The following is a 110,000-nucleotide window of genomic DNA, read 5'->3' on the forward strand; positions in this document are numbered from 1 at the left end:
TGTTATATGGATAGCCATTTGCTATTAAAAATGAATAATTGTTCATTTGTACACAATTAAAGGAATATTCCGTGTTCAAGACAAGATAAGCTGAATCAGCATCACAGTGCTGATTACCACAACAACTAATTTCGACATGTACCTCATTTTCCTTTAAAAAGCAAAAAATGTGGTTTACTGTGAGGCACTACAGCACAATGAAAGTTCATGGGGAAAAATCATAAACGTTAGAAATACACACTATTTCAAAGGTATGGCCACAAGACGTAAGCAATATGATTTTAGTGTGATGAACACCATTTCTGTGTAAAGTCATATCCAATTCTACAACTTAGTTGCCATGGCGACGTAATGGTAAACCCTGATGATTATTTGGGGCTTTTATAGTCTTAGTTTGGGGTTTTTAACTCTCCAAAAATGGCCCTATTCACTTCCCATTCCAAGTGCCTTACTTTAACCTCGATTCTTGCTTCTTCTTCTTCTTCTTTTTTTCTTTTTTTTTTTTTATAAATGGAAGGACATGCCAAAATGTTTTTGTTGTTGTTTTGTAATAAAATAAAATGGCTAAAAAAAATAAATAAATAAATAAAAAAAAATATGTGTATGACTTGTTTGATCTTTTTTTGTGTTCAGCAGAAGAAGAAAGTCATACACATCTGGGACGGCATGAGGGTGAGTAAATGATGAGAGGATTTTCATTTTTGGGTGAACTATCCATTTAAAGAAATGCAAGACTTTCTAATCCATCACATGGCAGCATTTAATAATTAATGGATATCCATGTTAATAATAGCAACTCATTTAAAAGTGCAGCCTGAAATCATAGAAAACAAACTAATAGGGCTACTAAACTTATAATAATGCAAAGTTGTAATTGGGAAATTGAGAAAAAGAATGGGCATGAACCTTTTTTCAAAATCAACAGTTTGGGTTCAACTGATCTTGGCCATGCAGTAACTGGTTAACGTTTGAAGGCTGCACACATCCATGTATTCTCTAGGAAAATGAATTTGATGATAATAATAATAATAATAATAATAATAATAATAATAATAATAATAATAATAATACAAGTATATATATATATATATATATATATATATATATATATATATATATATATATATATATATATTTTTTTATTATATATTTTCTTCCCACCCCCTCCCCAATTCCATCAATAGTCCACACTCCAGCACAGTAGGTGGCGGGAATGCACCTATTATTGAATCGGTCTTCACGTGATTCAAATTGAGCTAGACATCCATATTTAATTCACTGTAAACATGTACGTTTCTCCATGCATTTTAAGGGGCTTAGACCTGCTTCATTGCATGGATCTGGCTTAAATAATGTATGTTTGGCTACATCGTTGCAAAGTATTGGGATTGAAAGAGATCTGATGCAACGTAATCGAGAAGTTGTCTTAAAGGAATATTCCAATCACATGTAAACATGCGGAGACGACCACAGTCTGAAGCTTTAACTGCGTCATATCTCAGGTCTGAACATTTTCATTACTTTGCAAGAGTAGTTGCGTATTAATCAACAATGTTAAAGCGTCCAAATGCATAGCTAAAACTACTTTACTTTGTTGCATATATGCACATATGTGGGCAACAAATGGTAACATCTAATATGCTGTACTCTGTTCAAAAGGAGGACTGGAAGCGAGAAAACCGTTTCTGCAGCAGCACAGTCACAATTTCACACAGATCTCTGGCTCTGTTTCACTGTGCAGAACTGGATACTGGACTTTGGGAGGCCAATTGCTATGGTACACTTTAAAGATGTGCTTTATGCATTAAATTGAACAGAAACTGGAGGTTGTTTTTTATTTGATTTATAATACCAAATAACAATTGTATGTTCTTCATTTAGATCGTCCTGCCTCTGGAATGGTTTCCTCTGAATAAGCCCAGTGCTGGAGACTATTTTCACATGGCGTATAATGTCATTACGCCATTCTTATTACTGAAGGTACAAACTAGTAATGAACTAATAATACTACGATAAAAAAAGAAAGATAGAATGAATACTTATAAACCTATATATATATATATATATATATATATATATATATACACACACACACACACATACATACATACAGTGGATATAAAAAGTCTACACCCCCCTGTTAAAATGTCAGGTTCTTGTGATGTAAAAGAAGGAGACAAAGATGGAAGCTATTTTAAGGTTTTTCATTTTCATTTTTCCCCCTCAAAGATTTCAGTTTGTTTTTCAATTGAATTGTTCACATTATAGGTCATATTAAAAGTGGAAAAATTCTGACATGATTTATCTTTATCTCATTGTTTTACATCACAAAAACCTGACATTTTAACTGGTGTGTAGACATTTTTATATCCACTGTATACACTAACGGTGGTGTGTATATATATATATATATATATATATATATATATATATATATATATATACCACAGTTAGTTCCGGTCCTCGAATCTGATTAGACGAGAGACATACCATGAGCACTGATGGAGTGTCAGCATCAGCACTCAGAGGCTTTACTGTGTGTATCATCCCGCGTTCATGCTGTTCTAAACTAAAGTGTATCTGTAAGGAGTTACTGGCTTTTTATTTTTTAATTACATATGTTAGCCAGCAGGTGGTGGCAAAATATAATTTTTGTGTGTAATATGAGCTAGTTTGTGTTGTAAAGTGAATCTGTTAGTCATTGTTTACATGGAACTGCACTCCGTGATCGCTCGTATTACTAATATATTACCAAAGCTAGGAAATAGCTTTAAACGGCTTTAAACGGACAACTTCAGGATTAAGGCTCATGCTGAGAGACACAACAGACTGATTTATTACAGAACTTAAGTGCTTACCTTTTATCAGAGTTTCCACATTGGATACATACTGTTTAAAATGGCGGAGGACATCGCTGTTTCTATAGTGAATGATTCTTGTGCACTGGCTACCGCGAAATAGAGAGGAATACCCCCGTTTGGACGTATATTTTCCACTAAAAAAGCTGACTGCATCTCTGAGTGGCAACAGGTGATTGCACACGCTCCATCTCTCTCTCACACACACACATCCAACGACTTGTTAGAAACAGCACAAGCCGTGATACTATTTCAGAAGAACTTTTTGAATTATTAACAGAGGCTTGGAAGCATCATTTGTTTTGAACCAGCAATGGCAGATTCTGATTCGTTGCGTAAGAAAGTACTTCCATGCACAAATGCGTTTTTATGGCCATACTTGGTTTTTCCAAAAAAAATTTAATGTACTTGTTCATTGAACTGTTGTATATAAGCAATATCACACTCGCAATCATGCGATATGGCCCTACATCAGCACTGCTGTGATTACCTATGGCACTCGGCCTGCATCCAAATCAAAACAGTGCTGATGTAGGGCCATATAGCACTCTTGCTCGTGTGATATTGCTTAAATATATATATATATATATATATATACTTTAATTTGAGATAAAACATGACAAATATACTGTTGTTCATCTAAACATGACTGATGTTTGTAACCTGATTTAGCTGATCGAGAGGAGTCCCACAGCCCTGCCTCGCTCAGCTGTTTACCTCAGCATCATCACTTTTGTCATGGGAGCCAGCATACACCTGGTGGGAGACTCAATTAATCATCGTCTCATCCTCAGTGGATACCAGCTTCACCTTTCTGTCAGAGAGAATCCCATTATCAAGGATCTAAAGCCTACCTCACTGGTAGTTTAATCTACACATCAACCAGATTATGTTATCTGAAGAAACTAAATCCTAGCTATTTCTGAATATGTAGTGGTTTCAGTCATAAAGGCAACTAATCATGTATATTTTTCAGATTGATTCCTTTGAGCTTCTGTATTACTATGATGAGCACTTAGGGCATTGCATGTGGTAAGTATCTGTATCTCCATCCAGATGTTTCTCCTATCACCCCCATTTCTATCGTGCTTTAAGGATTTACAATATTCTCCCTCCTTATAGGTATGTCCCATTCTTCCTCATCCTCTTCCTGTATTTCACTGGCTGCTTTACACAAGGTAAAGATGAGAAGATGCCTCTCTCAGGTTGGCTGCTTCTTGGTCCCAGCACAGTCTATTATTGGTAATTAAACATCTGATTCCTTATATTTTCGTGGTATTCTTTATCCACTGTCAACAGAATTAACATTGTCATTGTCAGTTGTATGCATTGGGTTTAAAGTCAATATGAAGCAACATTCACAGCCCATTTTCTGCAGTATTGTGATGAATATCCAACAAGAAATACAGAGTATTTAAACAAAATATTTTTTTTTATTGTAGGACTTAATTTTATGTACTAGGAATTGATTGTATTGTAAAAAGAGGGTCTTACATACCAGAATGTGTTGGGGAAGTGTTGAAATTAAGGGGGATTGGTAACATCACCCAAAAGGAACATTGTTTTATAGGCGAAACATTTTGATGACATTTTCTTTTTATATTAACTTTGATTCATATAGCATATGCTTTTATCTAAAGTGACTTGCAAATGAGGAATACAGCAAAAGCAATTCATTCAAATGAGGCAATAATAAGAGAAGTGTTGCAATAAAAAAAGTTTCAAATTGCTCAGTACAATTGCAGAAGTACAAGTAAAGAGGAAGGCAAGAGACCGGTGAAAGTAGATTTTTTATTTTTTTTTTAAGAATAATGTGCCCTCATGAATTATGTACAAAAAAACAAACAATGCATATTAAAGTTTCAATTTCAATGTCATGTTGACAGTTGTATTATTGATTTGTTGCAATTGTTTCTGTCACTGATATATGGTCTCTTTTGATTTCAAAACTGAATCCTAAGATTCTTCAATACATCAACACAAGCGCAGAAATTAAATGCATGTAAGTACAAACATTTTAATGGTGAATGGTCTGATATGTTTCAGGTATCTGATTACTGAGGGGCAGATCTTCGTCCTGTATATCTTCACCTTTTTTGCCATGGTTGCCACTGTGATGCGTCAGAGGCGGATGGGGTTCACGTTAGACAGCAATGGACGTTTCCTCTTCTATAACTTCGTCATTACTCTCGGATTAGTGCTGATTTGGGTCGCATATCTGTGGAATGACAAAGTTTTGCGCAAAAAGTATCCCGGGATCATCTATGTTCCTGAGCCTTGGTCCTTTTACACCTTACATATCAAAGGCAGTTAAAATACAGCAATTACTTAGATTTCATATTTAAACTAATTTTTATCAATATTTAATTGATAATGGTAACTTCACCTAAAAGTTATTGTTTTTCTTTGACCAAGTTTATTGCTGATACATTTACTGAAACTGAAATTACTGTACTTGAATTGAAAGAGACTCATTTAACAAACTTAAAGGGATAGTTCACCCACAAATTTAAGTTCTCTCATCATTTACTCACCCTCATGCCATAGATGTGTTTGACTTTATTTCTTCTGCTGAACACAAACAAAGATTTTTAGAAGAATATTTCAATATTTCACTTGCATTGTATAGACCTACAGAGCTGAAGCTCCAAAAGCACATAAAGAAGCTCCAAAAGCACATAAAGGCAGCATACAAGTAATACATAAGACTCCAGTGGATAAATCCATGTCTTCAGAAGTGATATGATAGATGTAGTTGAGAAACAGATCAATATTTAAGTCCTTTTTTTTTAACTAAATATCCACATTGACATTCTTCTTTTGTTATTGGTGAGTTGCATTCTTCTGCAACTACTGGGCAGGGAGGAGAATTTATCGTAAAAAGGGTTTTAATATTGATCTATTTCTCATTTCACACCTATCAAAAGGCTTCTGAAGACATGGATTTAACCACTGGAGTCTTATGGATTACTTTTATGCTGCCTTTAAATGCCTTTTTAGAGCTTCACTTGGGAGGACCTGCAGAACTGAAATATTCTTCTAAAAATCTTTATTTGTATTAGATGGCAAGAGGGTGAGCAAATAATGAGAGAATGTTTATTTTTGGGTGAACTAATCCTTTAAAGTTTCAGTGTTAATATGGAGTTGAATGGAGACAAACTAGCTACTGCACAATACCATGTTTGTAATTTGTAATAAAAAATGTTTGCATTGAATTACAAAAATGTGTGTCTGTATTGAAATATTGTTACTTTTATGTACTTCCTACATCCAAATAAAGTTGACACTTGTTTTTACTCACTGAAAAGGCCTTTATTTGAGACCTCCAGTGTGACAGTCATGAGCTGCACCTACTGTGGCAGACAGGATAATATGAGAGGTGGAATCCTATATCAATGTTCCTATGACAACAAGGATATCAATTACGTCAGCACTGCAATGGACTTTAGATCCTACAGGTAATCCAGAGGGAGTGACACTTTCCTTGAACAGCTTAAACGGGTGTACAGCCATGGTAAGTTTGATGCTACTTTTCTGAAAAAAAGTTTAAATCACATTATTTATTTTTCAACTAACCTACTTTTTAATCTTGCTTTACAGGCAAAATTCTTATCACAAACTCAGATTGATGGTGAGCTGTTATTCTGCTATATTGCGCCATTAACACGTGTGCTATAAGCTTTGTAGTTCATGAACATAGGAAAGTAATGCAAAAAAACATTTTAAACTTTGAAATCTATTTTGAAACAGTACATGTACAGTACATGTGATTTATGTTATCGGCAATAATAAAAAAAATTACAATTGTACATTTTAGAGTTTAGGAAGTTTACTGTTTTTGAATTTATTACTCAATTTTTCAATTATAGTCTTTGAAACAGTTACTTGTGTGAGTGCATGTAATATATGGATGCAAATTTACTGAATTATTTTCTTGTCCCCATGCAGAGTTCAAAGAATGTTTCTCCCTTTATGATAAGAAGCGAAAGGGAAAGATTGATGCCAAAGACCTTATCACGGTCATGCGCTGCCTGGGTACAAGTCCCACTTACAGTGAAGTGGACAGACATCTGCAAGTCCACAAAATAGGTAACATTTTGATAGAAATCAAAATAAACATTACATACAGTTTTGAATATGAATTATCTACTACTGTTGATCTGCATCAAACCTTTCCATATCATTTCTTGCTGTGTGTGCTCTTCCATACTTTGTCATGTGTCACCTGTGGCTAATTTGGACTAGTGCTGTTTAAAAAACTAAAAATTCTCAACATTCAGATCACTAGACAGGCCATATATGATTGTAGGGACAGTGTAAGGGCCCTTTGAGATACTGGAATCAAACATAACACAATCTGGGGGGTTTGAATACTCTTATTTATTTTGTGGTCTGAATGTATTCTTTGCCTTGTTTAATTTGACATCTTATATGCTGTATCCTCAACACAGAAAAGACAGGGGCGCTGGACTTTTCCATGTTTCTAACCATGATGCACAGACAGATACAGCAGGAGGATCCTAAGACTGAAATTCTGGAGGCTATGCGTATGACGGACAAACACAAGAAGGGCTACATTCTGGATTCTGAGCTGCGGGCCAAACTCACTGGCCTGGGAGAAAAGCTCACTGATAAAGAGGGTATTAAGATTTAGCTTCTGGATTTATGTTTATATATTCTAAGATTCGCTATTGTGACATGAAATTGGGCAACTGTGTTTAAAATTGAAAACCCTATAAGACAGAATGAAATGTGTTGTTCTTTATGTTTGTTTGTTTTTTCAGTGGATGAGCTTTTTAAGGAGGCTAATGTAGGACCTGATGGACGTATTCACTATGAGGAGTTCACCAGAATGGTCACAATTCCTGCAGTGGACTACTAATACATGAGTATCTGTTGAAGAGTGGGATGGAAACTTATCCTGGGTAATGCAACTATTTACTGACAAGAATGGGATTTTTTTTTGTTTTGTTCTTTGTATACGCTGTATGTAAAAAAAAATCTCAATTGATTAAATTATAAAACCTAATTTCAGTGTATTTTGAAATATATTTGGTATTCACCACTAGATGGCAATCATGAATCTTATCTGAAGAAATGTGGCAGAGCTAATAGAACCAAATTCATCCAGTTCAACCGTAGATCAACAACTCAGTGAGCACTTAACACTTCGTCTGTACAAAGTTTTGTACTTTTAAAGTTTTGTACAAGCTGTACAATCTAAAAAACTATGAGACACGGTTATTCCCCCAATCCAAAGATTACATGAACTCCTCTTTGATAAAGGACAACGTTTTGGCAGCTTCGAAATGCATCTGTTAAAATAACAGTACAAACATTAAACGCTTTAAAGAAAGTGCCATTGCTTAGGTATGATATTATTGTAATTGAGAATGATATTTTAGAGTTATTGTTAAAAGACTGATTTTTTTCTTGCCTTCTGTCTTTTTAAAAATCTATTAGCTTCAGTTACTTAAAACCTGTGATGAGCTCAGCCTTTTGTCTTTCCAGTTTTCTGTTCTCAGCTTGTAAGTGTTCAGTTCTTTGCTGCTCCTTTGCTGAATCCTTACGGTGAAAAAGAAATGAAGTCAGACAAAAATGCATTATCAATATGAAATACTTAAGACCTTAATATGATTAAATAAATTTTGACCTAGTTCACCTGCTAAGATAGACCCTTACTTTATTTTAGTCTGTAGTAAAAAAATTTTTTCATAAGCAACATTTCTTATTTACAGTAAATCTGAAATATTACAAACCAGTACAATAATAGGCTAAGCAATGAGCAGCAGATAAAACATCTGACCATAAATAGATTTAGTCTTAATTCAAAGTACAGTAAAGAGAATTGTACCAATTATGCAACTATTACATCCCGATCACATTATGGGTTGCTAATTACATCAAGAAGAGTTGCAGTACAACAAAGATTGCTAAAGATTTTGTTACAGATCAAAACGCTCCATTATACACGGGTGGTTGGATCACTCACTGAATGAAGCAAAGGTTTATTCAAGCTCACATTACCTTATTTCTTTGAGTTTAAGTTGAGCTTTGGTCTTCTCAACCTCCTCAAGAGCTCTATTCAACCGCACCTCTGTAGCACTGTGGGTGCTGGCTGCCTGCTTATGGGCCCTCTTCATGCCTTCCAACTCCTAGGATTTACAAAGACGGACAATTACGTCCTCAGGAAATTGGGCTTTATCAGAAGTTTACTTAAAATAAAAACACTGTACAAAATGTGCTTACACATTGCAGATGTCCAAATGAAGAATGAATGGGGTATTTGTTTAAAAAGTTGGATTGTGGACAGGGGTAGACTTTTTTAAAGTCACTCCACCCCAAACATCACTTTGAAGTAAGATGACGTGATATGGCCCATTCTGATATGACATTTTATTTGACTATACTATTCTCTATACTTATTCAGTTTCCATGTCCCTGTCATAAGGGGAAGATCTTTGCGTTCCAAAGATATCTGTCCCAGAAGGCTAAGTGCAGTGTGCTCTGCTCTCTGAGCAGCTGTGGCATAGTCTCACTTTACACACAGAGGGCAAATCAGGTTAAAGGGCTCATGCCAGAGATGCCAAAGCTCTGGATCTGGGCACAGCTCTAATTAACAGGAATTGTGGAATAGAAAATGGGTTCAGATGCACAAAATTTTGAATAAACCTTATGCAGTGCTGCCACACAACACCCTCACACTTTCTACTGGATTCTTCAGCAAAAGCCCTTTGCTTCTCAGTCAGCATCTGCTGGCCATTTGTGGCCATTTGTAGTCTTGTCCATTGCTCCTCCATGTCCTTTACTTTGCTGTTTAAATTACTGTTTTCATTATCCTTTAAGACAAATTAAAAAGGGTTATAACAAGTGTAACATGACCTGTCAACCTTTAACACATCTCAAACTGCTAACATTCAAATTTTGTCTTCAAAAGCCTGATTTGAGCCTCTGGAAACATGAAATGATTATGTTTATGAGTGATGCTTTAAAGGAATAATTCACCAAGAATGTAAATTCTCATGCCATCCTAGATGTGTATGACTTTCTTCTGCAGAACACAAATGAACATTTTTAGAAGAATATTTTAGCTCTGCAGGTCCTTTCAATGCAAGTGAATGGTGAACAATTAAAGCTAGCAGGTACAACTCCATTTGCTAGAGAACTATAAATAATGGCTGTTATAGCCGGGCTCAAGGTTACAAACACTTCCTTGAAAAGACGAGTTGAGATGACATCTGACTCACAGCTGGAAGCCTTGGAAACAATATCTGCTAGCTGAGCAGAGGTAACTGGATGAAAAAAAGTTAGTGAATCTGTTGGTGAACAAATCAAAGGGGGAACATATGATGATTGCTTAATGGAAGCCTTGATCTCCAAGACTTTATTATCAAAAAAATTTAAAAAGTTCTCAGGTTTCCCATGATGGAACAAGAGAAGAAGCTGCCAAGGGATTTAGTTAATTGACTTAAACAGCAGAGAGAAATTTAGACTTGGCCTCTTTTACTGACTTTTGGTAACACTTTAAGCATGCAGTTAAACATTCATATGAGACTTGGAGTTTGGAGTCTCTTTTACACTTTTGCTCAGCCTTACAACACTCTTGTCTAAGAGAGCGGGTGTTACAATTTAACCAAGGCTGGGCGGTGCCCTTTTCCTTGGCTTAAGGGGAGCAACAAAGTCTATAGAAAGGAGCAGGATTTAGTATAAACCTCCACCATCTCTTCAGTGTTTAATTTGTCAAAGAAGACAGCATCCGCAAAGTTATCTTGATAGTACTCTAAGATTACAATAGTGACATGTTAAATTAATGTATAATCCACAATGCAAATATCATGATACAGTAGCATTGAAGTTGGCCTCTTTAACCTACCTGCACCCATCTCATCCCCAGCAACTGGCATGATGTCATCCTGCAAGTGTTCCTCCATAACATCATCACTAACTCTGTCCTCAATTAGGCTAATTGTCTTAGCTAGTGAGAAATCCCCAAAGTCCTCAGGAATGGCAACATCCTCAACCACAGTCTGCGATGCTTTTCTACAAAAAGAAAAAAAAACTGTTGACACTACGCAAACATTTAAAAGACAAACTCAAAGCCAACTCATTACGTGCCTTACATAAAGCTTTTAATTAAATAAAAAAAATAATAGATTTACTGGAAAATCGTTTTGCTTACAGAGCCTGGCTTGTTTGCAGACTTCTTATTTCTCGTTGCCTACATATCAAAACAGAAATGGGTTTCTGTAACTAATGGGGTGCACTTTGCACTGATTGATTTTTGATTGGTATGTTGTTTACCTTTGTGGTGGGCTGCTTTGAAATGGGTTCTTGTTTTAGATCTACGTTCCTAATAAGACAGACATAAAGTTATGCTGGCAGACAGCAAATTATGTTGATTATGCTGATGTTTTAAATATTCTAGTCAATAAAAAAGGCAGTCATTGAACTTATTAGAGCCCCTTACCCAGAAACAAATTCAGAGTCAACATCAATTGAGAGGCAGGAAGAGATTGGCTTTGAGAGCACCTCATTTTGATCCCTCTGAAAACCATTGTCAAAAACATATACAGTCAGTACATGGGTTTGATGCAACATCAAAAATATGCCGTAAACTTTGCATACACATAAAAGAAACCGTACATGTTTCTCTCTTTCAGATATTTATTTTTTAATTTAATTCATTAATTGTTTTTCCCCCACATTCCATTGTCTTACTATTACTTTTTCTGCTTGCCAAACAAGTTCTGCTGTTTTTGCTTCTAGCTCTGCATTGAGATGTTTAAAAAATAGCAGAGCTGCAATCAGTTATGTATTACATACTTAGTTAGAAATAATTTTATATATTTTGCCATGTGTGCATACTGTATTTGTAATAAACCCATACATACTTGTATTTGTCTTCTTTGGCTAAAAGGTCCACTTGAGGTGGTTTCTTTGAAGGGACAGGAGAAGGCCTGTTCTGAGATCTGGGTCTGGAAGGCCTTTCTGAGCCAGCAGTGTGAGGCTTTTTCAACGGCTTTTTTCGAGTTAAAGAGAAAAAAGTATTAGTATTCTTGTAATAATTCATAGCAATATATCTTAGCCTATTACAATGTGTTAGTAATATATTACTACTGTAGCCTATATAGCAAAATAGTTACATTATTTGAATAATGAATCTGTCATTGTCATCAGAATTCAAACTTCTAATTACTTTTGCTCATTTAAAACACTCATTTAATCTATTGCTCTGCCAGGTCACAGCTATTCATTTTCAGCCTTTTTTGGACTCTGAAATTGATGTCTGATTACGATCGAGACGTAAAAGAACTGTCTATATTGAGATTAGACATCGCGTTGATTTAACATCAGATGTGTATTTATGTGGATATTTAATCAGAAACCGATTAAATCGATAACCTGTATATGTAAAAAGTTTTTTATTTATTTATTTATTTAGAGACAGTCCAGGGGATATAAATAGAGCAACGAACCAATGAATCTGATATAGCCTAACATAACATAAACAAGTGAATAATCGAATAACAAATAAAGCATGTGACTAAATGTATATGTAAATGTGTGTGTGTGTATATATATATATATATATATATATATATATATATATATATATATATATATATATATATATATGTATATATTAGACAAAACACATCATTTTCAGTTTTGTAGCTTATCTATCTATCTATCTATCTATCTATCTATCTATCTATCTATCTATCTATCTATCTATCTCTCTCTCTATATATATATTAGACAAAATACTTATCATTTACAATTTTGTAGCTTGTAAAATATATTCTTTTTTATTTATTTTTTTATTTTACAAAAAAACTTTTTTTTGCTCAGGGTTATCAAATGTTTTTTAATAACCGCTCAATTCGTGAAAGGGGCTAAAGGCCCCTATAAAAAACTTGTTTTTCTTAAGTGGGACGAATAGATTTGACATGAACAATGTTAAAAGTGTGCTCAAGTGGACTGAACAATCACAATGGAGATTCATTTGTTTATAGACTACTTGTGATGTTATATGCAAAATGTAATTAACAGAAATTGTGCATACTTTTCTGAAGCAGTTATTTTGAAATGGTTTGCAGCAGTTTTAACACATGCATTACATCCAATCCAGTCTCCCAATTTAAAAACAATATACTCTATTAGTTAGAACCTCAACAAACCTCGTTTGCTATCATTTCAAAAACAAAAACAAAACAAACAGTGATACTTTTTTTTAATGAGGTGCGGAATGATGATTGCAAACTAGCTGAAGACGTATAAATACAGCACTTGCAGCTCTCGTGTGGTTTCCGCTGATTGCGCAGTGCGCATGCGCATACCTAGAAGCTTCACCAGTGGTCGCCAGTGAGATAGTAGGTAGTGTGTCTGAACCTGCAGCAACTCGAAGTGTTCCCCAGCGCCCGTTTGTGCTTGCTTCTTCTTATGCACATGCAGGGACCTGAACCGCAACAACAAACCATGAATTGCAACCGTTATCTATTAGAGCCGAGTCCGATTTGTCCGTGAAGTCAACAGGCGATAACCGTGATGTACTTTTTTCGTGAGAAAGCTGCATTTTCGAGGTTCAGGTTAAGGCCTACTTGTTAGATCCCCATCCCCGTCCCTCCTGAAGCGCATCGTGATGGCTGAAGATCAGCAGCAGCCTGGCCCTGGAGTAGCAGCACTGCCTTCCGTGGTTCCAGGATTGCAGGGGACTGAAGCGAATGCACTGCAGCTCAAAATAAAGAACTCAATCTGGTAAGCGCTGTCGGCAATATTGGCCAGTACTGTAAATGAGTTGTGCGGGATAGAATGGGGGTTAATGGGATCGAAGACGCCATCCTCCTAATTAGCGCGTTCGTTTCTATTTAGCTGGATTAACTCTGCTTTTTATTGTATTTCACAACTCAACATAAAGTTGATTTTTGTATGCTACAAATTAGCTGTATTCTACTGGACAGATTATACATTTTAATCAATAATAATAATAATATCTGATAGCTAGGTTACTCGGGATGTGTAATGTACCGACTGACGTGAATTGTCTAGTCCTTATACATCTCCAAAGAACTGCTATTTTTTACTTCTTATGAAAATGTATATTCAGTACGTTTGTGTCATTGAATGATTGAATCAGCGAGAGATTGCTTGCTACCACGCTATCTAAACAGATTTAGTAGAGTGAGCGCTAACCGGTTCCGTACTACGGAATCCGTAGCGCGAGGGATGGTAAACAACACAACCACGCGCATTTAAACGGCCAGTTTTGTGCATAGAAACGCTCTCATTGTGGCCACTGCTTCTAACAAATCTATGCTACTCCATCCTCTCCTTTTTTGCACAAAGTGTTGGAATGATCCAACTGTTATTGTTGGATGACAGTGGGACTGTTATTGAGGATGAAGAAGACATCGTGAAACATACAGCTATGGCTCATGATGTTTATAGCAGCGCGTGCATCGCACATGCATTTGAATGACAAAAGTATCCTAGAGACAAAATAGAACGTCCGCACATAGTCACTCTCAGTCTTGTTTTACATCAGTAGTTTGGTCTAGAATTGATGATCATTGTTGGTGCACGTTACTCTCAATTCAAGTAGCAGCGCAAAAAAAAACCGCTGACACGGTTATTCTGCAGCCTCCACCCCTCTCACCACCACCCTTGTGTTTGCATGTTGAGACATGCTCTCAACGACATGCATCTGCAGCAGCGACTATACTGAATGTCCATTCTGGATCGTAGATTCGTTTTGGCTCACTTACGTTTGGATTTGCATGGTCAGAAAGTGGATCAGTTTTGTGCTTTAAGGGCAGACAATCATCCCAAGAATTATGCATGATGGGATGAGCAAAGTGTGATGCTAAACATAGACTTCTAGAACATCTTCAAAATTGTCCATATATTGATCCCATATTCATATATTCATTCAATATTGCATCCCATTATGCAATATTTCCATAAAACATGAATTACTTTTGTGTTATGTAGCACATCCATGGTTGCTCTGTCTGAGTGCATTTATTGTTCCTCCTAAAAATCATTTGAGTGTTGAAACCATGTTGACATTTTGACCACAGACATCTTTTCCTGTGAATCTTAAAGTAGACTGGTAATGCTGAAAGGCACAAGCAGACAAGCGAAAATAGAGTGGTGGCGTAGTGGGCTAAAGCACATAACTGTTAATAAGAAGGTCACTGGTTCGATCCCCACAGCCACCACCATTGTGTCCTTGAGCAAGGCACTTAACTCCAGGTTGCTCCGGGGGGGATTGTCCCTGTAATAAGTGCACTGTAAGTTGCTTTGAATAGAAGTGTCAGCCAAATGCATAAATAATAAATGTAGAAAATCAGAGAAACCACTTCTGGGGTAAATTCACACTAAATTAACAACATATCTAAAGGTGATATTTCTTATGAGTTTGTGGGTAATTGTTGTTGTAAATAAATTATAAAAAAATAAAAAATAAGTAACCATGGTTTTACTACAGTAATATCATAGTAGTAACCATGGTTAATTGTGTGGTAACTATGGTTTAACTATATAACATGGTTAAACTATAGTTACTGTAGTGAACCCATGGTTAATTTTTGTAAGGTTAAACAAAATAGAAGTCTAATAATTTTCTGTTTAGACTCACAAATGTGAAGAAAAAAAAGACATTTAAATTACCCATTAAATCCCAAGAGTTTTTTTTTTTTTATTGTTATCGACGATATTGGACTTGAAATTATTGGTATCAGATCGAAAAGAAAATAAGTGGCATCACGTATACCTATGGTTTGGAAGGACAGATAACAATTAATCCAATCTAACAGTATTTTGTTTTCTTTTTGAATGCAGATTTGGATATAATTAGGCTCAGTGGACTCCGTTATTGCAATAGAAAATTCCAAATATTTTGCACAAAATCAACAGATTTTATTTGCTCAAAAGTAATTAACAAGCGTTAATGTTTATTTGTGTCATTGTTTCTGCGGAATGGGAAAAACATGAGTACTAAGTAGGGCAAATGTGCAGTTTAGCACCGTGTTTACCCTTTTTTCTCTTTAGGTTGATAGCTGAACATGGTTTTATTTAATGTGCGCTATTCATAGTCCATTAACTACTCATTTTGTACTGAATGTGGTTTGTCTAATAACAGGTGGATCACCATTTTTCCATTTTTAACCAAAACATTGAAGGACCACATTTTTTACTCCTTGCCATACATGAATGTTATTGGACTTCACTCTGAGATTAAATGGACTCAAGACTAGAATTTTAACCTGTGTGAGTCAAAGTTGTGCATCATTTGCATCCAGAATGTGCTGTAAGTGAAGTGCTTTTCCACAGCTATTATTGCATATTATTATGGGACCCTATGGATCTACCAATTACCATTGGAGTGAGATGGACTTCACTCTGAGCAGAGCACTAAAGATTAGCACTGTCGATGTGATATCTGATACCCTGATCTGCATTTGGCATGCTGGTTGGCACACATGTTGCAGGCTCTGTGGAAGAGTACAGGGTATTTGGCACTATTTCTGGCGAACCTTGTGGAAAAGAAATAGCGATCTGCCAATAGGAACTTTAGCTACAATAAACTTTGTCACTAATGTAGGTCTGAACAATTAATCAATAAAAATAAAAATCACAAAATGATGTAGTGCGATTATCAAACCATAAGGGCTGTGATCTAATGAAATAAATAGTCTGCAGCATGCACTGCTTTCTGTGCTTACTGTATGTGCGCAGGACCGTTCTCTTCAGTGTATTACACATACTCAAAGCACGCATGAGGCTTATGAGTTTAGCGTGTAATATTTACAGCACTGTAGATTCACTAATTGCAAATTTTCTTAGATCAAATATGCTTGACCGCAAAACGTTCTATCCAAATCTAAATTAACCCCATAACACAAGGTTTTTGTGGACAGAAGTGTCAATGAGAGCATTTCTCTGCAGTAAAAGGCCATTGTCAACCCAATTACAAAAAGCATATTCCTTCAGTGTTATAAATAAAAAGCTTCCTCCAAAATAAAGGCTGAAGGGTTTAATCGGAAACGCATGGCTATGGCGCATGCAAGTGTAAATTAGTACATGACTTTAGTACTGTACATAAATATGCTGTAATAATAATATAAATAATTTATTACCATAATAAATTCGCAATTATGCCGCCTTATTGGGTTCCAAAATATAATGGTGAAAAGTGGACTGAGATCCTATCACAAAGTGGGTAAAAACAGGTACACATTGAACAGATACAATGTGAAGGTGATGTGAATCTGTTTTTTCACTCTCTGTGTTTCACTATTTTTTATTTATTTAGTCTGGTTCTTTTTAAGAGGACTCAAGAGTGAACATCCTTTCTTGAACAGTATTTCTATTTGCAATACAGCATGCTTGCCCTTGACTTAATTTTAGATAAGAGGAAACACATACTAGTATTTGTTTATATTAATAATCACACCGAGGTTCAAATCGCATTTGCAATATTTTTTTTAATTATTCAATTAGGTTTTTTTGTTCAAATCTTTCAGCCTACACTACTGGGAATGACTTGTGATGGTGTAGAATATTAATAATATAAAAGTACTGCTGCTTATTATGAAATTGATGTAGGCAAATATCCGACACTAAAGCAGTGATATTTCCTTGGTAAATGACTACTAGAATCTCACCTGGTGAGGGGAAATAATTCACTTTCCCAACAGAACAGCAGAGGGTGTTGTTTTAGAGTGATCTGCACTTTCTGTGCAATATTGTGATTTAGCTCTGTAGCATTTTGGGTTAATTTGGGTTAATGTTTTGTCACTTGGTTAACACAAAATTTGTGCAATAATTTTAGATTAACGGCAGGCTTTTGACTACATAGACCACGAAGAGGTCAGTGTAAGGGGGTTTAATTTAGTCCCTCTTTTTTACATGGCTGTTTGTGTACAGAACATGGATGTCAATGTGTGTAAATCTTTATCTACATATGAAGGGGAATGGGATGGAATTGGGAGGAGGGGAAGAGACAATGGTGATAATCACCTTCAAAGAGAATTGAAAATGAGCCATAGCACTGCTGGCAAAGAGCCACGCTGTTTTTTCACCAAGCTGCAGTCTCTGAGAACTGCTGCCTTGGCACTGTTAGACAACTCTGTTTTGGTTTAGCCTACAGTTAGTCCAATGCTTGAACAAGAGAAAGATCTGTGTCAGTGGTTTTGCTATATAAACATTGCATTAGGCCTGCAAATAGAGTCCCAATGTCTTTTAATATTCCAAATTCAAAATATTACATATTCAAAATATATATATATATATATATATATATATATATATATATATATATATATATATATATATATATATATATATATTTGTTTTTAAATATTTGCTGAAAATATTCAGCAAATGAGTTATGTGTCTGTGGCATTTCCTCTGTGTTTCTGTGATTTACTAAGAGGGTCGTTTTTGCTTTGCATGTCATTTTACACTTGTACACAGATGAAAAACCAGAATAGTTGCAAGAGAAATATAAACTTTGATAATTTTTCTTGTCCCTATAAACATACACACACACACACACACACACACACACACACACACACACACACACACACACACACACACACACACACACACACACACACACACACACACACACACACACACACACACCATTACAGAGTATCTGCAAAAAGCACAGTAGAATATAACTCATTGGGAAATCTGTTATCAGCTCCAACAAACTTTTGAACAATTGATGTGTAATTTATATCCATCCATCCATCCATCGTCAACCGCTTATCCTGTGTACAGGGTCGCGGGGGGCTGGAGCCTATCCCAGCTAACATTGGGCGAAAGGCGGGGGACACCCTGGACAGGTCGCCAGTCCATCGCAGGGCCACACACACACACACACACACACACACACACACACACACACACACACACACACACACACACACACACACCATTACAGAGTATCTGCAAAAAGCACAGTAGAATATAACTCATTGGGAAATCTGTTATCAGCTCCAACAAACTTTTGAACAATTGATGTGTAATTTATATATTTTTTTAAAATGCAAAAACCTTTTTTGAAGAAACAGGCATGTGAATGTAATCCATCAAGGTGCTTTTTTTATCCCTTTTGCCCAGTGACCAATAGCTTTGTCTAGAATAGATTCACTCTATAACAAAATGGTTCAAATTGGAGAAATGCGTGAAACCTGGCAAAATATGTTTAAATCATTATTATTAAATTAAATGACCATTGTCACTGTGATGCTTCAGAGTGGACCTGATGCTTCCATTTAAAGTATTATAAAAGTGTCAACTGTTCCCTTAAATTTTATTTTCAGATAAGGTGAAGAATAAAGTTTGGTAAATGTGTGAATTACATTATGACACTGAGAGAGACTACGTTCAAGTCACGTTGTAAAATGTTTATGGGCCCTTTGCCTTATGGTGCGTTCACATACAATGTGAAGCGAGCGTTTCGCGCATCGCGATTACATTCAAATTCAATGCTAAGAAGCGAATAGACACGAATTCGCGGCAGGCGGCGCGAATGAAGCGAATGGGGTGACTCGAACACGCAAAATCGCTTTATTCACTTATTTGCTTGAGTTCAAATTTTTTAAATCAAGCAAAAATCCGCATGACGCGTTGTCGCAAAAGCCTGTCAGCATTAATATTGTCCAGATGTCACTGACGTAGTAGCAGAAAAAATCAGGAAAAATGGATGAAAAATATTTTGTAGCGGTGTGTGGGCACCCCGGAATTGTATGACTCAATGTCATTCATGTACAGAGACCGGACGAAAAAAGACATCGCTTGGATGAAAGTGAGGAAAGTTAAAATTGACTAAAAATGCGGTAGAACACGTTCATCTCGAAGACGAGTTCGTTCAGAATCAGCTACATTACATATAGCAGGTCGGCTGACTCGATTTACTTCTCATACATTCCCGTAGCGTCAGTGCATTTCCCTGTTGAAGCCGAGCGTCCATTGACTTCAATGGGGCTGCTATGAACAGTTTTTTTCAGTGCTCCGAAAATAGACGGTCATTGGATAAATGCTGCGATTATGTCCCGCCCACGGACGCTCAGCGTCTCTGGGGGTGAATGAGGAGTGGACCGGCCCGGACTCCGGGCTTCCGCGTGATGATTGGAGGATCTGTCGAAAGACTGCATCTCCTTTTGATTGACAGCGAATCTGCACTATAAGAAGTCACTGAAGCTATTTCGCGCTCAGTCCCATCGTGGATTTCTCAAGTGTAGTCGAAAGACAAACTGCTGCAACCTATTTCTTTATATTTGTTTGGCGAAATTGCTAGTCAATTTGCATAATACATTTCACACAATTATACACCACATTCCTTGTTTCAGTTTTACCAAGTTTAATATATTTTGTTTTAGAGCGTTCGTTCGTTCGTTCGTTCGTTCGTTCGTTCATTCATTCATACGGTAGGCTAGGCTAGCGTCGTACGGGTGAAACTGCGCACGATGGCAGACGGTGCTAATATTGTCGACCTGATTTTGGCGAAGCCATTTGAAAGTCTTCCTTACGAGGAAAAAATTAGAATTAAACAGCAGGGCAGATCAACACCTAAGATTGATTTAGTGCAAAAAATAGGGTAAATAAGTTTATAATGTAGGTCGAAAATGAGCTTCCCCTCTTTGAAAGACCAGCAGCCGCCACTGGTCTGGGTCCATAAAATCCCCGCGATCTCAGATACACCTTTCCACGCAGTATTTTTCTTAAAAATGTCCTTGTACGTGGGAAGAGACATATATATCATAGAGCACTGGAAAATTTCTAACAAGAAGAATTAGCCTTTCATCCATCTTTCCGTTATTGCTCAAGGATCATATAGTGACAAACATCTTCCTTGAGACTTGAGGTTCCATCATGAAAAAGATTTTATTTAGTGAAGAAACCCAATTTAAAAACATAATTCTATGACCTAACCTTTTATTAAATAATATGAAATTGCTTGACTCTATATTGTTTTACAATTATTTTTTTTTTTTATATATATATTTGAATTTATACATTTCCTGAAAAACTTTTGTCCCATTCATCTGGCACAAATTTTATATATTCCCCCACTCCCCTAATGTAGCCTATGACAAATTTAATAGAGCTTAAGTAGTGATAAAGTATGATAATACAGGTGAAACTCGAAAAATTAGAATATCGTGCAAAAGTTCATTAATTTCAGTAATTCAACTTAAAAGGTGAAACTGATATATTATATAGACTCATTACAAACAAAGTAAGATGTTTCAAGCCTTTATTTGATATAATTTTTATGATTATGGCTTACAGCTTATGAAAACCCCAAATTCAGAATCTCAGAAAATTTGAATATTACATGAACTCAATAAAAAAAAAGGATTTTAAATACAGAAATGTCGGCCCTCTGAAAAGTATAATCATCCAAATGTACTCAGTACTTGGTTTGGGCCCATTTTGCATTAATTACTGCCTCAATGCGGCGTGGCATGGATGCTATCAGCCTGTGGCACTGCTGAGGTGTTATGGAAGACCAAGATGCTTCAATAGCGGCCTTCAGCTCTTCTGCATTGTTTGGTCTCATGTCTCTCATCTTTCTCTTGGCAATGCCCCATAGATTCTCTATGGGGTTCAGGTCAGGCGAGTTTGCTGGCCAATCAAGCACAGTAATACCGTGGTCATTGAACCAGGTTTTGGTACTTTTGGCAGTGTGGGCAGGTGCCAACTCCTGCTGGAAAATGAAGTCAGCATCTCCATAAAGCTTGTCTGCTGAAGGAAGCATGAAGTGCTCTAAAATGTCCCGGTAGATGGCTGCGTTGACTCTGGACTTAATAAAGCACAGTGGACCAACACCAGCCGATGACATGGCTCCCCAAACCAACACAGACTGTGGAAACTTCACACTGGACTTCAAACATCTTGGATTGTGTGCCTCTCCATTCTTCCTCCAGACTCTGGGACCTTGGTTTCCAAATGAGATGCAAAATTTGCTCTCATCAGAAAAGAGAACTTTGGACCACTGAGCAACAGACCAGTTCTTTTTTTCTTTAGCCCAGGTAAGACGCTTCTGACGTTGTTTGTTGTTCAGGAGCGGCTTGACAAGAGGAATACTGACATTTGAAGCCTCAGTCCACTCCTTGTGAAGCTCCCCCACACATTTGAATGGCCTTTTCCTGACAATCCTCTCCAGGCTACGGTCATCCCTGCTGCTTGTGCACCTTTTTCTTCCACACTTTTCCCTTCCACTTAACTTTCTATTAATGTGCTTTGATACAGCACTTTGAGAACATCCAACTTCTTTTGCTATTACCTTTTGAGGCTTTCCCTCCTTGTGGAGGGTGTCAATGATGGTTTTCTGCACAACTGTCAGGTCAGCAGTCTTCCCCATGATTGTGAATTCAACTGAACCAGACTGAGAGACCATTTAAAGGCTCAGGAACCCTTTGCAGGTGTTTTGGATTAATTAGCTGATTAGAATGTGACACTTTGAGCCTACAATACTGAACCTTTTCACAATATTCTAATTTTCTGAGATTCTGAATTTGGGGTTTTCATAAGCTGTAAGCCATAATCATCAAAATTATATCAAATAAAGGCTTGAAATATCTTACTTTGCTTGTAATGAGTCTATATAATATATTAGTTTCACCTTTTAAGTTGAATTACTGAAATTAATGAACTTTTGCACGATATTCTAATTTTTCGAGTTTCACCTGTATGTATTATGAATCTATTTCTGCCTAAAGTACAGTTGGTGTTACTATAGTCAATTGTGATGTTGAATTCTGTGCTGAATTCAAATGGTTCTGTGTCTCATGGCGTGCTTCTCACCGCCACTGTTCTTGCAGTGCTGTAATGATCAGAGGTGCACTTTTAAGAGCTCAAGACTGGTCTTTGAGTAAAAACGTAGTGGGTGTTCCTTGTCGATTTGTGGGGATGCAGACAGACACACTCACAACCACAGTTGTCAGTTTGTTGAATCAATACGGTATTTTGCTATGGTTGCATTTGACAACTATCGTAATGCCTGTACAAGGTCAATAACTGTACGTGTTTCCTGACATCAAATTGCATATTTACTTATGTTTTCAGGAACTGAGAGAGAGAGAGAGAGAGACGGATCACGTGAGCTATCCCGTCTTCTCTCCTATTGGCTGTCGCTTCCATTAGTCGCTCTTCATTTGAATAAAGTTGAACTTGTCTCAACTTTGTCGCGTCGCTGGACACGCCCACATCTAGTCGCCAACGGTCGCTGGAAGTCGCTGTGCTCTCATTGAAAATGAATGGGATGGAGTCGCTGTCGCGCGCGATGTCGCTGGCAGTGTGTACGCACCTGAATACTCGAGGGTTCGTGTTACTTGTGCGAACATGAGTTTAAACACAAATTTATAATCCAGCAGTTAAACTCGCGCGGGCAATGCGAGGCGAAAATTTTCTTTGCGTTGTATGTGAAAGCAGCATTTTAGTTGTGCATCAACATTTATTTCAGAAATGGGATATATATGCACATGTATGTACACATTGTCTTTCTTTTTTTTTCTCTGTAAGGGATCCTTTAATCAGAAGCCTTGTGTATGGGACCTTAGATCGCACCTCTTCTCACAGCAGTCTGGGAAGCCTGACAGTTCCTTTTAGAAGGGCAGTTGGAAGGAAGCCTGGCTGGCATACTCAATTTTCTGCTAATAGTTTTAGCATGCTGCCTATGATACTCATTTGTACTTCAAGTATCTATATATGTTTAGAACATTTTACATCTGATATGTGTAATTTTTTCGATGTATATTTCTTTCTCGTATCCTATCTTAATACTTAATTATATGTAAGATCAATCACAAAACGGAATAAGGATACCCAATCAGAGTTACAGTTTTACTGCAGAGGCCAATGCTATTATTCTAGCGCTGGATCAAATTAAGACCTCACGACAGAGAAATTTCTTAATAATAACAGATTCAAAATCATGCCTTTAAGCTCTTGCATCACTCAAAAATATCCATCCTACCCTTGTAAAGATTTTAACCAAATTGTCAGCTCTGGAGACACAGAATTGTAATATTTACTTTTGCTGGGTATCTGGCCATTGCAGAATCAGAGGAAATGAACAAGCAGACACGGCTGCTAAAGATCTTAAAAAATGCTCCATACCACCCTCAGATCTGAAACCTACTATAATCTCTTACAACATTAACTGAATTGAACCAATGCATTAAAAACAAATAGCATGAAATCAACCCTGTTGTGGGCAAAAATGCTTCTCTAATTTCAGTAATCGCTGGGATCAGATCATTTACACCCGTTGCCGAATAGGACATTCCAGACTCACACATATGTTCTTAATATCCGACGAAGATCCACCATTATGTAAAACAAGTATTTTTTTACTTGTTTTGTCATGAAAATAGCCTTGGATGCTGGCATGGCATAAAATCACTAACTACCTAACTATATGTAAGACATCTTGATTTCACCTAAAAGTATCAAATCATTCCTCTGTCTGTTTGAGCGGCCCAACTAGCCTGACACAGCAACATTTGCTGGGTTTCCATCCAACAATTAATTTGTATGCTAATTTTACGTTGCGCTTAAGAAAAGCTGAATAAAAACTCTTGATATGCTTATAAACTTTCAAAATTCGCCAAGAGGTTTCTGAAGGAAATTAATTAGAGGAAATGCATATAAAAATGTGAAACATTTGGATGGGAACCCAGCTATTGACTCCGCTAATTGTGTGAGTTTGGGGCAGGATTATCTGTTTATACAACCTATTGTAGATGAGGGGAAATTTCTGTAATCTGTTTGAAAACACTGATTATTTTTCAATTACATTTGCACAGAAATTATACACTTAAGCCTTAAAAGCCATCACTAGCTTTGCATGGACTGAAACAGACAGACATAAGGTTACCTTGACCTGTTGTAGATTTCCCTTTTTTTTGTACCAATTGTGTACATTCAAAGTAATTGCAATGTTTGTGCATTAAAGGCTTAAATTATTCCTATATTAAATGTAATAACCAGCTTAAAGTTTGCCAGCGTGCACAGAGCAGCTTGATAGAGTATGTGTCAGTGCACACAGGAGGTTTAAGAGGTTCAGCACGGTAGTTGCAGAGTTCAGCAGGTTCAGTGGAGTTATCTGTCTGACTAGGAGTATGAGAGAGAGAGCTAGTGTGTTCATGCTGAGTGACAGATAGAGCGACCTTAGCATTCTCGTCCCCAATCTCACACTCTCGCACACACTCTGACACACAAATTTCTTACATGTAGGTCATGCTGACTAGCAGTAGTGTTAGTCTCTGTTGTGGTGTCTGGCTGTTCTCAGTCAGCATTTTGCTAATGTGGATTTAGACATGGATCACACATGCTTCAGTCCACTCCCCACGACAACCTAATCGAAGAGCAAATGATAGAGACAGTCACAGCTATCCCATCTTAACAGTGACATAGTGACCCCTCACCTTTCCCCCTACCCCACTCTTTCTGTCTCTCTAACTCTCTCACTCACTCACTGAGGCGGTTGTTTACGTTCCTGTTGTGATCCGGGCCCATTCGGCCAGCTCGAGGAGGGGTTTTTAGGGGGAGGGGCAGTGACCAACAGACAGGATAAAAGTCTGTAGCTTAAATCAGGCCACAGTTTACAGGAAAACAAACACTAACTCTTCATTAATGATATCAAATTCTCAAACCTTTGCTATATAACGTTCCATTCAGATCACATCACATCCAGGATTGTCACACTACAGTGTTCGACCCATTCAGCATGATTGGCGCTTGTGCCACCTTGTTTATGTCCAAAGGGAACAGTCAGTTGCCAACCAACTCCTTTGGATCAGTTCAAAATTAGAGCTCATTGGAGGTAATTTGTATTTTGGCAAGAAGCTTAGTTTGACCCTATAATACTTGACTACAAGGATTGTCTGTAATGTTTGTTTGGACATTAGGTGGTTGGATGAGATCCAGCTGTAAGCTAATTGGCTCCACTTTTGTTCTTTCCTTAATAGTGACTGTATCTGTGTATCAGGTGAAGACTATGCTAATAGTGTTTATAGTTTTAATAGTGCTTTGGTTTTGGTGATTACATGTTTAATTGATTAAGTAAGTCCCAATCAGGTGTCTGCTTGAAACAACCCAATAAAGACATTGTTGCCACAGGAAGTGACATTAACAGGAAATCCTATTTCTACTGCCTGCCTTCCTCTTGACAACAGGGGTACAATCCTTTTCCAGCCTCCAGACTACCTACGTAGAGACAGCTTAATGAGAGCTACCTGGCCTGAAGCCACATGGGAGCAAACTGCACCTCGCCTAGTAACAGTTCATTACTTCACTCACCAATCACTCTCTCATAGGGATGGATGGTCTTATAAAACTTACTATTTGGCTTTGGTCTGTGGAATAAGCCTAAAAGGTTTATTTTTATTTTTGTTTTTTATCAGTCTTGGAATAAACACTGTGTAATTGGATATCCTATACAAAAGCCAGTGTATGTGGTGTAACATTGGGGAATGGCAAATTGAAGATCAGGGATTGGCTGAAAGGATGGCCAAGGGCCAGTGCAAAATAATTCGGGCTAGTGCTGCATTGTCATTACAACCATTGGTCATCCTACATATGCTTTTAGGTAGGACTGCAACGACTGATCGAAAAAATAGATAATTATCAATAATGAAAATCATCGACAACAAATCGAGAAAGGGAGTGCAATCATTTTGATTACACGCAACATCATACCGTGATTTCAGTTTCAATGTAATCAATTATGCAGATTTCATGTATGTCACAATGCCTCAGAGGACCAAGTGTGCTGGCTTTGGGTTCTCAAAGTGTAGAGCACACCCTCCCTATGGGTTTTTGGAAGGTATTATAAGGGGGGCATGGAAGACTGACCCATCCTCCAATCTTTTTCATGTTAATGCAGCTCTCGCCAGCCCAAAGCGTTCATGATGTCAGGTGCGTGTATGTAAACAAGCCGTTCTCACTTGTGCGCCAGTTTCAAATGGGTGAAGAGGTGAATAAACACTTAGTTTTCGGTCTGTTCCTCTCACAACACTGTCATATGGATTCAGAAGTATTGAAATCTAAGGCACAAGTGTTATGGATGACTTTACAGTGCTTTTATGAGTGATTTTGGAGCTTGGACAGCCACAAACACAGTCCTCACATCCCTCAATCTTGTGTTTCACGGATAGGGTTGGGAACCGAGAATTGGCTCTTGTTCAGAACCGGTTCCAAAAATACTGGAATCGTATGATCTTCATGACTTTCGGTTCCGTTAACGGTTCTCCAGCGTGCACTTTTCTGCTGATGTGGCTGGAACACGGTCATTAAATACTCTTGACAGGATTTCCAGCAGCGCATCTCTGCAGCAGCGCTGCCCTCTACTGACTCTACAGTGTAAAAACACAGTTCTACAAGTGTATTTAATTCCCTATTGAACGAGTCTCCAGCCAGCTCTTTTTACAGCGCAAAACATATGGTGCTTCCAGTACAGTTCGATTCCTGAAAGAACCATTCTAATGAGCTGGTGCTTTTGAATCTACACCACCTAACATACAGCACTTCCAGTATGCAAGTAATCTTATACTGATGTGCAAGCTATGAATGTCCAACTCGAAATTAAATAAGAACTGTTGAAGTCTCACAAGCCTGAAGTACAACATTAGGCTACAAAACACAGTCTAAACGGTCTCTGGAACTGTTACTGTTTTGTGGCAGGGCGGAGGGCGGGGCCGGGTCGTGATCCTACACACCCGGTCCCGTATTAGGCCAATTAAGCCTCCGAGGGATAAAGATCGACTGCAGAGGATCGTGCGGGAGAGAGAGATCGTTTACGGACATATCCGTCGTGTGTGTTTATGTTGTCTTTTAAGTTTATCATTAAACCATTATTTATATCGTCAAGCCGGTTCTCGCCTCCTCCTTTCCATTGATCCCGTTACATGTTTATTTAATGATAACGTGTGTCTCTATTAAATCAGGCAGTGCAGTTACTGACTGGTTGTTCATATGACAATGTATAATTAAAGATAAACAAGTTCCCTATCGAGAGGTCTCTCCTATTGCGTAAGTAGCTTACGCTATGGGAAAACTCCGTTTCTCGAGAAATATTGAAGTCTTTATGTAAAACGCATTGCAGCTGCATAGCAGACAGCTCGGTCATTGGCTGTGCCGCGGCAACTGCTCGAACCAATGACGGGGCGACTCTAAACGCGCGCCTCGCGTTCGCGCGCTCAGAGCCTGCCGAATTTAGCATAGGCAGGCTATATAATGGGCACCCCGTCATGCGAGTTCCTTTAGATTTAATCTCCTTCAGAGAAGACCTTCTCTTCGCTGGATCCTCTGGATTGTTGGAGTCTTTCGCCGCCGTTGACAAGCTTACAGCGGGACTGCTAAGAGGACGCCGGCGCCTTCAGCCGCCTTCGAAGCCTTCTGCTACGCCATCCGGCGCGCATCGCATATCCTTTACTGCAAGCGCTCGCCCCCGCGACGCTTTTAAAAGTAAGAGAGTAATTTTCCAAGGCGTTGTTTCAAATGCCTTCAGCCTGCGCCTCGTGCAGAGGCCCTCTTCACGACGGAGATCGGCACATCATCTGCACTCGCTGCCTGGGTCTGGACCACGCAGAAGCTGCACTCATTCAGGGCGGATGCCCCGAATGCGACTCCTTGGGCCTCGCCGAGCTGTGCGCTCACTTTGCCGTTTTCACCGCAAACGAGCCGGCTTCCACCGTGCTGCCACCTCCATTCGAGCCGCGCAAGAAAACAGAGGCTGCCAGAGCACGGCGACTTCGGTGACGTCATGCCGGCCCAGTCCCCGCATGCATCACCGCTACCAGCAATCTCCCCGCCACCAGTCCATTTCACGAGAGCGGACCTGCACCCCTCCAACAAAGCGGTGGGTCTCGTCTCGTTCGGCACATCAGGGGACGACGATGGAAAGGATGACAGCCTCTCTCTTGACACTGCATCCGACGACTGGCCGGGCTCGTTCGACCCCACGCCACCGACATCAGCGGACACGAGCGCGGGCACCAGCATGGACTCGGAAATCGTCCGTATCCTGTCAAAAGCCGTGGAAGACGTCGGGCTCGACTGGTCTTCCCCGGAAGAACCCGCCCGCAGCCGGCTGGACGAGTGGTTCCTGCAGGGGCGCTGGCAGGCCCCCCGACAGAGACCCTCTCCTTTCTTCCCTGAGGTCCACGATGAGCTCACAAAGTCGTGGAAAGCCCCGCACTCTGCTCGCCTAAAGCCTTCTTTTTCTTCCTCGCTCTCCTCAGTGGACGGCGCGAGAGAAAGAGGCTACGAGGCAACTCCGCCCCTCGAGGAGACCGTGGCCAACCATCTATGCCCACCCTCCACCGCTGGATGGAAGGCCAGAGCTTCTCACCCCTCGAAGCCCTGCAGAACCACCTCAGCTCTCGCCGATCGCGCATACGCTGCCGCCGGCCAAGCTGCGTCAGCGCTGCATTCGATGGCGGTCCTACAAGTTTTTCAGGCCAAACTCCTCCGCACCATGGACGAGTCTGGACCTGAACCCGAGGTTTTCAAGGACCTGCGCAGCGCTGCGGACGTAGCCCTGCGAGCCACAAAGGCCACCGCCCAATCCATCGGCCGGGCCATGGCTAATTTGACCGTCCTTGAGCGCCATCTGTGGCTAACGCTAACGGAAGTGGTGCCGGATAAGGCACCATTTCTTGACGCGCCTGTCACTCCAAGCGGCCTGTTCGGACCGGCGGTGAGAGAATTCACTGAGCACTTCACTGAGGCTCGGAAGGATTCGCAAGCAATGCATCACTTCCTGCCCAAGCGCTCCAGCTCGTTTCAGAAACCGCCCCAGCAGCAGCAGCGAGCCAGGGCAGAGCCGCCCGTCTCCCAGCCGAAGAGCAGACCTGAAAAGGACGCTCGACACCGCTCGCGTTCCGCTGACCGAAGAAAGCCGCACGAGCAACGAGGTCCTCGGCCCAGAATCACTCTGAACACGGAGCCTCGTAAGTCTTCCTAGCAACAGGAAGATAAAGAGAGAGTACGTGTCTCGCAAAAGCCGGACCGCTCTCTCTCAAACATCTAAAACATTACCCAGTCCCCTTACAGGCGGCTGGAAATGTCTATACAGCAGTCAATGGGCCAGTCATAAAACTTGCTCACCTGCAATCAAACGCCGTTTTTACGGCGACACACAGAAATCACGAAAAGAGTCATTTTCTGCCTGTGTCACTAAGGGTTCACATGTCCACACTAAAGTGCGCATTCCCACATATCAATACTGTCCAAACAGTGCCAAATACCTCCCCAGTTCAGGCTGGATGTCCCAAAATTGTAGATCGTGTGCCTATTGTCATGTATGCACCACTACACACAAGCACTGTTCCCACAGTTATAAACACTTCCCCAGTAAAAACGGGAAATACTATAAGTGTAGCGCACATGCCTGCTGTACTGCACGCACCCCTACACACAGCTACCCATACAGTTTCAAACAGCTCTCTATTTCATGCCGCAAGCATCACAGATGCAATGCGCGAGCAAAGAAACTCCCCGCTAAATGCGGAAAGCTTTATGAATGTGGCGCGCGTGCCTATTATGATGTATGCACCCCCACCCCAAAACACTGTTCATACAGTTTCAAGCATCTCTCCGACTCATGCTGTGAGCATCTCGGAGATAGCGCACGTGCCTGTACTCTCACACGCACCCCTGCACTCGGCACTCAATACAGCTGCTCAGCGCGCACCTGCGCCTCTGAGAGCCGTAGACTCTGTGTTAGCACAAAGTGATTTGCCGGTGGGGCCCATACGTCACTGCGACGCCCCCAGCCAGCATTCAGCCCATATCTGTGCGAGCAGAAGCCTGGGAAAAAATCCCCGACATGCCGAAATGGGTTTTGAACATAATAAAACACGGATACTCACTTCAGTTCACTCGCAGACCACCCCACTTTTCAGCGGTGGTCGAGACGAAAGTGAGAAAAGATGTGTCACATGTTCTACGCACCGAGGTGCTCAAACTGATAGAGAAGGGCGCTATAGAAACTGTTCCTCCCTCTTTGAGCGAGGCGGGTTTTTACAGCCGCTATTTTCTCGTCCCGAAAAAGGACGGTGGCCTTCGCCCCATCCTGGATCTCAGACATCTGAACAAAGCTTTAATGATTCGCTCATTCAGAATGTTAACAACCAAACATATCCTCGCGCAAGTTCGCCTCTGGGATTGGTTTCTATCAGTGGATTTGAAAGACGCTTACTTTCACATTCCGATAGCGCCTCATCACAGGCCCTTTCTGAGATTCGCTTTCGAGGGTCAGTCATACCAGTACACAGTACTACCATTCGGCCTATCATTGGCCCCCCGTACATTCACGAAATGTATGGACGCGGCACTTTCCTCCCTGAGACAGAGGGGAGTGCGAATACTGAATTACCTCGACGATTGGCTAATCATAGCACAATCAGAGGACCAGTTAATGACGCACAGATCTTGGATTATCAGCCATCTAGAATGCCTGGGTCTGAGAATCAATTTTGCAAACAGCGTGCTATCCCCCAGCCAGAATATCTCTTTTCTGGGAATAGTGCTAGACTCAGTGCAGATGACAGCGCGCCTCTCATCAGAGCGCGCTCTCTATTCGACGCCTTGCAACATCGTTCAGAACGGCGCGCACGCCCCGTCAAACGATTTCAAAGAATGCTCGGTCTCATGGCCTCGCATCAGCTGTACTCCAGCTAGGATTGTTGCACATGCGTCCTCTCCAGCGCTGGCTCAAGAGCCGTGTCCCCACTCACGCGTGGCGCTCGGGCCACTTTTTGATCAGAGCGAATCACGGCTGTATAAAAGCCCTGACGCCCTGGAAAGCCATCAACTGGTATCAAACCGGCATGAGTCTGGGCGTGAGTACGCGGAGAAAAATGATCATGACAGATGCCTCCAAAATAGGATGGGGGGCCCTTTACGAGGGCAGGCCTGTCTCCGGGTTTTGGTCAAACCCGGAAAAGCGCCTACACATAAACTGTCTGGAAATGAAAGCGGTCGCCTTGGCTCTCATAGCCCTGCTTCTGTACCTAAAAAACGAACACGTCCTGGTCCGAACGGACAACATGACAGTAGTTTTGTATATAAATCGCCAAGGTGGACTCAGGTCGAGCTCCCTGCACTCTATGACCAGGGAGCTCATCCTATGGTCACAACACCACCTTCGCTCGCTAAGGGCAGCGCACGTGCCAGGTGTCCTGAACCAAGGAGCGGACATGCTATCCAGAGACAAGGTTCTCCCAGGAGAATGGTCCTCCACCCTCTGATGGTTCAGTGGTTATGGCAAACCTTTGGCGAGGCAGAGGTCGACCTCTTCGCCTCCAAGGAAAACGCGCACTGCCCTCTCTTCTTCTCAAAAGCACGGACGCTTCGCCCAAGTTTGGCCGAGCCGCCCCTTGTATGCTTTTCCCCCGATCGCGATGCTGCCTCAGGTCATCAGTCGGATCAGGGAGGTGAAATGTGCAGTGCTCCTGGTAGCCCCACTCTGGAAAAACCAGACGTGGTTTCCAGAACTGATACAGATGATGCAATCTGCCCCATGGCCGATTCCGCTGAGGCAAGACCTCCTCGGACAGGCCAGCGGGATGATTCTTCATCCCCGCCCCGATCTGTGGGCCCTCCATGCATGGCCCCTCAACGGGTTCCCGAGAGGAGGGAACGAGTATTGCGTAAGCTGCCGTGCTTGTGCTTGGTCAGTTCGCTTCAGTCGATTGAACCTAAAGGAACTCGCACGACGGGGTGCCCATTATATAGCCTGCCTATGCTAATTTCGGCAGGCTCTGAGCGCGCGAACGCGAGGCGCGCGCCCATTGGTCGCGCGTTCAGAGTCTCCCCGTCATTGGTTCGAGCAGTTGCCGCGGCACAGCCAATGACCGAGCTGCCTCGCTCATCGCTGTCTGCTGTGCAGCTGCAATGCGTTTTACATAAAGACTTCAATATTTCTCGAGAAACTGAGTTTTCCCATAGCGTAAGCTACATACGCAATACTCGTTCCCTCCTCTCAGGGAACCGAGGTTACGCTAGTAACCGAGTCGTTTTGTTGTAATAAGTGGAATTTTATAAAATAATGAAATATGCCATCATGTTTCGTTTCATGTGCCATCTGCAGCTGAAAGCTATTCACAGGGTTTTTCCTGCCTAGAGTATTACCTAGTACACAGAGCCGCTTCAACCAGTCGCAGAAGAGACCCAATCTGAGCAGGAGTCGATACCGGGAGAGATTTAAAGTTCCTCTGGCTGATGAAACACTGAGACACTCGTCTCTCAGCTCCGCTGTCTGCAGCTCGCAACGTCATTGTGGCAGGGCGGAGGGCGGGGCCGGGTCGTGATCCTACACACCCGGTCCCGTATTAGGCTAATTGTGCCTCCGTGAGGTTTAAAGGCTGACTGCCGAGAACCGGCTTGACGATATAAATCATAGTTTAATGGAAAACTTAAAAGACAACACAAACACACATGACGGACATGTCCGCTAACGATCTCTCTCTCCCGCACGGCCCTCTGCAGTCAGCCTTTAAACCTCACGCAGGCATAATTAGCCTAATACGGGACCGGGTGTGTAGGATCACGACCCGGCCCCGCCCTCCGCCCTGCCACAGTCATCATGATAAGATCAATCTTATGTGAAAAATAACACTAAAATGACAACAACAATAAAATGTGTGTGTGTGTGTGTGTGTGTGTGTGTGATATATATATATATATATATATATATATATATATATATATATATTGACAAATGCTTATCAATAATACTATGAATACCATGTATTCATACTCTACCATGTATTCATATTCTACCCAAAGTGAGATATGCCTCTTATCATCGTTCTTTTGACTGTGTTCTGGCCATTAACTCTTGTTATACTCTAATTTTTGCAGTATTATCAGTGTCATCGTGAATTACAATAATAGAGTGTAACCGGTGCATATCATGGCTGTGTGCAGAATGTAAACATGACAAATTACACTTTATTTATATTACTTCAAATCATCATCGAGTGGTTAAAACTGCTGCTTTTTCTGATCTTATGTGAATTCTACTCATAGAATGAGGCATTAAGTCATTGCTAACACATTTCTATTGTCAAATTAGTTAAGGTATGACATGTAGTCTTGTGCGTTCTCACATTTAAATGCACCTCTTAGCACCTCCCCCAGCCACGTGGCTGGTGTCTGAATGTTCTTGAACAGTGTACCGTTTTTTGGCTCCAAGCAAAGAATGAAGAAGTACTTCACTTCACACAAACAAATCAATAAAAATATTGATATTTATTCATATTGCCACAGCCCTAACTTTGACTCACCCTCATTTTGTTCCAAACTCGATTGACTTTCTGTCTTTTGTGGAACACAAAAGAAGACTAAAAAAGTCCCCTTTTTTCCATGTAATCAAAGTTATGGATGACTGGATCTATCGATGTCCAAAAATGGCACACATAAAAAAGAAAAGTTTTGGGTGGACTGAGTTTAAAGCGCCTTCTTCAGTTGACACATTGCTGGGAAGCGTTTTATTATTAAAAATCTATAATTACTGATCATTGAGATTCCCTTCAGTCCATTTTTTTATTTGTAAATGCAAGAGCCTTTAATGCATATGCAAGCTAAAATAAACAATACATTAACATTTACAATTAAAATGAATTCAAATAAAATTGTACTACTTTTAAGGCAGCACACCAGCAATTGTTCCCCCTCATACTAAATACAAAATAAATACAGTACATATATACTAAATGAAATACTAATCAAAACAGAACCATTTAAAAAATATTTTTGTATTATTAAAGTACCATTTATTACAACAAAACTATGTGTCAAATTGAACTAAATGTTGTCATAGGAACAGCCAGTTAGTAATTACATTAAAGTATTTGAATTAGATTTAGAACAGGTTTTCGATTCCCAACTTGTATGTTTACCTACTAATTTATCGTAGTAGACAGCACGTTTGTCAAAAAATTGTGAAGTGTACACATACACGTCCTGTCCCTGTTGTCTTAGCTACAATTAACCTTTTGGTTTGGATCACTGTCTTGTTGTACTGTGTGGCCTGATGTGACATTTCTTATGGTGTTGAAGGAAATGGAAGAGAACAGGGTTGGAATTATGTAGTGTGTAGGGGGCCTGGGTAGCTCACTGAATAAAGATGCTGACTACCACCCCTGGAGTTCACGAGTGACTCCAGTCAGGTCTCCTAAGCAGCCAAATTGGCCAGTTGCTAGGTAGGGTAGAGTGACATGGGGTAACCTCCTCATGGTCACTATAATGTGGTTCTCACTCTCGCTGGGTGCGTGGATGCCTCCACACATGCTATGTCTCTGCAGTAATGCGCCCAAGTCATGTGATAAGATGTTCGGGTCTAATCAGTGCAACAATGGTTCTATAGCAAGTGATTATAACATTCCAGATAAAGAATACCACTGCCTAACACCCCTCTGAACCTTAAAAGGAGTGCATAAGCCACTATTTAGCTTAATCACACAATGTCAACATAAATAACGTCTAGGTTACGGATGTAATTGCCATTCCCTGATGGAGGGAACGAGACGGTGTGTCGAAGAAGCGACACTACAGATTCGTCCTCCACCACCTGGATTGACACTACACTACCATGAGGACTTAGAGCGCATTGGGAATTGGGCATTCCAAACTGGGGGAGAAAATTAACTAAAACAAAGGAGTGTACATATGCATAAGCATGTATTCACGTGCTTTGTGTGCAGGGGTCATTTGTTAAACCGCATCCTTATCACAGATTGACCTATGACTTTCAAAGAATGTACCCAGTGTCTTTTAAAGGTCCAAATTATTCTACAGGCATCACAAGGAAACCATCCATACATTGCCTTGAGTTCAAATTAGACCACTAATGTTCCATACCTGTATATAGATTCCATACTGGATCATACAGTCCCTTAATCATCCCAATGGTTAATGCATTCTGATTGGTGGAAATATTTATAGACCTTAAGTGTGATGGAACATTAATGCAAGAAACTTTTTTTCATGCATGACCACATGCGTTCTTGGAGATATATTGGTCTAAGCCGGACAGAGCCAGTGGGGTAGAGGATGGAAAGATGTTTCGAATGCCACTGATTTATTAATAAAGCCAGCTTTATGAATGTTTCTCAAGTTACCCTTGTCTTGTGTCATACTGATATACCTTTTCTTTCTACTCTCCTTTTTTTGCAGCAAAACTGTACAATCAAAGGTGGATTGCATTTTGGTGAGTATTGGATCATGGAAAATTAATATGTTGTTTTCCTAGAAATATGTAATTTTATAAAACAAAATTGTATTTAACAGATATTAGAATTCTGTACTCTAATTTAATTTGACTCTGAAAATTTAAACAGAGTTTTATCATCAAATTATATGGTTAATAATTTATACAACATTATTGTAGGCTTGTATAATGCACAACAACACATTGTATTATTCGGTACAAGAAATCTGATTTGAGACTTGCAGAATCAAATAATATAGTACTTTTAAATAGTATGCAATAGCTTTTTATGGTTTAAATGAAGTAGGCTATGGATTACATTGCATGTAGTGTGTTCTTAATAACAAGTAATCCCAAAGTGGTGGCAGACTCTCCCTCCTCTGAAAAAAGCCTCTACACTCTGGTACTTGGGTGAGCCTCTGCTTTCCTGTAAATTAAAACTGGGTTGGCCATCAAGTGATGGACCAGGTTTAAGTGTTTGTGAAATCTGACAAATGAGTGTATCATACACTGTCCCTACTATCACAAAAATGTGTGCAGACATCTGCATAGACCTGGGGTAGGGCTGGGCCATAAAACTATAAAGATATTTATCGAAAAATAAATATCGTGTTTTTCCGATAAATAAAAGTGTTTCTTCTTCTTATGTTTATTGGCAGTTGGTAATCCAGTTTATGTTTCATAACCGCCACATTCTGAGCTGTAGTGCGGAGTGTCACAAAGTCAATGGAGTCAAACATCAGCTGAAGATGATGACATTTTCTAAATTTAATCAAAAGAAGTAATACACCTTGTGTAGGATTAAATCCTAAACTGAGTGTACTTTAAAGGTAGCTTACCCTCTGGAGTTTACATGTAAACAAACAAGTTATGTTTAACTTATTCTTGAGATCAAACAAACATGTGGAATGCAGTTCTGCCACCATTAAATCGGACCTATTATACAAAAATCACTTATACATGGTGTTTGAACATCAATGTGTGTTGGCAGTGTGTGTACACAACCACCCTATAATGATAAAAATCCACCCAGTCCTTTTTTTTTATCCCTATTAATCATAAGAACTGTAGCCGTTTTCAGATTCTGTCTCTTTTTTCAGGCCCTGTCCACGACTGTTGACTGACACTGCCGACGGACATGTTTGTTTTTGTGTGTTTTCGTTATAGCGCATAGCGAACGTTGTAACAGTATGTGTGTGTGTGTGTGTGTGTGTGTGTGTGTGTGTGTGTGTGTGTGTGTGTGTGTGTGTGCTGCTCATCCATCGTTGCAAAACTGCTGAAAAAACTACATTTAGCAAATAACCATTTGGAAACTTCCTGGTTCATAGTTGTTACTTCTGACGGAGTCTCTCCCTCATCAGTGTCTGACTCCGGTTCAAACATATAGGGATGAACACCACTATTTTCGCTGTCAGTCATATTGCTTATGATGTGTAGTTATCAGAAGCAGAGATGTCAAAACTCCGCACTATTCTGGATACCTGGCGTGGAGCAACAGCTCATTTGCATTTAAAGACACACACACACACACACAAAAACAGCTAGTTTTTATTCCCACCCAAAACTTTTCATTTAAATTTTCAACATGGTATAATAAATTATCTATAGATTATATTGAGCTGAAACTTCACAGACACATTCTGGGGACACCAAATATTTAAATTAAATCTTGTGAAAAGGGGCATAATAGGTGCCTTTTAATGGTTCTGCATATTGTTATAAATATCAAAGTCGAACGATTTGAAAAAAAATCAACTCAACTCAAATATGCATCTATATTTACATAGCACAAGGCTCAAATTTCAAAATAAGATTTCTATTTTCACAGTAATTTTATTATCCCAATAAATTAGGGCTGTCGAAATGTACACGTTAACTCATGCAATTAATTTAAAACATTTAAGGAGTTAATCTTTAACGATCAATTTATTTACCGAATAGGGCAGAACATTGCGATCTCTCCTGGCTGTGGGTGTTGCGCTTCCATCTCACCAGACAATTTAAATAAATTTACCCATAGCAGTAGCTTTAAGTTTTTGATTCTTGTGGAAAAGGCTTATGGCAGACTTCAAAGATTTCCACGGATGAGTGTCACTCAAAAATAATGATGCATTTGTTGTAGGACTGGTATCAGGTTAGATACTTTGCCCATGTACTAAAATTAGGGATGGGCTTTTTCAAGTACTTTTGTAGTCGAGTACTCTTACCCACACAAAAAAAAACAATTAATTGATTACTTTAAGAATGTAGATGTAAGTTAAAAATAACAAGTATGACATGCACATGAAATGTATATGTTTTTTTATTCACACACGTTACTTTGCTTCTTTTGGGTGATTTTTTTTTTAAAATTAACAATATACAAATTAATTAATACAAATATATGAAAAAAAAAGATTTAAAAACATTTGTACTCACCTTGAGCTTAGAATCATAGAAACCAATTCTGACTGCATTAGGTTACTGCACATATATAAACTCTGAGTCTACATAAAGGCTCATTTGTACAATTTCATATGTTTTTATTCATAAAAACAACTGGTGAAAACTAGCTTTTTTATGAAATGATCTCCGCCCCTTTAAGAGATTTAATTGTAGCATTTTGCAGTTTAATAAAACCAAATGACCATATTGCCATTTTTAATGTTATTTTGATTAATTTTGATGCCATGGAAGATGGTGAAATTAGTCTTATGATACTCTTTTTATAAAATGTAATGGCTAAATAAAAGGCACATTAAAATCATTGCAATATATTCTCGAGCAGGGACTAAAAGCTAAATGTTTTCCATTTCGGTTCGTTCCGCTGACTCCTTTACAGTTGGTAACTGGTTAGAACGGAAAAAAAAAACTGGTTAATAACGTTAATAAAAAATTATAGGAATGAAATTAACCGGTCATAAACTGGTTAGCAACATTTAAAATAATACAGATTTCACTCTGGAACAATTGAAAAGGACTTTTTTCCCCATACATTTTCTTTCCTTGTAACGTTTGCAGTCCCTTTTGTACGATATTGTTTATTTTTATATAATCTGTGTTACAAGGACGGAGGTCACAGGAGCAGGATCTAAATGCAGCTAAAAAATGTTTAATAAAATAAACAAAGCACAGATTAACGGGGTTAACACAGGAACAAAAGAAACATCCACGATGGGAAAAACACAGGAACAGAGAAAACATGAACAATGGGAATGGGTCAAAAACAGGAGGTCAAAACACATATAACAACTGCAAACAATAGGGCTTCAAATACATCAAGACTAATGAGGTGAATGAGACACAGGTGAGAAACTATCAAGGACAGCTGGCAGTGATGAGGGCATGGAATTATGGGAATTGTAGTCTGGGGGGGGGGCAGATGACAGAGGCAAAATGCAACATAACGCCCCTTAACGGACACCTCATGACAAGCTGGTGGTCAAAAGACTCAGATCAGATCAGGCGGTTGACCATGTGGCCAAGGAAACCAGGGCAGATCATGCAGACGACCAGGGAACCAAGGTAACCAGAGCAGATCGTAATTGATTGTAATTCACACCTGAGGAGACAAAGACCCCTCACCTGGGCCCATCACTGAGGAATGTGACCGAGAGAGAATTAATGTTAGGAGGTAATCTGACTATACATTTTCTTTACATAAAGACTTAACTTAATTTTAGACCTACACTACCATTTAAAAGAAGTCTCTTCTGCTCACCAAGACTGGATTTATTTGATCAAAAATACAGAAACAACATTGATATTCTGAACTCTTTTTACAATTTAAAAGAACAGTTTTCTATTTGAATATATTGTAAAATGCAATTTGTGATCAAAGCTGAATTTTCAGCATCATTACTGCAGTCTTCTGTGTCACATGATCCTTCAGAAATCATTAAAATATGCTGATTTTCTAATATGGGCATATTTAAAGTGCATTTTACTCATTTACACCTGAACACATATTTGCAAGCACAAGCATTGATGATAATGAGGGAGCATAAACACTAGATAAAATATATTCTAAACATTCATATAATTTTATATCATATTACATATCATATTTATATCATAGAGCATACAATTTAAATATCTGCTTTAACCGAAACAGCATTTAAATGTAACTAAAACTTGCTTATTAGGATACATTTCAAATTTCAATACTCTGAATCCTGGCTGGCAAGTCTGGAAACAGTCCCACTTGTAAAATATGTACATGTTTATATAAAATAGCATGTCAACTAAGAAAAACTAAATGATTTACTCGTCCGAAATTGTATCCTCGGCTGGATCAAGTCCCTCTTCAAAATACAAACGTTCATCGGAGTCCACTCTTCTTCTGAGGAAAATGTTAACTCTTTGTCACTATCCTGGAGCTTCCTCACCTGTGTATCTTGCGATTTTTCAAACACCCAGAAAAGGGAATGAACTAAATGCTTTTTAAGGCACAGTCGGGGGCTTTCACCATTTGCATTGATCGTCTCAGCACATTAGCGTATGAATAGCGTGCTCTGCCCGTTGGTGTGATCACATTAGGGATAATTAGCTGAGCCAGGAGAAATTGTACATCGCTTTGTTTCATAAAGATTACATTGCCGGAGAATATTTGTTTTAAATTTGAATTGTTTTATTTAAAAGTAGACATTTTAAGCTTTCTTTAGAAATATGTTTCATGTTTGTGTGATAAGTATTTGCAGAGTTTATTTTATTTTTGTGGCGTGTTTCTGAAATATGCTCGTGGAGACAGAGACTGCTGAAAGCTCACCCTTTTTATTTTCTTTATTTTACAAAAGTACAAGGTTTTGTTGTTATTTTGAGGGTACACAAATAAAAGTAGACCCTTTATAGTCTCTAATGATGTCTTACACTTATCTGTATGCCCCAAAATGACGGAGTATTTTATGTTGTTTCTGCTGTAATGACGGAAAAATCCAGCAGGATGCGCCGGAGCGTCCATTGACCCCAGAGGGTTAAAATAGTTTTTTGTTTTAAATATAATTGTATTAATATTATACTTTTTAATTAATTTAATGAATTTAATGAATCTAAATTGAAAAACTACAAACCAATAAAATTATCACACTTTTATTCAAAGTAACGCAGCAAAATTGGACAGAAAATATATTATAACAATATTAAATAAATTATTCTTTATTCAGTTCTTTAACAATCAAAATTAACAGATTAAAAAGCCTGGCCGGGCCTCTTTTCTCTCTATGTTTCTCGCATAGAGCAACTAAGGCCGGGGCCCTTACACGCATTGAGGGAAGGGGGTCTTAGCCCTTATTCAGGGCGGAGAAGACCCTGCGGAGGCCACGCCTACCCGAGAGGGGAGGCAAGTTTAAGTGGCAAAACCATCAGAGGCCTGCTTAGGGCCTATGTGGAAAAGTCGGTGCGGTGGTGGATCCAGCCTCATAGAGGGGGGAACATACAGCACGGCAGCCGAGGCAGTCATGACTGCCTAAGGGAAACACGGGAGACAGCTCGCCAGAGGGGACAGAACCGTGGTGTTACACACAGGGGGAGTCCGAAGGAGGCCTTACCTGTGGAGCACCTATACCAGTACAGGGTAGCTTGCGGTACCCGCAGTGGTTTGGGTCAGCGAGTTCCTCCGCTGAACTGCGACCCACGAGGGCTAGGGAGGAATCTAACCTGAGATCTCCTGGGAATTAAGGCGCACTGTTTCCCCTGGTTAGGGGGAAGGGCGCTAGGTGCAAGCGATTCACCCGGTCAGATCGTGGGCGTGCCACCGAGTTCTACGGGCTCGTTACCTGAGAAAACACGGGACGATACTGACTCAACTCAGAGATTGTAGAATCTCGCAAAATTGTTAGGTGTTGCCCAGCCCGCTGCTCTACAAATGTCTGCTAGGGCAGTGCCCCTAGCCAGTGCCCATGAGGACGCAACACTGCTGGTGGAGTGAGCTCGGACCCGCAAGGGGGGGGCACGGCCTCGGTGTGATAAGCCAGGGAAATGGCGTCGACAACCCAGTGGGCGAGTCTCTGCTTGGAGACAGCGTTCCCTTTCTGCTGTCCCCCAAAGCAGACGAAGAGCTGCTCAGAGCGTCTGGTGCTCTGTGTGCGGTCCAGATAAATACGTAAAGCACGTACTGGACACAGCAGTGAAAGGGCTGGGTCTGCCTCCTCCCGGGGTTACTTGCAGGTTCACCACCTGATCCCTGAAGGAGGTGGTAGGAACCTTGGGCACATAGCCCGGTCGCGGTCTTAGGATCACGAGAGTATCTGCCGGACCGAACTCCAGGCAAGCGTCGCTAACAGAGAACGCATGCAGGTCCCCGACCCTCTTGATGGAAGCGAGCGCGATCAGCAGGGCAGTCTTGAGAGAGAGGGCCCGGAGTCCAGCTGAGTCAAGCGGCTCGAAGGGGGGTCTCTGGAGTCCCGTAAGGACGACCGAGAGATCCCAGGAGGGGAACAGGTTAGGCCGGGAGGGAGTTATCCTCCGGGCACCTTTTAGGAACCTGACGATTAAGTCGTGCTTACCAAGAGACTTGCCGTCTATCGTGTCGTGGTGGGCCGCGATAGCGGCGACATACACCTTGAGGGTGGAGGGGGACAGCCGCCTCTTCTGAAGAAACACGAGCACTGACCTAACTGCGCACTTCTGCGGGTCTTCGGCTCGGGAAGAACACCAGTCCGCGAACAGATGCCACTTTAGAGCGTAGAGATGCCTGGTAGAGGGGGCTCTGGCTTGATTGATTGTATCTATGACGGTCGGTGGTAGGCCGGCTGGATCTTCCGCATCCCGTCCAAGGGCCAGACGTGGAGGTTCCAGAGGTCTGGGTGCGGGTGCCAGAGCGTGCCCCGTCCCTGAGAAAGAAGGTCCTTTCTCAGGGGAATTCGCCAGGGAGGGGCTGTCGTGAGGAGCGTGAGGTCCGAAAACCAAGTCCGGGTAGGCCAGTAAGGGGCTACCAGAATGACTTGCTCCTCGTCCTCCCTGACCTTGCATAGCACCTGTGCAAGAAGGCTCACTGGGGGAATGCGTACTTGCGCAGCCCCGCAGGCCAGCTGTGTGCCAACGCATCTGCCCTGAGGGGAGCCTCTGTCCGGGCATACCAGAGCGGGCAGTGGGAGGTTTCTTGGGAGGCAAACAGGTCTACCTGAGCCTTGCCGAACCGGTCCCAAATCAGCTGGACCGACTGGGGGTGGAGCCTCCACTCTCCGCCAGGCAAGCTTTGTCTTGACAGCGCGTCCGCTATCACATTGAGGTTGCCGGGGATGTGAGTGGCGCGCGGTGACTCCAGTCGCTGCTGACTCCAAAGGAGGAGACGACGGGTGAGCTGTGACATGTGGAGGGAGCATACTCCGCCTTGGCGGTTTATGTAGGCTACGACCGTGGTGCTGTCTGTCCTGACTAGGACGTGTTTGTTCCGAATTAACGGGAGAAACTTCTGCAGGGCCAGAAAAACAGCCAGCAGCTCTAGGCAGTTGATGTGCCAGCGCAGTGGGCCTCGGTTCCACCGGCCTGCGGCTGCGCGCCCGTTGCATACAGCGCCCCAACCCAATTTGGAGGCGTCGGTTGTGACCAGAACGCGTCGGGACACCTGCTGCAAGGGTACTCCTGCCCTTAGGAAGCAGAGGTCTGTCCAGGGTTTGAAGGTTTGGCGGCAGGCAGAGGTAACATTTATGTTGTGCGTGCCGCGGCGCCATGCTCGTCTCGGGACTCGAGTCCGGAGCCAGTGCTGAAGTGGTCTCATATGCATAAACCCCAGCGGCACGGCCGCCGCGGAGGATGCCATATGCCCCAGGAGCTGTTGGAAACGTTTTAGTGGGACCATGGCGCCTGGCTTGAAGGAAGCGAGGCATTTCAGCACTGACTGAGCAGGCTCGTTGGAGAGACGTGCTGTCATTGGGACTGAGTCTAACTCCAGACCGAGAAAAGAGATGCTCTGGACCGGGGAGAGCTTGCTCTTTTCCCAGTTGACCTGAAACCCCAAACGGCTGAGGTGGCTGAGCACCTGGTCTCTGTGTGCGCATAGTAAGTCTCGGGAGTGGGCCAGTATGAGCCAGTCGTCGAGGTAATTGAGTATGCGTATGCCGGCTTCTTGGAGCGGGGCAAGAGCTGCCTCTGCGACTTTCGTGAAGACGTGAGGGGACAGAGACAGGCCGAAGGGGAGGACTTTGTACTGATACGCCTGGCCGTCGAACACGAACCTTAGGAAGGTTTCTCGGTGAGCATTTTGAACGGGAGTTTGGACAAGGTCCGATTGAAAACTCGCAGGTCCAAGATTTTATTTATTAGACAAATTAGTAGTGAAAAATACACTCATTTGTCAAGGATAACACAATAAAGTTAAAAAAAAAACTTATTTCCATTGTGGTCCTTGATGTAAAGCACAACTTCACTCCTAGAGACAGATTATCATGGCACTGCATACTGGTATATTTACAACACTACAATAAAAATACACATTACCAAACTATACATCATACTTAGACATCATAATTAGACATCCACCAAACATTAATACAAATAAGTCACTAATACAACTTATCCAATAACCAACTTCTAACTTTCGTGCTAAAACCAACCGTATTTGACATACTCTTTATATCTAGAGGCAGCTTATTCCATTCCTGAGCCCCCGAGTATTCAAAAGACCTTCGACCATACATTGTTCTAAAGCGACATAATGTAATGTCCATTAAACTCTGCCTAGTATTATAACAGTGTGTCTCACTTACCCTAGAGATACACATATTAAGATACGAAGGAGCTCTTTTATTAATTATCTTGTGTACCATCTTTAATTTAAAGTGCACAACTCTACTTTCTATAGGTAACCACTTAAGATGTCTAAAATGGGAGGCATCAACATGTGTAAAACTATTAAAACCTAAAACCAACCGTATCAGTTTATTTTGAGATTTCTGTAACTTAACCAGCCAAAAACGAGACAAATTGGACATCCAAGAAATACATGCGTACTCTAGATGACATAACACTAAACATGATGCAAGTATTTTTAAATTTTGCTTATCCAAAAAACCCACACATCTAGCAAGAAATTTTGTCCTAGCATTAACTTTCCCTAAAATTTTCATAGCCATGCCTGTACCCCTTAAATCATTGTCCAAAACACATCCAAGATAATTAACAGTAGTTCTATTTGATATTATATAATCCCCTACCTTGATAATCAAGTTAGGAGCTTTGTTCAGTTTACTTCTTGTCCCAAATAATATGGATTCAGTTTTTCCTAGGTGCAATAAAAGTTTGTTATCAGAGAGCCAATCTCTTACCCTGCAAAGCTCCTCACCTAATCTTGTTTGAATTTTAGAAACATCCTTATTAGAAACCAGTAGAGCAGAGTCATCCGCATATAAAAACATATTACAATCACAAACAGCTTGCATGTCATTTATGTATAAGAGAAATAAAAGGGGCCTAGGACACTTCCCTGAGGAACTCAATATTTGTCTCCTCAGAGAGTACCCCATCAATTACTACCCTTTGAGTTCTCCCAGTTAAATAAGAGTTCAACCAGGCTATGACCATACTAGAAAAACCCATGACACTTAATTTATCCAGCAATATTGTATGGTTCGCTGTGTCGAAAGCTAAGGTCCAAGATCGGTCGTAAGCTGCCGCCTTTCTTGGGTACAACGAAGTAAGGGCTGTAGAAACCCTTCTTCGTTTCGGTTGGAGGGACAGGCTCTATTGCGTCCTTTAATAGAAGGGAGGCGATTTCTTTGTGCAGGGAGTGGGCATGTTGGCAGTGTACTGTGGAAAAATGTACGCCCACGAAGGGGGGCGGAGACCTGGCAAACTGAATTGCGTAACCGAGTCGAATGGTCCGGTGCAGCCAGCGTGACGGGTTGGGCAGTGAAAGCCACGCCTCTAAACTCCGTGCTAGGGGCACCAAGGGGACAGGTTTTTTGGACGTACCTGGCGGGGCTTCGCAGCAGTGCGGAACAGGTAACGCGGCGTCGGGAGGCAACGTGGCGTCCCGAGGCTCTGGTGCTGAGAATAATCTCAAAGCACTTACCTTGCTCCGCGCACCCGGCGGGGGGCGGGTTCATGACTGAGGAGGAGGTCTGATGTTGGCGTCCTCTGGACTCGTCTGAACCGGCCGGCCAGGGAACAGTCGTGGGGCTGGAGGCGGGGACACCGCGTCCATGGAGCCGGGACTGTTGAGGCCTGAAAGCAGAGTGCCGTGAGAACGGCATTTGCGGGCCAGGTGACCCCAGAGACAACAAGGAAATAGCTCTATAGTGTAAAGAATTAAAAAAAAATTCTCCTTCCGGCCCTCCACCGGGGAACGGAGTGGTCTTACCAGCTCCGGAGCTAAAGTCTCGGTCTCTGGGTCTGTCATCTCAGGAGCGCCTGGGAGCCTTCTGGGTCCTCAAGGGGGTCCGTGAGACGATGGGCGTCCAACTTCTGCGGGGAGCTCAACGCTGGGGCTGAGAGCTGGGCCCACTCACTTGTTAGTTGAGGCGGAGCACCACTTTCTTTCATTCTTGAAAGCCACAGGAGGACGCCCTCAGTGAGCAGACAGGGCATGGCCCCTTGCGGCAGGTTTGCGGCAGGGCAGGATGCTTTTTTGCTTGAAAATAGCCTTGGTCTGTTTCTTCACCACTGAGGACTGCTGGGTGAAGTCGTCAAGTGGTGTCGCTGAATGGACGGAGCTGGGAGATGGGGGCGTTTGAGAAAGCGTGCTTTGTCTGCCTCCCGTACTGCCTGTCCATCGTTGCGTTTCTGGACCACGGAGTGGCCATCGCCTGTTTGAGTGCAGTTCCTGCAGCACGTCAAGAACAGGACTACCCAAGTGCAGATTTGAAGTGCCCTGACCCGGGGGCCATGGCGTGCAGGGGGGAGCGGTCTGGGACCGTTCTACCACCGAGGGTAGCGAGAGCGGAGGAGCGAGGAAGCTGGGCTTGCTCAGCTCATCATGCACATCCGGGAAGGAATCCGGGGGGGGGGGTGCGGCTGTGAGCGGCGCACATGCCTGCGGAACCAATTAAGCCCGGGGAAGCATAGCGGACCTTCTTGCATCACTCTCAGACTGGGCGGAGACCCGAAGGTGCCGGCCCAGGCGAGTTATCCGCATTCGGCGCCGCTGTTACGCTCTCTTATGCAGCGGTGATGTCATCCTCCAATGCCGGGGAGCTCGAGGGGCCGCGGTTGGCTGTTAAGCGGACCGCAATAATCCCGAGCTCGGGGGAAGCAGGCAAGCATGGCAGGGAGGCGGGAGGTTTTCGAGGGGATATACCCAGCGAAAGCGTCCCGTTATTCTCCCCAGATCGTTCTTCATCGCCCGCGGCGCCTGCCTCAATCCCGTAGGAAGGAGGCGAGGCGCGGGGGGCGGCTGAAATGGCTCTCTCTCACTACAAGAGAAAGCAGAGATCGCAACGCTGCCGCGGTTATGTTATCACTCTGAAAACATAACCCATTGGAGAGCATGCTCATCCCGAGCTCGGACGGAAACAAGCAAGCGTGCCGGGGAGGCGGGGGGTTTCGAGGGGGTTCACCCGGCAAAACGGAGCCCGTCACTGTCCCCAGATCGTTTTCATTGCCCGCTGCGCCTGCCTCAATCCCGTAGGAAGGAGGCGAGGCGCGGGGGGTGGCTGAAGCGGCTTTTTCTCACTACAAGAAAAAGTCTACGATGCTGAAAACATAGACCATTCATAAAAACGCTACCTACTTGTGATCGCAACCCAGGAATGCAAGGCAGTTTTTATGGCCGTCAGAGGTGGGGAGAATCAACGCATCCAGAAATTACTCAGAGGCGGAAAATCGTCTTTAAAAAGACGCGTCCTGAGAAGGACGTTCAACGCCTCTGTGTTTTGCTCTTTTAGAGCGAAATTCACTCTTTTAGAATAACTCTTTCGAGTTGTCTGCGCTGTCGAAGCACCCAGGGGCAAGAATGCACAGCCGTGCACGAATGAGAAAGCCGCTGTTGTGCGCCGTCAGATCCAACAGCATGCAGAGCGTCAGAGGTTTAAACAGGAACTTGGTGTGTAACTGCATGCACGACCATCGGCTCCGAAGAAATTTTCTGAATGAACTCCCGTATTTGCGCCGCTTAAATACCCGTATGTCCGGGGGCGGGACATGCAAATACTGGTTGCCAACTCTCATTGGCCTTTTTTCATAGTCCAGAGGTGAATATCGGCGCTCAAGAGAGACCCCTAGTGTCGCTTCTCTGACACAACGTGGAGAGAGCGACAGAAGGGGAACTCTAATGATATGCAAAACAACAGTCAAGTAATGAACTTAGCAGCTCTAGGCTAGCATCTTGCAAATACAAAAAGTTTAAATATGCTACACAGTCATTTTAATGAAAACAACAGGCAAAACACAGAACAGCAGAGGGCCTCTATTCTGTTTAAACGTATTTCCACTTTAATATAAAATTATTGTGCAAAACAGCAGTAAAAGAACTAAAACAACCTCAAACTGTAAACGACAGATGTAGCCTCAAGTGAAGAACAAAATTCTGCATTCAATTTTAATGTAATTGCTATACACATAGCAAATTGGACTGCTTTCTATTTAAGTAAAAGTGGCAGGTTTCTCTTCAAGAACAAAAGTTGCTCAGCTTTCTGGCAGTAGAGACGGTTCCTCTTCTCATCAAGAACATGAGATGCTGCACTGAATAGTCTCTCTCTCTCTGTGCTGCTGTTTGGGGCAGCGAAATACCTGCGTCCTATCCGTGCATGCAATGGAAAGCGATCTTTGTTCGTGTACCAGACGTCAAGAGGATTGTCGTGTTCGCGTGATATGAGCATGAAGCGATCGTCTGTGTTCCACAACTGCTTTCGGGTCCTTAAATAACGTATAATGTGCGAGGAAGGGCACCCGGTGGATGTTCTGGTACCCTCCTAATGTAAGATGGTGCCCCCCTAGGGAGTTGGTGCCCAACTCTATGACTGTATAGTATTCGTATAGGGAGCGGCGGTTCTGCTTTGAAATATTTCCACACAGCTGACATCGGCCTTTGCTTGGTAGCACCGTGAAAATGCCTAGGTTGATCGAGAGTGAAACCTGAGCACTGAGGGGCGGGGAGGCATATTTTTTCAGCTTATATTTTCAGCCTTTTTTCTCTTTCGGCCAAAACAAAAAATGCTATTTTCTTCTGAAATTTTGGTGCATCCCTAGTGACAACCACAGACTAGACTGGAGCCATGGAATACTCTGAGGACAGAGGCGTGGAAGGCGGAGCCATGGGATGCTCGAGAGGCAAAGCCATAGAAGGCCGCGACGCTTTATTTTTTCTGCAAATGGCCTCTAATAGTAACACCTAATAGACATCCCTGACAAAGACCTGTGCATGGTCCAAAATGTTTATTAGAAAGTTGGACTGTGTATATTTTTTGCCACAAAATGCATGATTTTTTTTTCTGGCTTTCTTAGTCCGTAATTCAAAAATCAAGGACATTTAAACACTATTAAACAACAGTGACTGTTGCACATCTTCTAAGTTAGAAAGCCAAAATGAGAAGTAGAAATGGAGGACTATTTGTGCATGGCTGATGAGTCAAAGAAAGTTCACATCAGGTGAAGTAGGGCTGCAGTCATTAAATGTGTTGAGTTGTATGAGGTGATGTGTAAGGGGAAGAGAAACTGACTGCAGTCTGTTAATGGCCCTTCAAAGTAAAGAGTCACAGAAAATAATCGCAAGGCTTTAGCCATTTTGCCCTGTCCTCTCCTCTCCCCTCCCTCTGTAGCATGCCCCTGTTGACCTCTGCAGCATGTTGCCATTTCTTAGTGAGTCTTGCATCAGCCTCCTCTCATGAAACTTTCATTCAATTGAAATATCCCACAAAGCACTGCTGTTTAACGCTTATTACCACACATTTCTATTTTACTTTTCTTGTCAATCTGCATTTTTTCTGTAATAATAATAATCTGAGAGAACATTTTGACATTTAAATTTGATAACAAATTTATGGCAGTGTTGTGGTGCATTCAGACCAGAGGCGTCGAGAGCATCATATTGACCGGAAGCCAATAATTTTCTATGTCAGCCAGCTACGAGAAGTGGCGCGTCTGTGGCTGGCACGTCTTGGGCAGTGGGGCCGTCAGACGAAAGTTCAAGTGCGGGCAACATTATAGTAATGAGCTTTGACGTGGTTCAGCGGCAACCTATTGGAATATAGAAGTGCTCCGCTCTAGCGAAGTCTAGAGAACACAACAGTGTAAATTTTGGTTCCCACCAAACAATAGTTTCGAAGACAAAATATAGGAGAAACGAATTATTGCCGTGGCTGGTTTTCCTGTAATATACGATCTGTCCCTGTTTGCTTACAGGCATATATGTATTTTATTTTGTTTATTTTGTAACAAAGAACCATAATTTTAATTACTTTCTGCCATTGATTGATTTCTTACTTTCACATTTAAAAGATTTCATGAGGATATATGCTACTTGTGATAGGTCGGCAAAAAGATGCTGGTCAACATGTCTGGATGATTTGCGGCCCCTTTAAATATAGTTCACAAAACCAAGAATTCTGTACGAACATTGCCACCTATTTCAACCAAGTCAGAGCGTCTCGCCTCCTCAGGTCTGAACTCACGGTCAGGCAATCTTGTCAGTGTCAAACTTACTTTTACAAATATTTATTGTAGAGGGTCTCAAATTCAAATCTACAAGCTCGAGTTTTTCAGTACTTTTACCTTAACAGACATCCCACAGGCGTGTTACTGGAATGTAGCCATGCTGTAAAACGGAGAATGTTGTGAAAACAGTCCGGGGAAAGGTTTAACCAAATTCAGAGTTGACGTCATTAAATGCAATGTCAGTGCTATTTCACAGCTGAATTAAAGCAATGGTGACAGCAAGATCATGACAGATCCAGACCCACTGCAGCCAAATAAGGTCAATTTGTTCTTCGCCATTTTGTTATTCAGTAAAAGGTTTGCAGTTCTTCTTCGTCACTACACAACTCAAGCTCTGGTGAGTAAAATCAGAATATTACCAGTGGCTAATAAAATACACATTTATTTGTTTAACAGTTAAAATCCACGATCCCGGTTCCGGGATTTAAAATTACGTCAGTAATAATGTACTTCCAATTTTAAATGTATGTGGAGTTGTTATGAGCTCATATCTGGTACCATTTGAAAGCTTAGAATGTCTACTTTCTTGAGATATGCATCACTTTGGCATTTGTTTTACACTAAGTAACTTATTTACAATAAATTACATAGTTCCACCCATCAAAAGTCGTGTCATAATTATGTGCGTTTTTGAATACATATGTCTCATATCAGCTCAAATATGACGCACATGTACAAACCATGTATCAAATGAAAGCTCTCATTGCCAGTAAGAAGTTCCAATAAGTCTTTTTATTGAGGTATAATCACATATCTAATACACTTCGAATGAATCATGAAGTATACAATCAACATTTGTAAACATACAAGTGAAATTATTGAATATTTGCCGTGCTACTCGCACTAGACAGCACAGTTAGCCACAAATGCTACATAATCCTTTACCTTAGGTTATTCTCTGCAAAATGAGCCGTTTTTCAGTGTTTTCTGTGGTTGTGTGCCCAAGTAATCCCTCGAGTGCAGAAACACCACAAAGTAATGTTATATGATATTCAACAATCCAGGAAAATATGTAAACATCCGATCCGGATAAAGCATATATTGCCGTAAAGCTTAGACCCTCCGCTTTCCGGCAATGTCTCTCAAGATCAAATAGACCAATCAGGGGCTGTGATATTGCATCCAGACTGTGAAGTGATCACTGGGTAGGTTACGTGCGCAAAACACACAGCCGCGTCTCACCAGACACCAGAGCGCATATTTACCACTTTCAACAGTGTTTTATGTAATGACAAAGGGTTTTCTGTAAAATTTATAGAACTGTATATGGGTATGGGGAGACTTTAGATTTGGGTAGGCGGAAAGTACACCAAAAAAAGGTAATATTCCTCCCTTCAAATAAATTGAAATAGATATTAAATAAAACATGATACGGACAAAATTCCTTTTTCAGGTATTTGCTGACATCTAGTGGAAACAGCCAAAACTGTCTGCTTGCTGCTAGGGTTTACAGGGCTTGAGTTATACACTTTCAAAAATGAATTTATATAAAAAAAATCAAAAAGCGCCTCTTTTTTTAGGAGGGTTATTACTGTTCAGACAACATATATTTAATTTTTTTAAATTTTTAGCAGTGTTTTATGCAACATCAAAGGGTTTTCTGTAAAATGACACCAAAACTGTGTATTTAGGCCAAAGTATGTGGGAATGGGAAGCTTTTTAATTTGGGTAGGCCAAATCCAGGCGGAAATCCCCAAAAATGACAAGGATCTTAAGAGGTTAAAGGAATACTTTAATACGGGTTCATTACAAGCACATTTTACAGCATTTGTGGCATAATGTCGAATACCACAAAAAAGAATTAAGACTCGTCCGTCCTTTCCTTTAAAAAAAAAAAGCATGAATCGAGGTTACAGTGAGGCACTTCCAATGGGAGTGAATGGGGCCAATATGTTGAGGGTTTAATGGCAGAAATATGAAGTTTGTAAATTTATAAAAGCACTTACATTAATTATTCTGTTGAAACTTATGTATTATTTACATAGTTGTTTTAGTGCATACAGTGTTATGTTGTCATGGCAATGGAGTTGTAAAATTGGATATATCTTTGCAGAAAAGGTAAGTGATTTTATCACATTAAAATTCGATTTACACAAATAATGTTTACGTTTACGGATTGGCCCCATTCACTTCAATTGTACGTGTCTCACTGTAACCCAGAATTTTGCTATTTTTATTTATTTATTTTATATATTTCTCCCCAATTTGGCATGCCCAATTCCCAATGGGCTCGAAGTCCTCATGGTGGAATTGTGACTCGCCTTAATCCGGGTGGTGGAGGACCAATCTCAGTTGCCTCCACGTCAATCCACGCATCTTATCATGTCCCTTGTTGAGCAGGTTACCGTGGAGACATTGCACGTGTGGAGGCTTCACGCTATTCTCAACTCACCACGCGTCCCACCGAGAGCGATAACCACATTATAGCAACCTTGAGGAGGTTAACCCAATGTGACTCACCCTAGCATCCGGGCTAGTTGGTTGCTTGGAAGCCTGACTGGAGTCACTAAGCACACCCTGTATTCGAACTTGCCACTCCAGGTGTGGTAGTTGCTTTTTTTTTTTTATAAATGGATGGACAAGTTAAAATACATTATTGTGGTGATCAACATTATGCCACAAATGCTGTAGATTGAGCATAACTTGTATTGCACCTGGAATATTCCTTTAAATACATGCTGGAGTTTATGCAATATTTATATTCATTATGACCAGGGCTTGACTGTTACTCAGTCATCTCGTTCTGTTGTTCCACCATCCATCCTTGCTAGATTCTGTGGGCTTGTCAGTAAGAATTGGGGCTTGTGGGTTAAGTCCTCCTCAATAATGAATAAGTATTCAAGCATGTCTAGTATACACAGGAGTGCTGAGTAAGGGGTCTGCCCACTGATTAGTGAACATTATACCTGCATGAATGAACTGAGTGATTATGAGCTATAGGTTCTTCATAAGGTTGTCAGGACCTGTTTGTCAGTGTCCTCTTCATCTCAGTGTTTAGACTATTGAACGAAAGACTGGTTGAAAATACTTTTGACAAAGCTGTTCTAAAATCAGCTGTAATAAAATGTATAATTCTTATTCTAAAAAATCCTATCACAGAGCGTATTTTCAATACAATGGCAGTAGATAGTGCCTCAATTTAAAGCTTAAAAATGACCTAAAAGTATCAGTAACGTTGTCCAGACGACCCCCTGCTTCATATTATAAGTCTTCAGCTGGCATACGATTGAAATAAATTTTGCAGTGAAAATCTTAACTTCCCTTCCATGTTCATGAGGACCATGAGAGAAACTTGTTCACAGTGGCTAAGTGTGAGAATTTTGTTTTGCTTTAAAAACAATGCCAAATTATGACAGAATTAAAATTTTTGGATGATCTGTTTCTTTAATATGCCAAGCTGATATGTTGTTTGGCAATTTCAAACAGCATACAGTTAAGAACAGATACAGTAATTACTGTTTGTTACTTGGCAGAAGGATTGTTTATTTACATTGTGCCTAAGAACACCACTTATCTGTGGTGAAATCACTGTAACGCACAGCCTCTCTTGGCTTCTCAAGGCATCTCAGTTCCTGAATATGTATTTTCCAAATGTCTTGGCTCCTGCAGTGTATTTGTTTGTTTTGAAAGTGTAAAAGTGTCCTCCCTTGCACATCACGCCTAGTCCTCTCTTAAATTGGGATGTCCTCTTGGCTCCGAGACGTCTGCATTCTAGAGCCATTTTTACTTACCTTTCTTACCCCTCTGAAGTGTTAACGCCAACAGCACTCAACGGCTGATAACTTTAGCTATTCACTAGCCATCATTCCCTTAGCAACGAAGAGAGGAATAGAAAAGACAGAGAGAGACGCAACTATTCTTAGAATCCAATGGATTTTAAAACTGTGTAGGTGGCGGGAGCATTTGAGTTCAGCATTTCCCCACAGTCTAATAATTACTATCCCATTAAGAACTCTGAGCTGCGTGTATGTTGTGTATGCTGATTTTGTTTACTTTGACAGCCCAGTTAATATATCCACAACAAAGAGGTGTTAATTTGGAGATGTTTTTTGTGTTTGTGTAGTGGTTTGTATTCTGGGACTTTTGAAGATACCTACCACCATTGCTTCCAGATGCAGACACCATGAAAACAAAAGCTTGTTTATGCCGCCTGCTTTGCTCTGATCGCTGAGGGATTAGGTATTGTTTGGATTATTTTTACCTAGGATGACTTCCTGTTTGGGGTTGTGCCATACAATCCTATTGAAGTTGGTTTATTTTAATTCGCTGGCCACAACACTGCAGGTTTCAGCCCCCTGCGTACATACTGTACTGCCAGCTTGTTAAATATAGGACTAGGAGTTTTAGTTGAGTGCTGGACCCAGACAACAGTGGATTGCAATTCAAACAGTTATAAAGTGTTATAAACACCTAGATAACTGTATCGCTGTCATGAAATCAGTCGGTTAGGAAGTATTAGCAGGCCACTAGCTAGCTATCCGACTAATATTACATCATTGTGTAACAAAAAAGAAAGCACTTACAATACAATACAGCTATCAACTGAGCACAACCGCAATTTTGTCATCAACACCATTGCTGTTTATACATGTACTATTTAATTAAATGTTTATATATATATATATATATATATATATGTATATGATCTATAGCACTGTCACTTCCGCTAACTTTTTGACACAGGAAAGAAAGTATTTCTTCTTGTGATGTTTATTGGCGGTTGGCAATCCTGCTAATTGTGCATTACTGCCACCTACTAAGCTGTAGTGTGGAGCATCACAAGAAAGTCTTTCAGTGGAGTAAACCGTCAACTGACGATGAAGAAATTGGCAAAAATTAAATGAGGTCACACACCTTATGTAGGATTAAATCCTTAACTGAGTATACTTCTTTAACTTCAAATAAAAGGTATCTTACCCTGTCGAGTTTTCTTGTAAACAAACAAGTTATGTTTACATTCATTCTTGAGGTCTAACAAATGTGTGGAATGCATTTTCTCCCCCTTTAATGGAATGAAATGTACAGTGCATTCAAGAAGTATTCAAACCCCTTCATTTTTTTCACATTTTGTTATGTTGCAGACTTATGCTAAAATGCTTTAAATTATAATTTTATTTCTGCATCAATCTACACCCCATATCCCATAATGACAGTCTCAAGTCTTTTTGGGTATGATGCGACAAGCTTTGCAGACCTGGATTTGGGGATTTTTGGCCATTCTTCTCTGCAGATCCTCTCAAGCTCTGTCAGGTTGGATGGGAACAATTGGTGGACAGCTATTTTCAGGTCTCTCCAGAGATGTTCGATTGGGTTCAATTCCAGGTTCTGGCTGGGCCACTCAAGGACATTTACAGAGTTGTCCCTAAGCCACTCTTGTGTTGTCTTGGCTGTGTACTTAGGGTCATTATCCTGTTGGAAGGTGAACCTTCACTTGGTCTGAGGTCCTGAGGGCTCTGGACCAGATTTTCATTAAGGATATTTCTGTATTTTGATGTGTTCAGCTTTCCTTCAACCCTGACCAGTACCCCAGTCCTTGCTGCTGAAAATCACCCCCACAGCATGATGCTACCACACTATGCTTCACCGTTGGGATGGTATTGTGCAGGTTATGAGCAGTGCCTGGTGCCTGCCCAGACATGACACTTGGAGTTCAGGTCAAACAGTTCAATCTTCGTTTCATCAGACCAGAGAAACTTCTTTCTCACTGTCTGAGAGTCCTTTAGGTACTTTTTTTATTTCTTGCACCGAGAGGCTACCGTCTGGCCACTCTGCCATATAGCCCTGATCGGTGGAGTGTTGCAATGATGATTGTTCTTCTGCAAGTTTCTCCATCTCCACACATGATCTCTGGAGCTCAACCAGAGTGACCATCGGGTTCTTGGTCACCTCTCTTAAAAAGGCCATTCTCCCTCGATTGCTTAGTTTGGCCAAGTGGCCAGCTCTAGGAACAGTCCTGGTTGACAGGCCATTGTGGCCTGGGAACCTTCAATGCAGCCTAAAGATTTTTGTAACCTTCCCCGGATCTGTGCCGCTACACAATCCAGTCTCTGAGCTCTGCAGGCAGTTCCTTTGACCTCATGGTTTGGTTTTTGCTCTAATATGCAGTTTCAGCATATATAGATAGAAAGTGTGTTCCTTTCCAAATCATGTCCAATCAATTGAATTTGCCACAGATGGAATCCAATCAAAGTATAGAAACATCTCAAAGATGATCCAGAGAAATGGGATGCAACTGAGCTAAATTTCAGGTGTCATAGCAAAGGGTCTGAATGCTTATGTCAGTGTGATATTTCAGTTTTTTCTTTATAATAATTTAGCAAAGTTATCAAAAATCTGTTTTATCCTTTGTCATTATGGGGTATGGAGTGTAGAATGATGGGAAATGTTCTTTTTATTTAAAACATTTTTGCATAAAAATGAAGCATGTAAAAACAAATGAAGGGGTGTGTATACTTTCTGAATGCACTTTATGTTGTGAATCTCGTGATTAAAATCAAATGATATGAATACAAATATTGTGATAATATTTTTGGCCATACTGCCCAGCTCTAGGTGGAATCATCTGTTAGTTCGACCAATGGCAGATAAAGTGTGTATTCAAAAAGCAGTTGCTAGTGTTTTGCAGAAATTACACTTGCCATCTTTAAAAAGGAACTGAATGTGTTTACTATCTACAAGGCAATTATGAGAACACATTTTTCACATTTAATTATTTCATCTATTAACAGACCTAGTTTCATTTCTTCAGTCATCAGAGGCTGTTATTGTGTTGTACCGATTTCGTATTGATTTTGAGATACCCGAGGCTTGTATGATATCAAAGCCAACATTTCGGTATCAATCCAACCCTAGTTTTAGTGCATGCTTGTAAGTGAGAAATGTAAGTGTAAGTGACGATGGGGAGCAGTGCCTAGAGGCAGAGACTTGTGTCTGCTGCTCTCTACTTGAGTAGAATTTAAATCAGGTCTGCCCCAACCAAACATCTTACATATTCTCTTTGAAGAGCTGTTCAGTTCTCTCTACTACACTAACACTTAACAATATGCTTCAGCTGTACTACTTTAAGAGAAACCTGAATATCAGAATAAAATTATCACATTTTTAATTCATGTACAAGTCATTCTGTATGAGTGTGTTGTGGAAAGTGACCGAATTCACAATTGTTTACTAGCTGGATAGCTGGTGGTTAATTGGATAAGTCATGTGACAGTGATTATGACATATAGCATCAGTAAGGACAGCTAGATTGTTTCAAGGTAAATAAATGTTTCTAAATTCATTGTATACTTAGTATTTTCCTTAATTTAAACAGATTTAGCCCTAAAAAAAAAAGTTAATAATACCTAGCACCCCTTGAAGGTCCCATTTTTTTATTGATCACAAGCATGGGGGATGCTTATTGATCACAAGTCATGTGTTTGACCTGAGCAATGGAAGACTGAGGGAGGGAGGAAAAATCATCATGGCCCTGTTTACACCTAGTATTAAGATGCGTTTCTGGTGACAACGGGTGTTATTGGGGTCTAAAACTTTTTGAGATTTGTTCACTTCAACCACGTTTGGAGGCAGTCAAAGATGCATTTAACCACATTGTACTTGCAGTGTAAACGCTTAGCCGTTCAAATTTGTTTCAACAATAGCAAAGTGCCACCTACTTCCCTGCCAATCAACAGGTGTGCTAAAACAAGAGTTTAAACTTCGCTGGTTATGTGCAGCTTGAATGGGAAATAACCGATCGATCAGAAAATTTGAAATGGCAAATACATTGTCATACATGCACAAGAACTTCTTCAGCATGCCTGATATCAACATGCGGTGACGCAGATTAGAAGTACGCACATCTGAAGCGTAGTTAATTAGGTACTTCATTAAAAAATTAAGAATTATGCTCTAAATTTCATGTTTGAAATTTGACTAAAATTTGGCTGCTGATTAATTGCAATTATGATGATTAATTGTCTATTTTAAGGCTTTCGTGATTGTAATGATTAATAGTCATACAACTTGTCATGTTCTTAAGGTGTATGTGTGCTTAAGAAGTCTTTTATTCATATTTAGTTGGAATCATATTATAAAATAATGCTATATGAAAACTTAAGAATGACTTTTTTGAAAGATTATATTTTAAATATCAAATTTATTTTCAAATACTTTAATATATGTCCCCCTATTATGTAATTGTAAAACTTCTGTCCTAAATTCTTTACTTAAACATGTTATTTTAAGGATCACTGGCTAAACCCAGCCATTATACTTTCAAAATCCTAATTTCAAAATTTGCAGCGAACCTCCGCAGAGGGCACTGACAGCACTTCTGAATCTTCATGTGCTCTCAGGAACTGCTCTGCGGTGGCGGACAGTGAGACTGATGCCGTTCATTTGCTTTAACACCAAAAAATTTGATTAAAAAAAGTGCGGCATTCATAGTATTTCTATATTCCTTTAAAATGTCCTTTTTTGATATAAAATGTGATTTATCTGAAATAATCACAGTAAGATCAAATAATCATGATTAGACGATTATTTGATAAATCGCTTTATTGAGAGAAACCGTGGGACATTTTATTGTCGCACTGTCTTATTATTTTTAGTTTTTTGTGCTTTATTATTAATAAAATACTGCCATAATGACAGATGTATGTCCCCTCGAAATTTGAACTGGCCAAAAGAGATGCATATCATGACCAAGTGTAAACAGTGATGTGTCTCGCTTGTCCACTTGTAAATGAATCGTCCAAAAATGCATCTTAATAAGAAGTGTAAACAGGGCCAGTGTTTGATATTCTTTTTGGTGCCAGAAATTACATACAGTATTTTTTTATGGTAGTGTTGTTGGAAAAGTCTATGCCTAAAGAGGCTCATAAGGACAAGAGAAGCTTGACATTTCACACTCTCGAAGTGTGGCATTTTAACTGCTTTATTTAACACACATCTTCTGTGTGCCTGTTGCCTTGCAGCAAGATGTGGAGAAGCTTACAGACATTGAAAAACTCTACCTCTATCTCAAGTTGCCTTCTGGACCCAGCAGTGGCAATGAGAAAAGGTGTGATTTTTGTTAAAAACATTTTTATATATATTATCTTTTTGCAGAATCTAATATATATATATATATTATATATATTATATATACCAATCAGCCACAACATTGAAACCACTTGCCTAATATTGTGATGGTCCCCCTCGTGCCACCAAAATATTACCAACCCTCATCTCATAATAGCATTCTGAGATGATATCCTTCTCACCACAGTTGTACAGAGCAGTTATCTGAGTATTTGTATTCGTAGTATTTGTCAGTTCAAACCAGTCTGGCCATTCTCGGCTGACCTCTCTCATCAATATTGTTGTTGTGCATGAAAATCCCATGAGATCAGCAGTTACAGAAATACTCAAACCAGCCCATCTGTCAGCAACAATCATGCCATGGTCAAAATCACTGAGATCAAATTTTTTCCCCAATTTGATGGTTGATGTGAAAATGAACTGAAGCTCCAGACACGTATTTGCATGATTTTATGCACTGCACTGCTGCCACACGATTGGCTGATTAGATAATCACATGGATGACTGTTGGTGCCAGATGGGCCAGTTTGAGTATTTCTATAACTGCTGATCTTCTGGGATTTTCACACACAACAGTATCTATAATTTACTCGGAATGGTGCCAAAAACAAAAAACATGCAGTGAGCGGCAGTTCTGTGGATGGAAACGCCTTGTTGATGAGAGAGGTCAACAGAGAATTGCCAGACTGAGTCGAACTGACAAAGTCTACGGTAACTCAGATAACCGCTCTTTACAATTGTGTTGAGAAGAATATAATCTCTGAATGCTATTCTGAGATACAGCTTGGTGAAGTTTTGGCGGCATAAGGGGGAACTACATAACATTAGGTAGGTGGTTTTAATGTTGTGGCAGTGTATATATACTGTTTTTAAATGAAATGTTTATTGACTTTTGAGCAGCATGGTCAGTTTTGTTAATGTATTTAAGGCTTTCATCATTACTACCATACTAAGGTTAGCTAATGGCTAAGAAACATAATAGGAAACACAGCCACAAAACAATATACCACAAAAATACTCTTGATATGATTTCAAATTGTACTTGGCTCTCACTTTATTCTCTTCTTTCAGTGAGCAGAGCCCCATGACATCAAGTCGTGCCCAGCAGATGCATGCATTTAGCTGGATTCGTAACCACCTTCAAGAGCATCCTGAAACCTCACTGCCTAAACAGGAAGTCTACGATGAGTACAAGTAAGTTAGGAATTATGTGGCATTTTGCTCTTCCCAAAGTTAAAACCCAACCAACTTACAGAGGTCATGATGTTTTTCACTAGACTTTGCAAGTTTAATTTAGAGACTTTTAGTTCAGAATTTCCTGCAGTTTGAGGAATTTTAAAACAGACTTGATACTAGTGGCGGGGCATTTTATTCATCCCAGTGACTCAAGTCTTTTGAATCCGTTCACCAAAAATATTTGTTCAGATTTGTTTGCTGATTCATTCAGTGAGCATTTCTGCGGATGGCAGATGGCAACAAATTAGCACCTTTTAAAGTCATTGCATTGAACCAAAAGCAGTCATTCACACCGAAACAAGTTTGATGTTTAAGCATCATATGCTTTTCCCCACAAATGACAACAAATCATGTCTATCATTTTGTAAACCGCTGTGGATGTGTTTTCATCAAGCTATTCAAAAAAGACAAAAATAATAGCCTGAAATTATTAAGAGTTTCAATAACGCCCATATGTCATTGTATTGTGTGGTCATCACTCACTTTTATTCATAATTCATCAGGCCCCTTTTCTTGTTGAACAAGATTGCCAAAAATAAACGAACGACTTGCCTCCTCTCGTTCAGTCACTCACCAAATCCTTGTTCACAAACGAGGTGCCGATTCAATTATGTCATTCATGAACAAGATGTCTCGTTCAGACTCAAATGTCTGACTGGTTCCGTGAAGGACGTATTCGTTCATTATGGTAAACCAATAATTTGCTCCTTCACAGCCTCACTTGAATGCTATTGGCTCGTATCTTTACAGGCATGAAAAAAACACCATGCGGTCTCGTGCTTCAAACTAGAGCACTTTGAATTTGAGAGACTTCAGTGAAGAGAAATATAAGTATGAAAGTGAATGTGAAGAGTTCGTTCACTTAAAAGATTTTTTCAAAGGCATTTTCTGTCACTAAATTTGCCTGTGACAATGTGTGATAATTTGCTCCAAAGAAAGAAAAAATATAATAAATAATTGTCCTGTAACAGCAGTAGTTAAACAAACCTACAACATGCACAATAGAAAAGTGTATTGGTTGCGATTACGTCTGCCATTATGAAATCGTGAAAACTGATGATTAGAGAATTCTATTTGTCTACTCCTTTTAAGTCAAAGGCCTCTATTTACAATGTGTTTTTGCCAGACTTGAGTATACTAACCAATCCCAGACATGTCCGTTGAGCAATGAAATGGCAATGGCGAAGTAGTAGACAGCTTCATTATATTAGCATTCATAAAAGTTGCACAAATAAATATTTCATGTAACTTTGATTAATCTACTTAATAATCATGAGTACTATATCAAGGGCAATTATCAACCATTATGATTTTGTCATAATCGTGCAGCCCTACTGCAGCTCATAGAAAACTATTTATTACCAAACTACTATAAGGGATTTTAGACTTGAATCGGAAACATCACAAAAGACAGGGACTTGACCTCGACTCTACATCAGAGACTTGTGGACATGGTTGGCTGAATGTATTGTTTTTCTTAAAGTAGGACACGCAATGGCCCTAAAAAGTATTTGGACACTTTATCCACAGTTAGAAAATATTATGAATGCAGGGCTTAAAGTATTCCGGCCGGGGACCGGATTTCCGGCTTGAGGGCAGGTCCGGCCTCCGGCACAGGCAAAATGTATTTATCAGGCTGCAAATTACAGTCGGAGGCACTTTCGGCACGGACGCGCTTGGAAAAAATGAGCGCGTCGCTTCCATTATGAGCGCGCATACCGCGCGGCTACATTTGAAATAACGAACTTGAGCGCGCAAAAGACGCGATATGTGAACAGCCCTAATCTGACTTGAATAAAACACCGGTCCCCTTCAACCTACCACCTTGATTCAAGAGTCAGCGCGCACAGCTGTCACAGCCAATGGGATCATGATATTAGGTTGTCTTAGCCAATTGCTAGAGAGGAGGGCGGGTCTTGTGCAGGAAGTGAACCAGTTCGCAGTTAGCTTGTATGCACGCTATGGAGAATGGAGTTTATCAAACCAGGAGAAAATACATCTGCTTTGGAGAAGAAAGTAAAAAACAAGTGGCGCTGGGCATGGCTTGAAGAAAGAGGACAAAACGGGAAGGCTTTAGGCACTTGGTGCAGTAAACTTCCGGAGCCTGGAGCTTGGTTTTGCATAGTTTGCCACAAAAAGCTTCACTATGCCAATGCCACTAGCGGTAAAAAAACACTTGTCCGTCATGATGGAGATAAGACGCACAGAGCTATCGTGCGCAGTCTACAGCATACGACCACGTTACCTGGAGCAGAAACTACGGCAACTTTGAAAAGAAGATGCTTAGATCGCTTAAAAGACTTCATTTATAGCCCAGAAACGCCAAAAAAACAGAAGAAAAATTAGATTTAGAATGATAAATAGCCTTTTGAGTTGCACTAAGATTGTAATACAGTACAGTATTATGCTACAGTAGTTTTCTAACATCTATGCATTTATTGGTTTGATGCACTTTTGTGTTTTTTATGTTCTCTGACTAATACAAATGTCTATTTAAGTTGGCAAAGTTTTCTGTTTTGGTAAAAGCACCTAAGAATGTTTGCACATTTCAGAGTGAGCAATGTTGAGTGCACTTTATGCTGTTTGCACATTACAAAGAAACCAATGGTGAATGCACTTTATGTCATTAACATGTTTCAAAGCTAGCAATTCAATAAATATTGGCACAAACATTCATGTTATGTTATGCAGTACTAGGTAAGCCTAGTACTGCAAAAGTTTCAATTATTTTGGCACAATAGTTGTTAATGCGTTGAAAATATGACTGTGCTGTTGCTCATAGAATTGGTTAATAGAAAAAACGGGCTTGGTAAAAGTCCTGGTTGAGCCACAGAAAGTTCAGGCTCAGGATTTTTTTTCACTTTAAGCCCTGTGAATGTTATTGCGTTAAATAACAAAAGTGGCATCTGCAAATAAATAATGCTAGACCTTTACTTAATTTTAACAAACTAGGTTTAGTGTACGTAGTGAAGTCAGTTACCCTCACGTTCACAAAGATGTCCTAGCATAGGAACCACAGGTGTACTTTCACATTAACTATGGAAATGTTCCACTAAAAGCCCTATTCGGATGGTACTAGTTTTCCATGAGTACTGAACTACTTCGTGATTTTAATCCCATATGAATTTGACAAGTCTGTGTTTTTCTCACACAATCTCTGTAAAAATTTTCAGAGCAAATTACCTACTGTTTTCGGTAGGTAATTCCAGTAAGAAATCTGAAATCAATCCGAATGTGAATGCCTGTGATTGCTTATATTGAATTTTCACAACGCTTCTCGTCATGTATTTTCACCTACATGAACTACCGTTAAAACCATACTTATGCACGCCAAACTTTAAATATGGATGTAGATTATATATATAGTCAGTGGTTAAATTGGCTTCTGTTGGGAGGGGGAGCCCTTATTTACCGTGAATGGTCATCATTCAAAATCCTGCCGTAAAATGACTTAGGGTTTTTACACCAATGGGGCTTTTTTTCCAGTATTAATGTGTAAGGTAGGGTTGAGTACCGGTAGTTATTCAAACAAAGACAAATACTTTACAATTCACTTACCGTAATTTCCGGACTATAAGCCGCAACTTTTTTCCCACGCTTTGAACCTCGCGGCTTATACAATGACGCGGCTAATATATGGATTTTTCCCGCTTTCAAATTTTATAAAAAAAAATAAAAAAAACATTCTGTGACGTGCTCAGTTTTTTGGCGGCGTGAAGCTTTCATTAGACCAATTGAAATTGCCGAACGGGTTAAGGTCAAAACAACTTTTTTTGTTTACTGTTTAGATTAAATCGAGCGCGCTCAAACTTCCCATCATTCTGATTACGGTAGTAATTTTGTCACCCTCACCATGGCAAAGACATGGAGAAATGCATATGATGCTGCTTTCAAGTTGAAGGCGAGTGATCTGGCTGTTGGAAAAGGAAATAGAGCTGCTGCACGGGAGCTTGGTCTTAATGAGTCGATGATAAGACGCTGGAGACAGCAGCGTGAGGAATTGACTCAGTGCAAAAAGACAACTAAATCTGAGGCTATTCAACTCCGACACTGAAGGAGATGACTTCAGTGGTTTCAGTGCACAGGACGAGGAAGATAGTGACCAATGACTTTCTTGGTAGGCTACTATTTACTGCAAATGTTTTATTACAAGCCGTGTGTGGCAGCGGGGGAGTAATAAGCGCCCGTCCGGGAGAGAAAAGCTGTAAGGGCGCTTACACCTGCGCTAAATTATGTCTAACACCGGTGTCTAATATCAAGTGCCCTGCTTCACGTGTCCTTCTTGGGAAAACTGTCACACGGGCACCAGTGTGACAGTTTTCAGCAGGGCACTTGACGTTCCAGGTAAGGCTTTTAATGGCCACAGCAATGTTTCCAATCAATTTTATAAAGTTTCTCAATTCTTCTATGCGCCAACACTAGACTGACGTGTGTCACTCTCTCAGCTCTGTGGCTGCTGCCTTTTATACCGCTCTCCCATGCTTACTGAAATTAGACACCGGTGTTAGACATAATTTAGCGCAGGTGTAAGCGCCCTTACCGCTTTTCTCTCCGGACGGGCGCTTGACCACGCCCCGCTGCCACACCGTGTTTCGTTAAAGCCTATTTATTTTTGTTACAAGCCTGAGTAAAGTTCATTTGTTTCAATGTACCGGTAGGCACCTGCGGCTTATAGACAGGTGCGGCTTATTTATGTTCAAAATAATATTTTATTTAAAAATCAGTGGGTGCGGCTTATATTCAGGTGCGCTCAATAGTCCGAAAATTACGGTATATTATTATAATTTTTTATCTTGAATGTTAACAGGCAGGCAACGGATTTCACCCTCGTAAAATGTATGAAAGGAACATGTTTGAAAATATTGCAAGCCAGAGACGAATATGTAAATGTATTTTTTATTTGTACAATTTAGAAACGTTGAAGTCCCTTCGCACCTGTATGTAAATGTAACTCTTGCAGTAATTATTTATCATATTCATGCAGCCTGTGTTATTCTGTTGAGTGTTGAAAAACCATCGAGGAGAAACGCATCACGACACTTTTAGCATGTAAACGGGTAAAGAAAAAAAGAGTAAACTCGCCAGCTTTGCGAGAAACATTAAACGTTCTATAAAGTTTTTTTTATTATTAGTAAAACTGAATAACAAATTAACAGGGAAGTAGAGTTGGAAAAAAAATTATAATCTCCGCCTTTATTGAGTTTTGTAATGCCTGATAGAAAAGTATCTATCTTTGAGAGCAATATAATACTTTAGGCAATTGCAGAATAGTCCCATTAGTCACAGATACACTTCAGAAAATTGAGTACACAACTATTTCTGGCCTTAAAAGTTCAAAAACCAAATCAATGCAGAACATTGTATCTCAAAAGCAATACAATGTGGCCCCCCCATGCACTACTTAAAACCCGATGTGGCCCCTTTACCAAAATAGTTAAAAATATTAATAATTACACACATCACCTTTACAAATTTGTTTCAGGATTTTCCAGTAAAAGGAACTGTTATATTTTGACAAAATATTTCAGTTTCAAATGAAATAATCTAAAGGTAAAATTTATTAGACATCAGCTAGTATTTATTTTTCATAAATACATTCATTTATTATTATTATTACTATTATTTAAGACTAGCACACTGACCTAACCATGGTAATGAGGAGCCTTTCCTTCTGTGTAATATGTGTATAAATATTAGGTAACAAATGGGATAATAATGGGCTCATATAAGTACAGACAGGAGCAGTCTGGCCTCACTGTCGTGCACCTACAGTATATGCAAACTGTTAAAAATCAATATATTACTTTAAATGCTCACGCAGCTGATATTATTCTTCATTTAGTAGTTCAATGAACATGTAAACTAACATGCTTTAGTTATATAACATGTTCTAGCTACATGCTATTTTTATATTCGATCACTCTAGCCGTTAGCGGGTTTCCATGGTAACGTCGCTGTCTTAGAATTGTGACAGTTTTCCCTTGATGGTTGTGGGCGGGGTGCTGAACCAGCGATTAATGCATTTATGACGTCTGATAATTCCATGTAGCCTGGGCGTCTCTGTGTAGTCTTGCTAATTATTCAGTCTCATATGCCATGTATTTGCCAGGAGTCAGGAGATGAAAAATAATTTAAGTGGAATAACAATATTTGGTGCTGAAGGAGACGGAGCTGAGCTCCGGCAGGGTGTGTTGTGGACCTGAGGAGGCGGAGCTCCGGTGCGCTCCGGCCCAATTTAACCTCTGTATATAGTGCTTCCGGAAAGTATTCACATCGCTTCACTTTTTCCACATTTTGTTATGTTACAGCCGTATTCCAAAATGGATTAAATTCATTATTTTCCTCAAAATTCTACAAACAATACCCCATAATAACAATGTGAAATAAGTTTGTTTGAAATCTTTGCAAATGTTTTACAAATAAAAAACGAAAAAAATCACATGTACATAAGTATTCACAGCCTTTGCCATGACACACAAAATTGAGCTCAGGGGCATCCTGTTTCCACTGATCATCCTTGATGTTTCTACAACTCGATTGGAGTCCACCTGTGGTAAATTTAGTTGATTGGACATGATTTGGAATGGCACACACCTGTCTGTATAAGGTCCCACAGTTAACAGTGCATGTCAGAGCACAATCCAAGCCATGAAGTCCAAGGAATTGTCTGTAGACCTCCGAGACAGGATTGTATCGAGGCGCAGATCTTGGGAAGGGTACAGAAAAATGTGAGCACAGTGGCCTCCATCATCTGTAAATGGAAGAAGTTTGGAACCACCAGGACTCTTCCTAGAGCTGGCCGCCCGACCAAACTGAGCGATCGAATGAATGCAGCAATGTACAGAGACATCCTTGATGAAAACCTGCTCCAGAGCATTCTGGACCTCAGACTGGGGTGAAGGTTAATCTTCCAACAGGACAACAACCCTAAGCACACAGCCAAGATAACAAAGGAGTGGCTACGGGACAACTCTGTGAGTGTCCTTGAGTGGCCCAGACAGAACCCAGACTTGATCCCGATTGAACATCTCTGGGGAGATCTGAAAATGGCTGTGCTCCGACGCTCCCCATCCAACTTGCTGGAGCTTGAGAGGTCCTAAAAAGAAGAATGGGAGAAACTGCCCAAAAATAGGTCTTGAGCAAAGGCTGTGAATACATATTTACATGTGATTTTTGTATTTTTTGTATTTTTAATAAATTTTCAAAGATTTCATACAAACTTTCATGTTGTCATAATATAAAAAATGATAATGTATTTAATCCATTATAAATAATATAATGAATTTAATCCATTTTGGAATAAGGCTGTAACAGAACAAAATGTGGCAAAAGTGAAGCGCTGTGAATACTTTCCAGATGCAGTGTGTGTGTGTGTGTGTGTGTGTGTGTGTGTGTGTGTGTGTATGTATATGTGTGTATATATATATATATATATATATATATATATATATATAGAGCCAAATCGCAGAAACTGATAAGACTGGCCACTGTAATATCAGCACCAGGTAAGATGCTCACCATAATTTTTCCGCTCAATTATTTAAAATGTATTTTAAAATTATAAGTTATTTTACATTTAAACAGAAGTTCATTTAATTACCTAAATTAATTACAACCTACTGTAATGCCTAATCTAGACAGAAGACCCTCCCACCTCTGTAATAAACACAACGATCTTAGTCTTATCCGAATCGACACATAAAATCACAGACTTCATGTGATAATAATTGTAACTCAAACGTTGTTTAGAAAACGAATCCCATCCGAATAGGGCTTAAGTTTGACCACCAGTTTTGGTTGTAATTTTGATATTTGTTGTTTTATCATTTAAAACATAAGCTTCTTTTTGTGAAATGTTTTGCTTTAAGTGTATTTGTGCTATCACACCAATAGTTTCTACTTCCTGACTAAGATATCACACCTGTCTCTGACAGCAAAAAGCTCTGTAAAGAGGAACAAAATAGTTGTTAGCAAAGTGGCATAAGAAAAACATATACATCACCCATAATATATTAGATTCTGGAGCCAAACGTTGTGCATCAAATGTCTTTAAATGCAGAATGGAAAATCTGACCCGGTCACAAACATTTTAACAGTTACATTAGGATGCGTACTGTCTTTTTCACTAATTTTAGAAGAATATGACTGTTCTTTGGCAGGAAAATATAGTGAAGTAATTCAGTCCAAAAATTTTAATAACAAAGGTGCTGTGTGTAATTTTCTTCAAAGTTAATGTACTTCATCATATTCCAGCTTATTGTGTAGAGACAAGAAAAAACCTTTTTTTTAGATAGATTTTCCCCAAAAAGTGTAAACAGTGTGGCTTTTTTTCCATTTAACGCAAAAGCAGAAATTACAATGAATCTTTTCATTGTTTTTTTCCATACAACAACCGTTCATAAGGACCACTACTGTAATGCTCCAAAAAGGGCAACAACAATTAAAACACTAAAAGTTTCTGTGTGTAGTTTCTGTACTTCTGTTCAAATTGTGATGTTTTCTTGTGTATGTTTATGATTCTCAGGAGTTACTGTGATAGCCTGGGGTATAATGCTCTCAGTGCTGCAGACTTCGGAAAGATCATGAAGAACGTCTTTCCCAACATGAAGGCGCGTCGACTTGGCATGCGAGGCAAATCCAAATATCCTTCAGTGGAACTTTTTGTAACAATCCCTTCCCCCTTCCCAGCTCCCCAAATTGAACACACACACTGTCCGTGAACTCTGTTCTGAAACATCTGTTGCTGTAATTCATGGCGTGCCTAAATATAGATCTGAAATTAAATAAGATTAAACTTCAGAGTACTTGGAGTGCAGAGTATTGCTGTATAGTAAACCCATTTAACTTTGGCTGCCAATTGTTTGATCTTCAAAAGACATTCCCTAAAATACATACATTTCTGTATTTTCCTTGTCTTATAATGGTGACTAGTTATTTTTTCAGTTCATGAGGTGGTCCTGACTGGTCTACCATTGCTTAAGTTTATGCAACTTAAAGGATTAGTTCACCCAAAAAAAAATAATTCTCTAAATAAGCCATCCTAGATGTGCATGTCTTTCCTTCTTCTGCAGAACCGAAATGAAGATTTTTATAAGCACATTTCAGCTCTGTTTGTCCATGCAATGAAAGTGAATGGGTGCCATGACGCTGCTGGCTGTTTGATGGTCCAAAAGGTATTTTTAGGCAGCATAAAATGAATCCACATGACTCCAGTCGATCAATTAATGTCTTCTGAAGCAAATCGATAGGTTAGAGTAAGAAACAAATTGACAATTAAAACATTTTAACTTTAAATCGTTGCTTTCGCCCACCACTGTTTTCCTGTTTGAAATTATATAACTCTCGTGTGACGTGCGCTACTCTGTTGTATACAAAGCGCGCACTTTCAACTTCTCGCATTAAAGCACCATTGAGCTTGCGTCACGCGACAACTCCATGATGGGTCAACTAGTAGAAAGAGGCGTTTTTTTGAAAGTGATTAAAGTTTGAATTATCTATTCATTTTTTACACAAACCTATAGATTTGATTCAGTAGACATTCATTGATCAACTGGAGTCGTGTGGATTACTTTTATGTTGCCTAAATATGCCTTTTGGACCGTCAAACAGCCAGCAGCGTCATGGCACCCATTCGCTTTCATTGTATGGACATGCAGAGCTGAAATGTCCTTTAAAAGAGGCAGTTCTGCTGAAGAAGGAAAAACTTAAACATCTGGGATGGCTTAAAGGTGAGTAAATCATGAGAGAATTATCATTTTTAGGTGAACAATTTCTTTAAGTATTGCACATCTGACAAAAAACAAACAGTAAATATTATGATTTTAAATATTTAATATTATGATTATGTTTTTCTCTCCAAATGTTTAAAATGAAAGAAGAAAAAAGCACTGTAGATCAAAATTGCAATTGTAGGAAAGGACATTGAGGCTTTCGATGGGTAATATGGAAATAAATATATCTGTCATGTCTGTCAAGTAAATGCTGGCCAAGTGGAAATCATACTTGTTTGCTGTTTGTTGCAAGAATGGCTTTGTTGGAAAAGGGAATAAGAGTACATGACCTATCTTTAGCTGTTGGGTCATTCTCAGAAATTATGTTTTGTAACAGTGGACATGGTTATTTTGGTGTTGGGTGAAAGCAGGGTTAATAGTGCATTTGTGCATTGGCATTATATTTAAAATTTCAGAGTGGTGTGTCACTGAAGTAAACCATGCTTGTTGTTGACGGTTGTCACTGCAACGGAAATTCAATCCTTGGCAACTCTAATGCCCAAGAAAGCAACACTCCTCTTTCCAGCAGAGGACCTCTTTTGTAATCTGTTATGCAAGAGATGTGACTTGGAGCTTTTTAGTGAATGATTGCATCATTCAACAATGCAGTGGTCATACCTGTCACAATTTTGAAGGTTATGTTTGATATAATGCCGTAACAGTTGCGGTGTACATCTAGGAACATAAATTGTCAAATATATCAGCTTTCATTCTGAGCTGTGTGAGATGCCCTGAAAGGTATGATAGGACTTTACGAACAGTGAACCCACTTTAGACCTGAATACTGTCTCTTTTCATACCCAAACTATTGACAATAAGAGATTTTGGTGATTTTGTCTACTTGACACACATCATCTTAAAAAATGCAAGTACTCAAGTTTAAACTAGTTCTTTTAAAGAATGCATCTCATGATCCCTGCATTCTATTCCGTTCAGCTGCACTCTATCTAGCTGTTTTTGATAGGAAGAATGTCTCCTGTGTGAACACACTCTAACCCTCTCCAGACTGCTGTTGCTGACCTGGGCTCAAAGGCACAGTGAAAAGTGTTGACATTGCTGTATGATGACTTAGACGCAAGGTACTGCTGAAAATAAAGCCATAACTAATAACAAAATGTAAAATCGGTGTGCAATGTTTTAAATTAAAAAAAATTTAAGTTATGCAATGATTGTTTTTGATCGATCCTTGCTGTCACGTCTGAGTGCCCTGAAACTGGTGCTTTTAGCATTTTGTAGCGCTTAGTGGTTAAATATCAGGACTGGAAATGGGAAGGTTACTGGTTTGAAACCCTCAAGGAGCGATAGCCATTATGACCTCAAACAAGGCACTTAACCCTGAGTTGCTGCAGAGCAGTTGTTCCCACTGTGACTACTTTTACTTTTGTAGGTGCATGCATGTGATTTTTGGGTGTATTTTTATTTTTTATATGCTAAGTGTTTCTATGTCAGATTCTAGTGTTTGTTTTCACTTTTCACATTTTGAGTGTGTAACATGAGTGTAGATGGTTTAGCAGTGAATGGTACTATAATGTTATCTTTTTGTTAGATGTGAAATACCTGCCTTAGTTATTACTACACTTCTCACCCCATTACATGTGGCACAGGCTCAGCATCACTTTTCTTTTACACACACACACAACAGATGCAAGCCATTCAAGGTTAATTCTTGGTACTAGGGATGCACCGAAATGAAAATTCTGGGCCGAAACCGAAAATCCAGGATGCACTTGGCCGAAGGCCGAAAACTGAAACCGAAATTTTTACCCATTTAAAAAAAATACAAATTGTGTATAATTGTATTAATTTTATACTTTTTCATTAATTTCATGAATTTAATGAATCTGAATTGAAAAACTACAAACCAATAAAATAAAATCACACTTTTATTGAAAGTAACACCAAAATTGGACAAAAAATATATTAAAACTATATTAAATATTATTCTGTAAAAATCTAATTTTACAGATTTTATTAACAATTATCCAAATAATGTAAAGTTTTAGAATACTATTATATGTAAAACAACATAATGAACTTTTGAATTAAAACAAAAGGCAGAACACAGAATGGCAGAGGGCCTCTATTCCACTGATCTATATATAACTATAATATATAATTATATATATATATAGATCAGTGCTCTATTCTGTTTATGTAAACGTATGTACACTTTAAGTGAAAATTATTGTGCAAAACAACAGTGCAAAACAGCAGTAATTGAACTAAATCCAACCTCAACTGTAAACGACAGATGTATCCTCGAGTGAAGAACAAGTGTAATGTAATTGCTATACACATCATATTGGACCGCTTTCTATTTAACTACAAGTGACCGGTTTCTCTTCAAGAACAAAAGTTGCTAAACTTTCTGACAGTCTCTCCTGTCAGAAAGCTCATCAAGAACATGAGATGCTGCACTGAACAGCGTCTCACTCTCTGTGCTGGTGCTTGGGCAGATAAATACCTGTGCGCAATCCGCGCAAGCAAAGGAAAGCGGTCTTTGTTTATGCGACCGTAGTCAAGGGGATTGTCGCTTCTGGTGTAGTTCAGCTAGATACGTCTCAAGTTGTGGTGTAGCTGTGCTAGTTGTGGCACTGCTGTTGATCGGGGCACTTTCCTGAAGAATCTCTTGCTGTACTCTGTATATATATATATATCTCTTGAAAGTTCTGCTGAACAAACACTGCAGATCGCAAATGTGATGTCCTTATCAGAAACTTTGAAGAATTTGCACACCGCTGACATGATCGGCCTTTGTTTGGTAGCGCCGTGATAAGGGCTAGATCGATCCAGATTGAAATCTGAGCATTGAGGGGCGGGGCGAGGAGGTATATATTTTCGGCCTTGTTTTCGGCCGAGAAATTTCGGTGCATCCCTCCCTACTTGGTACCCTTGAACAATGTAAAAGAATGTTCATTCAATCTGATTATGTCATAAACTGCTCTTCCTAGCCACCAGCCTTAAAATGAGAAAGAAATTGCCTTTCTAAAATATCAATAGAAACTAAACAGTATGTTTTAGGAAATCAAGTGCTATTAAACAAATGTCTGCATTGTGTTTATGTGCTGCAAGAGTACACCTTTTATTAATAACTTTATTGTGATATGTGGATGTACAAAATGTGATGTATTACCTTAACCCCATCGCACATATTGCTATAGTGGACTGAGGAAAAAGACTTTTGTGCACATGCCCTCTCTACCCAACTTAGATATTCACAAATCAGGTGATGGGGTGAGTTTGTCCTCTTCTTTCTTTTTATTTGCCCTATGATGTCTGTTGTATTTGTTTCCAATTTCTGTAAAAACAATTCCCAAATTCTTTGTATTCCATTTTATTTTTTCTGAATTCCGTGTTCTAAAGTTAATAGAATTAATAATGAATTGATAGAATTTTTATCAAATGAAAAACAAAACAATTATTTTTCAACATACATTTTTCAATGAATTGCTGCTATACAGACCCTCACAGCACAATCCAAAACACAACATTGGAATAATTATTTTGTCAAATAAAGTGCGGCACAGCAGAGCATCACAGTATTAATGAATTTATGTATAGATGAAAACCTATTCAGTACAGCAGCGTTCATGCTTATAGATATAGCTTAAATATATTGCAATTATTATTTAATTATTATTATTATTATTTATTACTACATTAAATATTACACTTTACTATACAGGAGTAGAATATTTCTGTCGCAATGTCTTCAATTTCACACTTCTAGTTTAATTGAGCTTTTATTTTGGAGGAAAGCGATTGATGCAATTTGAGTCTCTATGTTTTTGATGACAGCTTCACACCTCCGGATAAGCGATGCTTATGTGAGGCGTTATTAGTGTTTGAGCAGCCGGCTTTACACATTTGCCTTGAAGCGTGCAGCACATTCAGTCTGTATATTTATTTAATTAAATCTCAGACTTTTGTGGTTTAACAGTCACACTAGGTCATATATATATATATATATATATATATATATATTATTAATTAAGCATTAATACATTTATTCTACCCCAAATATAAGTTCTGTGACATTCCGGGTTTAATAGTTAAATCAGTTTTTAATAATGGATTCCACAAGTTCATTGTTCTGCATCATAGAAGTCATAGGGCCCTAATAAAGTTTTTAATCTCTGTCACATTGGTATGTTGAAAGATTTGCTCACTCTGAAGCCCTGTGTTAATTAACTTTTTTCTCTGTCAGTGTGAGGTGTTTGACCCTACTCTTCAGCTGTCCTGTGCAGAAGATGAGGTGCGAATGGCCGCATGTGGTTTGGTGTGCGAATGGGCACAGAAAGTGCTGAGTCGCCAGTTTGACAGCATTGAGGATCTGGCTCGGTATCTTTTGAACAGCCACTATATTGGAACAAAGTCTTTGGCTGCACTCACTGTAATGACCGGCTCCCCCTCAGGTACAATCAACCATACTCCTTAGTTCACTTTATGTACCTTAACATGGAAATGTCTCCATCTTGTGGACAACAACCACAAGACAAACCCAATAATACTTGCATACCTGTGTTGTGAAAAATTGGTATAATTTGTTCTACAACGAATTCCCTAAAGATAAATTCTATGTGCTTTTCACAGGGGCAAAGATGTCCATACAGTCATCTGCATTTGCTCCCATGGCCGATGCACATTCATTCCAGCCTCAGGTTAAAACCTTGGTCTCACCCTCTGTAGATGCTAAGCAGCAGCTACAAAGGAAAATACAGAAGAAGCAGCGAGAACAAAAGCTTCATTCTCCACTCCTCTGTGAAGCTCAGGCCAGGAAGGCAGACGGGGGCACAACTCCTGGGGCAGGGACAGGCATACCCTGTGGAAGTCCTGCGCTTCTCTCACCACAGCCAATTGGGATTGTGGTGGCAGCTGTTTCCAGCCCCATCACGGTAAACTGAGAGTATTTATTTTTCTTGGAGTACTGTCAGCCTAGAACTATGAACTATGATGTTTAATATGCAATATTCTCAAAAAGGTTTGGTTACATATGTATAAAAGAGAATACAAGTTTTTAATTTAGGACCTACTCTTTGACTTTGATGTTTTTCCTTTACTCCTCATTTATGAAGGTTCAAAGGAGTAGGCAGCTGATGTCTCCTAGCCCTGTTCCTGTGGTAGCTTCAGAAAGCAAAGTTCTACCTGTAAACTTTCAGGTAGTTACTCAGCCTGTGAAGCAGTGCCCCAAAACTCCTCAGAACTTCTCAGCTAGTCCAGTCCATGACCGGTCAGCCCGTCAACGGTATGCCCAAATCCTGCCCAAACCATCTGCCTCTAGTGGCATAACCCTGCGCTCACCAACCCTCCTCATTACTAACAGCCCCATCAAAACTGTAATGTCAACTCCCCACGTCAGTTCGGTCAACGTAGTCAAGATGACGACTATATCCCTGGGGTCCAGTGGAAGTGGGATCAGCACATCAGCCGATAAACCTACTAGTAACAAAGTCAGGCCTGCGTCTGCTGGAGTTGCCAGCCTCAGCGATGATCTACAACCAGTGACACGTGTTCGCAGTGGGTCAATAGCTGCAATGCCTTCTGTTTTGGCAAGGCCAGGGCGCTCAACTACCACAACACCCCTCATCTACACTAAGACAAATACAGAAGCCATAATTGGGAGAGGTCAACCACAAGGTGGTACTAGCAGGCTGGCAGCCACTCAGGAAGCCACTGGTGGTGTACAGCGTTCAGGATTGCTCAAAGCCAGAGCAGTTAGCATACCCTCTCCTTTGGACACCCTACCAGGGTCCAAATGCAATGGGAGGACACTACCTAGTGGCAAAACTCTGGCTGCTGGCAGCAATAATAACTCCAACACAAATAATAGCACTTTGTACAAGAACACAGCCAATCAGAACTCAATCAGTGCTCAGCCAATCGGTGGTAATGGAGCTGTGATGTCACCAAAAGATACAGTGTTTGCATCCAAGAGCCCTCAAAAGAGACATGGCTTATGCACTGATTTGAGCCCAACACCTATTAAAAAAGCTCTTATGTCTCAATTACCAGCAGGTGGACTGAATGGACCTAAGACAGATATAGTGGGGAAGCAAATTCCAAGATCATGTACTCCAGTCAGGCCAGAAAGTTCACCTCTCACAGCCACAGGCAAAACTATTGCAGCTACGTTAAGGACTACTGGGTTCCAGACAGTTTGTAGGCCACAAAATATCTCTCAGGGCAAATGGGAAGGATCCACATCAGTAATGGATTATAGAGTTCCTGTCACCTCTACAACAAGCACTTCTTGTCAAGACACTTTAGTTGGGAATACCATGTTTCAGAGTATATGCAGGCCACGAAGCATTTCCCAAGGGAGATGGGAAGGATCTGAATCAAGTGTAGATAGTAGAGTTGTGGCCACCCGCACTGTTAGTGCTCCAGGTCAAGCTTTGCTGCAAAAAGTAACCAAAAACTCACATGAATTGCATATAGACCAGTCTGACTTATCTGCAGTATGTGAACTGAAGAGTGTGTTTTGGGATAATGAGCCACAAGATGGCACTCAAGAAGTTTATGGCCCACAAATGGTGCCTGAGAAAAAGCAAATGTCCACCCCAGTGATGGAGCCCCTCTCAGTGATTCCTCAAGCCTCTCCACCCAACCAGCAGGTTCAAATGAGTGAATATGGAACCCAGTCAAATGTCAGCTTCTTTCCCTTTAATGATGATGACATGACCCAGGATAGCATTGTAGAGGAACTCGTACAAATGGAAGAGCAGATGAAAATGAATAGTAGTATGCAAAGTTTTGGCAACTGTGTGGATGTTACACTGCAAGGCCAACAACAAACCATGATGTCTACCCTCCAGACCAACACTCTGTACTACAACTCGGCTCAAAGCAGCAGCACCCCAATCCAAACACCCACGCCAACTCCGACTCCCACTTCTGAGATGATGGGTGGTGGCCAGGGATTGATGCATGAAAGCCCCTGCTCACGCCTAGTGCCTACCACTCCCGTTGATGGTGCTCTTGCTCGCCAAACTCCTATTGGCACGCCACACTCAAACTGCAGCAGTAGTGTCCCACCCAGCCCTGTGGAATGCAGGAACCCATTTGCATTTACTCCAATTAACTCCAGCATCACTGGATACCATGATGGAAGCACTCTAGTCTCCTCTAGCCCTGTAAAGCCCATGCAAAGACCAATGGCCACACATCCAGATAAAACTAGACTGGAGTGGATGAACAGTGGCTACAATGCCAGTGGTGGGAACTCCAATAATGGTATTAGCATTTTGCCCAGCTACCAAGATCTGGTGGAGGACCACTTTCGAAAGCCTCATGCCTTCGGCATCCCCGGACAGTCCTGTCAGTCGCAATCTAGACATCATGAAATGCATATCAGCCGATTGACACCCATTTCCCCTGTCCAGCAGCAAGTGGCAAGCATGGCCATCCTCAGTAAGCAAGAGGGTTTTGCTGTCCCAGCCCCCCTTGATAACAAGGCCAGCACCTCCTCCTCAGGGTCTGTTACTTTCCGTTGCCGCAGCGTTAGCCCAGCAGTCAGGCAGCGCAACTTAAGTGGAACCCAAACACCCAATATCCCTCGCTCTGTGGTCTCTCCTTTCAATTCACCTGTGACACCTGAAATGCTCAGCATCTTCAATAATAGTGAAGCTAATGCAAGTGTCAGCAGCATGGCACAGAGGAGTCAGTCTGTTCCACTCACCATTATGATGCAGTCTGAGGATCTACCAATGCAAGCAGGCAGCCAGCAGAGTAATACCAAAAATATCACCAACGTCCTCATCAGCAAAATGGATGGTAATGGAGATGACTCAGTACGTGGCCTGGGCATCAACAACATGCCCTCCAACTACACTGCCCGCATGAATCTCACTCAGATTTTGGAGACCACCACCGTGCACAGCTTCCCTGGCAGTGCCAGCCACCAAGCTCTGATCTCACCTTGTTCATCAGCCTTTGAGTCCCAGAAGCCTGGTTACCTCATTAAAAATGCCAGGGAGGAGCCCATGAGCTTCACTGCAGAAGAAAGCCAAGCACAATCAGCCTCAGGGGAGCATCAGCTGCCAAAGAAGCAGCAGCACTTAGGCAGGCGGCAGTTCCTTGGGCAGAATCAACAGAGTCAGGGCATGCTGTTGCCTCTACAGCAAAACCTCCAACATCAGCACCAGCAATCCTTGGATTTAGACAATACTGTTAAAGATCTTCTAAATGAGGAAGGTTTGAATGCTGGCTCACAGCTTGTGGGCCAAGGATCAGAGCTCATTGCTGGAGCTTCAGTGTTTTCCAGCAATATGCGACTAACCTCTGAACACTCCAGTAGCATAAATGATTTAAATAATTTGGACACCAACCTTCTTTTTGACCCCAGTCAACATCAAGGACAATATGAAGACTCAACACTGGAAGAACTGAAGAATGACCCACTTTTTCAACAGATTTGCAATGAGACTGTGAATTCTGCTGGCTTTGACTGGTTGGAGAGCAAAGACCAGGCAACAGTGGAAATGTTGGGTTAATTTGTACTTTTGTATTGTTTTAATAATTGGATGTTTTTATGTATGTATTTTTTAAATCTAATCTATATCTGTATTTACCACATTGTTTTGCAACACCTTACATTAAGCCCCTGAACATCAAGACATAAGTCAGTTTTGAAGTGCCAGGCTGAACAAAAATGCGTAACAATTGTCAAAATATTTTGTGTGACAGTCAAATTTTTCACATTTTCCCTTCTCTCCAACATCAGATTTACAAAGAAGACGCATGTCAGTTTTTATGCCTCAATGTCTTTTTTTATTTTTGTGTATTCAGGTTCACAACTTTATCCTTTGAACAGTTGCAGTCAAAGGGCATTGTATGGAGAATTGGGAAATCAGGATTTCTTTTCTTTTTAACCCTTTATCTTTAGAACACATACCTGCATTTGAATTTACACCAGCTGTATGGGGTATTGTGCCTCATTCAATTAGCTTTTTCACGCTGTTAACATGAAATTGGTGCTTCCATGTGCAGAAAAGTGACAGCTTTGAACATATTACTGTAATATCTGTATTGTCCTTAATTAAATAATACAAATGGGTCTGACTCATTTAGGAATAGGAAGTAAAGTGTAAAAAGGGAAGATCACGTAAGATATGTTAAACTTTTAAGGTGATTTTTAATGACATTCACAATATTGACTATTGAAATACAGCAGTGTATACCTGCAGCAGCTGTTTAAAAAGTAATAATTAATTGCACACCAGTGTGCCATGTTAGAATTTGTAATGTGAACCCAGAAGAAAGATAAGTGAAATTTGTAGATTTGTCAATTGGGAAGTATGCATTTACTAGCACAAAATAATTTGTGTTATGTTGGGTGGCTGCTTAATAATGCTCAAAGTGAATAAATGAGTGCGCTTTTGGTTTGTCAAGTTCTATGTTCTAAAAATTAACAAAAGTGAAAGCTATAAACAGATACATTTCAACCCAAGGAGAGGTTTTATGTGGCAGTTCGCTTCCCTAAATGGTACCTCAGGTCTACCCAACTTCAATATTTGAAGGGATTAATCAGATTATCCCACAGAACAGGTTGGGTTTGATTTATAAACAATCATTGAAAAAAGAAAATGGCACTGGTTATTGCACTAGCTGGCACCTTTTATATTGTATTTGCAACATGAATATGGTTGAGGAAAGTTGTAAATTTCTTGTTTTAAATTGAAGTATTAGAAACAAAAATGCCAAAGTGGATTTTAGCAGTGGAAAAAAAAATAACAAGAAAGCTCTGTCAAAACTTTATCCTAAATGTTTTCTTTATTAACTATGCATGTATGAGGCCAAGAAATAGAGGATTTTGACTCTGTATTGTATTCATTTCCCAAATAATTGATGTTTATCTTTCAACAGTTTGCATAAATGAGATTGTTATTATAAGACTAATGGAAGTATATATGCTCTCATGTACCAAACAGACTACTAGACATGAAGTGTGTGAAGAATTGTCAGAATGCGCTTGCTTCTTGTTGGCATTTTCAATTACTCTGTTTCTCACAACTGTAAAAAAAGGAAAGAAATCGGGGCAACTAAGATAACCCAATTTTATTATTATTTAATTTGATCATTTAATTCAAAGGGCCAATACTCTACCATATTGTACTCAAGTACTTGATAAGTACAATGCTTAAAACATCAGAACATAAGATCTATTTTTTGCTGAGTGTGGAAGTTGTCCATCATAGCCTTACTTCCAAACCAAAGACAAGCTTTGTTATTAAGACAAATAAAGAAGGAATACATTTTTAGTATCACCAGCTGCAAATTTAGGGCTTACCCCCGTGTTTAAAATACTTCTACAGTTGTGGAAATGTCACCCATGCAGGTTCATTTTGGGGCCAAGATTGGGGATGAAGAAGGGAGATTATTTTGTGAACAATTGTATAATTTGCAAAGCATAAAACCACTGTAGCACTTGAATTTTATTAACAGAACATGCCAGACTACATTATCCTGGTATAGTTTGGTAATCCTTTGTAGCAGGCCAATTCTAAGGGGATTCATGCAATGGACTATTGTAGTTCCATTTGTTTTGATGAGCTGTAAATATGTTAGATTTATAAAAGAAAATAGACACTATTACCAGTTTGACTAATATTCATATTGATAATATGACCGTAATGATAGTGGACAATGACCCCTAAAAAAAAACTGGTCTTTTTTCTCTCTTGTTTTTTGAGCCATGAGCCAATAGTTTAACTATGTAAAGTTTTCCTAAATTTAGCTTGTTTGAGTTTTCATTTTCAAGCATTTTGCCTTTTCGTTAACTTTCTCTTTTATCGATTATTATTTAGCTTCCGTAATTTATTTTATTTTAAATAGCATTTTGCCTTGTTGCAGAAGAGTGTGCTTTTGTGTGAATATAGCATGCATTTAAAAAAATGTGTTGTGGTTTTATATTACCCAATTGCATATCTTTTTTGTGATGGGAAGGGATGTAACAGTCAACACTGGAAATGTAATGACTGAAAATTCACAAAGCTCTAGAGGTTCGTTTTATTGCACTCATTTCTCTTATGAACTAAGGCTTTGAGAACTTCAGTGCAAAACATGAAACTCCCAGTATACTGTTTCGAAGAACTATAATTTGGGGGGAAAAGAGATTCAGTAGAACATGTTAATGTTGTGAGCCTTTTGATCTCGGTGAGTTAAGTTCTCACATGAGTGAAAGCAATTGAACTGTTTAATCATAAGTATTTAAAGAATCAAACTTTTATTACATTATCAATCATAAATGTGCATTTGTTCACTGTACATAATTGTCATGAATCTTTCCTGTAAAATTAGTATTTCTCTCCATCAGAAGGAAATTCTAAAAACTAGTTATTTGCATTGTTTTAAAATAACACAAACAATGACCTCTGTGTTCAGTTTTATTTTATACATTTTCCATGTGTACTTTCCCCTTCCTCTTAAAATATGTATGTGAACATTTGTTGTTTCGAAAAAGCACTACTGTATTGACTTTAATTAAGAGGCAGGCCAGGATTGTGACTGTACTATTCTCTGACCTGGTAGAGTTGAGCTTTACCCTTTCTTTCCTACCTTTGCTATTCCCTCATGTTGTTATTGTTTATGTACAGTCTCTTTATGTAGTTTGATAAATTTGTTATTACATTTCAGCAAGATTTCTTCATTCTTTTGTATTGAAAGTGCTTACGGATGTTGAGATTTTTTATGTGGTTTTAAAAACCAATAAACTTTTTGTAAATTATTGCAAATGCTTGTCCTGTAGGTCATTTTTGTGGAGAAACTCTGCCGGAGAAAAATAGATCTTTTAGGCCTAATGTGTGTTCAACTTGGACAACCAATTCAATCTGTATTTTGGAACATGATTAATCAGTTCAACTGGGTCCCTGCTAGCTTAGAGAAAAGCCCTAAAAAGGTAGATCTCAGCCTCATTGGTAGTCCAGCTAATAAATCACCTAATCTAGTTTGAATCTGGTAATGACCATAAATGCCCTGAAAAACAAAACAAAAAACATCATAGCTGTATGGTCTGCTGGTGTTAAGGCTTTTTTACTAGCTTAACCAGCAAGCCTATTGGGTTATGCAGAACAACCAAAAAACACTACTCGACCAGCTTCTCCTCTTTTGCTTGTAAACAGCATGGCTATGCTAGTCCACCATATAGACTAGCACCAAAGCAGCATAGAGCAGTCCATTCCAGCATGGGAATTGCATGCTGGTTAAGATGATATTTAAAGCAGAGTGACTAGATTTTGTCAGCTTTGAAATGTGCTGTACAGTTGTCTGTTGTGTACGTTCTAAAAAACGAGATTCTCTGTTGAGTCATTTGCTTTGCATGAAATTTAAACAGACATGCAAATAAAGCCTTTACAAATAGACCTACTGCTTTATCTGACCAGTAGAGGGAGCCATAACACAAAATGTGTCATGCTGAACTACATTTGATCTCAATGGACACTTTTCACAGACCTGCATGATGCGTTTCCGCCTTCTTTATTAGGGCCCAAGCACTGAAAGTGCGGTGGCCCTACTGTTCTTCTAAGAATTATTATTATTAGGGCCCAAGCACTGAAAGTGCGGAGATCCTATTGTTCCTGATTACATTTATGCGGCTATTATAGGTCACAGTCATAGCGCAACCAACTGGCACCAGGAAGTAAGGCAATTTTACCAGACTTTGAAATAGCTCTCTTGTGTTTACATGAATTGCTTAAAAAGGTTTTAGAATAATGTCAAGACACTGCTGATGTAAAACTGTAAATGGATATTTGATATCTTAATTACTGTTGCCACTGCAATTTATTGTGTAAGCGAAAGCAGTTTTAAAGTGAAATAAAAAAGCTATAGAAGTCTGTTTATTGTAAATAAATGTATTGCACAATTTTTTTCTTTTTTATATAGATAAAAATAATAAAAATATTAACTGAAATGTAAAAATACTGGAAAATCAAAGCCATATGTCTAACCCAGTTCAGACACAGTATCAGAAATATCAGAAATATCCAACAGAGGGCAGTCAAGCTCCATTGTTGAATGATTCCCAAAATAACACTTCTCAGATTTTGGGGGTGGTGTATCCCTCTTTCCTGCATTATGTATAGTCTAAATATGTGTAACTACGTTCTTCAGTTAACTATGTTTACCAAAAGAAAGACAGGTAAAATTAAAGATCCGTTTAAGATGGTTAGCTAAATATATATGCACAACATATATATTGTTGTGCATATATAAAAGAACACCCCTGTGGTCACAAATTTAAAAAAGAAAAAAAAAACATAATAATCATATTTAATTAAAACCAAACATCTCTCAAAACCACCTCCCCCCACCCAGAGTCCCCCAAAAACACCAAGTAATTGCCCCACTTCCCACTTCTGAAGCCCCAGCCTTCTGCTTGATATCTCTTCAAAAGCAGCCACCCTCCCCATCTCCGCACACCACTCCAGAAATGAGGGCACCTTATATGAACTTATAACCAAAATTCTTGGATCTTAACAAACCCCCCAAAAACATGGGTTGTGTCTCCATTTTCTGACTGGCATCGCGAGCTGGTGGGCGTGTACAATATAGAGGGGGTCAAACAGATGTAAAATCTTGAATTGCATAAGGCACGCCCTTACATCTCTAGATGTAACTTGATGTTTTTTTAGAATCCTAGCCCACACTTCCTCCTCCAAAACCAAGTTTAAATCTTTCTCCCATAAACTCTTGAGAGAGGTTGAAGCTCCGTCCCATAGACTTGAAGCCCACCTGCCCTCATCGCTCGAAAACCTTTTTACTAAAGGGTCAAAATTAACTCTAACTAAATCAGACAAATATGCTGGGAATAAAATGCCCAAATACTTAATGCCCTGTTTGGGCCACTGGCCCATGTAAGATTTGTAAATGTAAGATTTACTGGACAGTACGCTGTCAAAGCCAAAGATTCGGATTTAGACGAATTAACTCTGTATCCCGAGAATTTAGAAAAGGAATGAATAATTATGTGGAGGCAAGGCATAGATCTAATGGGTCGGAGATGAATAATAGATAATCCCATTCTAACATATCCAATGCATTATCGGGGTCAAGTGACACAGAGTCTGATCATTCGCCACTGATCACATGATATTGATGAAACACCTACTGTTATCAGAAGAGCTGCAGCCCCGAATAAACCCCAGCTGATCGATATGTATAAGAGATGTCATAACTTTACTTAATAATTTAGCCAGAAATGTTGACAATATGTTTACATTCAGCTGAATCAGGAAAATTGGACGTTAACTCTGACACTCACTTGGATCTTTGTCCTTTTTAAGAATCAGAATGATCCGGGCTTGTGTCATGTTTGGCGGAAGTTAGGGAGCGGTAGTAGTGGGAGTTAATGTTGATTCTTTGCATATATGTTCTGTTTTTCTTTGATCTGAAATTAATAAAATGTCAATCACGAAAATGAAAACAAAATTGGAGCCAGTTCTGTAGCATAAGACCTAAAAAATCATCTGGCCTAGGAGCCATGCCAGTAGGCAAGGCCTAAATTACCTCCAATGTTATCTCAGAATCAAGAGTTTCGATACACCCTGATCCATAACTGCTCTAGAAAGTGAAATATGTCAAAGAATTCAAAATCCTCGGGCTCTGGAGACATTAAAGGACACTTACGTGCTCAAGCTGATAATGGACTGTGTAAGTTATTTTGTGGTTCTCACGTTGCAGCCAAGTTCTCTGACCAGTGTAATAATCACCGGACAAATTATTTTAAGGGGATTGAGGTCAGCTGGAGCGCCCCCATTTCAGGAGTGGTGCACAGAAATGGGGAGGGTGGCAGCTTTTGAGGAAGTGTTATTTAGAAGACTGGGTAACATAGATTTTTTTGTTCGGAAATGGGGCAACTATTTGGAGTTTTGGAGGGCTCTCATAAATGTGTGTGATTTTTATATATATATAATTTTTTTCGTTTGTTTGTTTGATTTGTTTGTGTGAATAAACGTATGTGTGACCACAGGAATGTTTGTTGAGCGTCACGGCGGGGTTGGGGATTGGGAGGGGCAATTGTGGGGTTTAAGTGTTGATTCTATGTATATATGTTTACTTTTCTTTATTTACAGTAAGAATCAATAATAAAAAAAATTAATTACTGTAACAGGGTTAAAATAGGAAAGGAGGAGGCGGGAACCAGCTGAACAGTCAAAGTAATATTTTAATTTAAACTTAAACAAAAAGCCCCGCCCTCCTCCTCGTCCCACTCCTCCCTCTTTTGCCTCATGCCGGGGAACCGGCTTTTAACCACACCTCTAGAACTGGGGCAGGGGACAAGGGGAGAGAAAAACAAAAACGAAAAAAGAGGAGAGGGAAATTGCAAGGCAGTGTGACAGTGAGAGAGAGAGCGAGAGGAGAGAGAGAAAAAAAACCTTGCTTGCCAGTTCCCAGACACGCTGTCGCCTGGTCCTCGATCACTATTCCACTCTCTGGCGGATGACAGCCGCTCCTTCCCGGGTGGACCGTAGCAAGTCCTCCGTCCCCTGGTGGACGGCCGTAGCTGCTCCTTTGGTTGGACGGCAGTGGCGAGGACTCCACAACAGCGCATCCCTCCTCCCTCCCTGGCTTTGGCACCAATGTAACAGGGTTAAGGAGGAGGCGGGACAGTACATGTAATATTTTTATTTAAACTTAAACAAAAAGAAACAAAACATAAACGCCCACATGGCAGCTGTGTTTGGCTCTCTCTCTCTCTCTCTCTCTCTAACTGCCTCATCCTGCTGCACTTATCCCTCACCTAGGCTGATTAGCCCAATTGGGGGCCGGGCGTGCGTAGTCACGACCCCACTTCGCCCTCCTCCTCCTCACAATTACAAACAAAAGTATCTTAAAAAAACTTTTAGCTTGAAGATCGATTAGTAAAAATATTTCTTCCATTATGTATGTTGCACATGAACCACACTTTTCCAATCATTTACGTGATTGTGTTTTTTTTACTTTGTCATGGTTGGTTTTCCTGTTTATAGCTCTGAGAAAAGGCAATGTTGGCTTGTGTTATCAATGCTGGCATAAATTTTATTGTGGGATACAGGCAGGGAATTCGGGGCCCCCTGACTGTATATTGCTCTGGGCCCCTTGCCTATTAAAGAAATACAGTTTTATATTTAGTTTGAGCCCCCCTGTACCTTTGGACTCCTAGAAGTTACCTCCTTTCACCACTCTAGCTATGGCCCTGGATACAGGGCTGGGTGATATGGCTACCTTTTTATATCTATATATTTTTCAGCCTATTGATGATATTCGATATACAATAATTGTAAAGCCCTCAGGTATCGTGAAATTGGTCTTCTGATGTTCGTTATGAAAATTAATTGCCAAATAAAAAGCGCAATCAAACCATCGCGATATTCACAATATTGCTCAATTTTACATTGTCAGTAAAATCATATTAACAATATATATATATATATCATTCCGTGTATTAATATATATATATATATAGTATATATATATATATATATATATATATACATACATACATACATAGAGAGTGTCTAATGTAAATGTAATTTAGTCTCATGTTAAAATGTTTCATTTTGCTTCCGTAATTGTGTAGAATGACATCACACACAAGGCGCTGTATTTCCAGGAGAGTGACTCATTGAGGTTTATTCAGTCCACGCGGGTCGACGCTCAGTTTCCTGAGCACGTCACTGCTCTTTAATTTGATTACAGCACCATAGTCACGTCTGTGTTGACAGCCGCGAGTGGTGGGCAGTCGCTTTAACCTGATAGATGACTTGTAGCAAACAGAAAGCAGCGACAGGAAGCAAGTTTAACTTTTAGACTTTGTGAACACGGATAAACAATGGCTACAATAACGTGTCGTGTGCAGTACCTGGAGGACTCAGACCCGTTTGTGGGCTCAAATTTCCCCGAGCCCCGCAGACCTCCTCAGTATGACTTAAACGAGCATCTGCCGCTGAACGAACAGATCACTGGTGTTCACAAACTACTCGAAGCGCCTTTGAAGGTAAGTCTGAAAGTGTGTTTGAATCTCATTTACTCGAGATTACTCGTTAAGTACTTTTTATACAGATTCAAGTATCCCTATAAATTTATTACACTCAGTGACCGTTTGACCTAGAGACATAAAACCAACTGTAAAACACTCAGAATATTATTCTTTATACAGCACAAGACTTGTTTTTAGGATTACTCGTTCAGAACTTTCTATACAGATTCAATTATCCCTATAAAACTATTAAACTCAATGACTACAGAATTATAATATCTGTATAAAAAGTACTGAAAATGTACTACTCCCCAAAACAAGTCTTATGCTATATAAAGAATAATATTCTGAGTGTTTTACAGTTGGTTTCATGTCTCTAGGTCAAACGGTCATTGAGTTTAATGGAATTAGAATGTTACAAAAATGTACACTATATTTATTTGAAAACATATAGAATGTAAATTCCATGAACAGAGCCTTGTGTCATGAAAGGAATATTTTTAAGCACATTTAATATTGGTTGTGATGTCATAATATCAAATGTTTAAATTATTTAATTGATTTATAGGACTAATAACATTTATATGAAAACAAATATATATTTTAAAATTCAGCTTCGTGCTTGGTAAAGAGAACCTATTCTTGCACGTCCAAGTTAGTTTGACTTGAAAATGTGATTTGCACAGAGAGTTTAATGGGTATTGTCGTGCATGTCGGAAGAAGAGGCTGCTTATATAGTGATTTTCCCACCAAGTTTAAAGTTATTCATTAACATTTGAACTAATTGGTGTTAAATTGTTTAAAGTTCATGTGAACAATTTTTATTGAACGCAAATATTTAATGGTATGATTTCTCGATTTTAGTCTGACCGTTTGTGTATGTTTTGTGATGCTGTTGACACCATCTTAGAAAATTAATCTTTTAAGAGGATTTGTCACTGGTGTTATCACTGGTGTTACAACCCTTGCTTCAGTCATGAAACAACAAGTTGTCCTTGAATGAATAAAAAATAATGTCAAGATGTTAAAGTTACCCTCAGCTTTTAGGGGTGAAAACTGAACTGAATTTGACTGAAAATTTCAATATTTTGTAAGTCAGAAAGTCAATATATTGTGAGAATTACCCAGACATATGTGCTTAACCATTAAGAAAATCTGTGTGAATGAGTGGTTATAATTTGCTGGCAGTGGTTGAGGCTCAGGGTTACTGACCAGAAGGTCGGGGGTTCAAGCCCCAGCACCAACAAGATGCCACTGTTGGGCCCTTGAGCAAGGCACTTAACTCCAGGTTGCTCCGGGGGGGATTGTCCCTGTAGTAAGTCACTTTGGATAAAAGCGTCTGCCAAATGCGTAAATGTAAATATCATTTTTATTTTTACCCATTTATATGGCTCCACAATAGGTTCACTTTATTCCCTCATTGGAAGGCATTTCCACATTTAAGAGGCTGGAGCTTGTATACATACTACACAGAGATCCAAATATGCTCATTTAAAGATCTCTCAGGGGGTCCTGTTTCAAACAGCATTTACTATGAGTTCATACCCCTGTTTGTACAAAATCTGCATGCATTTTTTGTGCATTGTACATGCGTGTGCATCACGTATGCCTCCTTTGAGAGAACACAATGTGTGCATACAAGTAACTCTTTTGAGTAGCTTGTCAATGCTTGTGCTCCAGAAATGCCCTGCTGCTGGAGAATGAGTTGATGCTTGCAGAAATGGTGGGATCTGTAAACCGAAGATAAGCTAAGCTCTTCAATCAACCCAATATTACAGTGTACTGCTCTAGACATGACAGTTTCAATCAAGTTTGTATCAAACGGCACCAGTTGTTTACATTAACCCCTTCTCTTTCGTCTGGATTTTCTCTAGCACTAGTTTGACCAGTAATAATGGCTGAGCAAAACCTACCGGTACATCAGGCCTTGTTGTATGGGCTTGACTTCTTATTCAGCTGGTTTCATTTGCATTGTGTAAACAGTTATGTTGTCAATGAGTAGTATTTTCCCAAGCGATAAAATAAATAGCCTCCGTAAAAAGGGTTAAATATACCAAAATGTCATTGAATGTCTACGTGTTTACTGTATGTTGTGGTTGTGATAAAGTATGCATGCTGTCAAAATATGTGAATGAAAAAGTGAGGAACTGTATTGTCTGTCATATACAGCTCCATACAGAGTATTCTGAAAAAACAAAATAATTTGAAGGTGTCGTTTGTTTTGTGTGACTTTGTGAATGAAACTTAAGCAGTCTTCCTACATACAATGATGTAATCTTTCTCTCTCACACAGTTAGAGGAGTGTGCATTGCAGCTGGCTTCTAATGGAAACTACCTGGATCTGGAATCATCACTGGCTGAACAGAGAGATGATCTGGAGCAACTCTATGACGACGTGGCGTAAGAATGACTTTGCCATCCCATATTCTCTCTGTACACTCCATGCATTTTTCATTTTTCTCTCTTTGTCTTGTGTTGACCTTCTCCCTACCCTTTTCATGCATGTGGCAAACAGAAAAAGCAACATACAATTACTTGAATGTGAATGAATATTTCCATTCTTGGGTCAGTCTGTGAGTTCTTAGTCGTATTTTAGAACCAAATTTGGGAGAATCATTCAGAAGGTGAATGTTGCCTAGCAAAATGCATACAGATATACTTGGTGAGGTCAGTGGGAAGGAGTAGACCACATTAGTCACTGGGATTAGTAACATGACTTTATAGTGACTGCTTCAAAGCTTTCGGAAGAGAGAGTAATTTAGAGAAGCTTGCAACACTCAAATGATGAATCAGATATTTTTGGAATGTGCCAAGACACTCAATCTGTTTCATTCAGTTGAGACATCTGGGGATTTATATCTTATAACTGCACTCATATGCACTTACAAATATAAAGGATAGTGTCTTCTGCATCACCCTTTTTAAAGCTATATTTAGTATCCTATGACATCATATGGTGTCATCAGATTATAATCATGGCATTGACTCAGTTCTTAGCTCTCTCTTGATACTCTTGTCTCTGTATTGTCCACTTTAGAACATTTGCATGCTGGGTACACAAACCCAGTGATACATAAGCCTCTTTGAGATAGAGACATTTTAAAATTAATTGATGCTTTGTCTTTGGAATAAAATGTTTCTAACTGCTGCTTCCTTATTTTGTTTTACTCAAACTGGCTCTAAGAAACATCTCTCCATTTGTGATGACACAACTGCTACACTGCAGGTCATTGTGGAATACTTTTGTCTAGCAAAGTAGTGGGTTATCAAGTGACATCTCACAGTGTGGTTTTAGTCTTGATTTATAGGTGAAATGTGTAATTGTCTTGAAGGTTAAACTTCCAGCCTAGGGGTAGCTAAGGGATAGTTCACACTAAATGAAAATCCTGTCATTTACTAACCCTTATGTTTGTCCAAACTAGGAATGTGCCAGGGTCGATTAGTGGGGTTGACTAGTAACATGAATATTTTTAGTGATGGTGGTTTTAATGGAGATGCATTTCTCAAATTAATTGATTGTGGCTTGATGTGCTTTACAGTGATTCAAAGTCAGCACATTAAAACTCTCTGCAAGAAGTTTAGTCTCTTTAATGCTTTAGGTTTAGAAGTCTTTTGCTGATTCTGTCTGGCACTGCTTAAATAAATAGTTGCAGTAAAAAAATGTCAACGCTTTATATCAATAATATGTGAACCCTTTGGAATAAGCTGGTTTTCTGCACTAATATAGTATAAATTCATAAAATGTGATTTAATCTTCATCAAAGTCACAAGTATAGACAAACACAATGTGCCTAAGTTAACAACACACAAACAATTATAATCTTTCTTGTCTTTATTGAGCACATCCCATTAAACTTTCACAGTGCTATGGTAAAAGTAAGTGAACCCTTGGATTTAATAACTGGTCAATCCTCATTTGGCGGCAAAAACCTCAACCTCATTTCCAGGCAAATTACACCTGCACAACGTTCAGAAGGGATTTTGGACCATTCTTTCTAACAGAACTACTTCAGCTCAGCCATATTCTTAAGATGTCTGGTGTGAAAGGCTCTCTTGAGGTCATTCCACAGCATCTATATTGGGCTAAGATCTGGTCTCTGACTGGGCCACTCCAAAAGGTGGATTTCTTTTTTTTTAAGCCATTCTGTAGTGGATTAACCTGCCCAACTTCTCCCAACTTCTATGAGCTTCAGATGACACACCGCCAACCTAACATGATCCTGTATGATATCTTGATAAACTTGTTAATTAATTTTGCAAGCGTTCCAGGCCCCGAAGCAGCAAAGCAGCCCTAAATCATGATGCTCCCTCCACCATACGTTACCGTTGGTATGATATGGTATGATATTGCCTTTTTTATGCCATACATAGTGCTGTGTTCTTCCCAATAAATTCAACCTTCATTTTATCAGATCGCAAAACATTTTCCTAGTAGTATTGTGGTGTGTCAAGGTGGTCTTTTGCCAAACTTCAGGCATACATCAATGTATTTTTTGGAAAGCAGCAGCTTCCTTCATGGTGTCCTGCCATCGACACCATGTCTGCTTAATGTTTTCCATATAGTAGACTCTTGAACAGAGATGTTAACCAGTTTCAATGATTCCTTCAAGTCTTTAGCTGTCACTCTAGGATTCTTTTTTTACATCATTGAGCATTCTGCATTATTCCATTTGAGTCATCATGGCTGGAAGGCAACTGTAACGTGATCAATGGAAAGAGGAGGCGAGAACCGGCTTTTCAATATAAATAATATTTTAATGAGAAACTTAAAAGACAACATAAACGCACACATGATGGACATGTCCATAAACGATCTCTCTCTCCCGCACGATCCTCTGCAGTCGACCTTTAACCCTCACAGAGGCATAATTAGCCTAATACGGGATCGGGTGTGTAGGATCACGACCCGGCCCCGCCCTCCGCCCTGCCACAGCCACTTCTAGGGAGAGTAACTAAACTATATCATCTTCATTTATGGAAAATGTGTCTAGCTGTGGACTGATGTATATTTAAGCTCTTTGAGCTTTATGCAAAGTAACAATTTTTGTTTGTAGGTCTTCTGAGATCTCTTTTTTTTTTATGAGGCATGGTCCACGTCAGCAGATGCTTCTTGTGAATAGCCAACTTGAAATGTTTGAGTGCTTTTTATAAGTCACAGTAGCTCTAAACCACACCTCCAATTTCGTTGATAGGATGTCAGGTTTGCCAACTCCTGACTGTAATTATTTTATTGATGTCATTAGCCTATGGGGTTCACATACTTTTTCCAACCTACACTATGAATCTTTGAATTATGTATTTAGTATGTACAAGAACAATACAATAAGTTGTGTTATTTGTTAAAACGGATGCATTTGTTCATTATTGTAACTTAGATGAAGATCAAAACCAATTTTAATACAAATGTATTCATAGATGCAGGCAATTCCAAAGGGTTCACATGCTTTTTCTTTTTACTGCATGTTAAACATAATCTTGCAGCTCTGTGCTTTTGAATGCACAGCATTGATTGTCCTGAAGCACTTTGGTTATATGGAAGTGTGTAATTCTACGTTTAGGATGTGCATAAGCGGTTTCATTCCACTCTGTATTGTAGACTTTCTTATTTCTTACTTTTCTTAATTTTATAATTTTGTGCAATATGAAGTAATTATTTAGGCTACATATTTGTTGAATATCCATTTGTCACTATGTTGAAGTGCTATGCTTGGTGTCCATATATCCCTCTGAAATCCTTCTGATCAAAGCAATTGATCGACTAGTCGATTATAAAAATCGGTAGTTTTGCACATCCCTATTCCAAACCAGTATAATTTTCTCTCTTCCATGGAACACAAAAGAAAATGTTAGGCAGAATTGTAGGGAAAAAATATGCAACGCAATTAAATTGTGAATCAGACAATTATTCTGCCTAACACCTCCTGTGTTCAACAGAGGAAAGAAATTCATTTGGGTTGGATGGATTGAGGATAGAGAGCTCTAAGTGAGCCATTCGCACATTGCTTTCCCTGAAAAAGAGTGGCTCTGTGGTTCTCTCCAAGTATTGCTTTGCTTATTTAAACATCCCAACAAAGGGACATTGGTTCAATATCTTTTTGATTGACCAATTGAATACGGTGGTTGCATAATTACAGTTTTGCATAATGTTACCAGTGGCACAGTACACTTCACCTTTAAAGGAATAGTTTAGCCAAAAATGAAATCTGTCTTTTTTTTTTTATCCACCCTTTTTAAAGCCATAAGCAGTTATCTTTTTCTGAAGAATATTCCCCCTTTTTGTTCCCCATACAATTCATTGTGACCATGGTTGTCATCAGTGTATGGCTCTCATCAGCCTGTCACTGTCAAGAATGTATTCAGAATGTTGTTCTGTTAAGAAAAGAGAAAAACACATTTCTATACTGTTGTGGGCATCTGTCCCCCCTCATATCTATCCACTTATTCATCTGACCAGATGAGATCAGAATGGAAACAACACTACTGGCATTTTTATAGGCAGGAAATACATTGATAAACCCATTCTCTTTGTGTATTTGCTGTGCCTTTTGAATCTGTTTGTGGTTTTGTTTCTTTGGTAAACTAATGTCACTAATGACGAATGTCCCCATTGATCTACTGTGAGCAGATGAATGCTAATATCCATTAGATCACAACTTTTGAATAAGCGGAGTGTCCCTTTTGTATTTGATGTCTCATTAAAGATACATATTATGGAATTTAGTCAAATGTTCACTCCTACATGAAGTGCTGATCAAATACAATGTTCTCAGCATCAGTTTTAAATGAGACAGTACAATGCTGATGATTAAAGTATTGAGTAGAATAGGGAGACTTTCTCAGAGATGCACGATTGTATTTAACTTTCTGGCATTTATGGTTTAAAAGGACAAATTTAGTACATTTAAATATCTGTATTGTAGTAGGGTCTTTCTTCTATAGTAGAAACTAAAGACCTTCAGTCTTTCCAAAAATACTTCTCACTGAGATAAATAAATGTGTGACTTGGCTTAACAGAAAGCAATGGCAGGGCTAAAAGTACTCTATTATTGAAATTAATAGTTATTTATTATTAATTTATACTGATGCAACCTTACAAAACGTTATGTAGAAGGTCTGTAACCCCTGAATGTTCAGACTTGGCTTATTATGACAGGTATTAGTTTCACTAAATCATTTACTAGTGTTGCTAAGGAACAGTCATTGGACACACCAAAACACATGACTAACTTCTAATAGGCAGAGCCAGCATCTAAGCTAGTGTGTGCTGACCTCAGTTTAGACTGACAGTCTCGGACTACATTGAATAAAGTCCAAAACACTGAACTGCAGTTCTAGATAACTTAGTCAGCTCAAAGTATTTGAAGAATTGCATAGCTTTGGATCTGTTATACTTAAACTCAGGCTGGTGTACTTGGATTTGTTTAGCCTTGCTGTGGAGAACAGCTTTCAAACCCATGGGAATGTAGTTTTTATAGAGCTGTACTGTTTCAGCATGTTATTCCGTTTGTTTGTGGAAGTTTATTGAACATAACAAGGACATATTTTATGATAATGTGCTGATGCAACATGACTTGTGAATTTAAGCAGTGCCTGTAAGTCAGTATCACTGATATAAATCTTTGAAATCACTGAGAATTGAGTACTAAGTACATTAGGGAAAGCAGGTGACCATAGTACATGAACAAAATAGCCCCCAAAACAGTCCAAATTGTTGAACGAGAACTAGAGGCAGAACTTTGGACTGTGTGTGTTTAGGTGGCTTGCCAGGCCAATTTTAGTATAGTTTGCTTTATCAATTTAAACTTATTAAAAGCTTAATCACCCCACAAGATGGCTATAGAAAAGGATTAATGCCACCCCACTTTTTCCATGGACTAGAGATGAATGTACAGAATCTCACGTGAAGTTATTCTGTCTTGCGTCTTATTGTTGCATACCAATTATTGCATACAGAATGCTCACTTTTTAATTATTCAATAGTATCCTATATTCATTTGTAATAGTATGAAATTATATTAAGCTTTCAATTTAAATTAATATTTTATATTGTAAAATAAATAAAGCTTTTAAAATGAATGAACACTATGTGTTCTTGTTTTGGACCTACTGCACAGAAATTCACTAATTAATTTATTTATCATCTGTTTTATATTTTCATCACATTCAGAATCTGTTTCCAGCAGTCCCCTGTTTCTTCTTGCTGTGTAAATATATTTAATTTCTTTATAATTGTAGAGTGACCCCTTGTGCTATGTAAATCATGTGTAATTATTCATGGTTTCATAGTGATCTCTTGTGCAGTGTAAATTCATTTGAATTTTTCATATTTTTATTCTCTTTAAATGTATTTAAATTCTTCATATTTTCAAAATGATCTGCCTTCGCTCTCGCTCTCCCGACATGTTCTAAGCATTTGGCTGTTTGCTACAAACGTAACTCATTCTTGTGCACATGTGTGAACTAATCTTAAACCCAGGATCAAAGCCTGAGTTGAACGTTGATGAGTAATGTCATGGCACCAATTAGGCCTGATTAGATTGGTTTGGTTTGGTTTTGTCAACTTAAAACCAAACCTGAAACCTTCAAAAAAGTATATTTAACTAGCTTGATGGTACAGGCCTCTGGAACTACCTCAGGTCCCACACTGATACGGGGACTGCCAACAGGATGCGTGTCATTTGAAACAGCACTTGGAAAGTAGAAGACAAAATTGGTGTGCGTGCGCATGTTTGAGTGTCTTTGTGACTGGCTGTATCAACCACATAGAACATCTTGAAGAAAACGTAAGCCTTTGCTAGGTCAATTTTTAGCCACTAACACTCTTGGTGCATAGTTTCCATGTCTGTTTACTCTCTCTTTCCATACCTTAATCCTGACTGGCCTCTATAATTCCGCCCATATTCGCTCACTCTGTCTCTAACTCTGTTTATCTGTCTCCAGTCTGTCTTGAGTGTATGAGTCTGTTGCTGGCATAATGGCACAATCATAATATTCTTTAATGGATAGTTAACCCAAAAAGGAAATTCGGTTATCATTTACTTATGTTGGTCCAAACATAGTTGCACCTGTTTTGTTTATTTGTGTGTGTGTGAATTAAATTACTGTGTAACTCGCTGATAACACCAAATTTGCCATATGATTATGTCTGAATTAAATTTTTTCTTGTTTCAACAGCAAAGGCAAAAAGCCCATCCTGATTCTTCGTACCCAACTCTCAGTGAGGGTCCATTCCATCCTGGGTAAGAATAGTGGTATAATGCACTATGATGTGGATGTAACTATAACATGCTATTTCTTCAGAGCCAGAATCTTAATATTCATGCTGTGGGAGATTATGGAGCTGATCTTGCATGCTCATTTTATAAGTGTCTGGATCTGTATTGCTGAGGTGGCGATAACATCATACTTGGCTTTCCACTCTGGCTTTTGGTTGAGTTTGTCTTGGAGAAGGAAAAAATGGCCCACTTTCTCCAAAAATGCTGAAATGATATTATTCCTTTTTCTGATTTTGCCTTGAGTTGGGAACATTTCAGCTGTATCCTTATAAACCTTTAGTGATGACTGACTTCTGGTTCAGTTAGTGTCTGATTGTAAAATGGATATGTAATAGTGATATACATAAGTGCACCCCTCTTAAAGAAATATTTTACCCAAAAATTATAATTTTCTTATAATTTAATCGCCCTTATGCCAAATTTGTATTAATTTATTTCTTCTGTGGAACACAAACTAGATTTTTTGAAGGATACACAATGTGTTTTTGACCATACAATGCAAGTCAATGGGGTCCAACACTTTCAAGCTCCAAAAAAGTCATAAATACTACAAAAAGGAATCCATACAACTCGAATGGACGCATGAATGAATCAATTTCTTCTGAAGCGATATGACCGGTTTTGGTGAGAAATAGTCCAAACTGTAACTCCTTTTTTACTGTAAACCTTGACATATGCAGTCTCCTTGGCTCTTCTTAATGCTCGACACATGCGCAGAGCAAACCCAAAATTTATCATATTGCTTCAGAAGACATGGATTAAAGCCACTCTAGTCATATGGATTACCTTTATGCTGCTTTTATGTCCTATTTAGGGGCATCAAAGTTTTAAACCCCAATTACTTGCATTGACTTGAATTGGCTGGACAAAAACACTATGTATTCTTCAAAAAAAAATCTTTGTGCTCCACAGAAGAAAGTCATTCGAGTTTTAGATGGCAAATTATGAGATATTATAATTTTTGGTTGAACTTCAAGTTCAACTATAATTGTTTTTGTTTTTCAGTTAGTGATGAGGTAAAACTGATCTACATTTTTGATGTGTGACGCAAGTCGTGTGTTGTTGTAGTGGCTTGTTATATTGGAGTTAAAAACGCCATAGATCGGCATACATTGCATGTTCTATGACCCTTAGATATGCGTTTGTCTGAATTTTGTTTGTGCATGTCATTTGATGATGACTCTCCTATTATTAAAGATGCTATTAATTATTATTTTTCCTTAGTATTGTGTAAGATAAGACAAACAAGGTAGCAGGCTGAAACAGGGACCGTTAAATATCATACAAATGAACACCTGTCTCGCCTCTGTAGTATTTGTAAATTACTTTTTTACATGCAGTAAATGACTTGAAAAAAAAAATGTCTTTTTTTTTTCAGATAGGAAATGTTAGAATGGATGAAATGTTGTGTGGGCGTGGGCGGGTTTGGGTGGTTTATGTGGAAATGTTTTGGGTTACAAACCGGAAATGACAAGGGTATTTTGTTATAAATGTGTTTTATGAGGACTTTTCTAGTGCCCCCATAATTCAAATTGCTTAAAAAAACATACTAAATGATGCTTTTTGGAAAATGTTAAAATGCAGAAAGTTTTTTGTGAGGATAAGGTTTAGGGTTAGGGGATTGAATCTATAGTTCATACAATATAAAAATTAATTATGTCTATGGAGATTCCTCATAAGGATAGCTGCACCAACATGTTAGTGAGCTGAGTGAGTGAGTATGTATTTGTGAGTGACACGTAAACAGTTTCATGCCTTAGAACAGGACCGACAGGTACAACCTTACAACTTTTGATTTACTTTTAAAAGTAACCCATTAGAAAATTGCATTTCTGCTTAAAGTTACTTAATTAATTAAAAAGTTATTTTTATGGAAGATATTACAGGTAATACATGCTAGATACCGTACAATACTCATGTCAAAACAACATAGAAAACAAACAAATATTTAGAAAGTAGGTCTTCACGTCATATATTTATAATAAAGAATCAAACATGAATATGCATGATTTGTTTTTCCATCAACATGGCAAGAAGTAACCGCTGTCTTACCTAAAGCATGAAAGTCCAACACTCGAACCTGCATCATATATGTCATCTTGTGCTGTGCCCATCGACAATGTCAGTGTCAGATTGAGATGTTTTTCAATTCACTGGGGAATGCCAGACTAACATGTTCAAGGAATAAGTCTAATGAATAAATAAATATTTTTAACTGAAGTCATCTCAGTGCAAACTTGTTTTGAGTTGATCCATGTGTGTGCAGACGCCACAACTTCAGCCACAGATTCCAACTTGAATGGAATCGTTTTTAATGCTACCAAAATGTCATATAACGGTTTGTTTCATGAATCAAACTACTTGTTTATTATAAAAAGAAAATGTCAATTTTTTTTAGACATCAAGACATTTTCTCTGCATACACAATCAAGGTAGAAAGTTGCTCAGTGCGACTGATCCAGAGTCTTTACTCATCCTATTCTCCCAGTTATGGTGAGCTGTAACACAGAGCTGTTCGGCTGCATAAGTCAATGGACTGATCGAGTATTTCACCCTGTGTGCCATGTTGTGGCCAGTGGAAGACTTGTTTTATAATCCCTCTGCCTAAACGCATGTACTGATTTATTATTTTTTTTTTAATGCAGTGTATTAACAACCGTGTTTCACTTAACCGAATGTTGATATACTATTACGCTAAAGCACGAAATGCGCGTTTCAAGTTTATTTACAGGCGATGTCTGTATCTAAAAGGTGATTGAATCTTTTAGCTGCAAGGTGGGACTTCCATTGACTGTTGTGTGCTAAAGTTTCTTGGTTGAGCATTCCAACTTCTCGCATTCATTTAAATAGAAGTGAGTCGTCTCTCTCTCTCTGCTAAATAATCTCTGGCCTCACACTCTGTAGTACTACTACAATGCCAATCATGCACTACATCTCCTCCCTGAAGTTTGCACAATTTAACTCCTGATTTCTCACAATACAGGGACATTAGAGGTGTACAAAAGCAATGTGTTACTTTATTTTAAAAAGTTACTCCGATATTATGGTCTAAAATAAAAAATATTGTTAACTCCTTACTCGAAAAAGTAATCTGATTATATTACACATTACTTTTATCTTGTTACCCCCAGCAATGGTCTCAAGTATGCTGTGTGTAATACAGGGAATTTGTGGAATTGTCTCCGATTGCACAGTTGATAAGGATTTGTTTTCCTCAACAGAAAGTAAAACATCCTGTTACACCTGATGTAATGTTGAGTCCTAATAGCTTGCAATTGCTGCTGTGAATGTGTTGTGGAATTTTGTCACATACCTTGCGTTTGATGGTTGGCGTCTCTGTGTGCATAAGTGTTTTGGTTTGCAAATCCGAGACCATGTCGTATTTACAACTTGGCAGTGTACTTCTATTCAACTTGAAAAGTTTTATTTTACCTTTATTGAACCACACAAATCAATTAAGAAATGTATTCTTATTTTAGAAAATTGCCTGCTGAAAAAGTTATAATCACATTTGAATCAAAGAACATATAAATCCATTTGTTCCAGACTCCTGCTGAGCTATTGTAACTTCTGGCAAGCTTTTAGTTTGATTAATTGAGTCAAACTGTGTTGCACTTTTGCTAATTTGTTACAAACAAGTGCACAGGATTTGTTCCAGTGCTCACTGTGACTGTGCAGACTCTGGTTCTCAATCATGGGCTGCCAGCACTCTGTTGGTGCCTGCTGGATTATCCGGTCAGATGCAAGTAAAAATAGTGGCTGTTTTTTTCCTGAGATCCAGCTTGGTAAAGAAACCATTATCATCAGCAATTGCCATGGGTGTTTATTATAAGCCAATTTCTTCTGGAACTGGAACAGGCTTGTCAGTTGGCTTGTAACTGTGTCTAGAGAAAGGGAAAATTGTACATCATAGTTGCTGTATATTACAAGTAATGCACAACCTTTTACTAAAACAACGAATGCAACTAGTCATTAGAATGAATCTGGTTCTTACAGTGTTTTTGAAATGAACGTTTTGATGAATCATAACTTGCTTTTGCCACTCTTACATCATGCACAATTTTTTGTGTTTTCAGTTAGACTTTCTTTGAGTTTTTTTGTTCTTGTTTTTTTTTTTGTTTTGTAGCTGTGATTCTCATACTCATCCAGATCATCAGCATGCTCACCAAGACCCCATTTACACCTTGTATTAAGATGCGTCTCCAGACATCCGATCACATGTGGTCAAATGAGACACATCACTGTTTACACCTCACTGAAATGTGTTCGTAATTCAAGGGGAGGATCTAATTTCATGATGATATTAATCACTATCTCCGTGTGTTACTGCATGATACATGAAAAAAATAAAGCGTGAAAAGTGTCGGAAAGAGTCAAAGTGGCGTGCTGTTTTTCCCAGATGCAGCTGAAATTCAATCTAAGCACAAACGATCACATTTCCATTCCAAGCAGAGTTGTACATCGTTTTAGTTGAATACCTGTTTTGACCTGAGGCTTGGGTGTGGGTTCTTGTTATCTGCGTCACTGCATGTTGAGATCAGACACACTGAAGAAGTTCTCGTGCTTGTATTTATTTGCTTTTTCCAATTTTACAAACGTACAGTTATTTTCTTTTAAAAGTTTAAACTTGTTTTAGTGTAGCAGTTGAATGACATGTGAGGGGTGGCTGAATTAGCTTTTACAATGCGATCTGGTCACATGAGTTTTTGAGGGTATTTACCCATGGTCACTTCATGCATTTTTGATGATCTGATTGCAATCCGATCGTGAAAAGACCAAGTGCAAATGTCCTCCAAGACCTCAATCACTCAAACCACAAAACTCATTCAAATGTAAATGCATCTGGCTGTTTTAAGCCACATATATAAACTTTAATCCACCCAAGCAACGCTACGTCAGCATAGCGAAACATAACAGCTGTTACTGATTATTTGCATAGGGCTCGTGTCGCACAATACAATTCTAACAAAGTAAGAAACTGATTGTTTATTTATATATAGTGCTGGAATTGAAGATCAAATTGATATCCATTTTGCGGAAACAAATTGTTGTGACCAAGTGTAAATGTGCTTCTTCAATCGGATAGCAATCCGATCAGTTAACTAGGGATGCACAGATCCGATACCTGGATCGGTATCTGCTCAGATACTGAAGCTGTTAGATGGATTGGGTATCAGGCCGATGAGCCGTGTTAGTCATGTATGTTACTGTCATGCTTCAAAAATGGCCTAAAAAACCATTAAAACACAAAGTAGTTCATATGACTTGTGTATTTTTCTCAAAGCCACTTGAAGACATGCGATAGCTCTGTGAATCACAAAAGGCTGTTTAATAAGTAAGTATGCGCAGTGCCAGAGCGTTAGTGAATGGTGCTGCTCTGTTGACACAAACTCACGCACAGGCTGGTGATGCACTCAAGGCTATTTTTAGCCTTCACGGTGGTGTGCAATATTTGAGCGCTACTCAAGAACAGCATCTCAGATCTAGATGCTCAATAGTTCGGTTCACTTATAATATGCATTTACAGCGGCACTGGAGATGCTTTTTTTTTTTTTTAAACCAGAATTTGAATAAGAAGTTAAACTACCGTGAACTTGCCTACAAACAGACACACACAGGACTTCCTGGAGAGTTCAGAATGTCAAAATAAAAGCGTAAGGGTTTAAAAAGTGCATGATTTAAATATATTCCTGTTGTATTTAAAATTACAATTAAAATTCAATACTAATAATATTAATAACAATATATTATTATTATTATTATTATTATTATTATTATTATTATTGTCATCATTAGTATTTGTTTACAATTTATAACAATATTTAAGTTGAATGTGTTCCAAAAAATGACTGTGTGAATGAAAGACTTACAACTAAATAATAATAAAAAAAAAAGTACAAAAAAATCCTTTAAAGTCCAGATACAAGCTGAAACATTAAAAAACAAATGTGGGGTATTGGTGCATCCCTAGTAAAAACACATGAAGTGACCAAGTGTGAAGACCCATTTTGACTACCTCCGCTTGTGGTTTTTGTGATCCGATCACAATACCTGAGATCACTTCCTGAGTGTCTTCCTGAGAGGCCTGTTTCACGAAGATAATTGAACAAACGTAGAGTTTCAGAGCAAGTTTCAAGTTGACAAAACCAGGTCAGTAATCTCAGGATGCTAGCTATAGACCTTCTCTATCAACCACGAATTAGAATCTGGGTTCATGCTTAACCCTGAAGGATGTGGACATGAATAAGTGACGTTTGCATGAAGCTATGAGAGAGTAACTAAAATGTACTTGTCGTTAAATTTAACGTGATGTACTTCTCCGCTGATGATTAAGAGATAAATATGAATATATGAGACATAAAATGTACACAACAAGAAGAATCCCCGCCACTGCCCGCGAAAGTTTGAAATTACTTCTGAAAAAAATAAAAATGAATAAGATTCAACTTTATTGTCATTTGTGCAGAGTACAGGTACAGAGCCAACGAAATGCAGTTGTTTTTGCATATCCCAGCTATGCTGGGGTCAGAGCGCTGGGTCAGCCATGAAACAGCGCCCCTGGAGCAAATAGGGTCAAGGGCCCAACAGCGGTATCTTGGCGGTTTTGGGGCTTGAACCCCTGACCTTTCAATCAGTAACCCAGAGCTTTTAACCACTGAGGCTTAATGAATTTCAAAGCTTACAAAATCTATATACTGTATAGCTTTTATATTCATTTAAATTAAAAGCCTAATATCATTTAATAAAGTGCAAGCCATGTCAATTTGTGTTATAGCCTACAAAATAATTTTAACCCATAAATTTTTATAGGTGGAAATACTCCCTGTGCAATAAATGTGTCTTTTTTGCATATCTTGAACATTGTCTAGCATTCATTTCATGTGTTATTGTAGTTTACCTTGATGAATAATTACAGATTAACATTGTTTATGGCTGTGCAGACATGATCAAGTTAGCTAAAATTACACAGATCAATCATTATGGCACTGTATTTCACATGCTTTCAGTTATGTAAGCTTACCTGTCCAATAAGAAGAATGCCAATTCCGGGTCAGATTTGATCCCCAAAACTGAACGAAGGTCCCTCCAGGAATCAAATTCGATGTTCACTCTAGTTTTCGCTCGACCACGTTCCAACTTAGCCAGATGGGATTCAGTATATAAATGTTCTTTTTATGTTTTTTTTTAAATGTTTTATCTAACATAATTTACACATGTGTCATGTTGTTCCAACTTGTGTAACTTTCTTTCATCATTTGAACACAAAAGGAGGTGTTGGGCAGAATGTTAATATCAGTCACCTTTTTACTTTCCTTGCTTCATTTTTCCATATAATGAAAGTAAATGGAGACTTGTGCTGTCAGTCCTTAACATTCTGTCTAGCCTCTCCTTTTGTGTTCCGCAGATGAAAGTCATAAGGGTTTGGAGCAACATGAAACTAAATGATTACATACTTTTCATTTTTTGAGCGACTAAAGTGTGTGAAATTTGCTCAGTACTTTTTGGACCCTTCCATCACAACTTCTGGGCATGGCTGCCAATGTTTGGTCCACAGGGACAAGGGTGGTTTAGCAGGGCCCAGGCATCCTATTGGAGCCTATTTATAAACTTGCAGCAACTGGATAAATGAAGCAATATTATATTATTATGTTAATATTAAGTGATTTTTATCTTACATCAAGTTTTTCAAAGTATTGTATAGGTGAAAGAGATTAAAACTGGAGCATACACTCCCAAGTAGTGTTCTCATTTAAGTATGCTTGCATTTCTGTACTCTATTTCTGAAATTGCATAAGTAAAGCAGTAATGACAAAAAACGTATCGGTTACCTAACGTAACCTCGGTTCTCTCTAGATGAGGGAACGAGTATTGCGTAAGCTAGCTTACGCTACGGGAAAGATTCATCTTTTCTGAGATATTGAAGCCAAAAAATTATCCTTAATTTTTGTATCCATTGTCAACGCAGTGCGGCAGCTGCAGACCTTGAGCGGGCTATCTAGCGAGCTCATAGGTTGCTCTGCGGCAACTGCTGCAGCCTATAGACGAGCTTGGGCGAACTCGCATCCAATGAGAGGCGTCCGCGCGCTCACTGCATCAAAGCCCGCCAAAATGGGCGTGACTAGAGTGCATATAAGCGTAGTTCGTAGGCTGGAACCCTGGTTTTCATTGACTGAAGCGAAAAGTCGCTCGTGGCGCGAGCACGGCCGAGGTTACGTTAGGTAACCGATACGTTCTCTTACGAGAGGTTCTCTCGTATTGCGTAAGCTAGCTTACACTACGGGAACCCATTGTCAACGCCGTGCGCGCCAAGCATCCACTGTATGAGCCCCAGGGAATTAAGGGGGGACCCGGGGGAGCCCTTATGAGTGGGGAAATAATATTTGGCCGGCAAGAATGCGGGTCATTGATTGTGTAATACATAAGCACATAGTGGGAAGGGAACTACAGAGCGGCGGTGCCGGTCTGTGTGGAATGTGACCCATCAGTGCAGCTCACCAGGGGAGCTGTAGCGTATTAAACCGCTAGTAGTTTTGCCTGCAGAGCGGGCACTTCCATATTGTAAAATCTGACAAAGGTGGAGGGGAAGTCCATCCCGCTGCCACACATATGTCGTGAATGGAAATCCCGCTGGACCATGCCCACGAGGATGCCATGCCTCTAGTGGAGTGAGCCCTAATGCCCAACGGGCATGGCAGGTCTTTTGACGCCGTATGCAGCAGCAATAGCGTCCACTATCCATCTAGATAGTGTCTGTTTCGAGGCGGCGAGACCTTTGGTGCGCCCTCTGAACGAAACAAAAAGCTGCTCAGAGCGTCTGAAAGCGGCGGAGCGCGCAGTATACAATCTCAGTGCTCTGACCGGGCAAAGGAGATTGGCGTCGCGCTCGCTATCGGGTGTTGGTAGCGCCGATAGGGAAATGACCTGTGCTCTGAAAAGAGTACCGATCACCTTGGGAACATAGCCGTGTCTAGGCTTTAAAATGACCTTGGAGTCACTTGGTCCAAACTCAAGACACGCAGCGCTGACAGACAGCGCGTGAAGGTCTCCCACACGTTTGACTGATGACAGGGCAGTCAGAAAAACTGTTTTGAGTGAAAGGTATTTCAAATCCACGGATTGAAGTGGTTCGAAAGGGGGGGCTTTCATAGTTTCGAGAACTATAGAAAGATCCCAGATAGGAACCGATGGGGGCGCGGGGGTTCATCCTTCTAGCTCCCCTGAGGAAGCGGATGACCAGCTCGCTTTTACCCCATGACTGGCTGTGCAGGGGTTCAGCGAACGCCGCAACGGCCGCCACATACACTTTGAGCGTGGATGGGGATCTGCCCTTATCCAGCAGCTCTTGTAGGAATACGAGCAGCGACGACACCCCACATGTCCGCGGGTCCAGGTCTCTGTCGGTGCACCATTTTGAGAACACAGACCATTTTGACGCATAGAGTCTTCTCGTGGAAGGGGCTCTAGTGTGTATGATGGTGTTTATTACTCCTTCTGGCAGAGCGACGGGTAGTCGTTGATCACCCACGCATGCAGCGCCCAGCTCTGGGTGGGGATGCCAGATTGTGCCGCGAGCTTGAGAGAGGAGATCTGCTCTCACTGGGATGGGCCACGGCGCTGTCAGTGACAGCTGCGTAAGCTCCGGGAACCATGTCTGATTCTCCCAACGCGGGGCTATGAGGAGCACCGAGTGACGCGTTTCCTGATCCTCTGCATTACCTGTGGCAATAGCGAGACGGGAGGGAAGGCGTAAAGCGGGCGTCTGGGCCAGTCCTGGGCCAGCGCGTCCTCGCTTCGAGAAAAATATTGGGCAGTGAGAGTTCTCTTTGGACGCAAAGAGGTCTATCTCTGCTCTGCCGAATAGGTGCCATAACGTCTGGACTGTTTGAGCGTGCAGGGACCATTCCCCTGGGGAATATTGTCTCTGGACAGTCTGTCCGGGCCGTCGTTCAGGTGGCCTGGCACGTGCGTCGCCCTCAGCGAGCGCAGGTGGCACTGGGACCAACTCAGTATGCGTTTCGTCAGATGGAAGAGGTTCCTGGACCTGACACCGCCCTGACGGTTTAGGTAGGATACCACAGATCTGTTGTCCGAACGGACCAGGACGTGGTGACCCTGAATGACCGGGAGAAAGCGCACGCAGCCGTACTCGACCGCTATCATTTCCAGACAATTTATGTGAAGGAGCTTTTCCTGAACTGACCATAGGCCGAAAACCGGAGAGCCCTCGCAGACCGCGCCCCAACCCATGTTGGACGCGTCTGTCGAGATGACTTTTCGGCGAGATACAGCTCCCATTGTCACTCCCCGCTGATACCATTCGGCCACTGTCCAGGGCTGCAGAGCTGATATACAGGTCTGAGTCACCTTGATGGGCTGGCGGCCTGTGGCCTAAGCCCGGCGAGACGCGCGGGTGTTTAACCAATGCTGAAGCGGGCGCATGTGCAGTAAACCCAGCTGAAGTACTGCTGCGGCTGAGGCCATGTAACCTAGCACTCTCTGGAATTTCTTCAGAGGCGTGAGGCTGTTCATCTGAAAAGATGCGGCTAGTCGCTGAACACGGTGCGCACGCTGTGTAGATAAGCGAGCCGTCATTGCCACGGAGTCTAGTTCTATTCCAAGGAAGGAAATTGTCTGACTGGGCTGTAGTGAGCTCTTGGTCCAATTGACTGCAAGACCCAAACTGTTCAGATGGCTGAGGAGAACTGCTCTGTGAGACAGAAGCTCCATATGTGACTGTGCCATAATCAGCCAGTCGTCCAAATAGTTCAAAATTCGCAAACCCTGACTCCACAGGGGTGCGAGCGCCGCATCCATGCACTTCGTGAAAGTACGAGGTGCTAAGGACAGGCCGAACGGGAGGACGGTGTATTGATAAACCTGGCCGTCGGCGAATCTCAAGAATGGCCTGTGACGGGATTTATCTGAATCTGAAAGTATGCATCTTTCAGATCGAGAGAAATAAACCAGTCCCTCTGGCGCACATGCGCGAGGAGTTTCCTGATTGTAAGCATTTTGAACGGTCTTTTTGCAAGCACCTTGTTCAAAACCCTGAGATCTAATATGGGTCTGAGGCCGCCGTCTTTCTTGGGAACAAGAAAATAACGGCTGTAAAGCCCCGACTCGCTCAGAGAGGGTGGCACTTTCTCTATGGCCCTTTTGCACAGAAGGCTTGCTATTTCTGAACGAAGCATGCACGCTGCTTCCGTGTTCACAGTGGTTTCGAGCGCGCTCTGAAGCGAGGAGGGCGGCGATCGAACTGTAGCAAATAGCCCTGTTGTATTGTGCTTAACACCCACTTGGATATCCCTGGAATAGCTTCCCACGCTTTGAAGCGTAACGCTAGAGGGTGAATGGCCAATTCGCTCTGATTGCCGCACACAGAGCGCTGAACAAAATGTGTGAGCGCGTTTAGTGTGTTCATGCATGATTGCTCGCAGACAGCATGAACAGGCTGTTTTGTGAGTGACTTCCCGATTGGAATGAATGGGGAAATAGTCACATCTGTTACGTGATGCGCAAGCATAGTCATGGGCACGGGATTTACACACAGAGGAATGTTTGCTGGCCGTGTAACAGAGCGGGCAGAGAATGGGCGCGCGCATGTATTCGTGGGCGCATTTATTGACTCTAGCGCTCGAGCGGTTCGTAACCGCTTTATGTGAGCGTGCTCTGGTGGGGACACGAGACATGCAGTGCTTGTGTGCAGAAGTGAACACTGGATTGTGGGCACATTTTCTACACAGGGCTGGTCGTGTGACAGAGCGGCCAGAGAATGGGCGCGCGCGCACGCATTTGTGGGCGCCTTCATTGACTCTGACGCTCGAGCGGTTCGTAACCGCTTTATGTGAGCGTGCTCTGGTGGGGACACGAGACATGCAGTGCTTGTGTGCAGAAGTGAACACTGGATTGTGGGCACATTTTCTACACATAAGACATGTTTGCTCTTTAAAAGATTTACTTGGGTCGCCGTGAAAACGGCGTTTGAGTGCAGGCAAGCGGGCAGTGTCACCAGCTTGTTGGCTGCTAAATTCAGCACTGTAGTAGCCTGAGAGGGGGCAAAGCTTTGACGGTGGTCCGGCCGCGGCGGGACTGAGCCGTCGTTTGTTCAACAAAGTTAGGAAGACTTCGATTGCTCTGGTTTCAGCGTTACCTTAAATCGAGGCCCGCGGGGGGGCGGCGGTCTGCGGCGGCTGTCTGAGCGCGATCGAGGGCGGCCGCCCTGTCGACGCTGAGAAGTCTGAGATTGTTGAGCTGGGCGCTGTGAAGAGGCTCGTGCAGGAGGCTGATCACGTGAGCGGCCTGCAGAGGAGCTAGCGCGACGAGGCAGAAAGAGATTCATGGCTTGTGTGGCTTTTTGGACCTCTGAAAACCGGCCAATGATACCACTCACCGCGGAGCCGAAGAGACCGGATGGAGAGAGCGGTGCGTTGTGTAGGACGGCCATAGAGTGCAGAGCAGATGCAGCTTGGCCGGCGGCGGAATAGGCGTGGCCAACACAGGCGGAAGTTGTTCTGCAGGCCTTAGACGGGAGCACTGGTTTAGACCGCCATCTCGCGGAGGGCGGGCAAAAGGTGTGCTGCTACCGCATCCTCGACCGGAGGGATGGAAGCGTAGCCCTTCTCAGTGGCGCCGTCCACCGAAGCAAGAGAGGTGGAGACGTGGGATCGGACCCTGGCCGAGAAAGGCGCGTTCCATAATTTGGAAAGCTCGGCGTGGAGTTCCGGCAGGAAGGGAGCGGCCGGGTAGCGGGTGCTGCGCAGCGGCGGCTCTGTAGAAAGCAGCCGTCAAGTCTGTTGGGTGCCTGCTCAAGGGCGGTGACCACTCGAGCCCGAGGCGGTCGGCGGCCTGTGTGAGGAGCGTGTTAGTTCCCTCCGACTCGGCGCGGGTCCTGCTGGATTCCTGGGCCGAGGAGGAGGCGTGTGAGCCTGACCACTCCTCGCTGTCCGAAGCCATGATGGAACAGCCCTTATCCTCCGCTTCTTAGTCCGAGATGGCAGCAGAGCAGCCGCTCGGCGGCAACTACGCTGG

General features: G+C 40.2%; 5 protein-coding genes across 13 annotated transcripts in view; 4 read left to right on the plus strand and 1 right to left on the minus strand.

The window, feature by feature from the left end:
• The first annotated feature begins 1,246 nt into the window (after window positions 1-1,246).
• LOC127663498 (ceroid-lipofuscinosis neuronal protein 6 homolog) lies at window positions 1,247-5,186 on the plus strand. The gene is made up of 7 exons (XM_052155101.1): window positions 1,247-1,502; window positions 1,660-1,777; window positions 1,882-1,980; window positions 3,531-3,719; window positions 3,835-3,890; window positions 3,981-4,100; window positions 4,905-5,186. The coding sequence occupies exons 1-7, from the start codon at window positions 1,456-1,458 to the stop codon at window positions 5,170-5,172; spliced, it is 897 nt and encodes a 298-aa protein (XP_052011061.1). The 5' UTR covers window positions 1,247-1,455; the 3' UTR covers window positions 5,173-5,186.
• A 1,061-nt stretch (window positions 5,187-6,247) lies between these two features.
• LOC127663506 (calmodulin-like protein 4) lies at window positions 6,248-7,842 on the plus strand. The gene is made up of 5 exons (XM_052155113.1): window positions 6,248-6,372; window positions 6,459-6,489; window positions 6,807-6,947; window positions 7,310-7,498; window positions 7,643-7,842. Exons 1-5 carry the CDS (start codon window positions 6,262-6,264, stop codon window positions 7,738-7,740), a joined length of 570 nt encoding a protein of 189 aa, XP_052011073.1. The 5' UTR covers window positions 6,248-6,261; the 3' UTR covers window positions 7,741-7,842.
• A 137-nt stretch (window positions 7,843-7,979) lies between these two features.
• Window positions 7,980-11,208, minus strand: LOC127663516 (testis-expressed protein 9-like). 2 transcript variants are annotated; one of them, XR_007972987.1, is made up of 4 exons: window positions 11,038-11,208; window positions 9,531-10,898; window positions 8,886-9,013; window positions 7,980-8,423 (listed from the first exon to the last, which is right to left on the minus strand). XR_007972987.1 is itself a non-coding variant. In XM_052155125.1 (4 exons), exons 2-4 carry the CDS (start codon window positions 10,795-10,797, stop codon window positions 8,324-8,326), a joined length of 294 nt encoding a protein of 97 aa, XP_052011085.1. In that variant the 5' UTR covers window positions 10,798-10,898; window positions 11,038-11,208; the 3' UTR covers window positions 7,980-8,323. The 2 variants fall into 2 exon arrangements, 1 of the variants encoding a protein (XP_052011085.1); XM_052155125.1 differs by having other exon boundaries at window positions 10,732-10,898.
• Window positions 11,209-13,260: 2,052 nt separating this feature from the next.
• LOC127663523 (DNA-binding protein RFX7-like) lies at window positions 13,261-82,407 on the plus strand. Its single transcript, XM_052155143.1, has 9 exons — window positions 13,261-13,616; window positions 36,072-36,105; window positions 59,628-59,713; window positions 60,805-60,927; window positions 69,494-69,610; window positions 73,889-73,973; window positions 74,947-75,154; window positions 75,333-75,634; window positions 75,815-82,407. Exons 1-9 carry the CDS (start codon window positions 13,501-13,503, stop codon window positions 79,229-79,231), a joined length of 4,488 nt encoding a protein of 1,495 aa, XP_052011103.1. The 5' UTR covers window positions 13,261-13,500; the 3' UTR covers window positions 79,232-82,407.
• Window positions 82,408-87,369: 4,962 nt separating this feature from the next.
• LOC127663410 (FH1/FH2 domain-containing protein 1-like) overlaps window positions 87,370-110,000 on the plus strand; it is an 82,552-nt gene continuing 59,921 nt past the window's right edge. For all 8 annotated transcript variants that reach the window (XM_052154997.1, XM_052155004.1, XM_052155047.1 and 5 more), the window contains exons 1-3: window positions 87,370-87,714; window positions 89,990-90,096; window positions 96,871-96,935. In XM_052154997.1, coding sequence (XP_052010957.1) covers window positions 87,550-87,714; window positions 89,990-90,096; window positions 96,871-96,935 — 337 coding nt within the window. In that variant the 5' untranslated portion in view covers window positions 87,370-87,549. The remainder of the gene's footprint in view (window positions 87,715-89,989; window positions 90,097-96,870; window positions 96,936-110,000) is intronic.

This window comes from Xyrauchen texanus, chromosome 2, assembly GCF_025860055.1.
Source record: "Xyrauchen texanus isolate HMW12.3.18 chromosome 2, RBS_HiC_50CHRs, whole genome shotgun sequence".
NCBI lineage: Eukaryota > Metazoa > Chordata > Actinopteri > Cypriniformes > Catostomidae > Xyrauchen > Xyrauchen texanus.

Bases quoted from the DNA above. Each gene is read 5' to 3' on its own strand.
- LOC127663506 (XM_052155113.1), top strand. From the start codon at position 6,262: ATGACAACAAGGATATCAATTACGTCAGCACTGCAATGGACTTTAGAT. The intron at 6,948-7,309 runs GTAACATTTTGA...TCCTCAACACAG, and splicing joins TCTGCAAGTCCACAAAATAG to AAAAGACAGGGGCGCTGGAC. The intron at 7,499-7,642 runs GTATTAAGATTT...TTGTTTTTTCAG, and splicing joins AAAGCTCACTGATAAAGAGG to TGGATGAGCTTTTTAAGGAG.
- LOC127663516 (XM_052155125.1), bottom strand. From the start codon at position 10,797: ATGATGTTATGGAGGAACACTTGCAGGATGACATCATGCCAGTTGCTG. The intron at 9,014-10,731 runs GTAGGTTAAAGA...TGTAAATCCTAG, and splicing joins TGGGGATGAGATGGGTGCAG to GAGTTGGAAGGCATGAAGAG. The intron at 8,424-8,885 runs GTAATGTGAGCT...TTTCACCGTAAG, and splicing joins CTTAAACTCAAAGAAATAAG to GATTCAGCAAAGGAGCAGCA.
- LOC127663523 (XM_052155143.1), top strand. From the start codon at position 13,501: ATGGCTGAAGATCAGCAGCAGCCTGGCCCTGGAGTAGCAGCACTGCCT. The intron at 69,611-73,888 runs ATATCCTTCAGT...ACCCCATCGCAC, and splicing joins GGCATGCGAGGCAAATCCAA to ATATTGCTATAGTGGACTGA. The intron at 73,974-74,946 runs GTGAGTTTGTCC...TTTCTCTGTCAG, and splicing joins TTCACAAATCAGGTGATGGG to TGTGAGGTGTTTGACCCTAC.
- LOC127663498 (XM_052155101.1), top strand. From the start codon at position 1,456: ATGCGGAGACGACCACAGTCTGAAGCTTTAACTGCGTCATATCTCAG. The intron at 1,503-1,659 runs GTCTGAACATTT...TCTGTTCAAAAG, and splicing joins TTAACTGCGTCATATCTCAG to GAGGACTGGAAGCGAGAAAA. The intron at 3,720-3,834 runs GTAGTTTAATCT...TATATTTTTCAG, and splicing joins ATCTAAAGCCTACCTCACTG to ATTGATTCCTTTGAGCTTCT.